Raw genomic sequence first — 144,179 nt, 5'->3', positions numbered from 1 at the left:
GCCGCCTCAACTGTAACCTCACCCAAATAGGAGGTCTGCTCGACACCAAGGGCTACGGCATTGGCATGCCCCTGGGTGAGTGGAAGGGGAGGGGTAGATCTGGGAGAGAGAGAGTACTTCACCCAGATAGAAGGGGCTACGGTTTTAGACCCTAACCACCAGGAGCTCTCTTCTTATTTGATGCAATTCCATCTAATTTACCATGTTATTACACCTTGACTTTATCACCCTCCCCCTCGCTGTCTCATTTCATTTTGATGATCAAAATAAATGTAACCTTACATGTTCTTGCTGGAGGCCCACTTTAATATCAAACCCACATGGTTCAGATTGATTCCTGGCTACATATCACAGCCTTGGGGCAAATGACCATATAGGTCACTCTGTTTTAGCCTCCCATCATATCTGCCATCTCTTTCATCTGTTAAGCCCTCGGATCTATCATCAAACAATTCCATTCCATAGAAAAGCATCCCTCCCCCCCAAGAATTCCCAGAATTTCCAAACATCAAAGTAGGCCTCAGAGCTATTCGATTTCCCTCAAGGACTTACCAAGGATAACATTTTTCCTCTTTCTTTCATCAACATGCCTTTAAGTTGCCCTCCAGCCCAAAGGTCAGAAATAACACACATCTTATCATCCACCTTTCTTTTTTTTTTAAAGCCAGTCGCCATGGCTACAGTTGCTTTTGACTCTGCAGCCTTGATATTACACAAGCAGGTGGTTCTCAACGAAAGACTCAAGGACAGACTTGGATCCTTGTTATAAAAAAAAAATGTATATATATGTCTTTACTCCAGCTATGTGTGAGCTCTTTCACATTCCATATTAGCCGGGGGTGGAACTGGGGTGGAACGCTTGGGGACAGAGGTCCCAAAGTCAAAATCTCAGAGGGAACATTTTGACATTTAACATTTTAGTTAGCTTTGTTAGCGGAGATCCATCTGTGAAGTTCCCAGAGTGATTTCCCCAGGTTCCACCCCAGCTAACCAGCCTATTACTGTATATTAACAGTATGTCTGGCTGGCCCACCTTACAACCTCTTACTTGTATGTATAATTGGTATTTGTTGCGTTGACACAACAGCATGGATGTCAACTTCTAAGGTTACAGTTGGCTCACATGTAGTGCAGAGTTCCAATTATACATGTTTCTCTCTCTCTCTCTCTCTCACTCACTCACCCCCTCCCTCTCTTTCTTTCTCCATCACCCTGTTCTCTACTTCTTTGTTAAGCCCTCTTTACTCCCAATCCTGTCTTGCTTCCTCGTTCCGTCTTGATTCGTTTCAATTCAATGAACTTTATTGGCACGATAAGTCACTATCTTTTATTGCCAAGCAAGGACACAGGAAGTTAAATCAATAAGGGGTCATGACGATACACAATGTATAGTAAATACTATTAACAATACAGTAATATTGTTCTCTCTCTCTTTCTCTCCTTCTCTACCTTGTCTGTCTGTTTCTCTCTCTCCCTCTCTCTGTAACTCTCTCTCTCCCTCCCACCCTCTACCTCTCTCCACCTCTTCCCCAGGCTCGCCGTTTAAAGAGGAGATCACTCTGGGGGTGTTGCAGCTGGCAGAGAACAACAGACTGGAGATCCTGAAGAGGAGGTGGTGGGAGGGGGGGCAGTGCCCCAAGGAGGAGGACCACCGAGCCAAGGGTGGGTCCAGCACCACCTGTGCCCGTAGTTTTTATTTGATTTAACCTTTATTTAACCAGTCCCATTGAGGTCAGAATACTTTTTTTATCGCAAAGGGAGACCTGTCAAAGTACCAGCGCTAATGATCAGGGGCACTATGTATTAAGGGGGCCCTATGACTTCTCATCTAGGATCAGTTTTTCTTTTTTGATCATAATCAATAAGATTACATGGACAGGGAGAACCTGATCCTAGATCAGCACTCCTACTCTGAGACGCTTGATACATAATACGACTAGTGGTCTCCAATGAAACACTCGGTAGGACACAAACACTCGGTAGGACACTAACCCTCACACACCCTCACAACCCAGCATATACCTTGAATGAGGCTAGTAAATACGCAACATTTCCGTCCAGAGTGGATCTCCGTCAGGTCCTAGTCGTGGAGGTGCTCTGAAACGCTTATACGGACACCCGCATTCATCTTTTTAACGAGCGCCCAGCACTCCCATTTTTAACGAGCTCCCAGCAACCGTCATTTGAACTTTGCCATTAGAATCTATGCTTATTGCTGAGATAATGTTCATTTGTTCCAAACCAGCTGCTATGAAGTCACATTAGAATTGCACACTACTAAAATGCACAAAATACAATCTGTACACAACACAATGAGAACATTTCCTCAAGTAGTATTAAGCACTTGTTTCTTAGATACTTATAAAGCCAATGTTTTTTTGGTGTCACAGAAGAGTGGACACGAGTGGATTGGTAAACGTAGCCCATTCTATTCCCATCACAATGTCTCACAGCTGGAAATTCCATTTGCTTCCGATATGTGTGTACTTGATCTAATTGTGATTATGTGTTGTGTGAATATGTCGGGTTTATTTTGCCTCAACATTTAAAGATGGAATCTGCATTAGGGGGAAAACTGCGCCACCGTCTGACCCAGCAGAGGTGAAGAGTCTAGCTCAACGTGGAGAAAAAAATCATTCGCAGTACATATTCGGCTGTTCTATCGGACATGCAATGATGTCTGAGACAAAACAAATGTGTTCATGGTTTGCAGTAACTTCTTGGTTGTTGTAATATTGCACACAGACTTGGCAAATTCACCATGAAGGGTTCCAGCATTAAGAACAAACCACATTTGGAAGATTTATTTAATTACTGCTATGATTACCACATTTTTGTAATGGGTGCGTGCTGGTGGCAGGGAGGTCAGGCGCAGAAGAATGAACTTGGTATAAACGGAGTCGTTTAATAAGTGCTCACAAAATCCGAAAACCAAAATATACAAAAATAATGAAAGTGGCTACAAAACCCGTTGCACACCAGAACATAATAGCACCAATACATACAACAAACCATCACCCACAAGGACATGAGGGGAAACAGAGGGTTAAATACACAACATGGAATTGATGGGATTGGAACCAGGTGTGATGGAAGACAAGACAAAACCAATGGAAAATGAAAAATGGATCAGTGATGGCTAGAAGGTCGGTGACGTCCGAACAAGGAGAGGGACCGACTTCGGGGAAAATGTGTGTGTGTGTGTTGGTTGTTTGTGTGTGAACATGCACTGCTCAAAAAAGTAAAGGGAACACTAAAATAACACATCCTAGATCTGAATGAATTAAATATTCTTATTAAATACTTTTTTCTTTACATAGTTGAATGTGCTGACAACAAAATCACACAAAAATTATTAATGGAAATCAAATTTATCAACCCATGGAGGTCTGGATTTGTAGTAACACTCAAAATTAAAGTGGTGAACCACACTACAGGCTGATCCAACTTTGATGTAATGTCCTTAAAACAAGTCAAAATGAGGCTCAGTAGTGTGTGTGGCCTCCCACGTGCCTGTATGACCTCCCTACAACGCCTGGGCATGCTCCCACATGAGGTGGCAGATGGTCTCCTGAGGGATCTCCTCCCAGACCTGGACTAAAGCATCCGCCAACTCCTGGACTGTCTGTGGACAGTCTGTGGTGGATGGAGCGAGACATGATGTCCCAGATGTGCTCAATTGGATTCAGGTCTGGGGAACGGGCGGGCCAGTCCATAGCATCAATGCCTTCCTCTTGCAGGAACTGCTGACACACTCCAGCCACATGAGGTCTAGCATTGTCTTGCATTAGGAGGAACCCAGGGCCAACCACACCAGCATATGGTCTCACAAGGGGTCTGAGGATCTCATCTCGGTACCTAATGGCAGTCAGGCTACCTCTGGCGAGCACATGGAGGGCTGTGCGGCTCCCCAAAGAAATGCCACCCCACACCATGACTGACCCACCGCCAAACCGGTCATGCTGTAGGATGTTGCAGGCAGCCGAACGTTCTCCACGGCGTCTCCAGACTGTCACGTCAGTCACATGTGCTCAGTGTGAACCTGCTTTCATCTGTAAAGAGCACAGGGCGCCAGTGACGAATTTGCAAATCTTGGTGTTCTCTGGCAAATGCCAAACGTCCTGCATGGTGTTGGGCTGTAAGCACAACCCCCACCTGTGGACGTCGGGCCCTCATACCACACTCATGGAGTCTGTTTCTGACCGTTTGAGCAGACACATGCACATTTGTGGCCTGCTGGAAGTAATTTTGCAGGGCTCTGGTAGTGCTCCTCCTGCTCCTCCTTACACAAAGGCGGAGGTAGCGGTCCTGCTGCTGGGTTGTTGCCCTCCTACGGCCTCCTCCACGTCTCCTGATGTACTGGCCTGTCTCCTGGTAGCGCCTCCATGCTCTGGACACTACGCTGACAGACACAGCAAACCTTCTTGCCACATCTCGCATTGATGTGCCATCCTGGATGAGCTGCACTACCTGAGCCACTTGTGTGGGTTGTAGACTCTGTCTCATGCTACCACTAGAGTGAAAGCACCGCCAGCATTCAAAAGTGACCAAAACATCAGCCAGGAAGCATAGGAACTGAGAAGGTGTCTGTGGTCCCCACCTGCAGAACCACTCCTTTATTGGGGGTGTCTTGCTAAATGCCTATAATTTCCACCTGTTGTCTATTCCATTTGCACAACAGCATGTGACATTTATTGTCAATCAGTGTTGCTTCCTAAGTGGACAGTTTGATTTCACAGAAGTGTGATTGACTTGGAGTTACATTGTGTTGTTTAAGTGTTCCCTTTATTTTTTTGAGCAGTGTATTTTCCTTGCCTGTGTGGTAGACATTTCCCCTTTTCTAAAATATTTCTTATTTTCATTTCAGCTTCTGTTTAATTTTGACATCTGCTACCCCTTCTCTCATTCAAAATGCTTAGATAGCTACAAGCAACAGACTGGACGATACAGAAGAAGACAGAGGACGCTAGATGTTGTTTGTGTGTTGCACCTTAGGCAGCCCACACTAAGACATAGTGCAGGTCCCAAATGGTGCCCTAATCCCTATATAGTGCACTACTTTCAACCAGAGGCCTATGTGTCGAAAGTAGTGCACTATATAGTGAATAGGGAACAATTTGGGATGCGGACACAGTGATACGAGCTTATTAAGTCAATGAGTGCAGACTTGTTGAATTGCACACAGACACACACATACACACACCACACTCTCTGTGGGGACATTATGCTACAAGGTTCATCAAGCTTTCCTCCCCCTCAGGTTTTGTATAGAGAGTATTAGAGGGCTCTGATGATCCTGTTACGGCCTATGTTTCCCATATGTGTGTGCCAGTGTATGGGTCAACACACAGCCCTACCACTACCCCTCTATCCGTGTGTTAGAACTGCCTGCATCGTTTCCTCCCCAGGTCTGGGCATGGAGAACATCGGGGGCATCTTCGTGGTGTTGATCTGCGGCCTCATCATCGCCGTGTTCGTGGCCATCATGGAGTTTGTCTGGTCCACCCGCCGCTCGGCAGAGACAGACGAGGTACGCCCTCACTGCTGCCCCGGCCAAAACCACAGACACCCTCCAGTAGGTTACTATGGCAACACACCTCCCGGTGTGCAGTGCAGTGCAGTGAGTGTTGATTTGGTGCCGCCGTGTTGATGTGTACATGGTTGCAAGCAAACAGACGGTGATGGTCGATGTCTGCGTTTCCTTTCTTCTCTTTTTCCCCGCTCTCTAGGCTGTCTGTGATTCAGTACTCTCCCCCTCTCTTTCGCTCTCTATCCCTCACTCCTCTGTCTCTCTCGCTCTCTGTGTTTGCCATTGTTATTCCGCCTGCTAGTCCTTTGTTTCATTTTATTTCATTGGCGTCTGGGTACAACACTGTTTGTGACTTTCATTTGCTCCTGCTTTATCTCCGCCTGCTGCTCTGTTTGTTTTCGTGGTTCCGGTTTCAGTTGTCTCCCTCTCTCCATCTCTATCTTCATTCTCTATTTGAGATCCTTTTGAATATGTGTCAGTGTCACTGGAGGTAAGCTACTCATGAGTCGTATTTCCATTGTTCGGAGGTCACACTGCATTTGCACAGTGCAACATGTTTAGTTAAGCTCAGACGATTTCTCTCCATTTCTCTCGCTCTTTCTCTCTCTCTCTTTCGTTCTCTCTTTCTGTTTCTCTCCCTCTCACATTCACATTCATCTCCCTATCCCTCCTCTCCATCTCGCTGTCGTTTTCTCTCTCTCTCTCTCTCTCTCTCTCTCTCTGTCTTCCCTCGCTCTAACACTTCTCTTCTCTCTCTCCTAGATGTCAGTGTGTCACGAGATGCTGACCGAGTTCCGCAACGCCATCTCCTGTAAGAAGACCTCACGCTCTCGGCGGCGGCGGCCCTTGGCCAGCACTGGCGGTGTCCTGCGCCACCCCACCCGCCTCCAGCTGGGTGTCCCAAGACCCATCCGCCTAGTCCGCGAGATGCGTCTCAGCAACGGCAAGCTCTACAGTGGCTCGGGCCCCCTGACAGGCGGAGGGGGAGCAGCAGGGGGGGCGTGCGGGGCCGTAGGAGGGGGGCCCTCAGACATGGGCCCGGGGCCACAGCGCCTCCTGGAGGACCATCTGGGCTCCAACACTACGCCGCCCCCTCCCCCGCCCGCTGCTGCCACAGCGCCACCCTCCCGGAGCTGTGCCCACGTGCGGATCTGCCAGGAGTGCCGGCGCATCCAGAACCTGAGGTCGGCATCGTCCTTCTCACGCATCCCGCCCCACCTCGGCCCACACTCTTCTCTGTCCCTGCCCCGCCTCCCGCCACCCCCACCCCCCTCCTCTACCGACAGCGATGGGGGTGGCTGCGACACAGTGAGCCCCAGGCGGCCCAAACCTAAGCCCACACCCCCTCCGCGGCCCTTACCGCCGGCCAAGACGCCCACCACAGACCTGCTGCTCGGGAAACAAGACTGAGGAACGGAGGGGTCAGACGTGATAATAGTCGAGGGTTAAAAGTCAAAGGTCAGGGTATTTGCAGAGAAACGCGTAGGAACGAGGAGCGGAGGGGGCTGTAAGCTTGTAGCGTATTGACACGGCAGAATCAAACCACTCTGATCCGTTTGAGGGGGTGGAGAAGGGTTCATTCTCCAGATACCAACCCAGTCAACACAGTCCTCTTAAACCAGGAGTCGTGCTAAAACAGGAGACTGGTTCAAAATGGACTAGATGGTATATTCAGACACTGAGAGACTTCAGGAGGGGCCTTCACATTGCTCCCTCGCTAGTCTATGCTCTTCTGCCACAGCTCCCGTGAGACGGGCATGTTAAACCAACCCATGGTCTCCACTTTGATCTGCTATGCCACAGGCTGTCTATGGAGTGGAAATGGACTTTTGACCACACACGACCGTTAGCTGCCTACGGTGCATTGAGAGACCATGTGGTGCCCGTTCCACAGTATGCATAGACGTGTTCAAGCTGCCTGGTTTGGCTTTTGACCCCTCACTCTTTCACTTGGATCTGGTGGGAGGACTTGACCTATCCCACAAGCGCTGGAGAGGTTCAGGGGACCATAGAGACTTCACACACGGACACACGTACACAGAAACTCTTGCGCTTAGAGAAGTTGGTTCTCACAAAAAGATGCATATTTTTCCCCAGAGCTGCTGCAAGAGCTTGAACTTTGGAATTCTGGGACATGTAAAACCAGACGATGAAGGAAAAAAAAAAGAGGCTTTCTCTGAGTGTAACTCGCCTAATTTATTTTCTATCTTTCTTTCGTTATATATTTGTATTGTCGTCATTGGTTTTCTCGGTCACTGTGTAGTTATTGACTCATGTTTTTGGTTTGTCATTAAAGATCCTTGAGAAGCAGATGTGGAGATCATGACCAAATGAGGTCGCTTTCCAACCAATCATAAGCCCGGGAACAAAGTTCAAAGGTCAACATCTGAAACATATATTGACAGTACGCCCCAGATCAAATGATTCAATATTACAGTCCATGTTGGCTTGTTACAGTAGCAGTGTGTGACTTTGCTTTTCCACTGCTTTCCAACAAGCCGGTTTTGCCACGGAGTTTTAACGACAGAGTTTGTGTATCGGAGCCCCATCCAATTACAGAAAAACAGAGCCACAGAGCACAGTTTAACAGCACGACATGTTGTGAATCCTTCAAACAGATCAGAATTTAAGAAACTGGATATAAAGAGCAAGGTAAAAAGGAATGACAAAAGAGACAAACTGATGATCATATATAGTTATACGAAGCAGGATAGGAGAAACGTATTGCACAGTCCTGTCTTAGCCAATGGTAAGAGGAAACCTGTGTTAATGTGCGTTCTGTATGATTCATATGGGGGACATAAGGTTGTGTGAGTGCGTACGTACAGAGGAAAGGATGGGTCAGAGTGCATTTAGTCATATTTTATGCTTCTTTTTTTTGTGCTAAATGGATTATTTAAGCAATAAGGCCCGAGGAGGTATGGTATATGGCCAATATACCACGGCTAAGGGCTGTTCTTTCACATGATGCAATGAGGAGTGACTGCATACAGCCATGAGCCATGGTATATTGGCCGTATACCACCAACCCCTGAGGTGCCTTATTGTGATCAATAAACTGGTTACCAACGTAAATTAGAGCAGTAAAAATAAATGTTTTGTTAAACCCATGATTTTAATATATATATATTTTTTATCTTCATTTAACTAGGCAGGTCAGTTAAGAACAAATTATTATTTACAATGACGGCCTAGGAACAGTGGGTTAACTGCTGGTTCAGGTGCAGAACAACAGATTTTTACCTTGTCCGCTCGGGGATTCGATCTAGCACCCTTTCGGTTACTGGCCCAACGCTCTAACCACTAGGCTACCTGCTGCCCCAATGATGTATGGTCTGATATACCACGGCTGTCAGCCAATCAGAATTCAGGGCTCGAACCACACAGTTTATAATAAGAAAATGAGGACAATTGTATATTATTATGATTATATTGTTATTATTATTATTACTATTGAAGGGTGGGGTACTGAAGGAGGGTCACAGTCCTCTTACGTTAAATATATAGCAACACAAAGTTATTTGGAATAAAAAACTGTATACAAACCTCTGAATCTGGTGTCTTTGCATATGTCCGTGCCTGTGTGCGCACGAACATGAAGTGATTTCAAATCCCAAAGTTACCTGTTTCTGCTAGCTCTAGTTGTGTCGTTGTTGGTCTGTCACACAGGATGTTGGGCACTGCACTGACACAGCCATACAAGTCTGGAGAGTCGGTAAGATCGACAAGTAGCATGGCCTTTTCCCTGTCACTAGAAGGGTTTCAGACGTCCTGGATAGATTTGTTTCATATGAGGTCACGTGTCCTTTTGATGACAGCCGTCGTATTAAATAAGGGAGCTGAGAAAACAAACGTTCTTCGTGTATTGGGTGGATTTGATCTATCTTGACACTCCATATTAAGACCTTGAAGAAGGCGCAGTGATTCCGAGACGTTGGTAAATACCCAATAAATGACTGGGAGTTTATATATGAAGTGTGCGACTCTCTTTATTTTGATAGTTTATAGTTTAATCGCCGTTAGTCAGCACCTCCGCGAAAAATACGTTTTCTGGGTGTGCGCCAGCTCCTGTTTTTTTCTCTCCATTTCACTCTATATTAATGCCCATGAATTTGGAATGAGATGTTCTGACGAGCAGGTGTTCACATACTTTTGGTCATGTGGTGTAGTTTAGGTTTAATGTTTATTTGTTGTTCTCCATAACACACTTGTATGCTACAGTAAAACTGGTTTCTCTCAGGATGCTGCAATGGAGAGCGAGTACTGCCAGCTGGCCCTGTGTTTGCAGTACTGGGAAAGAACGTCACGTTCACACCGCCCTAAAACCCTCAGATGTGGTCAACTTTATCACTGCAGCATGGAATTTCAACGCTGGCAGTGTACAAGGTTGTCACGCTCAGAGGAGAGAACGTTGGCGCTGGCTACGCTGGAAGAGTGTCACTGAATTCATGCTTTAAAAATCACAAAAAGTGTCTTCAGCTGATGAAAATGATCTCACAGAACAAATGTATAAGATCTCCTAAGCCTGTGTTTTAACACAGACCTTGCTTTCGGCTTTTTCCAAAAATGCCATTCCTTCCCACATAGGCTTTGTCTAACAAACCGTGGCGGAGTTGGTGCCTACAAGAAGATGCCATTACTATTTCAATATGTATGTCCTCATCAATTTCTTGCCCTCCCCATCACTTCTTCTCCCATTCACCATTTTCTACCTCTTCTCTCCCCTCCCATCAGAACCCTTCTCCAACCAGGTGGTGTGTTCAAGTTGCCCAGTTTGGCTTTCAACCTTCTCTCTCTCTCTTTCACTTGGATCTGATGGGAGGACTTGACCTATCCCACAAGCCCCGAAGAGGTTCAGGGGACACACACACACACTCTTTCACAAACAAACAGACAGATAGACTGTAACAGAACTATTGTACTACATTACTACAGTGCTTACTAAAAGTATTTTCTATGTACTAACTGTATTATGAAGTATTTAGAACATAGACACAAAGGTATATAAAATAAATATTAACTATAGACAAACTACTATGTCTGGCTTTATGTCTGTTTTTGTGTGCAAACATATTTTTATTTGGGATAGAAAGATTTGATAGATTTTCACTGTATAACATCCCCATGCCAACCGTCAGCTTCTTTTACCACAGTCACAACCTCACACAGTATGAGGTTATCACTAATCTGACACAGGATCAGCTAACAGTGTAATGCAGCCACTCCACACCGGAGTATGTTATGCTAACCTCTGCTACTGTGTGTCAGTATAGTCAAGGTATAGAGGCAAACAGGAAAATGCAAATGTGTTCTTTATTCATCTGACTCCTTAAAGGGGCCAACCTGCAGTTGAAAGAATAACAATGCGTACTGTCTCAGGAAAAAGCTGAGGGATGGGGTCTGGAGAAATATAACCATTCTCAAATTCATAGACAGGGCTACGGATGCAAGGACTGACCATCCATGATATCAAAATGATAGTTTTAACCATGTCTTGAGGCTATACAGTGTTTGTTTACACTTACTTTGTTTATAAACATTGTGAAACAAGCTTGTATTTGGAGTTCTGATGTGGTACGACAGTTGAGGTAAACTCATGAGGCATTTATGCGTTATATTCTTCAAGAATAAATGGGGACGTATCATTAATTTAGTCCAAACATGGACATAGCAACTGCAGATTGCCCCATTTAAAGTCACATGAGACATTTCCCAAATTGTAATAACTTTAATGAGACATTTCTTTAATGAGACATTTCCCAGATTGTCAGGTTAGTGTAACGCAACTCATATGAATGTACATGGAAGATTCCAGTTCCTGCTGTCTCGAGCTGTGGTGTTGGTGGTCTGTTACACAGGATGTGGTGCACTGGACTCGCACATCTATACAGGGTCATGAGAGACCTCAACGATGTACCCTGTACAGTAGAATAGAATAGATACTTTATTGTCCAGAATATATTTCTTTATTTCTGTCTGATATTCTGCCTCCAAGACCTAGTCTCGGGAAATTCCAGGCCTAGACATTTTGCCTCGTGTACAACTGAACTATCAAGCTGAAACCTTGTCTGGTATATTCCACTGGGTGTCAGCACAGTCAAGGCAGATGGCAAAATCAACATTTACCTAAAACAATTGCAGTAGACTTGCCTACAACGCTTTTTAGGGTATGGGGTGAATATCTTTTGAAATAATACATGTATTTTGTGTCTTTGTTTGCCACGTGGAAAGCTATAGTAATTCCTATTTTTCAAGCAATACATTGTATTTAGATTTACTTAATGGTTGAATTGCTAAACTTACAGTAATAGTAGCCTCTATGAGCGTATATGATGACTTGGCATAAATTGTTCGGCTATTTGACATATTTTGGGTATTCAACTCGACATTATAATTTATTTGATTTGTTCATTCTTAGTGGTAATAATAGTTTGTAGTACGTCAAAGTAGAGTGTGGTATGTAAAGGGTATAAATCCATTCAAAGAGGCGGGTTTTCTGATGTCGACACCTTTACTGGGTGTGTACCCGTAAGGAAGTGAGTACTCATTCAGTTCGTAAAAGCGACAGGTGAGCCCGCATTATTCTCTGTCGCAAGAAGGGTTCCAGACATCTGGGATGGATTTGTTTCATTTGAGGTCGCTTGTCATTTTGCTGTCAGCTGTTGGTAAGATTAATGAATATATTCATTATATTTAGGCCTACATTTACTAGTGAATACAAAATACTTTGAGATGTGATGGCTGGGTTTGTTTTTTGTTGGCGCATCAGGAGGTGCATTGCCGTTGTTCTAGTATAATGCCTTTTTCAGACCAATAATAGGCAAACCTTATTTATAACTGTTCGCTAGTCCATTGCGAATAGCTTGCTCCTGTCTTGATGTCTATCACACACTTGTATGTTGAAGTGAACACCTGCATTCAAACCGGTTTCTCTCAGGATGCTGCAACGGGCAGAGCGTACTGCCAGCCGGGCCCTTGGAGGGAGTACAGGGAAAGAACGTCACGTTCAAAACCATTATCATCCCCACAGATGTTGGCAACTTTATCACAGTATCTTGGAATTTCAACGGTGGTAGTGGACTTGTACCTGTTGTCACTTCTGCGCCCAAAGGAGAGACAGTTGGCGCTGGTTACGCAGGAAGAGTATCACTGAATTCATCCACCGGCGTATTAAATCTGGCATCCTTGACGGCAAAGGATGTCGGAGACTATGCAGTGACTATGGTCACTAGTGCTGCAGTACAGCGCACAGGTGCAACGTTGCTCAGAGTTCTAGGTGAGTACAGAAAGTCGTTGATTGCAAGCATGCGTAAAACGTTCTTTGAATGCGTAAAATACCCGAAGTAGCCTACGCATTTTGGCATTTGTTTTCCAAAATCAACTTTATTGTTATTTACAACCAACTGTTTTCGTCTATTCTATTTATTCCCAAGTAGGCCCTACCTGGATGATAGGTATGCCCCTCCCCACAAATACATTTTGATGTATAATTGCCTAAAAAATATTTTAGACGAGTAGCAAAAAAATGGTTCATGTCAAAAGGCAAAAACTATCAAAGTGAGAAATAACCTGAAAAGATGCTTAAGACTCAGGGTTTTATATCCATCTTAAGGGCGTGGCCCTTTAGCTTGGAAAAGAGGGTTGTTCTTAACCACGACGTTGCGTCTACCACAAACCCCCGAGGTGGCTTATTGCTATTATAAACTGGTTACCAATGTGATTAGAGCAGTAAAAATACATGTTTTGTCGTACCCATGGTAGATGGTCTGACTTTTTTTATTTTCATTTTACCTTTATTTAACTAGGCAAGTCAGTTAATTAAGAACAAATTCTTATTTTCAATGACAGTCTAGGAACAGTGGGTTAACTGCCTTGTTCATGGACAGAACGACAGATTTTTACCTTCGATCTTGCAACCCTTCTGCTGACATACCACGGCTGTCAGCCATTCAGCATTCAGAGCTCATTTTTAGTCATTTAGCAAACACACATCCAGAGCAATTTACAGGAGCAATTCGAGTTAAGTGCTTTGCTCAAGGGCACATCAAAAGATGTTTCACCCTAGTCAGCTCGGGCATTCAAACCAGCAACCTTTCAGTTATTGGCCCAACACTCTTAACCACTAGGCTACCTGCTACAGAGCTAGGAAACAGTGTGTGTGTGTGTGTGTGTGTGTGTGTGTGTGTGTGTCACAAGACGTTTCCTGGATTGATGCTTATGCCAGGATCACAAATCAGTTTTGCCATATCTCAGCTAGACACAGCCTATGTGATGCAATTTCCCTTTACAGTGCATTCGGAAAGTATTCAGACCCCTTGACTTTTTCCACATTTTGTTACGTTACAGCTTTATTCTAAAATAGATTAAATAAAAAAATGTCCTAGTCAATCTACACACAATATCCCATAATGACAAAGCACAAACAGGTTTAAAAAAACAGAAATACCATCTTTACATAAGTATTCAGATCCTTTGCTATGAGACTCGAAATTGAGCTCAGGTGCATCCTGTTTCCAGTGATCATCCTTGAGATGTTTCTACAACTTGATTGTAGTCCACCTGTGGTAATTTCAAATGCTTGGACATGATTTTCGAAAGGCACACACCTGTCTATATAAGGTTCCACAGTTGACAGTGCATGTCAGAGCAAAATCCAAGCCATGAGGTTGAAGGAATTGTGCACAGAACTCCGAGACAGGATTGTGTCGAGGCACGTATCTGGGGAAGGGTACCAAAAAATGTCTGCAGCATTGAAGGTCCTCAAGAACATAATGGACTCCATCATTCTTAAATGGAAGAAGTTTGGAACCACCGAGACTCTTCCTTGAGCTGGCCACCCAGCCAAATCAAGCAATCGGGGGGAGAAGAGCCTAGGTCAGGCAGGTGACCAAGAATCCGATGGTCACTCTGACAGAGCTCCAGAGTTCTTCTGTGGAGATGCGAAAACCTTCCAGAAGGACAACCAGCACTCCACCAATCAGGCCTTTATGGTAGAGTGGCTAGAAACAAGATTCTCTGGTCTGATGAAACCAAGATTTGGCCTAAATGCCAAGCGTCACATCTGGAGGAAACCTGGCACCATCCCTACGGTGAAGCGTGGTGGTGGTAGCATCATGCTGTGGGATGTTTTTAGCAGCAGGGACTGGGAGAATATTCAGGATCAAGGGAAAGATGAACGTAGCAAAGTCCTTAATGAAAACCTGCTCCAGAGCGCTCTGGACCTCAGACTAGGTTCACCTTCCAACAGGTTAACAACCCTAAGCACACAGTCAAGACAACGCAGGAGTGGATTCTGGACAAGTCTCTGAATGTCCTTGAGTTGCCCGGCCACAGCCTGGACTTGAACCCAATCGAACATCTCTGGAGAGACCTGAAAAAAGCCATGCAGCAATGCTCCCCATCCAACATGACAGAGCTTGAGAGGAACTGCAGAGAAGAATGGGAGAAACTCCCCAAATACAGGTGTGCCAAGCTTGTAGCGTCATACCTAAGAAGACTCAAGGCTCTAATCGCTGCCAAAGGTTCTTCAACAAAGTCATGAGTAAAGGGTCTGAATACTTCCGTAAATGTGATATTTCAGTTCATGTTTTTAAATCTGCAAACATTTCTAAAAAATAGTTTTTGCTTTGTCATTATGGGATATTGTCTGTAGATTGATGAGGGAATCTACAGACAATACCCCATAATGACATTTTAGAATAAGGCTGTAACGTAACAAAATGTGGAAAAAGTCAAGTGGTCTGAATACTTTCTGAATGCACTGTATGTAAAATTAAATGGGCAATCAGTACATTTTTTGGATAAAGTAATGATATGTAGCATAGGATTCTTGAAGAAAACAACTTTACACTACTTACACTACTTGCGCTGTTCTGTGAAGGGAGTAGTACACAGAGATCTTCAGTTTCTTGGCAATTTCTCACATGAAATAGCCTTCATTTCTCAGAACAAGAATAGACTGACGAGTTTCCGAAGAAAGGTTTTTGTTTTTGGACATTTTAAGCTTGTAATCGAACCCACAAATGCTGACGCTCCAGATACTCAACTAGTCTAAAGAAGGCCAGTTTTATTGTTTCTTTAATCAGAACAACAGTTTTCAGCTGTGCTAGCATAATTGCAAAAGGGTTTTCTAATGATCAATTAGTCTTTTAAAATGAGAAACTTGGATTAGCTAACACATCGTGCTGTTGGAACACAGGAGTGATGGTTTCTGAAAATGGGCCACTGTATGCCTCTGTAGATATTCCATTAGAAATCAGCCGTTTCCAGCTACAGTAGTCATTTACAACATTAACAATGTCTACACTGTATTTCTGATCAATTTGATGTTATTTTAATGGACAAAAATATGTGCTTTTCTTTCAAAAACAAGGACATTTCTAAGTGACCCCAAACCTTTGAACGGCAGTGTAGAACATTGCTGAACTTTTCATTTTGATATCATGGATGGTCAGTCCTTGCATCCATAGCTATGTCTGTGAATTTGAGAGTGGTTACATTTCTCCAGCCCCCATCCCTCAGATTATTACCAAAACAGAACACGCTTATTGTTATTGATATCGGTTTATTTTTTATTTTTTACATTGCATAAAAGTACAGAGCTTCGTAATGGTATAGCATAAACTACAGTCGAAGAAAGCTATTGGAAAGTTATGCTGCTTTAAAAGTTGATAATCTGGTATTCCCAGTTTTGAGGAAAAGCCTTTCAAAGTCTTCACAGTTGTCAGAGAGCTGTTCTTTGTTCACACCCATTCAGCATTGTTCACACCCTCTTAAGCCTTAGCCCCACCGTTATCTTTAAAGCTGCACTATTTCCTGGTTGCAAAAACTCTAATAGTTCACCTAATTTCAGTTTATGTGACAAAACAAGCATGTTTAGTGTAGAGAATCATTGTACCATCTAAACCACTGCAAAACATATTTTCCATTAGCAAAAATATAGCATTTTCAGCTGTTTGAAGCTGGTGTACAAAACTGAATATAAAATATGCAATAACTAAACTTAACCGGAAGAGAGAAATAGCTCACATGGAATAGATCTACTGCTTCGTAGGCTTGCTTTCAATGAGAATGACAGATCTATAACTCACATTTCTATGTGAATTTGGTCAGATCTCCCAAAAAGCTACATATTGCAGCATTACGAATTCACAATGGGTACAGTTGTCCGTCTACAGACGGTTGGCTGACAACGTCACAAAAATGATGGTGTGATTCTGAACGGTCAGAGAGCTAGCGACAATGACAAGAAGCTGCCATGTGGGGAATCGTAGGTGTCTCATTTCAGATAGTTTTATCTCGTTCTTGATACCATGTCTTGTTTTGAGTTTTAAAAAAACACTCGTTGGTTCGATTGCAGCCTGTGACATGGCAGACCAGAAGTCATCCCTCTCCATGTCCAGCCCCTCTATTATTTCAACCAATCACGGCTAGTGGGAAAGTTCATGTCTTTTTTCATGCCTTACCAACTAGGCTCGTAATTTAACATTGTTATTAGTATACTGGTTTGTTATTAGTATACTGGTTTGTTATTAGTATACTGGTTTGTTATTAGTATACTGGTTTGTTATTATTATACTGGTTTGTTATTAGTATACTGGTTTGTTATTATTATACTGGTTTGTTATTAGTATACTGGTTTGTTATTAGTATACTGGTTTGTTATTAGTATACTGGTTTGTTATTATTATACTGGTTTGTTATTAGTATACTGGTTTGTTATTAGTATACTGGTTTGTTATTATTATACTGGTTTGTTATTAGTATACTGGTTTGTTATTAGTATACTGGTTTGTTATTAGTATACTGGTTTGTTATTAGTATACTGGTTTGTTATTAGTATACTGGTTTGTTATTAGTATACTGGTTTGTTATTAGTATACTGGTTTGTTATTAGTATACTGGTTTGTTATTATTATACTGGTTTGTTATTAGTATACTGGTTTGTTATTATTATACTGGTTTGTTATTAGTATACTGGTTTGTTATTAGTATACTGGTTTGTTATTAGTATACTGGTTTGTTATTATTATACTGGTTTGTTATGAAGGCGTATGAAAGTTCACATGTTCAAGAAGGCATTTCTGCCCTAAAAAATGCATTTCGTTGTAAAACCATTTTTTAAAACTTTGAAATGCCTCTCCTGTAAAGTAGTAATGTCCTTCATTCGCCCCCGTTCACGTGCTGCGCCACATACTCAAAGCTTTGAAGGATGGCAATGATGAGTCAGAACTAGAGAAAATGGCTTTCAGGTTATTGCACAGTGTAAAACCACTAAAAGGTTATATACTATTTTATTAGGTCAGATTGAAATGACCCCTGTGTATTTTGGGTCAGTAAAATGCAGTTTAGTCTATGACATCACAACCATTGAGTGAGCCGTCGTCTGGTTCACAACATATTCAGAAAGTCTTTGCTGACAACCTGTTATTTACTATTCAGGAGTTTAATGCTTTCGCTCCCTCCCCCTCGTCTTCTACTACCAAATGACGCTGCTTAGCCTTACAGTACAGCTTCATTAATCCGCCACTCTCCCCTCCCTCTGCCTCAAAACGCAAGTACCTACTTAACAGCTACCCTGACGCCCCTTGACCTGTTTGTCCATCACGTCACTTCATCCTCCCATTCACCTTCCTCTACCTCCGGCCTCCCCTCTTCAGAACCGGTCTCCGCCGTGACCATCACGTCCAACCTGAACGAAGTGGTCGAGTTCAACAGCACTGTGGTCTTGACCTGTTCGGCCAAAGGCTCCTTCCTCACGTACAAGTGGCTCAACGGCACCACCCCGCTGGTCACCGACGGGAAGCATGTGACCTTGAGTGCAAACTCCACAGTGCTGACCGTGGCTGGAGTGTTCAGGAAGGATCTGGTCGGACCCATCTACTGCACGGCCTTCAACAATCTAGAGAGTGATAACAGTGCCCCCTTCAACCTCACTGTCACCTGTAAGTACATATGTTCTTATAGCCTGGTCTGACATCTGTTTGTGCTGTCTCGTCATTGTTATAAAGACAGCACAAACGGATCTGGGACCAGGCTAATATTCTTATCCATTGATTCCACTCACGTCTCTGCCAGGCTATCTGAAAGGTTCAGGAAGAGTTTAGTCTAGAGTCTTAGGAGGCTTTGTGTGACTTGGTACACTCCCGGTGGGCGTTTCTACACCCCTCTTCTGTTTACACCATCCCTGTGGACTGACGGTTATGCTGAAATCACACCAACATTCCGAGCACTAGTTTTATCAACACTTAGATATGATATTGAGCAGTAGATCAATTATTTTGTGTGCTGGATTTAGAATAAGTCAAGCCAGCCGTTTTCTATATTGTAACAGTCTGCAGCAGGCGGATGTAAATCAGGCATCCAGATCAGGCCATTACAATGCGGGCGACAGGAAAATGCAGTTCAGATAAGATCTACATTTCGTCATAGCCCCTCTGAATAGAGCACCTGGGAGGGGATCGTTTTTGTTAAGATTTTATGAGCTGCTACATTGTGGTTTGCAGCCTTAGGCCTCCATTTTTATTTTTTTTAACCTTTATTTAACCAGGCAAGTCAGTTAAGAACACATTCTTACTTTCAATGACAGCCTGGGAACAGTGGGTTAACTGCCTGTTCAGGGGCAGAACGACAGATTTGTACCTTGTCAGCTCGGGGGTTTGAACTCACAACCTTCCGGTTACTAGTCCAACGCTCTAACCACTAGGTTAACAACAGCCCGAACGTAACTATTTTCCAATATATTTGCAGATGGGCCAGAAAACATCGCCATGACAGTCACCCCCACCGCTGAGATCCAAAAGAAGGGTTCCAACATTACATTGACCTGCTCAGCCCAGTCTAGCCCTGCGGCTGTGCTTCAGTGGATCCACAATGGAGTCCCGCTCAGTGTGGTGGGCCCCAAGCTGGTACTGGACAACGTTGCCGTGGCACAGAGTGGAAACTACTCCTGCATGGCCAGCAACGCCAAAACCTTGCGATACCTGGAATCCACAACAGCCAAGTTCACTGTAGTCGGTGAGTAGGAGTGGAACCACAAGAGCCAATGAGAAATCAAGGTTTTATACATGGATAGGAAGGGTGCTTTAGTGAATACAAAAGGGGGCCATGGACAGTATACTGTTAGAGACCTAGAGAGGCAAATCTTGCTCTAGTGGGACGTAAAGTAGTGAAACTGGTTGTTGCGTTCAGTTGAGGTTCTTGTCAGTAAACATGTTTTTCAGATGTTACTCATGACATTTTATTAGACGGACGTGTTCTCGTTGAACTGTTATACTAATTACAAGGAAGTTGTTAAAACCCTTTTCTGCATTTTAATGTTTGTTACAGCCACTTTTAACACAGTTTCTTTAGAATTTGCCGTTAGTCCTCCAACCCTGTCTCAGAGAGATTGTATCATCCTTTTTTAAGGTGATGCCATGAGCAGACAGACTGAAACCTGTTTCCTGGCTTGGTGCCCCTGAAGGCATGACACCAAACACTGAATGAATTTCATACGATTTTGAAGCATGCCGTACAAGTTTCAAACACAGTGATCTCGTATCATGTTAACTTTGTACGGTTCCCTCATAGTTTTTTAAAGCTAGCGAAATATGTGCTGCGTGTACTGAAACTGTTTACAACGGAAGACAGGCAGTCTACCATTTTGTGAGTGACTAAAACCTGCCTGGTTGGGGGATGGTCTTTCAAAATGCCTTGAGTCCTTGTGTCGGGTGTTGTTTTCTAGAAGGAAGAGAGATTGGGGGATGGGGATTGTTGCCCATTTAGCAGTCCTTTCAGTTATTCTATGAATGTTCCCATGTACTTGGTAAAAAGTAGTGAATAAGTCCAATTATTCTATCATGAATCATAGAGTTACACATTTTACTTTTAATGGCTGACTAAAGCTGAGGAAATAGGAATTTTCCTCTGAAAATGTTTGCCATCAAGCCTGACTCGACACTAATTGACCAAAGTATTGCTTAGGCAGTTGTGAGTCACCATTGAGGGCCATGAACTTTGTGTTTAAAAAATATTATCTTGGCATTAGTTTTCCAACACTCGTTAGTCTGGAAAGGAGAGATCGAGATAAACAAGACAGTGGTTTCACATGTTGTCCAAAACAAAAAGGCAAGGTTGGCTTTAGTTCCACTTATCTATTCTATTCATTATCTATTCATGTAGGTAATTTGGTTTTGCTTTGTTGACAAGTTTTTGGTTCATCGGCCCATTCAAAAACTCATTGTAAAATAATAACATTTTATTTGATGTCACATTTTATGGAAACATGGCCTGAAATAAGCTGGACAGTGATATAGTAGCTACCCATTGGCCACAAACGTCAATTCAACGTATATTCCACGTTAGTTCAACGTCATTTCATTGAAATGATGTGGAAACAACGTTGATTCAACCAGTGTGTGCCCAGTGGTTAGTTAGATGTAATGTCATTAAGGTATAATGAAAGTACAATGTTTTATTTTATTTAGTAGACATCATCCAATCCATTCAACTGAAATCTAATGAATAGTTCATCAAGCTTCATGTGGTGTTTACGTTGTAAATACTTTAGTACTCTGAAATCTGGTAGTTGTAAGTGAAACCAGCTGTCTTTAAGAGTTATCATCTGGTCTGTGTAAACCCTAACTCAATTTGTCCTCTGTGTTTGTAGAGGCCATATCCGGCGCTAAGATCACAGGCCCCAATGGAACGCTTGTTGCAGGTAACAGCACGGCCAACCTGAGCTGCCAGGCAACCACCGGCACCGCCGACGCCCGAGTGTGGCTGAAGAATGGCGCGGCACTGTCTCCTAGCAACAGGGTCGTGGTCTCGGCAGACAAGAGCTCGATCACGATCAAGCCAGTGCAGAAGGAGGACAGTGGGGAGTACCAGTGCAAGCTGACCAATGCTGTGAGCACAGACTCTGCCAGCCTCAAGATAGTGATCAGTTGTGAGTATAAGGGCCTTCTGACCTCTTCACTGACCCTTAACACCAATTGCAACCCTGGCCATCAAAGTTAAACAAAGTTACCGTTATATTCTACTGTTACTTTGTTCATAAATGTTACAGTATCCAAAAAGAAAAGCTTTGTATTTCACCTAAATCCATGATAAATTGTATGTATGCTACAGTGTAGTATTATTTAGGTCAGAACGGCCAAATCCAGGGGAATTTCAAGCATAAAGCTAAAATGATCCTTTCCGTGTCACAGTTGGTCCTGAGACTGTGTCCGTGAAGGGGGTAAATTCCGTAAAGGTGACAGAGCCTGTCATGCTGAAGTGTGCCGCGGTCTCTCTCCCTGCTGCCACTTACACCTGGAAGTTCAATGGGACGCTGACCGGCGTGATGACAGCCGAGTACGGCATCGATGCCGCTGTGGCCACGAACAGTGGAATTTACACCTGTGAAGCCAGCAACGCCGTCACCGGGCTGAGCACCTCCGTTAACCACAAGCTGTCCGTCAAAGGTTTGATTGTGGAGGCTGTAGTAGTACTCAACCATTTAGCACCATGGCTCTTAGGATGTCTTCGCACCCTAACTGTTATAAGGATATTCTACTTACAAATCATGTAGCACTGTCCACGTTTATCTCGTATGAAGCCGTTGCAGTACTTTGAGATGTTCTGATGATGATGCTGATGATAAATGGCTTTGTTCTTGGGATTTCGCAGAGGAGGGAACACCGGATGATGGACTGAGTGGTGGGCAGATCGCTGGGATCGTCATCGGCGTGCTTATCGCCCTGGTGCTCATCATCGTAGGAGTCCGCTACATGAGACGGAAAAAAATACCGTGAGTACCCTTGGTTCTACTTTTGATCCACGCTATTCCATAGAAGCCAGTACGGCTCTGTTGGCAGACACAGCTGCTGTGTGTATTGATACACAATCTGTCATCGTCTCTAAATACCCTTCCTGTGAATCTACAGTCCTCGCTTTCACTTCTCTCATTCTTTGGCCTCCTAGAACTTGTGCGCCTGATTGTTACCAAGTACAGTATCTTCACTCTGTTCGTAGCATCCAAACTCTCTGCACTCCCAAGCCCTGTTTCAGCAAACTCTTGTAGATTTTCATATGCGTCCACACAGATAAAGGTACTGATTTTATTGGACAGAGCAAAGAGAGATAAAGCAGACACGGGCTGACAACATTCCAGCGTTTGGCAACTGAAATCTTTTTAAAAATTTTTTAAAGACTTTCGGGGTCATGGGCGTTCTGAACAAACCAGAAAAGGAGAAATATACCACAGGTGTCCTTGCTCAAAACCCTTTTTTGTCATTGGATCTCCAGCTTGTTGGAGTACATGTTCACGTTCTCATTCCTCACCCCTTCCTCACTAATTAAAGTGTTGTCAGCAGAGCAGTAGTGCTGAGCAATTTGCGCTTTTTGTGATCGGTTCGGTTTCTGCTCAATTATTCAAAAATAATCCCAGTTTTCAATGATTTTTAAAAAAACATTAAATGCATTATGTGAGTTGAATGTTGTAACAACACAGAATTCAACTATGAATAAAAGTCCCGTGATGGTAGTGACTGCCCCTTACTGCTTATCACTTATTAACCAACATTTATCACTACTTTAATAAAATATTTCACTTGTTGTGTATATTACATTTGTTTTATTTAATTACTTTATTATTTAATTCCAAGTCATCATCTGATCTCTATAGAGCAGCTGCCTATGCCATCTGACAAAATCACTATATTAGTAAAATCAAATAAAATTGTACACACCGTCACAACATGATGCTGCCACCCCCGTGCTTCATGGTTGGGACAGTGTTCTTCAGCTTGCAAGCCTCCCCCTTTTCCTCCAACCATAATCCCTTTGCAGAAAAACAGCCCCAAAGCATGATGTTTCCACCCCCATGCTTCACAGTAGGTATGGTGTTCTTTGGAATAAACTCAGCATTCTTTGTCCTCCAAACACAACGAGTTGAGTTTTTACCAAAGTTATATTTTGGTTTCATCATTTGGTTTCCAAATGCTCTCTAGCGAACATCAGACGGGCCTGGACATGTACTGTCTTAAGCAGGGGGACACGTCTGGCACTGCAGGATTTGAGTCCCTGGCGGCGTAGTGTGTTACTGATGGTAGGCTTTGTTACTTTGGTCCCAGCTCTCTACAGGTCATTCACTATGTCCCCCCGTGTGGTTCTGGGATTTTTGCTCACCGTTCTTGTGATCATTTTGACCCCACGGGGTGAGATCTTGCGTGGAGCCCCAGATCGAGGGAGATTATCAGTGGTCTTGTATGTCTTCCATTTCCTAATAATTGCTCCAACAGTTGATTTCTTCAAACCAAGCTGCTTACCTATTGCAGATTCAGTCTTCCCAGCCTGGTGCAGGTCTACAATTTTGTTTCTGGTGTCCTTTGACAGCTCTTTGGTCTTGGCCATAGTGGAGTTTGGAGTGTGACTGTTTGAGGTTGTGGACAGGTGTCTTTTATACTGATAAGTTCAAACAGGTGCCATTAATACAGGTAACGAGTGGGGGACAGAGCAGCCTCTTAAAGAAGAAGATACAGGTCTGTGAGAGCCAGAAATCTTGCTTGTTTGTAGGTGACCAAATACTTAATTTCCACCATAATTTGCAAATAAATTCATTAAAAATCCTACAATGTGATTTTCTGGATTTTCTTTCTCATTTTGTCTGTCATAGTTGAAGTGCACCTATGGTGAAAATTACAGGCCTCTCATCTTTTTAAGTGGGAGAACTTGCACAATTGGTGGCTGACTAAACTTTTTTGCCCCACTGTACCTATTTTAGGCCCAGCTTTTGGAACTTTGGCTTTCCTGGATATAGCCACTATATTGTGATCACTGCATCCAATGGGTACGGATACAGCTTTAGAACAAAGTTCTACAGTATTAGTAAAAATGTAATCGATACATGTGGATAATCTTGTCCCTGTAGTGTTTGTAAGCACCTTGGTAGGTTGATTAACCTCTCTGGGATATGTGGGACGGTAGCATCCCACCTCGCCAACAGCCAGTGAAAGTGCAGGGCACCAAATTCAAAACAACAAACATCTCATAATTAAAATTCCTCAAGCATACAAGTATTTTATACCATTTTAAAGATAAAATTCTCGTTAATCCAGCCACAGTGTCTGATTTCAAAAAGGCGTTACAGCGAATGCACCACAAACGATTATGTTAGGTCACCACCAAGTCACAGAAAAACACAGCCATTTTTCCAGCCAAAGAGAGGAGTCACAAAAAGCACAAATAGAGTTAAAATTAATCACTAACCTTTGATGTTCATCAGATGACACTCATAGGACTTCATGTTACACAATACATGTATGTTTTGTACGCTAAAGTGCATATTTATATAAAAAAATCTCATTTTACATTGGCGCGTTATGTTCAGTAGTTCTAAAACATGCGGTCATTGTGCAGAGTCACATCAATTTACAGAAATACTCATTATAAATGTTGATGAAATTACAAGTGTTATACATGGAATTAGAGATACACTTCTCCTTACTGCAACCGCTGTGTCAGATTTCAAAAAAACTTTACAGAAAAAGCAAACCATGCAATAATCTGAGTACAGCGTTCAGACAACAAAGCAGCCAAAAAGTTATCCGCCATATTGTGTAGTCATCATTAGTCAGAAAGAAATGGCATTATAAACATTCACTTACCTTTGAGGATCTTCATCAGAATGCACTCCCAGGTATCCCAGTTCTACAATAAATGTTTGATTTGTTCGACAAAGTTCATAATTTATATCCAAATAGCTTCTTTTGTTAGGGCGTTTGGTAAACAAATCCAAACGCGCGTTCAGGTCCAGCCGAACGTCGGACGAAAAGTTCAAAAAGTTATATAACAGGTCGTAGAAACTTGTCAAACTAAGTATAGAATCAATCTTTAGGATGTTTTTATCATAAATCTTCAATAATGTTCCAACCGGAGAATTCCATTGTCTGTAGAAAAGCAACGGAACGAGATCTAACTCTCTCGTGACCGCATGTCACTAGCCTGTGGCACTCTGCCAGACACCTGGCTCAATCGCCTCTCATTCCCTCCCCCTTCATAGTAGAAGCCTGAAACAAAGTTCTAAAGACTGTTGACATCTAGTAGAGGCCTTGGGAAGTGCAATATGAACCCATTTACACCGTATATTGGAATGGTAGAGTTGAAAAACTACAAGCCTCAGATTTCCCACTTCCGGGTTGGATTTTTCTCAGGTTTTCGCCTGCCATATGAGTTCTGTTATACTCACAGACATCATTCAAACAGTTTTAGAAACTTCAGAGTGTTTTCTATCCAATACTACTAATACTATGCATATATTAGCATCTGGTGGCAGGCAGTTTACTCTGGGCACCTTATTAATCCAAGCTACTCAATACTGCCCCCCTGTCACCAAGAAGTTAATAAACTGAACCAGATTACGGGCACTGGTTACAGTAAAGAGCTTCCTCTTAAGCAGACAGCTTGATGAAAACCAGTCAATATTCATGTCCCCAAGAAAGTAGACCTCTCTGTTTACATCACATACACTATCAAGCATTTCACATATATTATTTAGATACTGACTTAGCACTTGGTGGCCTATAGCAACACACCAAAAGAAAAAGGCTTTAGATGTGTCAAGTGAATCTGCAACCACAACACTTCAATAACACTTGACATAAGATCTTCTCTTAGCATTACAGGGATATGGCTCTGAATATATACAGCAACACCTCCCCCATAAGCATTTCTGTCTCTTCTATAGATGTTATATCCTTGTTATGCTACTGATGTATCATCAAATTAATGATCTATGTGAGTCTCAGAAATGGCTAATATATGAATGTTATCTGATGTTAGCAAGTTATTGATATCATTAACCTTATTTCTAATGCTAAATATATTAATATGGGCTATTTTCAGCCCTTTCCTGTGTAGCTTATCAGAGATAGACATAATACTGAAAAGAGCAAACAAAGCAAGAGAAAAAATATACATTCAGCAGTCCATTAATCAGTAGGTGTGTGTGTGTACTGCGGAGTTGAAGCTACGAACCCATAGGCTTGGCTCTCTCATCCCTTCCAGGCTTCTGGGAGGGAGGGTGGACAATGAGCCTGTCATAACGGATCTAAGCAATGTCCCCACGTTCTCTGGCAGCTTTCATGGCTGGGATCAGTTCTTTCCACTTCTGGCACACAGCTTCAGGATAGTCCTCGTTGAGGAAGATCTACGTTCCTCTCAAGTTCTTGGCTCTTTCCAGAACTGCTTCCTTGTCCTTGAACCTCAGGAACTTGACCTCTATTAGCCTGGGCCTATCACCTGGGCCAGTGGTAGGTTTTCCAGTCCTGTGGGCACGCTCCACCTCAATCTTCCTGTGGTCCATCCTCAATTTGTCAGAGATCATTTCCCTCACTTTGTCCTCAGACTCTGTCCAGGTCTCATGTGGAAATTCTGCAATTCCGTCCACAACCATTTTGTTCCGCCTTGATTGTCCCTCGAGAGTCTGATTTATCTGTCATGGATTCACATACAGAACTGATGTCCTCTCTCAGTGACTTACAGATTGTTGTCATCTTGCCGTTCTCCTGTTTCAACTCATCGTGCTGACCCTGGGAGAACTGCAAACTGTTCTTCAGGTCCTGGACCACTCTGGTCAGGTCGTCCATTCTTTTATTAGTAGAATCCACAAGTATTTGGACAAAACACTTGAAGCTATTTTGTTGTTGTTGTAATAACTGCTTGTAGGTCTTTTTTTGTTTGTTTAAAAGACCCTTTACATGTGATAGAGAGACACTTCTGTCCTCAACGGTACTCCCGCCGGCTTTGGTCTTTGTCATGGTAGCTAGCAACGTAGGTTACATTGTTACTCCTCGCAGTTCCAGACAGGGCAGGTCACAGGGAAGATTGAAAACAACACACAGAGGGGATCTAGACAGCCACAAAACCGCGTTGCGGGCTGCGTTCAAGAAAACCCACTAGCTAGCAGCTAGGCTAGCAGCGACGCCAAATAGCTCCTCAGACCCGTCCTTGGTTGGCAGGGTCACTGGAAAGAGACAAGCAGTCCCAGCAACTGATGCCAACTGCGTCGCGGGATTCAAACTAAGAAGCTAGCTACCAAGAACTTTCCAATACACTTTCAAACACACTTTTCAAACAAACAAAACCGAGCTCTTCCTCGTTCCACATTCAACAGGAAGTGACGCTATGTTAAAACGAGGAAAAGGGAAATAAAGTTACATGGATTTCTGATGCAAATGTGAACCCAACCACCTTCATCCAGACAGGAAGATGAGCCCCCAGATAACCAACCAGCATGACACACATTTCTTCCTACCAGAGAACTAACAAGCTGACAGCCAGTGAACAAGGGGAATGCAGTATGTTGTTGAAAGCAGATACCTGGTTGGTCAGGTTTAGACCGCCCTGTGTGCACAACTGGGTTCACACACAGCTGCACACTTGTTTAATTGGGAGAGGGACTGGCGGGTGCAAAGGCAGATACTGTTTCCTGATTAGTGTGATAAGTGGCTGCACAGCAGGCCAGGCCCCTATGTGAGATGGGGATTAGCGATTACAGGTGCTGACATTGTAGGTTTCTGGTAAAGGTCACTCTTTATACTGAGCAGATTTTTTTCCACCTGGTTGAGCCTATAAATGTCTGTCTCAGGTATACACTGAATCTGTTTTAACCATGTTCTGATATACGTTACTGGACACTTTTACAGAGTATCCAAGTGATTTAAGCAACTAAGATATGATTCTGTTGATATTGGCTAGATCAATACCATGACGACATGTATACAGGAGATAAGTGTTCGCAAGATCTGCGTGTGTTTATCCTGGCTCTTTCTACTCATTCTGCCTGGCCTTGTCAGCCTGGATCAACGCTGTGGGTTTCAGTATTTTGAAAACACAGTCGGACCACATTCCAACACTCTCTCTAGCCTCACACTCAGGAGAGGAAGATTCCATCTCAACAGCGGAGTCCGCCACTTTTCGCTCCTCTCTGAATCCTCTTAAGATAGCAAGCTGTCTGGGCGTGGTGCCCCTGAGCAGTGGAAAGGACCCTTCCAGCCGAGCTTAAGCCTCTCTCCTCATTTCTGACGGACTGGAGAGGTGGACATGGAGTCAGTGGAACAATGATTAGATATGGGGAAGATATGCTCTTCTTTAACGTCCACAATTGGAAATGGTTCTTTCCAGGATAGTCACTAGCGGATAGGGGAGATGCTGAGTTGAGAGTATGATTGGAATGTCACCGTCGTGTCTGCACAGGTCTCTCTCTCTTGCTTTCTGTCCATCTCCCTCTTCTTCTCGCCTCATCTGTCTTTTGCTGTCTGTCACTCTTTCTAACATTCTTCCTCTACAAACCTCTCTTCCACTTGGTTTCCTCTTTTAAGTCACAGTGGCAGGTAAGAGAGGACAGTTTCCTCCATACGGTTTGTCCTGAGGGCCATTCCACACGGACATAATCCTATTTCTGTGAAGACATGCCGTAATTCAGCCATAGTACTGGTACACGGGCACATCTGCAGGATCAAAGTGAGGACTGCCAAGTACCCGTAGTTGATATTGTAGTTATTGAGTCGTCCTCTTCCTGTGTTGTCGTCTACTGCTCTTATCAATGGCGTACAACTAGGCTAAATGATCAGATGCTTTCTGAGATGAGATCCCAGCATTAAAAAGGTTACAAGATCTACCAACACTGCTCGTGTTCGTCAGGGCATTAGGGTCTGTTCATGAACCCTTTACACTCAGATTATTATTATGGGATTATTATTATTATTGGGAATTGGCGTATATGGATAGAGGTAAATAGAAATGTTTCTTACAAAAGGAATATGAAAAACATAACCATGGTATCCATTGAAAGGAAACCATTTGGAGATTATGGGAAAATGATTCAACTATAGGTGAGGACAAAACAGTTAATTAAACATAAGATTGAATCCAAAGATTACACTGTTGATTTTATGTGCATTTTACATTAACTCTACTTTTCGCCGCATTTGTTGTTATCGAAATCTAAAAATACTCTGGATATATTCAGTAACATGATAAGAATATAAATGGGAAAAAATCTGGTGTAGGTGCAACATAAGACAAAAAAAAGAAGAAATTTGTTTGAGGTCTAACTGGCGTCTCCAAGTGGCTACACACCTCTCCAAAGTGTGCACAGTTCCTAAGCAATGTCAATGCACTTTTATGCCTCAAAGAAGAGTCTTTAACTATACTGCCCTACCAAGCAAAATAGCAGTAACTGCTCATAGGGTGAAACTGAGAAAAATGACTTCAAAGTTGTTTTATTGTCCAGCCAAATGAATTGTAGGCAGATCATTGGAGGTGTTGTTATCGGTCTTACTATGAGGTTAATTTTTTTTTATTAATATTGGACCCTGACCTCTGGCATGACCTTTGACCCTAGACGGCTTGGTACACCCACTGCAATACGTTTCCATTACAATTATTATTATTTTTACACACGCTTGTGTTAACATATTTATTTGTATTTATTTTGAGGCTGTCAGTGTCATATAGTTTGATACTTGTGTCACCAAAGAACAATAAATAATACCAAGATAAACCGTAGACAATGCAGCAAAAAGCTCAGTGAAACCAAGGTAAAAGGCAGTAACTGATGTGGGTGATGGCAGTTTGTGCCTTTTTTAAATTATTTGTCTACATGATAAAGCATATATTTAATGTATAACGAATGTAAATAACTCATTTTTGACCAAATGTGCAGTTACTGCTCTTTTGCTTGGTAAGGCAGTATAAGGTGCTATTTTGAACTCTCCTAGCTGTACTGTTGAGGAACCAGAGCAAGCAGACTTGTAGTTGTTTTGTTTGGAACACTGCCCCGCATCCCCACCATCACACAATTACTGTTGGTGTTTACACATTCCAAAAACAGTCCATTATAAAATCGCAATCTGGTCAGGTAGGCATCATTTGAAAGCGTGCTCTATTGCCCCCATGGCTAGCTAAGTTACAAAATACGATGTTGTAGCGTTAGGCTTTCACAAGGCAATTCAGAGAAGCAGATCGGCATAGAAAAGAGCCACGAGGGCATTCGGATGCGTGTTCCCCGCCAAATTTCTTCACAATACAACAAACAGGCCCATTCTGTTCAGAATAGCCAGCGTATGATGCCATGTCATCTTGTAACTGTACATTTTAAGCATTGTGATCATAAAAGTTGACAATTAAGAAAGGCCTCCCGAGTGGCGCAGCGGCCTAAGGCACTGAATCGCAGTTACTGTACAGCCACTGCATTCCGATTTAGGCGCGTATCAGTGTCAAAATCTGCCATTTTCAACCCGTATATGGGTTAAAAGTGTAAAAGAGCTACCTATGGGCATTCCATCAAAGAAATGAGGAGACACAATTCCTTTGAAATGATAGCTGCCTGTCTATATTTGTCGCTGCCATGTGGGTATATGACCTAAAATCAAGTCATTCGGGATGTCAAAGCAAAGTTATCATCCCCACAACAGTGAGGTGTTTATGTTTCCTCAAATCCCTTCAATGTAAGGTCATCGTTCCACTAATCGGCACTATTTTCTTTCACGTTCTGTTTCAGGATCGAGTCGCCGTACTAGAAGAGATCCCAGAGGAAAGCTGGTAAGTTGCTCTGTGATAACTCCATACTACCCTCAAGTTGTTTGCGTTCCCTTGTCAGGCGACGCAAGCTAGCATTGTCCTCTGTTGTAAACAGCCGTTATCAAGGCTGTCTCCAGAGCCTGGGACAAACATATCCTTGTTGATGACATTCTTATTGCATTGCGTCCGAAGTTATAGCTGCCATTCTATGGTGCCACTCCCTATCACACAAGTCTGACCTGAAAGGCCTCTGCCTTTCAGATAAGAATGTTGACTTTACACATACTGTAGGGAGTGGGCACCAAGTCCGATTCTGGCATAGCTACCGAAAATGTGTGTGCTTCTTTCGTCTGAATGAACAAGAAAGGCAAAGATCCTCATTTGGGGCTATTAGCATTTTGGGAGTTGAAGTAGAACAAAAGCCAGTAGATACTGTATAGCCTGACTATTGCCAATGTTCACCTAAGAGTGAAAGACTTTCAGATGAGGGATGATGGGAGAAAAAAAAAGTAATTTAACTTCAGATGTTGTTCTTTTTTTACTACAGTGTTCTTAGTGATAAACTATAAGTCATGTGACTCCTTTCTTCTTGCTCACAGGAGCTATCAGCCCAAATAATCAGCCAATTATTCCCCTCAAGATCCATCGCTGCAGTCTGGAAGACCAATCAGGTGGAAACCTCCCCCAAGTCGGTCCAGCAATACAAACGTTTCATCACAAAGCCCACATAACCACAGGGGTCACAACATCCCTCCCTAGGAGCTGGTCATCTCCTTTGAAAATGTTGGTGTGTCTGGGACTCTGGGTCCTTGTGCTTGGATTGGACCGGAAATCTCCAACGCATCTATCCCATCTAACATCTATCTGTCTGTATGGAATTATATTCCTTCACACACCTTCCCTCCTCTCCATCCAGCCCATTGGCTAAGGTAAACAGCTTCTAACCACTCCCTGGGATGCTGACCTCCTTCGCAAAAGAGAGGAATGTCATCGCTTACATCAATTTCTCCACATATTCCTTAGGAAATGAAATGCATAGATTTGAGCGATGGTGGTGCCCTGTCCGTAACGAATGATCCTTTCAGCTTTGCGAAACTGGAGGAGGATTTAGTGGGGGCAATATAATGTAGAAGATTGTAAGGCTGAGTCACTTGGTCACTCCTCACTGATCACAACATCAAGGCGAATGGGCAAATATCGTCTGAAACTTTCAAACAACTGACGGACACAGGTTCATAAATCTGACGTTACCACCTCTGCTTGATCCCAAGGGTAGCTTTTAAAAAATAAAAATAAATCTTCTTCCTTTTTTTTTTTTTTTTTACATCTGCAAGATCTGCTCGTAAGAGCTTCATGTCAAAACAGCAACGACAAGATCCAACACGCAGCAAATGTTAGGGGGAGAAAGAAAAGGTAAGAATGTTTTTGTGGGCAAAGACATTCTTTGGTTTTGGAGGGAAAATGTGTGCGAGTCAGGGCTGTGCTAATGAGTTTCGTTATTTGTTGTATCCCACTTTTCAAATGGATCCATCGTTGAAATTTGAATGTTGTTTGTATTATTTTGGCTTTTGTAGTATAATACAAAAAAAAATACAAAAAGTATGTTTTTAGGACCATAAATGAACAACTGCCATTTTATGTTAACTGTAACACAACCCCTTTTACCTACTTCTTAGCTTTGTGAGAAATTACATCCTTGTTTTTAGTCACTAGTATTTATTTTTTTGTAACCTTAGTTGAATTGATTGAGCTGACGGTGTGAGTTTTTTTTTATCCAATAAATGATAATGAGTAGTTTGACAGCACACACAGTTGTGTGTGACGCCCAGTCACACACACCTTCAGTTAGAACACACAGTACTATGGGTTGAGTTCATTATCTGTTGTGTTTTCTCCCACACATTAAAGTCAATGGGGGGCGGGCGGAGGGGGTTGAATGGCATGAACAGCGTTTTTGTCTAGTAGGTTTAATTCTTGAAGATGACCAGGGAGAAATCGACAACTTTACCTGAACAGTTTCTTTTTTACTGTTAAAAGGGGTAGACCAGCTCAAATGACAAAATGGCACATCAATAAACTGCTCCCTTTGTAAATATGATTTACTTCATGTAAATGTGAACTGTAATGAACATTGTATTTTTTAGGCTTGACACTCTGTCATCTATTTGGGGTTTCTTGTTCAATCTTAATTTGAATATTTCAAAATGTCATACATTTTCTCAGGTTGTTTACAATAATGCGTATTATTCTTTAACGACTGAACTGCCTATATTCATGAATCAAGTTCTCTTTGTATAGACACACCTCTGAGAAGTTTGTTTTAGTTTATTTATTCTTCTGTTGCTACTGCTATTTGCTTTTGTTACAGTCTGGTTTATTTTCAAAATTAGCTTTACTTCCTGTGTCTAGCTAGCCAACCCCAGTCTCTGTATTTCTCCCCCCCCCTCCCTCTCTCTCTCTCTCCTATTTGTTCCTGGGATTTGGAATGACACAACATATAGGCGGACCAACGGTTAATTTTTTAAATTCTCTTTACTGGTGAGATAACCAAGAGGATTTCTGTCTCGCTGCAGTTGGTGTGTGTATGCAATGGTGTTCTCCTCTCCTGCCCCACCAGTCTCCCTGTTTTTTCACAGGTATACCTCAGAAAGAAAGAAAGAAAGAAAGAATGTAAAGACCTGCTTTAACAACACAGAGACAAGGAATCCCTGTGGTGGGCAGGTTGTGTGCTCAGGGTGGGAAACCGACACCCTGAGCACAGGGGTGGGTTAATTAAAGCATCCATATTTTATCCGAACCACATTTACATTTGAACTGGATTTGAAACCACACATTTACATTTGAACTGGATTTGATCCTCTTGTAAACACATTCATATATGAGCGTGTGAATTGTAAACACATTCACACACTCGTATAAAAATGAGGTCTACTGTTGAGTGCAGTTAGAATGGGAATATGAATGTGCAGATGAACAAACACTACAAGGTGCAGGAGGTGCTTGGTAGTGACCAGGCTATCAAGTTCATTTTCCTTGAGTCAACAATGGCTTTTAAAAAAAAATGTTTTAACTGTTGTTCTGGTTGGGTGTTAAAACAATGGGACAATTGTGTAACACTGTACTTGAATGTAAAAGAAAACTCAATAAAATGTTGGTGTACAAAAATCCCTTGATCCCTGGATCCCTTTTTATGTCATAAGATTTCAACACATCTATGATCTCAAGCTTTTTGTTGTTAGTGTATTAGGTTTCTGGGGTTAAAAGTGCTGTGTATATCCAACAACAGTGTGTAATAAGGCATGACATCAAATCTACTGAATGTAGAATGTTTCTGAGCAATTATCTTGAAAATGAAAGTCAAGAGGAGTTTGTATACTTCCTTAATAACTTGATTGTAACATGTATAACATGTGAGTTGGGGTATAAATGTGCTTTCAAAAACTCTGTCACTGTCAGGAAGGTGTGCCTGCATAGGCGATATTAGCTCATGAATAAGTCTGCTTGGCAGATCGAGTGAATGTTTGTCTCACCTGTGAACAGTGTAGGCGAAAGAATAGTCCACAGTTACAAATGAGGACTTTCAGGTTTTTCTCATTATGCCACTGGGACATGGCAGCCTTGAGAGAGGAAGGTGAGGAGGGTTCGGTACTATGACTGTAACTCACCAACCTGGCTTACTGCAGATCAGGGCTGTCATTACCCTACCCTGTAATCATGCTCAGACTGGCCAATCTGTCTCTCTGTTTTTTGTTTGTTTTTGTAGTCAACACATTAATATGGTAGTAACCTGAGTCCAAATTTATGCAACTTCACATTGTTCCTTGTGAAAATGTTCTTTTTTTTTTTAAATTACAAAGTAGCTTTTAAGTTTGCTTGTTTGTGTACTTGTTTTCATTGACCAAAGAATTGAGAAAAAGTGAAGAAATCAGTTTTGAACAAAATGATAATGTAATATGTGGAAATAACTTGCATGTTCAATTATATGTTGTGATGGAATGTGTGAGTCATCATGACCTGTAACTGTGTGTGAATATCCGTCATAGCTATGAGTGAACCGCCAACCGTCTGTTATATGCGCACAGGAGAATAGATTGTGAGCGTAGAGAAGAAAAATACATGTTTATAACTGATAATTGATCGCATGGTGCAATAATGACAGCAATTAATTGACTATCGAGTGTTTTGATGGACACAGCTTTGTAGAACCAAAACCTACATTGCCTATGCTCAACAAACGCGCACTCGAGAACAAATCGTTGTAGGGGCTGCAGTTCGCGAACGGCTGTGCTTAACACCTTGCCTGGCTACCCAGACTTGTTCCGACCAAACTCTACACCCTGCTCACGGATGTTAGTTTCTTCTCCGGAATGAGAAGTATGTAGCAAACAACAGAGCAGCGGAAGAGTCGTCAGGCTACTTATTACCCTCTCAACGGCAGTCAAGCAATGCACTCCGCCAAAAGTCGTTCACAATATAGTTCAGTTGCAGCCACAACTAGACCTTGTTTCAGATGTATCAATAAATAATCTTATACACTGAACAAAAATATAAACGCAACATGTAAAGTTTTGGTCCCATGTTTCATGAGCTGAAATAAAATATCCCAGAAATGTTTCATATGCACAAAGGCATATTTCTCTCAAACTATGAGCACAAATTTGTTTACATCCCTGTTAGTGAGCATTTCTCCTTTGCCAAGATATTCTATCCACCTGACAGATGTGTGATATCAAGAAGCTGATTAAACAGCATGATCATTACACAGGTGCACCTTGTGCTGGGGACAATAAAAGACTGCTCTAAAATGTGCAGTTTTGTCACACAATACAATGCCACAGATGTCTCAAGTTTTGAAGGAGCATGCAACTGGCATGCTGACTGCAGGAATGTCCACCAGAGCTGTTGCCAGATAATTTAATGTTCAATTCTCTACCATAAGCCGCCTCCAATGTCGTTTTAGAGAATTTGACAGTACGTCCAACCGGCCTCACAACCGCAGCCCATGTAACCTTACCAGCCCAGGACCTCCACATCCGGTTTCTTCACCTGCGGGATCGTCTGAGACCAGCCACCCAGACAGCTGATGAAACTTGGGAGTATTTCTGTCTGTAAAAAAGCCCTTTTTTTGTGGAAAACTCTATTCTGATTGGCTGGGCCTGGCTCCCCAGTGGGTGAGCCTGGCTCCCAAGTGGGTGGTCCAGTTATGTGAAATCCATAGATTAGCACCTAATGAATTTATTTGAATTGACTGATTTCCTTACATGAACTGTAACTCAATAAAATCGTTGAAATTGTTGCATGTTGCATTTATATTTTTGTTCAGTATATTTGTATGCCTAGCAATCAACAAATCTACATTGTTTAAAGCACACATTTACAAGTCTCAGTCACAAATGACAGCTCCAATAAGCTCCCCATGGTGCACAACATATTAACGAGTAGCTTGTGGAATCATGACTCTTTCAAGTTTTCAGTTCATCATTCGCCGGTAGTGAGTCCTGCGTGCTCTGGGCATTACTGACTCAAGTGAAACTAAATGAGTCAAAAGATGAATTCTTCTGAGTGAACGAGTTGAAAGATCTGTGTCATTAAAATGAGACAAAATTCCCATCACTAGAGAAAAGCACAGCCTTTCTGAGGTATAGGGTACAGGTATAGGGTACAGGATGGAACATGCCCAGAGCAATTACACTGGAATGTACCCACAATGACTATGAGCTCGCTCAGAGTCACAATACCCCTAGCAGATTGAGCAGCCTAGCCTACACCCAGGGACAGGGTCCATTTCCACAGAAACAAGTAGAGGAGCGGTGAAGTTTGAAGCAGTGAGATTGTACAACTCCTGCAGTATCCCTTCTTCCCCTTATCACATATTTTGGGGGTTTGTCCATCTGAAAATACTAATGGAATGTTCGTTGTGTGTGTTCATTTGTGTTGGTGTGTGTATCTGTGTCTCCCACCAAGTCATGTATATTGTTTGACATGTCCGTTTGCTTTGTGCAGTGTTAGTGTCATTGTCATTCTACGTTATTTGTGTACAGTAGGTGTGGCGTGTGCTTGTGTATAACATAAAAGTAGTACAACAACCAAACTCTGACCAACTCTCTCGCTATCTCTCTCAGAATGACCTTCTTGACCCTAACCAACCAAGACGGGTCACTCAACCGAGACTGCTCTTCCCTGTGTCACGGAGGCTCTCTGCACTGCCAAAGCTGACTCTCTTTCCTCTGTTCTCATCCTCCTAGATCTATCCAATGCCTTCAACACCATGAACCATCAGATCCTCCTCTCCACCCTCTCACTGCTAGTTGTCTCAGGCTCTGCACACTCTTGAATTGCATCCGACCTGGCAGGCCGCTCCTACCAGGTGACATGGAGAAGATCTGTGTCTGCAGCACATACTCTTACTCCTGGTGTCCCCCAGGGCTCAGTTCTAGGCCCTCTCATCTTCCTTCTGTACACCAAGTTACTCTGCTCCGTCATATCCTCACATGGTCTCTCCTATCATTGCTATGCGGATGACACTCAACTACTTTTCTCCTTCCCCCTCTTCTGACACCCAGGTGGCGACACGCATCTCTGCCTGCCTGGCAGATATCTCAGTTTGGATGTCGGCCCACCACCTCAAGCGCAACCCTGACGAGACAGAGCTGCTCTTCCTCCCGGGGAAGGCCTGCCCGCTCCAAGACCTCTCCATCACGGTTGACAACTCCACGGTGTCGTTGTCCACAGAATGCAAAGAACCTTGGCGTGACCCTGGACAACACACTGTCGTTCTCTGCAAACATCAAAGCAGTGCCTCGCTCCTGCAGGTTCATTCTCTCCAACATCCGTAGAGTGTGACCCTAACTCACACAGGAAGCGACACAGGTTCTTATCCAAGCACTTGTCCTCTCCCGCCTGGACTACTGCAACTCGCTGTTGGCTGGGCTCCATGTTTGTGCCATCAAACCCTTGCAACTTATCCAGAACACTGCTGCCTGCCTGGTGTTCAACCTTCCCAAATTCTCCCATGTCACCCTGCTCCTCCAGACACTCCACTGGCTTCCAGTCAAAGGTCACATCCACTACAAGACCATGGTACTGAACCCATAAACTGTTGAATGTCGCCAAAAGCAGATATTTATTCTGATAAAAGGAATAATCTAACCCTAATAACAGAGTAATTGCCGTAAAAGACAGGGAATCCAAGTTGCGAAAATTCAAACTTGTTCTTTGAAGCCCTGCTGCTTTTGTAAATGGCAGCTATTGATCATGCAAGGATGGGTGCCAGTTGTCACGGCTGTTGAAGGATGATGACCAAGGTGCAGCGTGGTGAGCGTACATTTTCTTTCTTTTAAGCAAAATGAACCGTGAAGCTCACACGCAAAGTGCTCTAACAGAGACAACCTCCCACACACACACAGGTGGGAAAAGGGTACCTAAGTATGGTTCCCAATCAGAGACAATGATAGACAGCTGTCCCTGATTGAGAACCATACCCGGCCAAACACAAAGAAATAGGAAACATAGAACACAAAACATAGAATGCCCACTCCAACTCCCTGACCAAACCAAAACAGAGACATAAAAAGGATCTCTAAGGTCAGGGACACCAGTCAGATAATTCTGTGTCAACGTCATCATTTTTATTGGGCTTGCTCCACATTAGCCTTACAGCTTCAGAGCTGCATATCCGGTATATTTTTCCCATCAATATTTGGACATTAGTAAAATATTGATGGGAATTGATGCGGGGCTCTATTTTCGGATGATGCTAAAGAGGCGCAAGTGTCAAACAATGCAATTTGGTCATGTAAACAGGCGCCCTGGCATTTTCCAGCCTTAACAATTTACTTGTCTAACATCAACTCGCTTGCGTTGAGGTGGGAGGGGTGGCAATATTTGAAGTGTGTCCAGAAAAACAAGTGCAAAAGTGACAATTTCAAGCAGCGCTAATGGGAAGTTTTAAGACCCACAAGAAGCAGGTCTTAATGGCAACGCAGTTGATAATGTCATGGATTTTGAGAGTGGAAGCGTAGCCTATCCAGCCATGAAGCACAGTGCCCATGGAAGGAGAGATGTGCCATTTGTACTAGTGAATCTCTTATTTATAAACATAAATACCCCCCCATTTCGTTGAATTAGATTAAAAGTTTAACATAGCCTACCCTCCCCTTAATCAAGATGGGTTCATCCTGGCCACTAGACAAAAGTAGCCTATGGATAAAGGGGTTTTAAATAGTCTATTGAGAGTGATTTTCGCTTGTTCAAGTAGGTTATCCATCCCCACTTACAAAAATCACTTACCAAAGACACGCTCCTCCAAACTATTCAATCTGTCTCGAACACAATGCAATTTCGTCTGCTATTTTTGGAGAAGTGCAAACATGATCTGTAAGATGGTTCCACGATGTTTATAAAACATTAGATTTGTGAGCAATATTATTGTGATTTCTCTTCATTTTGGATCTTTATCAAGGGCCGGTGAAAAGTTTGGATGTGCTAAAACCATCCATAGTCTAAATTGCTTTATCTGTATTAATTGCCCACAGATAGCAATTGTGGTGCCAGTAACTGTATTTAGGACTATTTAAACAAGTTGTTATTTCATTTTTTTATATGATTTGATTAAGAAATAATACATGAGAGGCCTCGTGGCTATCATCACATCACAAGCATGACAAAAATGTCGTAACACATGAATTCGAGTGTATTATTGCTTTTAAACAATGGGGTTACTAGCATTAAAAAGCAAGGTTCTTTCCCAACAAAACGTGATGCTACATTCACTAACACTGGTTGTCAAGTGCAATTTTAGGCATTCTCTGGTCGTTAGCGGGATAGAGAAGCAACTGCTCTCTCCCTCTAAATCGCATGTTCTTCTGTCTCTTTTCTCGTTCTCCGTGTCTGCCCCACATTAACCTAAAGTAGAATGCATGAAAGAAACACACAGAACAGCGTGCAGTGGATTATGGTCTTTGTAGTTAATTACCACATTTGTCTGCGCTTAACTATGTAGAATATTGGCCTGTTGGAAAGTACAACTCCCTACTACATCGCACAGTTTGATATGATTTATCTCTAGAGAAACTGTACAATGTACGCATTCTCATAGAAAAAAAATGAACGAAATGGAATTGAAATAATTTACATTTCAGGTAATCGCTCAGCACTACTGAGCATGTGTGTAAAATTTCCTCACGCTTGAGTCAAACAGATTAAGTGATATAAACATGTGTCTGTTATAGCGCCACCATGTGGTCAATTTGAATGTACTTGTTGAGCCTTGACAGTGTTTGGAACATGTACCAAGTTTTGTTACAATACAAATATTGAGCCACGCTCAAGGTACTAAACGATATCATAACCGCCATCGATAAAAGACAGTACTGTGCAGCCGTCTTCATCGACCTTGCCAAGGCTTTCGACTCTGTCAATCACCATATTCTTATCGGCAGACTCAGTAGCCTCGGTTTTTCGGATGACTGCCTTGCCTGGTTCACCAATTACTTTGCAGACAGAGTTCAGTGTGTCAAATCGGAGGGCATGCTGTCCGGTCCTCTGGCAGTCTCTATGGGGGTGCCACAGGGTTCAATCCTCGGGCCGACTCTTTTCTCTGTATATATCAATGATGTTGCTCTTGCTGCGGGCGATTCCCTGATCCACCTCTACGCAGACGACACCATTCTATATACTTCCTGCCTGTCCTTGGACACTGTGCTATCTAACCTCCAAACGAGCTTCAATGCCATACAACACTCCTTCCGTGGCCTCCAACTGCTCTTAAACGCTAGTAAAACCAAATGCATGCTTTTCAACCGTTCGCTGCCTGCACCCGCACGCCTGACCAGCATCACCACACTGGATGGTTCCGACCTTGAATATGTGGACATCTATAAGTACCTAGGGCTAGACTGTAAACTCTCCTTCCAGACTCATATCAAACATCTCCAATCGAAAATCAAATCAAGAGTCGGCTTTCTATTCCGCAAAAAAGCCTCCTTCACTCACGCCGCCAAACTTACCCTAGTAAAACTGACTATCCTACCGATCCTCGACTTCGGCGATGTCATCTATAAAATTGCTTCCAACACTCTACTCAGCAAACTGGATGCAGTTTATCACAGTGCCATCCGTTTTGTCACTAAAGCACCTTATACCACCCACCACTGCGACTTGTATGCCCTAGTCGGCTGGTCCTCGCTACATATTCGTCGCCAGACCCACTGGCTCCAGGTCATCTACAAGTCCATGCTAGGTAAAGCTCCGCCTTATCTCAGTTCACTGGTCACGATGGCAACACCCATCCGTAGCACGCGCTCCAGCAGGTGTATCTCACTGATCATCCCTAAAGACAACACCTCATTTGGCCGCGTTTCGTTCCAGTTCACTGCTGCCTGTGACTGGAACGAATTGCAAAAATTGCTGAAGTTGGAGACTTTTATCTCCCTCACCAACTTCAAACATCTGCTATCTGAGCAGCTAACTGATCGCTGCAGCTATACATAGTCTATCGGTAAATAGCCCACCCATTTTTACCTACCTCATCCCCATACTGTTTTTATTTATTTACTTTTTTGCTCTTTTGCACACCAATATCTCTACCTGTACATGACCATCTGATCATTTATCACTCCAGTGTTAATCTGCAAAATTGTAATTATTCTCCTACCTCCTCATGCCTTTTGCACACAATGTATATAGACTCCCCTTTTTTTCTACTGTGTTATTGACTTGTTAATTGTTTACTCCATGTGTAACTCTGTGTTGTCTGTTCACACTGCTATGCTTTATCTTGGCCAGGTCGCAGTTGCAAATGAGAACTTGTTCTCAACTAGCCTACCTGGTTAAATAAAGATGAAATAAAAAATACAAAAAATAAATAAAAAAGTGTCGGAGTTATATGCATTTATGTGCCAGACCACACCCACATTAATGTTTATTGGTCAGTAGCGGCCATGTTGTTTGAGATGCTATCCTGTGAGAGCTTGGTCCATAGATGCAATATATCAAGATTCGTGCAGATCGGTCATTTGGGGCCAGAGGAGTTTTAAGTGTTTTTAACAAACTTCTAAATGACGGAAAATCCATCATGGAGGACCTTATGGGTCCTTGAGGCATATTTGTTCCTTGAGATGAACCTATGTAACGAATCAGCAGATTGGGCAGATTTGTTGCCACTCAAGACCGTTTGACGTGGCTGATTGGGCTGCACTACAAGATAAGCCAGCGACCAGTATCGACGTACCTAACAACATCCCCCGGACACAGTGCCCTTCGCTCCCACTTGACAAACACTACTGTCCGGCAAGGGAATGGGAAGTAGATACCTAGTAGCCAATATCAGGGTGACAGTCACAGTAAGCACATGCACGCAACGCATGAACCAACAGTACACCCATCGTCAATACATTCAATCAAAAACAAAGAATGGTCAGTTTTATAACTGAAAATGTACAATATTTGTGTAAAACTAACAGTGAAAAATGACCAAGACTAAAAACAGAATACCAAACTCTTGCGGTATGGTAGCTCAATGCATAGTAGTTGCCTGGTAAGAAATGGAAGACAAACAACACAGCTCATTCAAAACCATCTAACCTATAGCAGAGTGTATTCGACACACCTTTCCACACACCCACTACTTTCCTTCCGACACACCGACTCCTTTCGACACGTCCACTACTTTACTTTCGATAAACACACTCGCCCATACTCCGGTCGCCATATTGGGATGCAGCTAACCCCTTCTCCCTTCCTAGGCCTCACCATTTCACGGGAATTAGCATTTTCATTTGGTCTACCGGAAGAAGATGAATAATAATACATATAGCTGCAAACAACAAATGCTGGGGTTCAGCTATGGGCCCACTGTGCCACCATCAGGAAAAATGGGAAACATTGACCTAGAACAAGTTACTTCTGTACTGTTTACCATTCTTGCCAAATATCAGAACTCCAAATCAAACGGATCATGCAATATAATATGATTTTGATGTATTTTGGAAAATGTTCAATGATGTTTACTACTTTAAAATGCATTCTTCTACAGAGCTGATGGACCGATCGGCACCAAATTTGGTATATAGCATCTATAGATGCACATCTTCAATCACACTATTTTCTAAGACTCCTGCGCAAACAGTATGGCTGTTATGTCCAAAAGCACCACCATGCGGCCAAACTAAACCATACTATACAGGTTAGCTAGATTCATATCCCTGAGTGTGTGTGCTAAATTTCATCACTCTGAGTCAGCCAGATCAAGAGATATAAACATGCCCCCATTATAGAGCCACTGTATGGTCGATCGGAATGTGCTTACATGTGTTGAGACTTAACAGTTTTTGGAACATGTGTACCAAGTTTTGTTACAATATGAATATCCGTGTTGGAGGTATATGTATGTATGTGCCAGACCACGCCCACATACATGTTTATTGGTCAGTAGTGGCCATGTTGTTTGAGACGCTTTCCTGGATGAACATCAGTTGTGAGAGCTTGGTCCATAGATACCATATATTCAGTTTTGTGGAGATTTTGTGGAGATCAGTTTTTCACAAAATTGTAAATGGCAGAAGATCCATAATGGCGGACCTTTATGGGTCCTTGAGGCATATTTGTTTCTTTAAAAAAATATGGACGTATATACAGAATTTCAGGACTCTCAAATGGGGTGAGGTGTCTGAACTTTCAAAATTTGCATTTTCAATTTTGTTTTAGCACCACCATGTGGCCAATTGGCATGGTATGTGCATAAGAGGGTGTGGCCCTTGGCCATTTACCATCATGCAAGGTTGTATGTAACATCCTAGGCTTTACCATCTCACGGGTATTCCATTTTTTTCACCAATAGGCAGAAGAAGGAAAATAATAATAATCAATGCCAACAAATAAATATCGGGTTTCACTCAGCTTCGCGGGCTTGAAACCCTAACACTGTGGACTTCAAATATGTTCAACGTATTTAGAAAATATGGGGCAGGCTATTTAACGAACTAGGCTATAACAGACTAACATTCAAATTGGATTTGATGACAAGGCAATACATAAAAGACCATAAATACACAACTTAAAGCAACCACATATTTAGCCATGGAGCATGTTCTGATTGGCAAGTGAGGAGCCAAGCCTCGACACACCCACGAATGGTTTATTCATCAAAACCCAGCCCTTTCGCACCACCAGCAGCTACGGCTCCCATAATTCCGGTTGTGAAAGTAGCTCAAATATTTCGGACACACCCCCAAACCTAGAAAACACAAGCTTTAATGCCAGTGCTAAGATTTGCCATTGCGTTAGCTTTGTTAAAATAGAGGCCAGACCGTATCTTGGTTGTGGGTTCATGGTCTGTTACAAACAAAATACATCATATAAAAGCATTTGCATTCACCATTTACATAGTGTACTGGTGGCGGAAGGAAATCCTGATGAACCGGACCTACAGAAATAAGAGTGACGTTTACACCTACTATTGCCATCATAGTAGACTGGGCCAGGTGTCGGTTGACAACCTGAGTCAACTGCTGAGGCACAGCCAAAACTAGTAGCAGCCTTTGCAGCTTCATTGGAATCTAATGTCGCTGTTTGCCAAGGGGAAATTGATAACTTGTTCAAGTAAAATGTGTCTGTGTACTACAAACTTAAATATATCTCTATTTACATTATCCCCCCCACTGAATTACAACAGCATTTTATTTATTTATTTAGTTATGTCACCTTTATTTAACCGGGTAGGCAAGTTGAGAACAAGTTCTCATTTACAATTGCGACCTGGCCAAGATAAAGCAAAGCAGTTCGACACATACAACGACACAGAGTTGCACATGGAGTAAAACAAACATACAGTCAATAATACAGTAGAAAAAATAAGTCTATATACAATGTGAGCAAATGAGGGGAGATAAGGGATTAAAGGCAAAAAAAAGGCCATGGTGGCGAAGTAAATACAATATAGCAAGTAAAACACTGGAATGGTAGATTTGCAGTGGAAGAATGTGCAAAGTAGAGATAGAAATAATGGGGTGCAAAGGAGCAAAATAAATAAATATATACAGTAGGGGGTGAGGTAGTTGTTTGGGCTAAATTATAGATGGGCTATGTACAGGTGCAGTAATCTGTGAGCTGCTCTGACAGCTGGTGCTTAAAGCTAGTGAGGGAGATAAGTGTTTCCAGTTTCAGAGATTTTTGTAGTTCGTTCCAGTCATTGGCAGCAGAGAACTGGAAGGAGAGGAGGCCAAAGGAAGAATTGGTTTTGGGGGTGACCAGAGAGATATACCTGCTGGAGCGCGTGCTACAGGTGGGTGCTGCTATGGTGATCAGCAAGCTGAGATAAGGCGGGGCTTTACCTAGCAGGGTCTTGCAGATGACCTGGAGCCAGTGGGTTTGGCGACGAGTATGAAGCGAGGGCAAGCCAACGAGAGCGTACAGGTCGCAGTGGTGGGTAGTATATGGGGATTTGGTGACAAAACGGATGGCACTGTGATAGACTGCATCCATTTTATTGAGTAGGGTATTGGAGGCTATTTTGTAAATGACATCGCAGAAGTCGAGGATCGGTAGGACGGTCAGTTTTACAAGGGTATGTTTGGCAGCATGAGTGAATTTAGTGATTTAGTTATTATCATGTGATAATGCAAAACTCATTGACATTATGCTTGACTAAGATGTTATAATTCATAACTGTAATGATCTTATGGAAAAAAATACTTAGTGTACAAAACATTAGGAACATGTTCTCTCCATGACATAGATTGACCAGGTGAATCCAGGTGAAAGCTATGTTCACTTATTGATGTCACCTGTTAAATCCACCTCAATCAGTGTATAGGAATGGGAGGTGACAGGTTAAAGAGGGATTTTTAAGCCTTGAGAAACTGAGACATGGATTGTGTATGTGTGCCATTCAGAGTGCACCGGTTTGTGTGTCTGTGTTGTATCAAGAATGGTCCACTTCCCAAAGGACATCCAGCCAACTTGACACAACTCTATGAAGCATTGGAGTCAACATGGGCCAGCATCCCTCTGAAACACTTTCGACACCTTGTAGAGTCCATGCCCTGACAAATGGCGACTGTTCTGAGGTAAAAAAAAGGGGATACAACTCAATATTAGGATGGTGTTCATAATGTTTTGTACATTTCAGTATATGTGACAGACTTGGCCTGAAAATCTGGCATTCGAAGTGTCAGACACAACAAAAGCAGTCTGCAGAAGCCATAAACATGTAAAACTGTCATTCATATGGTCTATTCTCCATAGCAGCGAAAAGCAGCGACGAGGTATGCTCGTCAATTTTAAAACAGTTGGGTTGGGCATTGACTTTGTGCCAAGCGGCTCGGCATGGAGGTAGAGGTTCGACTGGCAGGCTTTAACCTGGTACGCCTGAGTTCAAAGGTTCGAGCAGAAAAACAACGAGACTAAACACTGAGGGAGTTCTTATTTAATCATGTCGAGATCTCTCTTCTTAACAAAAGAAAGGGAAATGACATCTTAGCAGATGTTCTTATCCAGAGCGATTTACAGTAGTGAGTGCATACATTTTCATACTGGTCCCCCATGTGAATCCAACCAACATCCCTGGCGTTGCAAGCGTCATGCTCTACCAACTGAGCTACACAGGACCCTGTCATCCGTTGTCCCACATGTTTGAGACGCTCTATGTCATCAGAACTTTTCATTGACCCTAAAAGGTATTTACTACAAATAGATGTTATGATGAGTGTCAAGGCTCAAGAGAAGACCCAGATGCAGACAGTTTCAAAGTAATACAAGTTTATTACAAAGACAGGGGGGCAGGCAAACGACAGGTCAAGGGCAGGCAGAGGTCAGTGGTCCAGGATGGTATAACAAGGTACAGAACTACAGGCAGGCTCAGGGTCAAGGCAGGTAGAATGGTCAAAACCTGGGAAAGCTAGAAAACAGGAACTAGAGACAGACAGGAGCACGGGGAAAAAACAGTGGTAGGCTTAGAGAAATAAAACAAACTGGCAACAGACAAACAGAGAACACAGGTACACTGGGGATAATGGGGAAGATGGGCGACACCTGGAGGGGGCTGAAGACTAGCACAAAGACAGATGAGTATGATGTTCATTTAAATTAAATGAGTTTTCATTTCAATTGTTTTGTACATTAATCCTATATTGCTATTAGTGTCACTAAAAAAGTCTACAGATTGTTGAATGATTTCCTATCAAACGATTTGTTTCCAAAAGAGACTCCTAATTGTACACGTTGGAAGTCAGGTCTGAATGACTTGTTGATTTTGGGACAGTGTTGCAATAACTTTGACCAATAAATGATAACTGTACACTATGTAAGCCACAGAGACACGTTGGGTCACATCTCTTCAAGTGACGCATACTTTCCTGTGAGGCATCAATGACCACATCATTTCCTCTCTCGTAGATGAAATAGAACCAGTGTGGTACTTTGGTCACCTAGTCTGCGTGGAACTGAAAGTAGTTTGAGGATTCAAACAGACTCCATAATGTTTTTTTGATCAAGCAACAATCCACAACAGGATGTGTATTATCAGAGGTGTCTGTACATTACTATTTTGGCACTCACTCAAGATATGTACATTTTTAAGTCCATTGCTCTTTGACCTGGTACTGTAATAATGCATCTGATTATGACATTTGGGAATGAATATTCATATGCAATGGACCTTATTATTCATGCAGAAACCAATGACAAGTGATAAGTGTACGGTAAGCTTTCTGTCCTTACTGGAAGTGATTAATGTGCTGTGCATGTGGGTGGGTGCCTCGTGTGTGGTTGGGTGTGTGTGGTTTGTGACAGGGTGTGTGTTACATGGAATGTGATCCATTCAGGGAGGGAAGTTAGCCGTATTGGCCTCAACTCCGGTATCCAATGACCAGACTCAGGTCAGGTGCATGATGGAATAGGGCTGTCTGATCTGTCTGACATCCATCATGTCACCTCTGTCCTGCCTCACCTGGAGGCGTTGGGGTTGAGTAATCCTCCCCCCCCAGCTTTGTCCCTCTGACTGAAACGCCATGCTCTGAATGGTGCTGAGCGTATGCACGCTCACACGCACACACACACACACACACACACAGACTTACACTACAGATACTCAAAAAGAAACAGAACTCACTCAGACAGAAATGCAAAAGCAGATATGCACACACACAGACACACACACGTACACATGTACACACAAGTGCACATACACAATACAAAATGCATTAACACACACTTGCATACGTGCAAACATGAACGGTCATGTCTGTGTACTGTACATAGGAGTAAGTAAGAAATGAATGGTCATGTCTGTGTACTGTACATAGGAGTAAGTAAGAAATGAATGGTCATGTCTGTGTACTGTACATAGGAGTAAGTAAGAAATGAATGGTCATGTCTGTGTACTGTACATAGGAGTAAGTAAGAAATGAATGGTCATGTCTGTGTACTGTACATAGGAGTAAGTAAGAAATGAATGGTCATGTCTGTGTACTGTACATGGGAGTAAGTAAGAAATGAATGGGAAAAATGTAAGGGTGTACCTTTCAGCCTGGCCGTCACAATAACCGCAGTGCCACCTGCTGGTCCTTAGACCTTCTTAAATATTCCTCAGATTTTTGTGAGCTGATCGAATTATCCTCACTTTTTTTTACCAGGGTTGTGGTTAATTCCATTAACATTTCAGTCAATTCAGAAAACCAAATTCCAATGAAAAAGGTGGCTCCCTGGAATTTAAATGGAATTGACCCCAAAACCTGTTTCTACAAGATTGTTGAATGTTACTCCCTCTTTGTCTTGGCACTACAGAATGAGTGGCATATCTGTCTATCTATCCCTGCCCAATCATAACATCCTTACCAAAAACAAACTCAGAATTAGATGCTGGTAGTTAGGTTTGCTAGGCCTTAGTCTTGCTTGGCCAGACTCACAGTACCGTGCTAGAAAATCAAGACTATCTAGCAAGGCCCTAAAGTTGTGTAGACAGTCAGGGTTGGGCAGTAACTGATAACATGTAATCTGATTACAAAAAAGTTACCAGCAGAAATATTGTAATAGGATTACAGATACTTTTGAAAAACTAGATTACTCCTTGGATTACTTTTAAATTGAAAAAAGGTGCAAGTTTATGTTTGTTCCACCTGAGTGAGTCTGACCATAAGTGAGAGACCACTATGATGGCACACCAAATGCTTTGATGGAACCTTTTTGTCCTCTTCTCATGCCGCTTAAAGTGAAAGTAATCCACAAATAACTGAAAGTAATCAGATTACATTACTGAGTTTGGATAATCCAAAAGTTACATTACTGATTACAATTTTGGACAGGTAACTAGTAACTAACGGATTACATTTAGAAAGTAACCTACCCAACCACGTGTTGCCTAATGGTAATTATTTTTTCCCGTGTCAGAGCAGTTCTCCTGCATTGAGGCAGTTACTTCAAAGCAGCAGTAGTAGGACCACACACATTCTGGCAGGCTTATAATGGTTGATAACAGTAGCCAGAACACACTGACATTTCCCAATCCCTACCCCACCCCCAAACACAAATAGCATTACTCAACATCCTAAAGTAAGCAGTTTCAGCATTCCCTTGAAAGGAGTCATCCACTTCCTATATCTATTTCGATCAATTAGGGAGCGAGGACACATGGCTGACTCCCATATAGTGAGTGAATCCAGGGGAGTATCACAGAGCATTCTGGGTTGGGAAGATTTACTGAAAGGGATGCAGTAACAGATACAGGAAAGGGAGTTACCCTCTTGATACTGTCTGACTCAATGTGACAAAGGAAAGGCCCAGTAAGCCTTCACAACGTGGGTTAAAGGTACACGAGCACACACACAAGTGCGCATGCGCAGCACACACACAAAGAGAACCTAAGGACATGGAATTTATGTCATCTATCCCCACCGGTCATCAGTAGGTGATAGGATGTTGTGATGTGGGTCAGTGAGATGCTTTACGTGAGCTAAACATTCATTATTACCACCATTCCCTGTAGTCGGTTGGCTAATATCTATGGTGATTCCTGAGACATGATGTGCTGGAACGTAACCGTCCAACTTCGCACTAGTCGAAAAACACAGCAGTCTGATGAAGGTCATTGGGCGCAGCACTGCTCTGGAAATCGTATTGTGCTGTCTCTTAATCGTCATGGTTAAACACTGTGTTCCCTTGATGACCTAACTGTTAGTGACAGTGACATTAGCACGTCACTCACTGGATTTCACATATCGGGATTTCACAATAAGGTACTGGAGTTTATGTTGCGTTATGGATTAATAACACAATGAAAACAGGACTGTTTTCATTGGAAAATCATCAGATGACCCATTCATGGTTTATCAATGTAGTTTTTTCTATGCAACTTGTGTGTATACAACTCCCATATCCACACTAGTCAGTCACCCAAAAGTCAACACGGCCTAACTGTACTCACCTTCCCGTTCACATACAGTAAGTTCAGCAGCAGTACTACAGTGTTTTAAAGGCTTGTGGGGCGCTCTAGTGGCTGATCAAAGGGAAAATAACCACAGAAATGTATAGCAGAGGAGGAAGAGGAAGGGAGACATTCCACTCCTTCATTTTTTTCTGGTTCATATAAAGACAATGAATGAAGCAGACCAGACCCAGCTGCTAATGCACCGGAGCCTACGGGAGAGCCACCCTGTTAAGCAGACCAGAACCTACCTTTTTTTTTTTAAATGGTAAATGGCCTGAGTGGGATATCTTTATTTATCCATCAGCTTTTTGTATAGTAGCCCACATGCAACCATTTGAAAGCATTTTGAAGGCTAGTGGTGAAATCTAATTGCCTAACATAATCTACATTGATTGCACTGCATCTAAATGATTAAATACCCCACAAAACATGTCATAAAAAAACACAACATGAAACATGCATATGCTAATACTATATTCTACTTGTAAATAGTTAATTAGTAGCATTTTAATTAGAAAAGTTAGCCTATTACAAGTTGTTCATTTCCAGACATTTCCACTCTGGCTCCTGAGTGGCGCAGTGGTCTAAGGCCCTGCATCTCAGTGCAAGAGGTGTCATTGCAGACCCTGCTTTGAATCCAGGCTGCATCACATCTGGCAGTGATAGGTAGTCCCATAGGGCTGCACACAATTGGCCGGGGTAGGCCATCATTTTAAATAAAAATGTGTTCTTAACTGACTTGTCTAGTTAAATAAAGGTTCTATATATATATATAAAAGTCATGTATTTATGGAAATTATACAAATTATCTAAAATGTTTCAGTAATGAAAGCAGACAGGGATTGGAAATCAAACTGGTCTCAGAGCATTTCGTATGATTCTGTATGTAAATCCCAAACACCACATTTAGTATGATATGTTACATTACTTGTGTTTTGTATTCATTTGTGGATGTCCATCATCCATTTCGTATATATGTTACGAATTTTCTAAACCGAATGAAATGTATGGCATTTGGGACAAGAACACACTTCAAATCTAGGTGACCACCATTTGACAAAAACAACATTTGCATCATTTCCGGCAAAGAGAGCCTAATGACTGATTTACATGGTAAAGTTTGGGAAATACTGGTTGAATCAACATTGTGTCCACGACATTCCAACAACAAAAACATGAGCATGGAAAACTGATTTGGATTTGGAAAAAGTCATCAAAGGGAATCTGAACCTAAATCCAATGACATAGTGACCGTTTTTGTTGATTTCATGTTGAATTCAAGTAAGTTCACAACTCAACCCAATGTAAATCAAAACTAGATGTTGAACTGACATCTGTGCCCAGAGGGTTTGGTTATGCAGTGTTCACTCAGGCATGGTGTGTATTGCATTCAAAACACAGTTCTCTCTGGGTTTCCATATCTGTCTTTCATCATTACCTTCCTCAATAGAATAGACACTGCTTCTAATTTGTATTCAATATGCTTCCTCCCACGTATCTGACACCATAGCTAATTGTATAATACTACAGGACTGTCACAAGTTCTGAAGAACAATAGTTCTTTATTAAGGAATGTCATTAGTTAAATTAAATCTAGCATCTAATGTGAAAAATATATTTGCATGCTGTGACCTTATGTCTGACTCCTAATACTGTAAAGTGGAAATATTATCCATTTCAAAATGCGTCAATCTGTTCCTCTGGGACCCCCCAATTCAACTAGTCATCTAATCTTCAAGCCATTGATTCATTTTATCAGATGTGCTAATGCTGCAATGGCTAAATGTGCAACAACTGGGGTTCCCTGAGGAAAAGATTTGAAGAGCACAGTGCACCACAGGCAATATTACTGACAGGAATTGTCTCCAAACTGGCAACAAGCAACACCCCTTCCCATACAGCCCATGTAGTTTTCCTGAATGCTCCTACTACTCTGTGGTGCAGTCAACATGCTCATGACATTGAACAGCCAAATAAATGCTCTTTGTATAATGATTACACGGACATGGTTCATTTCCTGACCTAGAATAGCAACAACCATAATCCTGCCCTACAAACATGATGGGAAGTAAGATTCAACAACAGGCATTTTGTGAATCATCGGGAGCAAGAGTTGGCCTACTGACAATACATGGTTGTTTTTAAGAGCAGTCACATGATTATTCTTCTTTACATTACTTTTGTTCCCCTTTTAATGGTTGGCTCAATCAAATATCGAATCAACATTTATTTATTCAACAATTCTCTAAGTACTGATTGATAGGGTATATACAGTATACCTAATAATTAGTAGCCATTAGCCTGTTTCCTTCTCAAAAACACACAATAACAATTGTGTTTTGCAATAATTTCATTAAGGCTTATATTTCAATGATTCCAAATTTGTTTTCTTATTTGAATCGTTTTTTCTTTGTGTATACCACATAAAACATGTCATTATTGAAATATAATTTCATCACACCTCTCTTTCAATTATACTTACTAGTTTTTGATTTCATATTTATCTTCCATGCTTTTTATAATGATTCATGAAATGTATCTAATTTTCTACCAAACACACATTTATGGGTTTTTGTCTGCAGGATTAAATGTTGTTGACATTCTGAATATTCATTGTAGGCATGTTGTGCATCCCCAGCCTGCAGACAGTAGGCTGTAGTATAGTATTTGACCGTGTTATCAAGTGTTTCCATTGCACAAAAGCCCCCCAAAACTACATACAGAGCAATTAGCACCAACATTTCCAACTGAAATACATCTCTATACACTAGTGTTATGTACTTCTCTGTGTCCTCCAAAACAGTGTCTGTCTCCTCACTGAGAACGGGCCCCAGGCCCTACAGGTTAGCCACGGCCTGCCTGGCCACACTGTGCGCTGTCCTTCTGCTGTCCATCATCGCTGCGAGCACCCACTGTGAATATATCCACAGCAAACACACAGCGTTGTTTAAATGTTGCCTCCCTAAACCACTTCCTGATTTACCCTAGTGTCCCAATGTGACACAACATTTAAATAAAGGCCTCTGCTTCTGTTTTCTTCCCTCCGTTTGGTGACCTTTGTAATCTAACTTGTGTAACCAAATCTCGCTCTAGCCAAAAGGCTAGAGTCGGCCCTGCATCCCAGTAAATTACTAATATGAAACTCTACTTGCAACCTAACAAAGTCTGAGAGCTCAAAAAGCGGTGTGGAGTCAGTGATTGTTGCAGTGCCGCTAACTCTTATCCTGAACAAACCTTGATGATGTCATACTCAGCACATATAAAAGACAATGAAAAGACATTTGCTTGTTGTGTTCTATGGGGCTCCTTCTTATGGCTACCACATTCAACTAGCCTTATCAAAGGTACCTCATCACCTCTGCCCTACGCTCACCGCATTCTTTGTCTTTGCCTTCCCGTCTTTAAAGACTTGTTTTTTTTCTTCCTGGGTGCTTTGGACTGAAGTCCAGTCTCCTCTGCCTCAGAACGAGTCTGGTGGTCAGATCCAGATGCAGAGAGAGACCGTCAACGTAACGGCCCTGATTGCAGCCCCGAGAGAACTGCGGACGAGGAAAGAAGACCTTGTGAAGGAGAGAGATGAGCTTCTGACCTGGCCAAATCAGGTTGTGTGTGTGTGTGTGTGTGTGTGTGTGTGTGTGTGTGTGTGTGTGTGTGTGTGTGTGTGTGTGTGTGTGTGTGTGTGTGTGTGTGTGTGTGTGTGTGTGTGTGTGTGTGTGTGTGTGTGTGTGTGTGTGTGTGTGTGTGTGTGTGTGTGTGTGTGTGTGTGTGTGTGTGCGTGCGTGCGTGTGTCATGACGCTGAAGTAAAACATTTATATCTAAATCCTTTTTTCTGCTGTGTATGACAGAACCAGAGCCCACATCACCACTGTCACCTACGTCAACCCCGTTGGCCCTTTCAAACGCCGGTAACCTGTCCTCGGGACTGGCTGGTGCTCAACAGCAGCTGCTACTACATCTCCACCAGGAGTATGCACTGGCACAACATCCAGGACTCGTTCATGGAGATAGGAGGACACCTGGCCATCGTACACACTGCTGAGGAACAGGTGAGATGGAGTGGGGAGGGAGAGAGAGAGATGGGGATGAGAGAGAGAGAGAGAGAGAGACGAGGGGGTGGAGTTAAAGAGGGAAAGAGAGCTAGGGAGTGTGGGAGAAAGAGGGAGGGTGGGAGAAAGAGGGAGGGTGGGAAACAGAGGGAAAGAGAGAGAGGAGAGAGGTTGTGGATTAGACACTGTTGATTTTCTCAATTATCTGGTAAGGCTGGAAATAGCAGATCAATAGGGAAGATAAAGCCCAATGTCAAAACGATTGACACACAAATTTCCTTTCCTTTCTGCCAGGGTTCTGTAAGGGTCATGATAAATGCATTGAGTTCATTCTATTTTCCCGATATTGACCAAACTCGGGTGAATGATGCTTCTTGCTGTAGAGATTGGCGCTATGCATGCCCTGTTCAAAGGCACTTAAATATTTTGTCTTGCCCATTCACTCTCTGAATGGCACACATACACAATCCATGTCTCAATTGTCTCAATGCTTAAAAATCCGTCTTTAATCTGTCTCCTCCCCTTCACTGATTGAAGTGGATTTAACAGGTGACATCAATAAGTGAACATAGCTTTCACCTGGATTCCCCTGGTCAATCTATGCCATGGAGAGAACATGGAAAGAGCAACATTTCGTACACGTTAGAAACACTGTCAAGTCTCAACATATGCAAGAACATTTATATTGACCACACGGTGGCGCTATAATGGGCACATGTTTGAAATGTGTCTCATATACTCAGGGATATGAGTCTAGCTGACCCACACAATATCTCAGACACCATTGGCCCGATGTTGACAAAACTTTGGTGAATGATGAGTCTTGCCATAGAGATCCGGCATTTACAAAATGACACTGATTGGCCCAAGGTGGGCGCTATAGGAATCAACTCTACGTCTGTTAGTCACACGCAATATCAGACACCACAGGCCCGATTTGAATGACATTTGGGTGAATGATGTGTCATTCACCCAAATGTATCATTTGTGTGGGACAACATGTTTACTGTTGCCTTTTAAAATCATGTGTCCTGTTATACTCGTCATTCACATCTCAATGTAATCATGTCTCCTGTTATTTTTAAATTTTAAATTTTATTTCACCTTTATTTAACCAGGTAGGCTAGTTGAGAACATGTTCTCATTTGCAACTGCGACCTGGCCAAGATAAAGCATAGCAGTGTGAACAGACAACACAGAGTTACACATGGAGTAAACAATTAACAAGTCAATAACACAGTAGAAAAAAATAGAGTCTATATACATTGTGTGCAAAAGGCAGGAGGAGGTAGGCGAATAATTACAATTTTGCAGATTAACACTGGAGTGATAAATGATCAGATGGTCATGTACAGGTAGAGATATTGGTGTGCAAAAGAGCAGAAAAGTAAATAAATAAAAACAGTATGGGGATGAGGTAGGTAAAAATGGGTAGGCTATTTACCGATAGACTATGTACAGCTGCAGCGATCGGTTAGCTGCTCAGATAGCAGATGTTTGAAGTTGGTGAGGGAGATAAAAGTCTCCAGCTTCAGCGATTTTTGCAATTCGTTCCAGTCACAGGCAGCAGAGTACTGGAACGAAAGGCGGCCAAATGAGGTGTTGGCTTTAGGGATGATCAGTGAGATACACCTGCTGGAGCGCGTGCTACGGGTGGGTGTTGCCATCGTGACCAGTGAACTGAGATAAGGCGGAGCTTTACCTAGCATGGACTTGTAGATGACCTGGAGCCAGTGGGTCTGGCGACGAATATGTAGCGAGGGCCAGCCGACTAGAGCATACAAGTCGCAGTGGTGGGTGGTATAAGGTGCTTTAGTGACAAAACGGATGGCACTGTGATAAACTGCATCCAGTTTGCTGAGTAGAGTGTTGGAAGCAATTTTGTAGATGACATCGCCGAAGTCGAGGATCGGTAGGATAGTCAGTTTTACTAGGGTAAGTTTGGCGGCGTGAGTGAAGGAGGCTTTGTTGCGGAATAGAAAGCCGACTCTAGATTTGATTTTCGATTGGAGATGTTTGATATGAGTCTGGAAGGAGAGTTTACAGTCTAGCCAGACACCTAGGTACTTATAGATATCCACATATTCAAGGTCGGAACCATCCAGGGTGGTGATGCTAGTCAGGCATGCGGGTGCAGGCAGCGAACAGTTGAAAAGCATGCATTTGGTTTTACTAGCGTTTAAGAGCAGTTGGAGGCCACGGAAGGAGTGTTGTATGGCATTGAAGCTCGTTTGGAGATTAGATAGCACAGTGTCCAAGGACGGGCCGGAAGTATATAGAATGGTGTCGTCTGCGTAGAGGTGGATCAGGGAATCGCCCGCAGCAAGAGCAACATCATTGATATATACAGAGAAAAGAGTCGGCCTGAGAATTGAACCCTGTGGCACCCCCATAGAGACTGCCAGAGGACCGGACAGCATGCCCTCCGATTTGACACACCGAACTCTGTCTGCAAAGTAGTTGGTGAACCAGGCAAGGCAGTCATCAGAAAAACCGAGGCTACTGAGTCTGCCGATAAGAATATTGTGATTGACAGAGTCGAAAGCCTTGGCAAGGTCGATGAAGACGGCTGCACAGTAATGTCTTTATCGATGGCGGTTATGATATCGTTTAGTACCTTGAGCGTGGCTGAGGTGCACCCGTGACCGGCTCGGAAACCAGATTGCACAGCGGAGAAGGTACGGTGGGATTCGAGATGGTCAGTGACCTGTTTGTTGACTTGGCTTTCGAAGACCTTAGATAGGCAGGGCAGGATGGATATAGGTCTGTAACAGTTTGGGTCCAGGGTGTCTCCCCCTTTGAAGAGGGGGATGACTGCGGCAGCTTTCCAATCCTTGGGGATCTCAGACGATATGAAAGAGAGGTTGAACAGGCTGGTAATAGACATTGTTATAGACATTGTCGCATTCCAATGTAATATTGTCTCCTGTTATAGACATTATCACATCCCAGTGTATTTTTCATGTTATAAACATTGTCACATCTCAATATAATCATGTCTCCTGCTGTAGACGCTTCTGTTGGACCAGTTACCTCTGAGCCACTGGAATGCAAACTGGTTTGGAATCAATGACGAGACAGCCGAGGCAGACTGGCTTTGGGTCGATGGAACCAAACTGGTTCCATCAATCAACACTAAAAATGATTGGCTTCATACACATTGGCCTAAATTATCCCTGGACTGTGGTGGTGCATTTTTTAAACATTGAATCTGACTAACCATGTAAAACATGGTTCAACTCTTGTTTGATATACCAGAATTCAACTACACCTGGGATTGTTTAAATCTGGGTCTGAGTCCCATCATTTAATGTGAGAACCTGCTTTCTATTTTACAAATGAGTATATTAATTTCGTTTTTCAAATTGTTTGGTTTACTTGTGTTCTCAGTTGGTACATGTGATGCAAACAGGTTATGGCTCATTTGACTGTGTTTTCACTGTGGGCTCTACCCATTTGTTGTTCCATCTTTAAACTTCTTCATTTGAGCACCTGCCCATTTTGCATTGATGGACATGGTGAAGATTGATTACACTGCCTTTTTATATGCTGTAAATGAGACTTTTCACTGTTATAGCATTCTAACAAATTCATGTTTTGCCTTCATCCAGAAGATTACTAGAGAGTCTGTATACTGTTATGAGATTATCAACATGCTGCCTAAGGATCACAGCCTTAGAAATGGAATTGGGATGAACCTATGGAACCCCCTGCACAACTTTCATTCAAGATGAAAGCAGCCGTTTTAGTGGGTTTGTCAAACACTTGCAGCCCAACCCCTCCACCACCACCCCACCCAATGTTGTCAATGTTCTACATTTGCATTATCTCGTTGTTGGCTTATGTAATTTGCTAACTCATTAGGCCTAGTTTCCACATGTTGAATGCAAATGTGGCATTTGAGCTTCTAGAGACTGAGAGACAAGGTATCACTGCAAGCAGAAACCTTGTCTCGTCAGAACTGCAGGAGCAGTACTTTGGATGGACAAACTGGCATTTATCAGCGTCAATGTCCTTTTCATTGCAATCAGCATATTTGCAAACCTGTTTTTTGCCTTCTGCCTGTTCTGTCCTCTGCCAGGCAGAGAGCAACTCAAACAGCCTGTGAAGATACTACTGGGCTCGTTAGTTTGCTGCACCATTGTTTTCCTGGTTTCTCTTATTGCAATGAAATACTTCCTATTCACGGAACATCTGGAGCTCTGGCTCGCTGCTAATCTGATAGTGGGGTACACTTTCCCCACTAGTATGACAACCTCTGTTTGGCTGAGTTTCTTCTACTACACTCAGATTGTCCCTTCCCAGCAAGCTCTCTTCACCTGGGTGAAGAGGAACATCAAAATAATTATTTACTGGATCCTGTTTATTGACAGAGTCTTGTTTTTGTTTGATATTTCTCTTCATCTTCCCGCAATAGTTGATTTACTCAACAGTGTGTCTGGAAATGCTAATGGCACTTCCATATCAATGAACACTACGGTCTCTGCCTCTCCAAATGCCCTGTGTTACACTGAGATGGCACGTGTTGTCTTGAAAATAACCTACGTCTTTTTTGGACTCTGTGTGGTAGTTTGGTCGAGCTGTGCCACTGTGCGCTACCTGCACAGACACATGGAGAGCATGAAAGAGAGCGGCAGCCCCTTCTCCGCGCCCCGTCTGCACAGTCAGATGAGGGTCACCATCACTGGGATCCTGCAGGGGATTCTCTACATCATTTGCTTTTTGTGGCTCATCTTTTATATCTTCAAAGATTTTTTCTCTACAGATTTTGACAACAATGGAAATATCTTCTACACGGTCATCTCTCTGTACATGTTTGGCACCACTGTAAACCTGGGAATTGGTCAGTCTGTTTTCCGACAGAGGGCAGCTGATGTTTGGCATAAAGCTCAACAGGATGTAAGGTTGGCGAAGTTGTGTGGATGAATCCGTCAATGGCAGCATTGAACCTTATGCTTTGTTTTATTTAAACGAGTAATGCTGTGTTGAGTTATAGTCTTCCCCGGGACTATATCTACTCCGGGACTATATCTACCCCGGGACTATATCTACCCCGGGACTATATCTACCCCGGACTATATCTACCCCCCGGGACTATATCTACCCCGGGACTATATCTACCCCGGGACTATATCTACCCCGGGACTACATCTACTATATCTACCCCGGGACTACATCTACCCCGGGACTACATCTACCCCGGGACTACATCTACCCCGGGACTACATCTGCCCCGGGACTATATCTACCCCGGGACTATATCTACCCCGGGACTATATCTACTCCGGGACTATATCTACCCAGGGACTATATCTACTCCGGGACTATATTGATACATAGATGTAATCAATGCTAATAATCATTTGTCTTCATAAACATAGCCTAAATGATTTAAGATCCAATTGTTTTATAAACCAGAATTAAGCCTTGATTCACCTGGATTAATTTAAACTGGGTCTGTGAAACTGGCCCATAATGTAGTAGGCCATAATACTGAACAAATTAGTCATTATACTCTATTTACTTGTAATGTTTTTATTATGTGTTCCTCTGTAGCTCATTTGGTAGAGAATGGCTCTTGCAACGCTAGGATAGTGGGTTTGATTCCTGCGACCACCCGTACATAAAATGTATGCACGCATGACTAAGTTGTTTTGGATGAAGGTGTCTGCTAAATGGCATATATTATTATATTTCTACATATATTTTCCAACTGTATCTGACATGCAATTACATTGTGATATATTTGACTGCGTTTTTTAATATGTCAGACGTGTGATATTCCTATTTGTTTTTCCATCCTTTAACTTTTTCAGTGGACTATAATAATAGATGACATATAATGTGTTTAGTACGTTAAGAAGATTACTAAAATGCTGTAAATTGACCTCTATATTGTACTTTGGGTTAGTATGTGACAAATCTTTAACTTGTTAAAAGCAGCTTGTGAAATGTGTGACTTTGCTTTGTGTACGCAATAAAAAAATAACAAAAATGTGTACCCCAATGGATTTCCATTCAGGATAAGTAGGATATTACAAACTACTGGTTGGACCATAGAAATAAAATTACTTCCTGTTTTAAACCTATGGGTACACACAATATGGCCACCGGTCCATCCATTGACTTGAATGGCAATGACCATTCTAGTCATTCTATTTCTATAGGTCCATGTAACTACCTATAGCCCAGTTAAAGAGACGCCTGTGGCTCTGGATCCGTAGGTCACCGCCCCGTTCCGCCCCTGCCCCACACCTGCCCTGCCCCCCTGGATCCCCTGGAAAGATCCGTATCACCTTCAGTGCATGTGTTTCGTTACCTCTACTTTAAGCACACATTTTTGTGGTCACCTCTCCCTTCACATTTCTCACTGTCCAATCGTGAATGATGATAATTCTTCAGGTTTTACCGGTGAAACGTCCATGCAGCATCTGCATGCCAACCATTTGATCACAATCAGTTCCATGGGAATATGCATTTCGATTTCCTTTGTTATGTACAGTGTTGTTTCAAATTATGTACAGTGTTGTTTCAAATTATGCACAGTGTTGTTTCAAATTATGTACAGTGTTGTTTCAAATTATGTACAGTGCGCAAATTCTAGAGCAGATGGTGTTAACAAACCGTAGCATAACTGTTTTGTATCATTATGTGATCTTGGAGACACTGATTCAACTTGAATCTAACTTTATTAAACAAACACCATTTGTCAGAGTAGCCTGTTCTCTATGGCCCCGACTCAGACTTCTCAGTAGTTGGTATTCAGACTTACCTTATGCAGGTGCATAATGGGCTTCGCAGGCGTGGTTCCCTTGTGGGTGCTGAATAAATAAAGCTTTATTTATATAGGTTTGTCTCGCTGAGATAAAAAAAAAATATATATATATTTTGCAAGAGAGACCTGTAGAGGCACTGTAGATGACACAGTTCATTAGTGCACACATATTATATATGTTTTATTTATATTATGTACTGTGCATTATACCAAGATATGTTTGGTTGACTTTGTGGGGTTTTCTAAGGAAACCATGTTTCTCCCTGTGTAGCTTTTGGGAGGAGGGTGAGCCCAACAACCACATTGACGAAGACTGTGGCTACATCGTGAAGACGCGCAAGCTGGAGCGCAAAGCGGTGACCAGCTGGTACGACGCCCCGTGCACCATGTACTGGCCCTTCATCTGTGAGATAGAGATGCAGACCTCTGTTCCTGCTACTTAGCAATAAGCACTTACCAGGCCCATGTTGGACCTAGAAATACCTCCTCTTTGAGCTGGAATTGTCATTGTTCAAAATGATAGACCAGTGATGACCAACCCTTCACCTGGGTACACTGGTTTTTGCTCTAACCCTGCACTAACTTATCTGAATCAGATAATCAAGATTCAGATGAGCAGCTGATTAGTAGAATAAGGTGTGTTAGAGCAGGGCAAGAGCAAAACCTTGCAAGCCCTGTAGCTCTTCAGGAGGATGTTTGACCACCCCTGTACTACACTTTGGTAGACTTTTGCAGCATTATCAGGCCTGAAGGGGAACGCTCTACTTTACTAGTCTACCCTATTTTGCTTTTTCAAGGAACATGTTAGTTACTGTTGTGTCATCGAAGTGGTCGCCAAAGTTCAAAATCCTTCTAAAGCACTATCTGTCAATCAATAGTCATGTCATTTAGATTTACAGAAGAAGGAAAAAAGATTTATTAAAAGAGATGTTCAAATGATGTATAACAATGCAAATACATTTTATTCTGAATCTGTTGATTTTGTAAATAAAAATGATTCAAATGGAAAAATAGTCATTAACCTATTTACTATTATAAATTATCTTCTACAAACACTTTTACTTCTAGTAGTTACGGTTAGTATCAGGAAAGGGTAATATGGTTCTAGGTAATCTGCCTAGACCAGCACAGCTATATATATCCTGTTCCAGTGTCAATCTCTAGGCGGCAGTAATGATAGGTGTTTGGGACTGTCAATCACCAAAGGAAATAATAACATATATGCCTACAGTAGACCTACAGTATAAGTAACTTGTTTGCTAAATCATTGCCTCACCTATTTAGATGTGTGGTTTTATGCTATTTGAATACTGTGCAGGGGCAGGACTATAGATTTATGAAAATCTAGCAAGATTTTGAAGCATCGTTGAGTTTAGTTTATTAGTCTTTCAGCATTATTACAGGTTCCTCAAAAACTGAATTACTTTGCTGTTACGATTAAAAACATTGATGTGGAACAAATAAGACAATTTCCAAATGCTGTGAAAGTTTTTGCTCAAATCACATTGCAAAGTGTTGGACTGATAGACAAAGTGTGTATTGCCACTGTAAATAAATTCAACACGGCAGACATAATGCTCAACTAAGCCTACTACATAACGCTGTCATCATTACTTTGTCTCACTTTTCCCGTAACCTAGCAATACATGAGCTAAATTGCAGGTTCATTCAAAGTTCAGTATATGTCAATCTGCGCCAGTAACACTGCTTCTGTCCCTGTTCTGCTCCAATCCAGCCTGTGTGTGTGGTGTGACAGTAGGATGTGTACTGCAACAGCCAAATACACCTTTCTTGGACTAATTAAAGCACACATGCAGTATTTTTTATTACATTTTTAAATCATCCCTATATATGTAATAAATCACTGTGTGTTTATTTCATGAATACAACTCCAAATATATGATTAGTGAAAAGGTTCGTCTACACTCAAGAGCCTACCCGCTTACCTCTTGAAAGTAGGAGGATACATACGCAAGTAAAAGATGACTATTGGTCAGAATAGGTTGTTATCAATAAAACTTGATAATGTAGCTAGCTAAAAAAAACAAAGTGTAATTTAGCTTGCTTCATCAGAGTTTAGGCTTTTGGATAGAGCTTCACATGGGCAAGTCCTCGTCCTGGTAAAGTTGTCAGACCTTCTGTCATCACCACTACAGATGGCAAGCAAATCAAACAATATTTGGATATAGCCATCTAATTTATCCTCTTAAAGTTAGCTTTCAGGAGACTAGCTAGTCATTACGTAATCTCTTATTAGCTAGCTAGCCAATCAATCAATGTAGACTATTGTCTATAAGCCTGTCTGCAGCAATCGTGATTAAAAACTCTTAAAAACAATGTTGTAAAGAAGATACTGTTAGCTAACTTCGCTAGGTAGGCCTACGTTGGTTGGAGAAAAAAGTACATTACCACTATATTTAGCCAACTGTACAAAGTTTCAAACGGTAGCTTGAAAAGTAAACATTATCAGCTAAGACATCGGCAAATGCGGCCATCTGCTGCTTGACAGGCAGAGCCCACAAAAATGGGAATTGAAAATTAACATAAATCCCTCACACTTGTCAGGTATAGTTCACTTACTTTATATCACTCAAATATCCAATTAATGGTGGCCAATATTGAGTGATATCGTGAGGCTACACTAACGTATCTGAAATTACATGATCAAGTGATGTTCACTGATCATGAAAAGCATACAGTTACATTTGTAGTTCTGACTACGCTCTTCAAGAGGTGATGATATTACAACAAAATAAACTCAGCAAAAAAAGAAACGTCCTCTCACTGTCAACTGCGTTTATTTTGAGCAAACGTAACATGTGTAAATATTTGTATGAACATAACAAGATTCAAAACTGAGACATAAACTGAACAAGTTCCACAGACGTGACTAACAGAAATTGAAAAATGTGTCCCTGAACAAAGGGGGGGTCAAAATCAAAAGTAACAGTCAGTACCTGGTGTGGCCACCAGCTGCATTAAGTACTGCAGTGCATGTCCTCATGGACTGCACCAGATTTGCCAGTTCTTGCTGTAAGATGTTACCCCACTCTTCCACCAAGGCATCTGCAAGTTCCCGGACATTTCTGGTGGGAATGGCCCTAGCCCTCACCCTCCGATCCAACAGGTCCCAGATGTGCTCAATGGAGATCCGGGCTCTTCGCTGACCATGGCAGAACACTAACATTCCTGTCTTGCAGGAAATCACGCACAGAATGAGCAGTAAGGGTACCACATGAGGAAGGAAGATATCTTCTCTATAACGCACAGCATTGAGATTGCCTGCAATGACAACAAGCTCAGTCCGATGATGCTGTGACACACCGCCCCAGACCATGATGGACCCTCCACCTCCAAATCGAACGCTCATTCCTTCAACGATTAACACGAATCCGACCATCACCCCTGGTGAGACAAAACCGCGACTCGTCAGTGAAGAGCACTTTTGCCAGTCCTGTCTGGTTCAGTGATGGTGGATTTGTGTTGTTGCCGGTGATGTCTGGTGAGGACCTGCCTTACAACAGGCCTAAAAGCCCTCAGTCCAGCCTCTCTCAGCCTATTGCGGACAGTCTGAGCACTGATGTAGGGATTGTGCGTTCCTGGTGTAACTCGGGCAGTTGTTGTTGCCATCCTGTACCTGTCCTGCAGGTGTGATGTTCAGATGTACCAATCCTGTGCAGGTGTTGTAACACGTGGTCTGCCACTGCAAGGATGATCAGCTGTCCGTCCTGTCTCCCTGTAGCGCTGTCTTAGGCATCTCACAGTACGGACATTGCAATGTATTGCCCTGGCCACATCTGCAGTCCTCAAGCCTGCTTGCAGCATGCCTAAGGCACGTTCACGCAGATGAGCAGGGACCCTGGGCATCTTGCTTTTCATGTTTGTCAGAGTCAGAAGAAAGGCCTCTTTAGTGTCCTAGGTTTTCATAACTGTGACCTTAATTGCCTACCATCTGTAAGCTGTTAGTGTCTTAATGATTGTTCCACAGGTGCATGTTCATTAATTGATTATGGTTCATTGAACAAGCATGGGAAACAGTGTTTAAACCCTTTACAATGAAGATCTGTGAAGTTATTTGGATTGTTACGAATGATATTTTTTTGCTGAGTTTATTTAAAATTTATTCAACAATCTCTTGAAATCGCCACGCAGTTGTCAATGATTTTAGTGGAGCAGATTATGATGTCATGATCTGGCCCAAAAAGTCCATGCATTCTTTTTCAAACAGCTTTTACACAAAAGGGGGATTATCACAATTATCACAATTCCAGAGTGTTATTTCGACCTCACAGTTTGGACAAAGAAATTATCCGTAGAGGTCTGAGACATGATTGTGTCGAGGCACAGATCTGGGGGAGGGTACCAAAAAATGTCTGCAGCATTGAAGGTCCCCAAGAACACAGTGGCCTCCATCATTATTAAATGGAAAAAGTTTGGAACCACCAAAACTCTTCCGAGTGCTGGCCGTCAGGCCAAACTGAGCAATCAGGGGAGAAGGGCCTTGGACAGAGAGGTGACCAAGAACCCGATGGTCACTCTGACAGAGCTCCAGAGTTCCTCTGTGGAGATGGGAGAACCTTCCAGAAGGTTATGGTAGAGGCCTTTATGGTAGAGCGGCCACACGGAAGCCACTCCTCAGTAAAAGGCACATGACAGCCTGCTTGGAGTTTGCCAAAAAACTCTCAGACCATGAGAAACAAGATTCTCTGGTCTGATGAAGCCAAAATTGAACTATTTGGCCTGAATGCCAAGCGTCACGTGTGAAGGAAACCTGACACCATACCTACGGTGAAGCATTGTGATGGCATCATCATGCTGTGGGGATGTTTTTCAGTGGCAAGGACTGGGAGACTAGTCAGGATTGAGGGAAAGATGAACAAAGCAAAGTACAGAGAGATTCTTGATGAAAACCTGCTCCAGAGCGTTCTGAACCTCAGACTGGGGCGAAGGTTCACCTTCCAACAGGACAACAACCCTAAGCACACCACCAAGACAACGCAGTAGTGGCTTCGGGACAAGTCTCTGAATGCCCCTGAGTGGCCCAGCCAGAGCCCGGACTTGAACCCGACCGAACATCTCTGGAGAGACCTGACAATAGCTGTGCAGTGACACTCCCCATCCAACCTGACAGAGCTTGAGAGGATCTGCAGAGAAGAATGGGAGAAACTCCCCAAATACAGGTGTGCCAAGCGTGTAGCGTCATACCCAAGAACACTTGAGGCTGTAATCGCTGCCAAAGGTGCTTCAACAAAGTACTGAGTAAAGGGTCTGAATATTTATGTAAATGTGATATTTCCATTTTTATATACATTTGTAAAAAAAAAAATCTAAAAACCTGTTTTTGTTCGTCATTATGGTGTATTGATGAGGGAGGAAAACAATTTAATCCACTTCAGAATAAGGCTGTAACGTAACACAATGTGGAAAAAGTAGAGGGGTCTGAATAATTTCCGAATGCACTGTATGTCTGACTTTATAGTAAGTACAGAGTCATATGATACAAAAGCATTTATGTATGTGTTATAAATGTCCAAAAGGGTCTGACTTTAAAGTAAGTACAGCGTGATACGATATATAGTCTTTATGAATGTGTTATGAATGACCGAAGGTGTCTCACTTCACACAAAATATTACAGGACACTACATAAAGTGTCAATAAATAGGTTATAATCCACAGTTTACTGTAGGATGTGAGAGGTACTTAAATGGGTTGATGGACCTGCAAAGCTTGTGTTTGTGTATGTTTCAGAGCCAAGATGGTTTGGACTAGTCCAACCTCAGACTACCGCACCAGGTATTTCTCTTCTGTTCCCATGCTGGGGACCAGGGCTTGATTGCAACCTGTTACAATGGTGTCAACATGTTGTGGCTGATCTTTCAGCGGGGGAGCGGGTGAATGTGTGTCGTGGAAATGTCCTGTATTACTAAATAAGGAGAGTTACAAACCACACACCAGTCAGAGTTATACATAAACTTCATCTGAGCTTCACCATAGCCCTGTGACTCTCAGATCAATTCAGTGTCTATAAATGAATTCTTTGAGAGTGCTTACAAAATGGCAACTGAGATCTTTTATAGCAAAGATCCAGCCCTCTCAACTCACAATGACGAACCACAGATCTTAGGAACTTCACAAAGTGCCTTTTACTTGAAAGAGGAGTATCCTATAGCCAGATAGCATTAGCTATACATTATAGTTGAGTTTGGTCTCCTAAACCGAGATTGTAATCTCGTTCCTGGTACTTTTTAGTACCAAAACATTATCTCATCCAATGGCAAATATCAATTGTCAATTCTAGATACTCCCATCTCAAATACACCCCCTCCTGGACAAGCTCACTGAGGGGAGTGACTGGCACACAGACATTGTGGAGCCCTTCACATGGTTTAACTGATACATTGGAAGACACTGTTCAATTCTGACTTCTCCCTTTCTGATATTCTGCATATTACCAGACAGATAAAAGACAAACCTGACCTCTCCCCTCTTTGGGCAACTGCCAACAGTATTATCCAAAAGAAGATATTCTAATGACAAATATTTTACTCAGTAAGGTCACGCCAATAGATTTATATCGTCACTCCCACTCCCAAGGCCAACTTTGAATGGTTGATATCCCAGGCTTGTACAGTATGTGCCGTGTACAAAAGCCCGGGGAGAGGCGACATTACACCAAGAAACATTTATCTTGATGAAAGCCCCGAACATAAGGAAATTGAAAGTGTCTTTTTTTCTGGAACCAAGTTACATGTTCCTCAGTACACAAATATGCACGCAACAATACGACGAGCCATTCCGCACGGTGCTGGATCAGGTCTTTGACACATGTTGGGAGATTGATTCGTTGGTCCACCAGACCTTCCGCACATTTGGGCGGAAGTGTCTAGGAACGAGATATAGTGTGACTAACATGACTTCACTTTAGAGCGTATGCCGACCTTCAGCACAACATGTCACCCTTTATAAAGCACATGTTTATATCATATTCGTCATAGTGGGTTATGTCACATTTGACATTGTTGATTGTCACACTGTTATGCCACATTTATTAACCCTTTATAAAGCAAGACATATGGTTATAGATACTCTAACACATGTATTTAGTGCTTATGAAGGCATTATGAAGTCTTTATGAAGCCTTTATAAGCTGAATGTAATTTAAAGCGGGTCATAAAAAAAACTGGAAATTCACGTTTTTAGCTGCACTGCCCCTTTAAGCATTATTCTATTCCATCCCTTATACATTATTAATGTTAATATGACACCAAATGACAGGTATTTGGATCGTTTTTTTGAAGTATTGTCAGTCACAGGTATGAAACGGCCCATTATAAAGACCAAAAGGTAAGACACAGAACTGCTCCAGTCCCTGTAATACACATTTACAAGTCCTCACAAAACATATATAGTTAGTATAGCACTGTAACACACAGTGTACACAGTATACTGATCACTATTATACCAACATACTAGCTACCTTCACTACTATGCCTCCTCCCATGTAGCAGTACATGCATGGTAGCCAATGGTAGCCAATACAGAGTCATGCATGAGATCCCTTCTGCCCGCCCTCTTTCTATTTCGGCCACGAGCCAAATATGGCTTTCTGATCCTAGCTACTTCCCTAGACATCCCTTACGCTTGATAGGCTTACAGCAAGTGTCAAACTCGTTCCACAGAGGGCCGTGTCTGCGGGTTTTCTCGCTCCTCCCTTGTACTCGATTGATTAATTAAGGTCACTAATTAGTAAGGAACTCCCCTCACCTGGTTGTCTAGGGCTTAATTGAAAGGGAAAACCCCAAAACCAGTAGACACTAGGCACTCCATGAAATGAGTTTGACACCCCTGGTAGAGAATCAAACCTGCACTCACAACCTTGACTTTCTCAGGTTATTCAGGAAAAAGGGCATAACAGGTGTCAGTCGGGCGCGCCAAGGTAAATAAATAACCAGCTAGGAAAATGGTGAAAGTTATGTCTTCCATGGGAGCAGGTCTAGTCATTTACTATGTCCACCATGCATGTTCCTCCATTCTAAACCTCGTGTTAAGTATCATTTTCACTCTCATTGACACATTTAGTTGACATCTGGAACATGTGACACCAAAAAAAGGTGACAATTTGAGCATTTCAAATATTTTACAACAATAATAGATTTAATACTAGTAAATGTTTGTGCTGAATACTCAATGTTGTACTGCTCTGCATTAAGTGCTGCCCTGAAAACATGGACCATGACAGTATTGGACCAAGCTATATCAGCCTGGTTGTCTACTTTGTCAGCTTTCACCCAGATAAATGGGAAATTGCCTCAGTAGCAGTACTTGAAAGGGCAGTAGCCAACCAGGAGGAAGGTGTCATGAAATGGGGAGGGATACTGGGTTAGATTGTAGGAGGATGGAGGGTGAAGCAGGATAGAGGATTGTAATGGCTGGAATAGAATTAAAGGAACGGGGACAAATGTAGTTTCCGTATGTTTTATGTGTTTGATACCATTCCATTTATTCCATTCCAGTCTTTACAATAAGCCCGTCCTCCTATAGCTCCTCCCACCAGCCTCCCAATAGTCATAGCTTAAGACAGACAGTTGGAGTAAAGTGTTACCACACACGATATATGAACATACACCACATATCAACTGTAGACAATGCACACAAGAAAATCATGGTGTGCTCAATCTGATTTAGAATGTTTAAAGTTAAATCATGCCCATTTAGGGTGTATGGGCAAAATAAATGCAAGGCTGACTATTCTTTCAGGATTTTAAACTTTACTTTATTCAATGTATCTGATAGATACAATGCACATGAATCAACAATGTTGTACATGTGCCAGAATTAGCCAATTATACAAAAGGCTAATTCGTTTGGTCATGGTGTTATAGCCATTGTATGCCGAGCCCGGCGATACATTAGATACATCCACAATAATCTCTTACACTGCCCGTCATGTGACCATGTTCTTAGTGGGTCCGGTGTCAAAGGTGACAGGGGTTTGTGTGCTGTACTCTAACTTCCTATCTACCTCCTGAACGTGTTACCAACAGAGGAAGTTTGCTAGCCCATTTCTGTCATAGTTGGTTAGGGGTTAGCTAGGATTACAGCAGGGGAGGGAGGGAGTCGGAGAGAGACATGCAGACTGAGAAAGAGGCACACAGACATATACCCCTTCCATACAAAGAACTAAATCCCACTCATTTACATTTATCTCGTGATTCCTGCATTTTCACAGATCCTGTAACCAAAATACAGGTATACGGGCTCTGTGAGTGGTTCTCTGAATTTTTTTGAGGATAAAATCATTAACACTTCCATTGTTCAACAGAGAGGGAGGAGAGGGAGAGAGGTGAAAGAGTGCAGAGGGAGAGAGAGCGAAGGGATAGAATGAGCGAGAGGGAGAGAGAAAGAGAGAGAGAGAGAGAGAGACAGACAGAGGGGGGTATACTAAGTGTCCTACAGGGCCTGATTGAGCTTAACTTACAGCCTTGCACTAATTCTGAGAAAAAGAGGAATGAGAAGATGGCTAGGTTTCACAGAACCATAGTAGCTAACAATGTTACTGGAAAGCATCAGTTGGCTTCACCCTTGCACTTCACCCTATGCAGACCTTTTCAGTGCTGACTGTGGCATAAAATCAACACAGAACATCAATCTGTGTTATAAGGTGTTCTAATGTTCTAAAATGTATTATAAGGACTTGGATCAAATACTAAATACTTAACTTGTCAAATACTTTACCTGCGTTCGATTGATTTTGCCTGGTACAATGGAACGAATAGAATAATCGCCGTCACACGTGGAAACTCCAAGCTAAATAAAGCACACACACACATTTACACACAGGCCTGTAAGGTATCACAACTCGGGGGGCATGGTGCAAGGGTTTCATGCCTGTTGACACTTTTATCGATTTGTATGCATCACAAGAAATGATAAAGAAGCCAATCTGTCTTTTATGTAGAGGTTATTCAAATATATTATATTTGTCAATGAGTGCCACTACCCCTGTCATGAAAATAGTTGCACGCAACTTTCTCATATTTATTGGAATATCATGGTCCACAGCCCCTTGTTAGTAGCCAGGTAGTGGTGGATAAACTGTAATATCAGTGGATTACAAATCAAGGCCTTTTTGACTGGTGAAGGGGTGAATCCAACACGGGTGTTTAAAACCAACAATCACCTCAACCCTTAACTATTTCTGACCCCATGACACATGCCACAGGGCAGGGTGATTGGTAGATCGCCCTGACATGGAACCTGATCGTTTAGGTTTTCACTTGTAATCCCTCTTGACGAGGAGATCAAGGTGCATTGTCTCGTTAATACCAGAGATTGCATTGCATAGAATAGACGTGCTTGCACAAGGTTTCTCCACACATAGAGTCTAATACAACCTATAAAGTAATCATTGCATGGGAGCTATCTGGAATATCAATATTGGGCCATAGCGGAGTGTGCATCAAGGTACAAGGTTTGTTTGTTAAATGGCGTTGGCATTGCTTGCCGCGAATTGGCATTCTCAAGCAACAACGCTTGTGTTAATTCATCGAGCGGTAATGTTCGTATCAAGGCACCAAAGACCTCTTGAACTCAGACAAATCTTGCTGCGAGTACTTCTGAATCTATATAATGCTGTAATACAGGAATTACTGCAGTAGCACACCCCCAAAGTTCCCATTCATTCCGATCTTTAGGCCCACCCCAATCTTGTGGGATCTGTGAAATCTCTCCTTCGGAGCCACAAGTCAGCTAATTCCCTGTGGCTGAGAAAAGATGATCAACTCTCAAGGTACAGTATAATTCTCCCTTTACTTACCATAACTATAAAGGCTTGCCATTTATACCCAAATGCATTCAACAACTCCACTGGCATCTTCACATCCAAATCTCTATTTTAACCATCAATCGATCCCTCGATTTCTTGATCCATTTTCTTCTTGTCTCTTCTGTGTCACTTGTGACGCATGTTCTGGTTGGACTGCTCTAATTCCTTAACGAGATTTCAGATTCCCCGGATATCCAATTGGATCCTGATTAACTGGGCTCAACTCATTAGCTCTGATAAATAAATTCAACTCCCCTCAACCTCAACCCCTGCCAATCTCTCAGAAAACCCTACAAAATTCAGCCGCTCCACCAATACATTCAGACAATAATACTCTTGATGTCTGGTCATTTCTGACTGCTGCATCATATTACTATCGATAGTGAAAGCTGCCACTGATAGACTTGATAAGAATCCAAACACCACTCATTAGTGATGTGTATTTGTATTTGTAGTTGTATTTATTATGGATCCCCATTAGCTGCTGCCAAAGCCGCAGACACAATTGTAAAAACATTACAATACATTCACAGATTTCACAACACACTGTGTGCCCTCAGGCCCCTACTCCACCACTACCACATGTCTACTGTACTAAATCCATGTGTATGTATAGTGCGTATGTTATCGTGTGTGTGTGTGTGTGTCTGTGCCCATGTTTGTGTTGCTTCACAGTCCCCGCTGTTCCATAAGGTGTTTTTGAATCTGTTTTTGAATCTAATTTTCCTGCTTGCGTCAGTTACTTGATGTGGAATAGAGTTCCAAGTAACCATGGCTCTATGTAGTACTGTGTGCCTCCCATAGTCTGTTCTGGACTTGGGGACTGTGAAGAGACCTCTTGTGGCATGTCTTGTGGGGTATGCATGGGTGTCTGAGATGTGTGCCAGTAGCTAAGACAGATGGCTTGATAGCTAAGACAGATACAGTCAACATGTCAATACCTCTCATAAATAAAAGTAGTGATTAAGTAAATCTCTCCTCCACTTTCAGCCAGGAGAGATTGACATGCATATCATTAATATTAGCTTTCTGTGTACATCCAAGGGCCAGCCATTCTGCTCTGTTCTGAGCCAATTGCAATTTTCCTGCGTCCTTTTTTGTGGCACCTGATCACAAGACTGAACAGTAGTCAAGGTGTGACAAAACTAGGGCCTGTAGGACATTGATAGTTGTTAAGAAGGCAGAGCATCGCTTTATCATAGACAGACTGCACCCCATCTTAGCTACTACTGCATCAATATGTTTTGACCATGACAGTTTACAATCTAGGTTTACTCCAAGCAGTTTAGTCATCTCAACTTACTCAATTTCCACATGATTTATTCCAAGTTTTAGTTGAGGTTTAGGGTTTAGTGAGTGTTTTGTTTGAGTGCTTTGTTCCAAATACAATTATTTTAGTTTTAGAAATATTTAGGGCTAACTTATTCCTTGCCACCCACTCTGAAAATAACTGCAGCTCTTTGTTGAGTGCTGCAGTCATTTCAGTTGCTGTAGTAGCTGACGTGTATAGTGGTGAGTCATCCGCATACATAGACACTCTGGCTTTACTCAAAGTCAGTGAGATGTTGTTAGTAAAAATTGAAAAAGCAAGGGGCCTAAACAGCTACCCTGGGGAATTCTTGATTCTAACTGGATTATATTTGAGAGGCTTCCATTAAAGAACACCCTCTGTGTAGTAACTCTTTATCCACATTATAGCAGGGGGTGTAAAGCCATAACACATAAGTTTTTCCAGCAGCAGACTATGATCGATAATGTCAAAAGCTGCACTGAAGTCTAACAAGACAACCCACACAATAATTGTATCATCAATTTCTCTCAGCCAATCATCAGTCGTTTGTGTAAGTGCTGTACTTGTTGAGTGTCCTTCCCTAAAAGCATGCTGAAATTCTGTTGTCAATTTGTTTACTGGTTGGACTGCTCTAATTGGTAGGCCTACCATGCAATTGGCTAGAAGAGTTTTCTGAGCCACTCCAGGTCAGCAAAATCAAATACCCTCTCCTCGTAGACATTAACACTATTATACTGTCGAATGATGTGGAACTGAATGTGGAAGACATCAAATGTGTTTCTCTACCAGCTTTATGTCGTAGCCATTGATGTGATGTAACAAATGGTGTGTTCTCACTAGCAATGCCGCTCTATACCCCTCAGAATCTCTCTACTGGATCATATCTCAAACCCCTCCGCCTCTCTCTACTTAATCTTATTCTCACATTTACACCTTCACCTGTCCCTCTCTCCCTTCATCCCCACTTCTCTCTTTACCTGCTCTTGTCTTTTGACCTCATAACCTGATTTTCTCCTCCAATCGGTTTACCCATCTCCTCTTGCCATGCTCTCTCTCTCTCCTTCCCTCTCTCTATTTCCATCTTCGGGCTTATCCCTTCATCCCTGATCTCCTTCATCCCCTTCAATCCTCATCTGTTCCTCACAGGAGGACAGGAGAGAGAAAGAGAGAGTTTTCACAGGTTGCCTGCAGCCAGTCTGTGGGTGAAAGCGTAAGAGGAAAGAGAGATAGAGAGAAGGAAAGCAGGGCTGACTTGAGTATTGTGGAACATAAAAAGTTGCTTCAAAGGGCTACTGAGGCAGAAAAGCCCAAAAAGAGGAAGGACTGCATTTTGTTTGGAAAGGTGAGTGATTTTGGGTCACTTTGGTAGCACATATGTGGAACTACATGGAACGACATTGACTTCTCTGATGATTACGAACACGGACCCAGATCATCATGGACACAATCCCATTACCTAGCTCAGTATTCTCATCCATGATAAGATTTCACAGTTGAAAGACTGGAACTTCATCTGATTTGCAGCCCGGTCCAATGGATTGAATATGAGCGAAATAAACTACTCAATTGTCGGTCAATTACAAGAAGTAATAAATGGAGTTCTCAGATGTGCTCATTTCCACCAGAGGATGAATTCTAATGGCATGCAACAAGTGCACTGTAGTCCATGGAAAACATGTTGACTGCTGTCTTTGCAAGTGAGAGAGAGAGCAACAGAGAGAGAGAGAGAGAGAGAGAGAGAGACAGAGACAGAGACAGAGACAGAGAGCGAGAGAGAGAACTGGTAGGTTGAAATGGCTGTCACCAGTAGGGAGTGACGGTGACAGAATTAAGTGCTTTTCTTCTCAGAATCTGTTTAATTTATTAGGTAACAACAGCATACAAAGACGTTATCAGCATTATCACGAAGGTTGCAAATCCTCCCTCATTGATTCTGGAGATCCAGTAAAAGAGGAACAACACCAAAACAAAATCCCAGAGTGAAAGCAGCAAACTGCAGAGCTTGTGCATATCTTCTATCTCACTTTTCGCACATGCATTGTCTCACATGTATTGATTTTGTGCATTGAAGTCTTCCTGAATTCTGCAGCTATGCTAATAGAATGGTGCATGTCTAGAGTACTTCTATCTAGACAAACAGGAATAGAGGCCATTCTGTGCATTTGTGCAAAGATCATTTCAAAGGAAATAACCAAACAGGAAACTGAAGAAGAAGACTCCATAAAAAAAACTCACATTTCTACCTGATAGGCCCATATCCTTGCCTAGTCTTGACCCCTCGCTCCACTCTTTCTCTCTTCTACCATCTCTTGCTCCCCCTTTCTGATCCAGTGGTAAAGGGCAGTCAGTAATCGGATGACAGGAGATTTGACTGGAAAAGCCTCCTTTAAGATCCCCTGATGGGGCTTTAAAGCTCTATTCCCACTTGGCACAGACGTCATTTTGTCTAGTTTTGATTTACATTTGATTGAGTTGTCAACTAATGTGAATTCAGCATGAAATCAACAAGAATTTGAACTGGGTCATTGGATTTAAGTTCAAAGTTGGGTGAAAATACAGAAATTCCTTTACATTGACGACTTTCTCCACATTGATTCAACATCATCGCATTGATTTTTTTAGTCATTGAAAGTACATGGAAACAACGTTGATTCAACCAGTTTGTGCCCAGTAAGTTGTGCCCACCCCTCCTCGCCCTCTGTCTCACTGGCTCTCATCATAGGTCAAACCACCTACTGAACATGCTTAGCCTATGCTTTGCTTTGCCTATTTGTGAACAATTATTTCTGTGAATGTAATGCCTTTTGTTAATACTGTATTTGCAGGGATGTGTGCTGTAGTAGTTGGATTCGTTTTCGAGATTTGTTGTTAACCTTTAAGCGGTTTACAAAAGTGGTGTGTGTTGGTAATTGGCCTCCAATTATGAAAACGTCAGCATCCAATTAAAGAGTATTAGGGCCACACACAGCTAACCCCTAATTCCCTCTTGATCTTGAAATATTCTCTCTTAAAAGGCATTGAAAGTCAGAGTGAGGGGGGAGAAAAGAAGGTTCATGCTAAATTGTGTCTTAAACTTGTTTTAATTGTAACACAAAATAATAAGAATTTAAGCAATAAATAGGAAAATATAAGTAATAAAGTATAGTTGTAAAGTTAAATGAGGCCTTCTAAGTAAAAATGGAAAGTACTCTTGAAAGACAGACATCACTTCCGTAAAGAACTATAAAAAACAAAATGGCTGTCTGTGTTACAGATAAAATGGCCAGTAATTTGCCTTGTTCTTCAGATACATGAAGGTAGATCTTGGATATGTCACTAATTCTGCATATTAGACTTCTAGCACAGTGGATGTGGGATTATGCCTCATACCGTACTCAAGAAGGCCAATCTAGGCTCTTGCACCATACTAAATGACGAAAGCACCTGATTGGTTTAGTTTAGGGGGTCAGAGGCCATGGGGGAGTTACTGGAGCAATGAATCCAGTTACGTTCTCCTCAAACAGATGGCCACCTTATGCAGTATATCTACTGCACATATTTGAGAACATGAATTCTCAGTTCTATTTAATTAAGATCTTCGTTACATGATTGAGTTCTACATTGCATACATTTTACAACGAGGACAGCATTTTTGCCAAGCCTTGATCTGTATATGTATGCAATCAAATAAGTTCTAAACATAAAACTATTTTCCTTTCCTCTTTCTCCCTTTTCGTCTAGTCTGCTACTTTTTTTTCTCCAGCGGTAACAGCCCCTATCAACCGTTGCCATGGGTGAAATGGACACGTTGAAAAAGGAGGCCGATGGTCTGAAGGCCCAGATTGAAGTGAGTCTCGTTATCACAGCATGTCAATGGTTGCCACAAGACACATTTTTTGGTTTGTTACAATCTTCAATATCACCCCAGTCAAAAAAAGACAATCAGATAAATAACTTGGAATTATAGAACCAATAATGCACAAGAATTCATGTACAGAGTTGATAACATATAGCCTACATTTAGTTTCCTCCACATACCAGCACTGGCATTGAGATAAAGTTATACTAAGACATTGTAAGCAGTGTCTGGTTCCTGAAAAATGTAAATACAACAGAAGTATGGAAAACATTCTGCTCCAAACAATCTATGCTTATTTTTCTACAACTATTTGACTCTTAACTTATTCCTCTCCTACCTGTGAATCCCTTTCCCACCACTAGGCAGGCCGCAAGGCGGTCAATGACACCACCATGGCCACTCTAGCATCTGGTGTGGCGGCTGCACCACGTGTTCAGCTGAAAAACAGAAAGACATTGAAGGGCCACTTGGCCAAAATCTACGGCTTGCACTGGTCTGCTGATAACAGGTGAGAAGGTGTTCTTGTCCAGATAGCTGAGAATGGGGATGGCGCCAGGGACAGTCGAGCTCACCATAGACGCCCCACCACTACCACTAGCCAGTGTGGAATAAGGACTATTAAAAAACATAGAGAAGGTCTACCTTGAGCAAGACAGAGAAGGTCGATACAAGGGGTTGTCTGATACGCCACTCAAACCAAATGGACTCTGATATCAAAAGGTCCCATTGTTTAATGTGTCCACCATGGCATGCAGGTGTCATGGGGTTCAATGAAAATGCTTTCATTGTTTCAAATGTTGCATTGTCAAAGTATTGAGCCAGATTCATACTGGAACTCGTGCCTAAATCCTGTTCACAGAATTTGATACACTGACTAGACACTTTCTTTTTCTCTCCAACAGGCACATGGTCAGTGCCTCACAGGATGGCAAGCTTCTGATTTGGGACACCTACACCGGCAACAAGGTAATGAGTGATCACTGATCAGTCATCATCTTCACATCTCTAACTATTTTCCTCTTAATGCATAGGATTTATATAGAGAACTTTCTACTTGGTTTGCAAATGTATGGAGTAAATCCCTACTTCAACCACCGACATGTAGAAGCAGTACCCACTTTTCTTTTAGATTGTCTTGACTTTGACTACACACTACGAATGTATTTATATGCTATAAGTCAGCTAGTTGGGTATTTTAAGTCTTCTAACCTTGAGACAAAGTGAACTAGAAAGTGAGTGGTTAAGCATTCTTCTCCCTGCCCTCCAGGTATATGCCGTCCCCCTCAAGTCCTCCTGGGTAATGAGTTGCTCCATGGCCCCTTCTGGCAATCTGGTGGCCAGCGGAGGTCTGGATAACATGTGCACCATCGCCAATATCAAGGGTGCCAGCCCAAAGACCCTCAGGGAGCTGGACGCACATGAAGGTGGGTATCGTAGTACAATGTCTGCTTCATCCGAGTTATCGTCAACTCCGATACCAACTGAGTTTACGGTCAATTCCGTGACCAACTACAAGAGAATTCATCAAAAGCGTGTTCATAAATTGGATGAGATCCAAATACGTAGGAAATAAGTAGTACAAACAATAACATCTCTATCTTTCTCCTTCCATCTCAGGCTACCTTTCTCATAGCCGCTTCCTGAACGACAATGAGATCCTCACAGCATCTGGTGACACCACTTGTTGCCTGTGGGATCTGGAGACTGGCAAGCAGAAGGTGATCTACAAGAGCCACGTGGGTGACTGTATGTGCCTGGCCTTGTCACCAGACCAGAACATGTTCATCTCAGGGGCGTGTGACTCCAGCGCCAAGCTGTGGGACATAAGAGATGGCGGCTGCAAGCAGACCTTCATCGGCCACACGAGTGACATTAACGCCATTGCGGTGAGCACATAAGACACGCCCCAGGGTTTTTCCTGGTCAGAATGACTCTGAATGATCTATATACTGTAGTGACCTTAACCCAACAACTATCGACCTTGTCAAGATGTTGGGTTGCAGGTACAAGATTCTGGTTTCGAGCTCCGGTTGAGACTACCCACGTGACTTCAGTAGTCAGGGGGTAGTGCAATCCAAAATCGAAACATAATTTAGCTTCACAACACCAAATCTTTCCAAGGAGTCTGTACTTTGCTAACTCAGTCAACTCACCGGGCAAACTAACCTTCAAGTTCAATACATGTCAAAACAAAACACTACATACTGAAATGGCCTTCTTTATACCCCAGTTCTACCCTAGTGGCACTGCAGTTATCACAGGTTCCGATGACTGCACCCTCAAGATGTACGACCTCCGTGCTGACCAAGAGGTCAATGGCTACCAGGACGCTGCATTGAATGCTGGCGTCACGTCAGTCTCCCTCTCCAGCTCAGGACGCCTCATCTTCGCCGGCTACGACAACTTCAACTGCAACATCTGGGATTCTCTGAAGGCCGAGAAAGTTGGTGAGTAAAAGTGTGAGGTGAAACCAGTGAGAGAGAAGGGAGAGGACTGAGGGGAGAGGTGAAAATGAGTGAGTAGAGACAGAGACAAACAAAGAGAACAGTCAATGTAAAGAGAGGGAGGCAGAAGAGGAGATAGATGGCATGACTGAAAAATCTGCCGATGTGCCCTTGTGCAAGGCACGTAACCCTAATTGCTCCTGTAAGTTGCTCTTGATAGGAGCATCTGCTAAATGGCTCAAATGTAAATGTAAATAAGTGGGTGGTTTAAACACAGGTAATGAAAGGGAGAAAGCGTATAGTCAAAGAAGTCTGGATGAGAGGCAGTCAGTCAAAGAAACACGGGTAAAAAGGGAATAGAAACTAGAACTGCATCATTTGCATCAGTGTGGATGACTATTTTCTTCTTCTCTCATCCCTCTCTCTCTCTCTCTGTCTCTCTCTCTCTCTTTCTCTCTCTCTCAGGTGTTCTGTCTGGCCATGACAACAGAGTGAGCTGCATTGGGGTGCCAGACGATGGATTGGGTGTCTGCACAGGATCCTGGGATAGCTTCCTGAAGATCTGGAACTGAGCTGGTCCTCCAGAGGCGACATTGGGAAAGAGAGAGGGGAAGACAGAGAGGAGGGGGGGGTGGATGGAGCTAGAGGACGGGAGGAGAAGGGGTTAAACACAAGCCTGAGAAATAAAGATGCTCATTTTGGGATTGGGGAGATATCAGGCGGAGTATATTTGTTGTACCAGTTCACATAATTTCTTCCCTTCTCTCTCTCCCCTCCTTTTCATCTATGTATGCAATGTGGGAGGTGGTGAATGGGACTTCATAGAACACACTGTATAAATGACATCGACAGCAGAACAAAATGCAGCCACACTACGTGTACACATGAGAATTTTAAAGTTATTGTTCAGACTATCAATACCGATACAACGACAAACATAAAAAAATAGAATTATTTGAAATAATAAATGAATTAATGAAGAAAATATGCTCTACTTGTATCTAAGGTGAGAGTGACAATTGCACATATAGATTTTTGACAATAAAAATGTGAAATAAATACAGAAATATAATGAACATAAATAAAGGTTTAGTATTACAGATGTATTTTTATTGTTTTGAGATCTTTGATGTATAAAGCCCACACTTATTAGCTGAAAGTTGATATGTACATTTATTTACATTTAGGTAATTTATTATTTATTGGAGTGCAGAGTTGATGTACAGTGCCGTTTGGTCACACAAATCCAATGTATGATGCCATTTTGGGCCAATGATGATACATGCTAACCAGCAGCATCCTCTGTCTTTGCCCCAAAATGGCTGCCATCACCAATCACCAACAAAATTAAACCATGTTCAATCACATACATCCGAGTTTGTCTATCCCTCTACTTTGAGTGTCCAGCATTCTTGAATCCTACTTCAGGAAAAAGGTTCTTGAGGTGTTACATATCAGATACCAATATATTCCCTCCCAACTGCATTTTGTAGCACTTTTACACATCGGCAGTAACTCTGTAAACATGCTATGTTCGTTGAAAAACCTTTCTAATAAACCTAGAATACTGCATTAACACCATGTCTGTGTATTTGTGCTTTGACAGTCAACCATTTAGAACAGAGTTTGACCAGGCTAATGTACACAGTTGTATTTCATATACAGACCTCTTTCTGGAGGACATTACTAAATGTTTTACTTATGTGTCTTTACTTCAGTTTGTTTCTTTTCTTTTTTGTGAGGTTTTTGTTTTGCTCATTCACCTTGTGTTTGTCGTCTTATGTTAAAAAAAAGCTTGCATGCTGTACTCCAATGCTTCATAATAAAACACAATTTAAACAGAACATAAACATAACTACTCAACCTGTGGAAACATTGATAAGCGACCATGTTTTGGTTTTAGTGGGGCTGTGAAAATGTAACCACCTTTCTAGATATAAGGACTGACAACTCATGACAACCACAAGATAATGTTAAACATATTTTGAAGCTATTACCAGATTGGATCCCAGGCCAATATTTTGTAGATTAAGATCACATTGTGTGTGTGTGTGGGGGGGGGGGTGATTAATCTCGCCTGGGCGCCTGTGTAGGCGCAGTTTGCACTGGCTGAATGTTGATTTGGAACTAGGTTGCCTACGCGGTGTGAGCCAGATGGCCCCCGCCTCTGGCCGATGTTGAAGTCGGCTTGAAGGATATAAGAACTAACAACACATGACATCCACAAGATCATTTTATTTGACGTAGGTTCAGCACATTGAATAATGAGTAGGATTCTGTGTTTTGACGTGCAAAAGTGATCGCTTTTGATAAAAATGCTTTATCTGAGTTCCCAATGAAAACTAGTTTAAAAATTAGAACATACACTACCGTTCAAAAGTTTGGGGTAACTTCGAAATGTCCTTGTTTTTGAAATAAAAGCAATTTTTTTCATTAAAATAACATCAAATTGATCAGAAATACAGTGGAGACATTGTTAATGTTGTAAATGACTATTGTAGCTGGAAACGGCTGACTTTTTTAATGGAATATCTACATAGGCGTACAGAGGCCCATTATCAGCAACCATCACTCCAGTGTTCCAAAGGCACATTGTGTTAGCTAATCCAAATTTATCATTTTAAAAGGCTAATTGATCATTAGAAAACCCTTTTGCAATTATGTTAGCAGAGCTGAAAACTGTTGTTCTGATTAAAGAAGCAATAAAACTGGCGTTTAGACTAAATCTAAATCAAATCAAATCAAATTTTATTTGTCACATACACATGGTTAGCAGATGTTAATTCGAGTGTAGCGAAATGCTTGTGCTTCTAGTTCCGACAATGCAGTAATAACCAACAAGTAATCTAGCTAACAATTCCAAAACTACTACCTTATAGACACAAGTGTAAGGGGATAAAGAATATGTACATAAAGATATATGAGTGAGTGATGGTACAGAGCGGCATAGGCAAGATACAGTAGATGGTATCGAGTACAGTATATACATATGAGATGAGTATGTAAACAAAGTGGCATAGTTAAAGTGGCTAGTGATACATGTATTACATAAAGATGCAGTAGATGATATAGAGTACAGTATATACATATACATATGAGATGAATAATGTAGGGTATGTAAACATTATATTAGGTAGCATTGTTTAAAGTGGCTAGTGATATATTTTACATCATTTCCCATCAATTCCCATTATTAAAGTGGCTGGAGTTGAGTCAGTGTGTTGGCAGCAGCCACTCAATGTTAGTGGTGGCTGTTTAACAGTCTGATGGCCTTGAGATAGAAGCTGTTTTTCAGTCTCTCGGTCCCAGCTTTGATGCACCTATACTGACCTCGCCTTCTGGATGATAGCGGGGTGAACAGGCAGTGGCTCGGGTGGTTGTTGTCCTTGAAGATCTTTATGGCCTTCCTGTGACATCGGGTGGTGTAGGTGTCCTGGAGGGCAGGTAGTTTGCCCCCGGTGATGCGTTGTGCAGACCTCACTACCCTCTGGAGAGCCTTACGGTTGTGGGCGGAGCAGTTGCCGTACCAGGCGGTGATACAGCCCGACAGGATGCTCTCGATTGTGCATCTGTAGAAGTTTGTGAGTGCTTTTGGTGACAAGCCGAATTTCTTCAGCCTCCTGAGGTTGAAGAGGCGCTGCTGCGCCTTCTTCACGATGCTGTCTGTGTGGGTGGACCAATTCAGTTTGTCTGTGATGTGTACACTGAGGAACTTAAAACTTACTACCCTCTCCACTACTGTTCCATCAATGTGGATAGGGGGGTGTTCCCTCTGCTGTTTCCTGAAGTCCACAATCATCTCCTTAGTTTTGTTGACGTTGAGTGTGAGGTTATTTTCCTGACACCACACTCCGAGGGCCCTCACCTCCTCCCTGTAGGCCGTCTCGTCGTTGTTGGTAATCAAGCCTACCACTGTTGTGTCGTCCGCAAACTTGATGATTGAGTTGGAGGCGTGCGTGGCCACGCAGTCGTGGGTGAACAGGGAGTACAGGAGAGGGCTCAGAACGCACCCTTGTGGGGCCCCAGTGTTGAGGATCAGCGGGGTGGAAATGTTGTTGCCTACCCTCACCACCTGGGGGCGGCCCGTCAGGAAGTCCAGTACCCAGTTGCACAGGGCGGGGTCGAGACCCAGGGTCTCGAGCTTGATGACGAGCTTGGAGGGCACTATGGTGTTAAATGCCAAGCTGTAGTCGATGAACAGCATTCTCACATAGGTATTAGTTAAGTATCTGGAGCATTAGCATTTGTGGGTTCGATTACAGGCTGAAAATGGCCAGAAACAAAGACCTTTCTTCTGAAACTCATCAGTCTATTCTTGTTCTGAGAAATTAAGGCTATTCCATGCGAGAAATTGCCAAGAAACTGAAGATCCGGTACAACACTGTGTACTACTCCCTTCACAGAACAGCGCAAACTGTCTCTAACCAGGATAGAAAGAGGAGTGGGAGGCCCCAGGGCACAACTGAGCAAGAGGACAAGTACATTACAGTGTCTAGTTTGAGAAACAGACGCCTCACAAGTCCTCAACTGACAGCTTCATTAAATAGTACCCGCAAAACACAACGTCAGCAGTGAAGAGGCGACCCCGGGATGCTGACCTTCTAGGCAAAGAGTTGCAAAGAAAAAGCCATATCTCAGACCTGGCAATAAAAAGAAAAGATTAAGATGGGCAGAAGAACAGACACTGGACAGAGGAACTTTCTGTTTCTGAATGATTCACACCATGCTGCATTGTTGACAATATGACCAGGGGATGCAGATTACCGGTTGATTTGAGCATGGCACACCTCCTTCACTGGCTTCGCCCGGTCACATAATGGGCCATAGTCCGGTTCAACCCGGGGCAGCTTAATTGAATCCCCTCACTATTGTCGTAAGAGTCAAATGGGAAAGGGAAAGTTGTACAACTGAATGGCTTCAACTGAAATGTGTCTTCCGCATTTAATCCAACCCCTCTGAATCAGAGAGGTGCAGGGGGCTGCCTTAATCGACATCCACGTCTTCAGCGCCCAGGGAACAGTGGATTAACTGCCTTGCTCAGGGGAAGAACGTCAGATTTTTACCTTCGCAGCTCTGGGATTCAATCCAGCAACCTTTTGGTTACTAGCCCAATGCTCTAACCACTAGGCTACCTGCCAAAGGGGTGGTAGATTAGATAAAAGGTGGTGTGTGTGTGTGTGTGTGTGTGTGTGTGTGTGTGTGTGTGTGTGTGTGTGTGTGTGTGTGTGTGTGTGTGTGTGTGTGTGTGTGTGTGTGTGTGTGTGTGTGTGTGTGTGTGTGTGTGTGTGTGTGTGTGTGTGTGTGTGAGTAAACTGTAGGGATGCCCATGTTGCTGGGGATCAGAAGTGTCTGGTGCGAGAGACGCAGGTTGAGGTTGCCAGGGTGAAAGTTGTGGGGAAAAGGTGTCAGATGCTGCGGCAGTGAAGAAAATTGAAGAAGATGGGTCAATGGTGAGGGATCCTAAGAGGCTCCCGGTGAGTTGCAAAATGTTGCCAGTACAGAGTAATAGGCCTACAAATGAAATGTGCTTCAGTAAGGTTGTCTTTTTAGTGTTCATTGCTATGGTTATCAACTGTACAGCAGGTATGGAACGTAAGTCACAGAAAACAGGTGTTGTGGTGGCAGCTGCAGAGAAGTACTTGGAATTAGGAGATTTTAATGTGAAGTGTTACAGGGGGTGTTGAATGGTATTGTCCCCTCCTCCCAGGCCATTGGCCTGGTAAAGGATTCGATAGGGTTAAATTAGTGGAATGGGGGAAGTGTCTTTTTATGAGTGTAGGGTTAATACAGTGGTTGGCAGTGTAATTCATTTTTTTCTATCACAAAGTAGAATGGATTTGTTCTCCGGTCCAGTTGGTGGCGGTAATGTAACATTATATTGGTTGCCAACTGCCGTTAAACCCCACCGAAGAAGAAGAAGCTTAAAGAAAAACGGGGAGAAGACTGCTTCTGCTACCCACTGTTTGTTGCGAGCGCATCACATCCTAGGACCGTGTCGTCGGTTTTCCGGTATCGTCTAACGCCCAGCCATAATGTCTTCTAGAAAATTTTTCGTAGGAGGAAACTGGAAGATGAACGGTGACAAGAAGAGCCTGGGCGACCTTATAACGACCCTGAACACTGCAAGCCTCAACGATGAAACCGGTAACCGGCATTCGATTTTTGTCTCAATATCTTCAGTCTAAAATGTGCCCTAATACGTTGACACTACATTCTTATTGATACCAATACATATATACACACACACACACATGTTAACATGAAACTAGTATTTAAAAAAAAAAAAAAAAATTAATCACTAAACAGAAGAATGATGCTGATGATTGCGTCAAACGACACGAGACTAACACCATGACATTGAAGTCACGTGACGTATCTTTTGACCGCTATGTGGAATCCTTGGGACGCCCTTACCCTAACCTATGCCTAACCCTACGTTTTAGTCGTTACCTCAACCATTTTAAATTTGAACTTCTGTTAGTGAGAGCTATGCTCATTGAACTCAGCATAGTTTCCCATAACATCTGTGTGCATTGATGAGACCTGGGCTTTAAATTCCCAGTAATAAGCCTGCTCATCCGTTTTGGTTATCGAAAGGGATAGCGCTGAAAAGGTATTTCAAATCAGCTACGTTGAGGAACTGTCATTCTCAATGAATGTGAAAACAGACTTGAGACGCTCCACAGAATTTCAGATTGTCTTAATTCACCAACTGATCCCCAAATGGGCATATTTTATAAGCCTACATTTGCGTGCAGTCCAGGTAGTCTAGGCTTAGTTATATGCGTTATCAGGTGCGTGTCCTTACTCAAGATTGACAATAGCGTGCCAAACTATATTGACAACTGTTCAATTGAATGAAACTTTTTTTCCTTGCAAGTTTAGCCTAGGTTGTGGGCTCTGTAAACAACGCGTCCACTCCCACAATGAAAACAGTAAGACTGCAGTAATATATTGAATGCATTAACAGAAATTACTGTAACCAAACAAACATTGATTAGAAATGATGGTCAATGAACTACTGGTGTACCATCTCTGTGGCCTTCTCAATGGATTAGTCCACTCGGACAGGTGTGAATCAGGCAGGTCTCTTGTGCCATATATTTCAGATGGGAAGCATGAGGATGCTTTAAAGTCCTACTGTCTCCCTCTTGTCTCTTCTCTCTACCTCCCTCTCTTATACTCACAGAGGTGGTGTGTGGTGCTCCCACCGTCTACCTTGACTTTGCCCGCTCGAACCTGGATGCCAGGATGGGCGTTGCTGCACAGAACTGCTACAAAGTTGCCAAGGGGGCCTTCACAGGCGAGATCAGGTAAGGCTCCATATGACGACACGTCTTCCACCTTGAGACGGAATCTGTGAACTGGTTTAAGATGGACTCCTTATTGGGTGATTTAAGAACTTCATTGGAAGGATGGATGTTTAACATGCTTTTTTACATTTGTGTATCAAACCATTTTTGGGGAAAAAAAGATGAAATTGGTAATGTTAGGCCCTTTTTAGGCCTATGGTCTGTGAACTGTACATAATACGGACATCTTGGTGTCATACTCTTTAGTGTTCTCAAATATGTAGCATGTCTAGATTCTGAATTAAATCTCAAAATGACCCTTTTTTTTACCTCGTTTATTTTTAGACATTGTTTAACAATATACCATTCAAACACGTCAAATGTCAGTGGGCTGTGATTTGACACATTATATACATAGAAATGTAATATTACAGGTCATAAACCATTCACCACCAAGTGGTTTTCCACTAGACTCGGATGAACAGCCGACTACACCAGGTTGTTCAGATTTGAGTTTGCTCAACTGCTGCTAGCAAAGGAATTTCGGAGAATATCATCTCTCAGACATGTGAATCCCACCATTGTTGAACATGGCGTTCCTGAATGTGGGTATTCCTACATCTGCAGGAACTCCTCTTTATACTTCTATTGGTACATTTTTAAGTTGGGGGAGGCGGGGCGCTCTAGTACAGTAGGTGACGTTAATGCACAATAACGTTGGATGCCAGCCACCAATAAACCCCACAGAAGAGGATGTGAATGGTAACTAGCTAGCCGTACACTGGTAGACAGCCCCTGCCTGTCGGACACTGTTTCCCCCAGTTCTGTTAACGACGGCAGGTGTTTGGCAGGCGGGAGCCAAGGACTCTGCACTAGCGGAGCCAGCTAGTCCGGTACACTGGAGCAACACTGTCGCTAACGAACGTTAGCTGCTGTGCTAGCGGGGTTGACTAGTAGACCTGTCCATGTGCAGGAGGGGTGACACTGTTCTAGCTGGAGAACTAGCTTGCTAGCACACTGTCGCCCCAGCCTCCCGCATGGTGTTCCAGCGTTAGGCGGGACAACCAGTAGACTGTCCTTCGTCCAGCTGTCAGGCACTGTTTTATCCAGTACACAGCAGGCTTGAAAGAACCAATGGGTTGCTCGAGGGGGATCATTCCTGCCCCGAATTGCGGGCTGCGGGTGTACACTTGCACCCATGTGACTAAAATATTTGCGTGTACATTTGTACTTTATTGAGCATGGAACAATCCTAATAACTTTTAGTCTTTCTTATCATAACGCTTTCTCAAATACTTTCATTATACTGCTGCAGTTTTGTGTGCTGCTTATTGTGCTCCTTGTACAAAATGTCAGCTTAGAGCCCTGAATTCGCATGTCCCATGTTTTTAACATAAGTTGTAAAGATGAGTCAAAATCCACTTAGCCTTTTGTTTTCTGGCACATTAATTTATTTTCTTTTGACTTTCATATAGTAGTCAACTTCGATTTATTTTTTTGAAGATGTGGGCTATTTTAAAAAAAATAAAATGAGCAATTTGAACAAACATCGTGGCAGTTTATATCTTGCAGTAAAACTGAATTACTTTAATCTCTAAAGAAGACGAGTTTAATTAATGTTCTTTCACATAGAACATAGTCCTGATCTTATACACTGAGTGTACAAAACATTAAGAACACCTTCCTAATGTTGTCCCCCCTTTTGCCCTCAGAGCACCATCAATTTGTCGAGCATGAACTCTACAAGGTGTTGAAAGCGTTCCACAGGGATGCTTCCCACAGTTGTGTCAAGTTGGCTGGATGTCCTTTGGTTGTTACACATGGGGAAACTGAGTGTGGAAAACCCCATCAACGTTGCAGTTCTTGAGACAAACTGGTGCACCTACTACCATACCCTGTTCAAAAGCACTTAAATATTTTGTCTTGCCTATTCACCCTCTGAATGGCAGTCTCAATTTTCTCAAGGCTTAAAAATTCCTTATTTAACCTGTCTCCTTCCCTTGATCTACACTGATTTGAAGTGGATTTGACATCATGTTTTATACACTCAGTGTAGGCCTAGGACTAGACGATATCCAAAACAACTAACAATACACTGAATTCTTCAAACAATTTCAGTCATTTAAATTGTAAAGTCATTTTAACAATTTGGGAGGTAAATTTTAATAAGTATTCAAATCAAATTGTATTAGTCACCCTGTGCTGAATACAACGGGTGTAGACCTTACAGTGAAATGCTTACTTACGAGCCCCTAACCAACAATGCAGTTTAAAAAATACAGATAAGAATAAGTGATAAAAGTAACAAGTATTAAAGAGCAGCAGTGAAATAACAGCAAGACTATACTGGGGGTACTGATACAAAATCAATGTGCGGGGGAACCTGTTTGCGGTAGTATGTACATGTAGGTAGTGCTATTAAGGTGACTATGCATTGATGACAGAGTAGCAGTGGTGTAAAGAGAGGGTGAGGGGTGCACTGCAAATAGTCTGGGTAGCTGTTTGACTAGATGTTCAGGAGTCTTATGGCTTGGGGGTAGAAGCCTCTTGAACCAAGACTTGGCGCTCCGATACTGCTTGCCATGCGGTAGCAGAGAGAACAGTCTATGACTAGGGTGGCAGGAGTCTTTCACAATTTTTAGGGCCTTCCTCTGACACCGCCTGGTGTAGAGGTCCTGGATGGCAGGAATCTTAGCCCCAGGAATCTTAGCCCCCACTCTGTAGTGCCTTACGGTCAGAGGCCGAGCAGTTGCCATACCAGGCAGTGGTGCAACCAGTCAGGATGCGCTTCATGGTGCAGCTGAAGAACCTTTTGAGGATCTGAGGACCCATGCCAAATCTTTTCAATCTCCTGAGGTTTTGTCGTGCCCTCATGACTGTCTTGGTGTGCTTGGACCATGTTAGTTTGTTGGTGACGTGGACACCAAGGAACTTGACACACTCAACCTGCTCCACTGCAGCCCCGTCGATGAGAATGGGGCGTGCTCGGTCCGCTTTTTCCTATAGTCCACAATCATCTCGTTTGTCTTGATCACGTTGAGGGAGAGGTTGTTGTCCTGGCACCACACGGCCAGGTCTCTGACCTCCTTCCTATAGGCTGTCTCATTGTTGTCGGTGATCAGGCCTACCACTTATCTGCAAATGTAATGATGGTGTTGGAGTTGTGCCTGGCAGTGCAGTCATGAGTGAACAGGGCATAGAGGAGGACTGAGCACGGGCCCCTGTGTTGAGAATCAGCGTGGTGGATGTTTTGTTACCTACCCTTGCCACCTGGGGGCAGCCCGTCAGGAAGTCCAGGATCCAGTTGCAGAGGGAGGTGTTTAGTCCCAGGGTCCTTATCTTATTGATGAGCTTTGAGCGCTCTGGTGTTGAACGCTGAGCTGTAGTCATTGAATAGCATTCTCACATAGGTGTTCCTTTTTTGTCCAGGTGCGAAAGGGAAGTGTGGAGTTCAATGGAGTGTGCATCATCTGTGTTGGTGTGGTATGCAAATTGGAGTGGGTCTAGGGTTTCTGGTATGTGAGCCATGACCAGCCTTTCAAGGCACTTCATAGCTACAGACGTGAGTGCTACAGGTTGGTAGTCGCTTAGGCAGGTTACCTTAGTGTTCTTGGGCACAGGGACTATGGTGGTCTGCTTAAAACATGTTGGAATTACAGACTCGGACAGGGAGAGGTTGAAAATGTCAGTGGAGACACTTGCCAGTTGGTCAGTTCATGCTCGCAGTACCAGTCCTGATAATTGGTCCGGCCCTGCAGCCTTGTGACTGTTGATCTGTCTTAAAGGGCTTACTCACATCGGCTGCGGAGAGCATGATCAGTCTTTCGTAACAGCTGGTGCTCTCATGCATGTTTTAGTGTTATTTGCCTCGGCGCGAGCATAGAAGTAGTTTAGCACGTCTGGTAGGCTCGTGTCACTGGGCAGCTCTCGGCTGTGCTTCCCCTTGTAGTCTAATGGTTTGCAAGCCCTGCCACATCCGACGAGCGTCAGAGCCGTTATAGTACTATTCGGTCTTAGTCCTGTGATGCTTTGCCTGTTTGATGGTTCATCAGAGGACATAGCAGGATTTCTTATAAGCTTCCGGGTTAGAGTCCAGTTCCTTGAAAGTGGCAGCTCTAGCCTTTAGCTCAGTGCGGATGCTGCCTGTAATCCATGGCTTTTGGTTGGGGTATGTACGTACGGTCATAATTTTGCTGTGTATTTCGGGTGGAATCAAGACATTAGACTCTACCAGATGCCACCGAAATATAGGTTGTGGCCGGGGAGGCCTGGCTGGCTACTTTCCTATTTGGCTGGTTATCCAGATACCCTTTGAATCCATTTTCCCATTCACTGAGTTGGTGGTGCTCATAAAATGTATCATACCTTCAGAATTAGCAGAGCCCACTCTGGAAGTTTGATACAAATATAAAAATGATTTTTAACATCTTTCCTCCTAATGAAGGTTCTGTGAGAAATGACAGAATAATCTGACTAAAAATATTTCCATTTTCAATTAAATCTACTATTTAGTGGATGTATTGCTAATCCCTCTCCCTCTTTCTCTCTCCCTCAGCCCTGTGATGATCAAGGACTGTGGTGTGGAGTGGGTGATTCTGGGCCACTCGGAGAGGCGCCACGTGTTCGGGGAGAGTGACGAGCTGATTGGTCAGAAGGTGGCCCACGCCCTGGAGAGTGGCCTGGGGGTGATCGCCTGCATCGGAGAGAAGCTGGAGGAGAGAGAGGCTGGAACCACAGAGGAGGTGGTGTACGCCCAGACCCAGGCCATTGCAGGTAACCGCTAGGTTCAAACCCCATGTTCGCTGTGTATCACAGGAATGTATTAGTCTTCTCATCTAAAGCGTTCTCATCATGCAAGCGTTGAACCCTTGCAACACCAGGGTTGTGGTTCGACTCCCACAGGGGACCAGTAGGAAAATGTATGCACCCACTACTGTAAGTTGCTTTGGATAAGAGTCTCTGCTAAATGACCAGTGTAAACATTTAGATCCTTTATTTTCTCTCCTGAATAACTCTTTGGGAAAGTTGACTAAAAATGGCCATGAAATCTTCGTTTTATATATTCGACCTGTTCTGTTGCACTCCTTCCAAAAATATTTGAGCCATTTTGGTTTAAGTTGAAAATGTTACTTTTTTTCTAATTTTTTTGGACAAAAACATTAGACAACTTACGATTTACATACATATTCAACAAACAATGACATCACACTTTCTCAGAACTTTGCTTGAGACCTAAAATAACTAACTCTGGGGTCCATTCCATTAGTCTTAAGTACCACATGTTGTATTATACATCTTAAGGCAATTAGTGGTAGGCCAAACACAACTTATCATGATCTACATACAGTGCCGTCCATTATATTGATGTAAAGTTGTTGTTGTAGACAACGTGAAGGACTGGAGCAAAGTGGTGCTGGCTTACGAGCCGGTGTGGGCCATCGGTACTGGCAAGACAGCCTCACCCGAACAGGTACGACTCATCGCTGTTTCATAACAATATTTACTTACCTACAACATGCATACTTTACTATATTTTTTGTAAGTTACACACAGATCTGTGGGAAATGGATATTGGTTTTCTTAATTGCATGCATTTCATTTTTTTTTAAAGTTAGCACGAGTTGTCTGTACATGACTGCAGTGAGCGGGATTCTGTTACGTGAAAGGCACCCGTTGGCTTCTCGGGATGGCCCACTTCCATCCAATCTTTATAGACCACCGCATGTTTAGGCCTGCAGTACGCTCACTAGAAACGAGCACTGTGCATGCTGGGCTCACAGTCCACTGCATTCACACAAACTGTTATCATTGTTGTTAGGGAGATGCTACAATGACTGAGGTTAAAGTGCAGACTGTCAGCTTTAGCTTGAGGGTATTTTCATCCATATGTGACCGTTTAGAAATTGACACTTTTTGTAGGTAGTGTCGTCCCCCCCCAAATTCACTTGTGTGTTATGAGTCAAACTTTTTTTTTTTGTATTTAGTCCCATATTCCTAGCGCACAATGATTTGTATCAAGCTTGTGACTCTAGAAACTTGTTGGATGTACACAAGTATGTGGACACCAGTGGAGGCTGCTGAGGGAGGACGGAATGGAATGGAATAATGTCTGGAATGGAGTGGTATCAGACACATCAAACACGTGGTTTCCATGTGGTTGATACCACTCGATTGACTCCATTCTAGCCATCTACTATGAGTGGTCCTCCCCTCAGCAGCCTCCACTGGTGGACACCCCTTCAAATCAGTGGATTTGGCGATTTCCAGCCACAGATGTTGCTGACAGGTGTATAAAATCGAGCAGCCAGCCATGCAATCTCACCATGTGTAATGCCAGGCATCGGCTGGAGTGATGTAAAGCTCGCCGCCATTTGACTATGGAGCAATGGGGGGGAATTCTATGTGAATGACTGAGAAAGTTAGACGCACAAATATCATACCCCCCCCCAAGATATGCTATGGTATTTGTGCGTCTAACTTTCTCACTCCTCATTCAAGATTTATTCAGGACTATACGTAATCATGGTAGAATCCACATGAATATACAGGTATTTATAAACATTCTATACTTATTTACAATAAGTGACTCCAAAATGACAATACATTACTTACCATTCATATCTATTGGGAATGAAATAACCTGAAACACAACCAAAACAAACAGCAAATGCATCCAACAAATTTGTAGTCAACGCATGCTATGAATATGGAAATAAATACTTAACTTTTGACTACTTTAATACACTTAAGTGAATTTGGCCCAATACTTTTGGTCCCCTAAAATGGGGCACCATGTACAAAAAGTGCTGTAATTTCTAAACGGTTCACCTGTGGTTGAAATCACCCTCAAATTAAAGCTGACAATCTGCACTTTAACTTCATTGTCATTGATTTCAAATCAAAATTCCTGGAGTACAGAGCCAAAACAACATTTCTGTGCCAATGGTTTTGTAGCTCACTATGTTTTTAAGTAAATCTTCAACGATAGTTCCATTGTTTCAGTTTTTTTTTTGTATTGTTAGAAACAGCTTAGTGGTTTATGCTAAATGTGGTTATATTAAGCACTAGTTTGTTTCTGCTGCAAGAGTGTATTTTCTGTTTTATTTATTTGAAGGCCCAGTGCAGTCAAATGTGATTTAAAAAAAAGTATATATATTTTTTCCTGTGTTTTTATATACATTTCCAGATGGAGGTTGGAATTATACTGTGAAAATGATAATGCCCTTTTTGTGTAAGTGGTTTGAAATTTCAGCCCTTGGTGGGATGGAGTTTTGGCCTGCCTGGTGACATCACCAGGTGGTAAATTAGGTGATGGACTAGGTGATGGACTAGGTGATGGACTAGGTGATGGACTAGGTGATGGACTAGGTGATGGACTAGGTGATGGACTAGGTGATGGACTAGGTGATGGATGATGGACTAGGTGATAGAGAGTGAGTTCTAAACCTCCCTGCCAATAACGGCTAGTTTTCAGTTTTTCCCTCCCCACTCGGACATCTCCCAGACAGTCCTAGCAAAACTGCTTGAAATTGCTCTTGCTAGGAAGCTATTTGTTTATTTTTGACCATTTTTAATTAAAATCAAACAAATTTGACCAACTGGGGATTTTTTTTTTTTTTTTGTCCCCACAAGGTCAAGTGTGATTTCTAGGGAGTTTAGGGTTAAGGTTAGAATTAGGGAAAGAGTATGGGTTAGTGGAACTAATTGTGTGTCCCCACAAAGTTGGCTGTACAAGACACTATGTGTGAACTTGTCTCTCCCCAGGCCCAGGAGGTGCATGAGAAGCTGAGGGAGTGGATGAGGGTCAACGTCTCTGAGGCCGTGGCCGACTCCGTCCGCATTATCTATGGAGGTCAGTAGGGACCACACTGAACTCAGGCTGCTAATAGCAATGAGAAAATCCCCAGAGCCACTGTTTCTAATGGAAATCTAAACATATGTATTGGGCTGAATAGTTGGGGGGGGGTCAAAAACACATTACTGACATCAAATGGAGCTTACAGCATGAGTAACATTATTTTAGTCTTTTGGAAGAATATGAATGTGCTCCTAAACCTTTGATACAATCATTTTATGTATTACGTGCGCGCTTGAGTGTTTTTACCAAAGTCCCTCCCTTCTCCAGGCTCCGTGACGGGGGCCAACTGCAAAGAGCTGGGCTCCCAAAACGATGTGGATGGCTTCCTGGTGGGCGGAGCCTCCCTCAAGCCTGAGTTTGTTGACATCATCAATGCACGTGCCTAGAGCGCACGAGCAACCTAACCTGCTGCTAGTAGTGTCCTGTGACTGCATCTCTTCCCCGAGTTTCTGTGTGACAATGAATGACCTGCTTGTGTTAACAAGGGATGATTTGACTCATTTTGAAATGCACTATAGTTTAGGGGCCGGCCACAGTAAAAGTCCCACATTGATAATACATGTCAGTCTCCATTGGTTGACGGATTCTGTGTGAGGGTGGGACTTTTATTATGGAATGTCTCTTTGGATGGAAGATCCTAACTACATGCATTCTAAAAATTTACATTCCTGATATAATAAGCACTGCACTTAATGATGTTCCATATAGGATATGTGGTCATTACTGTAAGGGGACCAGTACTTTGTGTATTGCTAGTGACTGTACAAGTTCCATTGTCACTAGAAGCAGTCATGCTCACGCTTGGTTTAGTCCCTCCTTTCTCTCCTATTGGTTGAATCATGTCAGTAATGTTTTCCAGCAAATGACTGTCAAGACAGACCTACAAGGCTGAAGACCACTTGAATAAATGGTTTAGTCTGCTGTGAAGTTGCGTCTGTCTTTCTGTTGGTTCTAAAAGTCGGCAAGTCTCCGGTTACTGCATGTTTCTAGCAGAAATATGGCTCCACCCACCCACCCAAAGCAGGCTGGATAACTTTTCAAAATGACTGAAAAGGCTCAACGATTTAAAAAATCTTAAGTTGAAACATCAAGTTTATAGTTTAATCAATGGCCTTCATTAGAACCTTTTCAAGTATCACTTATTGTATGCACCCTCCACTTCTTTCCATTAAACATAATGATTTCAGTATTTTCCCTATTCATTTAGCAGCGATGCACAGCTTTTAATCGGTTACAAGTTATAGTCAAGTTTGGACACCTCATGGTTTTTCTTTATTAATATTGTAGAATAATAGACATCAAAACTATCTAGTAACCAAAAGTGTTAAACAAATCAAAATATTTGAGATTCTTCAAAGTAGCCACCCTTTGCCTTAGACAGCTTTGCACATGCTTGTCATTCTCTCAACCAGCTTCATGAGGTAGTCACCTGAAATGCCTTTGAATTAACAGGTGTGCCTTAAATTCATTTGTGGAATTTCTTTCCTCAATCCATTTGAGCCAATCATGTGTGTTGTGACAAGGTAGATTGCCCTATTTGGTAAAAGATCAAGTCCATATTATGGCAAGAACACCTCAAATAAGCAATGAAAAACAGTCCATGACTTTGACAAGAAGGGCAATCAATCTGGAAGATTTAAGAACTTTGAAAGTGTCTTCAAGGGCAGGTGCAAAAACCAAGCGCTATGATGCAATAGGCTCATGAGGACCGCCACAGGAAAGGAAGACCCTGCTGCAAAGGATAAGTTCTTTACAGTTACCAGCCTTAGAAATTGCAGACCAAATAAATGCTTCACAGATTTCAAGTAAGACATTTCAACATTTGTGCAGAGGAGGTTGTGTGAATCAGGCCTTAATGGTTGAATTGCTGCAAAGAAACCACTACTAAAGGACACCAATAATAAGGCTTTATTGGGCCAAGAATCATGAGCGATGGACATTAGACCGAAGGAAATCTATCCTTTGGTCTAATGAGTCTAAATTTGAGATGTTTGATTCCAACCGATGTGTCTTCACGAGACGCGGAGTAGGTGAACAGATCTCCGCATGTGTGGTTCCAACTGTGAAGCATGGAGGAGGTGCTTTGCTGGTGACACTGATTTATTTAGAATTCAAGGCACACTTAACCAGCATGGCTACCACAGCATTCTGCAGCGATACGCCATCCCATCTGGTTTGCACTTAGTGGGATTATCATTTGTTTTTCAACAGGACAATGACCCAACACACCTCACATGTGTAAGGGCTATTTGACCAAGAGAGAGTGATGGAAAGGTGCATCGGATGACCTGGCCTCCACAATCACCCGACCTCAACCCGATTGGGATGAGTTGGACTGCAAAGTGAAAAAAGCAGCCAACAAGTGCTCAGCATATGTGGAAACTCCAAGACTGTTGGGAAAGCATTCCAGGTGAAGCTGGTTGAGAGAATGCAAAGAGCGCAAGTCTGATATTTTAACTAATTGATCTTTTGACCAATCAGATCAGCTCTGAAAAGGATCTGGTGTGAAAAGATTTGATGGGGTTGCTCAAAAGACAAATTAGTGGAAAAATATACAAATGGGGTTGCCTGTGTAAACACAGCTTAACTTCCTTCATACTGAACACAGAGACATACAAATTGTATCCAGGAGTGTATCTGACTCTAGGGGAGTAGTCAGATACACTCATTGCCAAAATCCTGAAGTATACCTTCAATAGATATACACTGACTGAACAAAACATTAAGAGCATTGCACCCCCCTTTTGCCCTCAGAACAGCCTCAATTCGTATGGGCATGGACTGTACAAGGTGTCGAAAGCATTCCACAGGGATGCTGGACCATGATGACTTGTGTCAAGTTGGCTGGATGTTATTTAGGTGGTGGACCATTCTTGATACACATGGGAAAACCCAGCAGCATTGCAGTTGTTGACACAAACCGGTGCGCCTGACAACTTCTACACTAACCTGTTTAAAGGCCCTTAAGTCTTTTTTCTTCCCCATTCTCCTTCGGGAATTGCACACATACACAATCCATATCTCAAGGCATAAAAATCCTTCTTTAACCTGTCTCCTTCCCTTTGTCTACACTGATTGAAGGGATAGCTTTTACCTGGATTCACCTGGTCAGTCTGTCATGGAAAGAGCAGGTATTCATAATGTTTTGACACTCGTTTTGTGACCTCACGGTTGTTCAACAACAAAGAATATCCCGGACTCTGCCACCGTCCGCTGCTGAAAATCAACATTGGATTTACAAGCAGTTAACAAATGTGATATAATCAATTCACTTGCCAAACACAAAATAGTGTTACATCAAGTGTTTGTCATCTGCTGTGTATTTATTTGACTACTACATGGAAAGTTGTGTGTTGACAGTGGGAGCATTCTGTTGCCCTCTAGTGTCTTACATTGAGAACTACATGTAGAGCACAGCGATGTATGTGCATTGGTTGTAGAACCAGAAAAGGTTTTAACATTTCAGTAATTTACTTTTCTCACTATTCAAACCTTTCCATTTACATGATGTAGGAAAAAATTGCCCCCCATATGCTGATCTAGAGTCATTTTTGTGTAACATTAAGATTAGGGGAGGGTAAACTGATCTAGATTTGTACAACACTGATATTAATCAACAACAACAAAAAAGACACCAATGTGGTTGAAACTGTAAATTACAATAATTTTATTTCACATGTATATTTTTCATGACAGTATTTTTGTCTTTCAACAGCAATTATTTTGACAGAGGAATCAATGGAAAGTAGGGAAAGGGGAAATTGGGACTTCAAGCATGGAGGAACAGGCCCATTTCTGCAATCATAGCAACACCAGGAGAGTGAGTGTGGAGGTAACCAAGAAACAACAAGAACAAGGGACGACTGCAGAGCCAGAAAAGAGAGGGGGATGAAGGAGGGAGAGTTCAGTTTGTGTCATCATGGGTGAAAAAGCAAACAACTGTGCAATACAATATGTATTCTTTTTTTTCTTCTCCTCAGTCCGCCTAGTTAGTCTGTCCTTGTCGGCCATCGGTCAGTGTTTTTTGTTGTTGTTTACAACGGTGTGTATTTCTTCTTTTTTTTACAAATTATTTGTGTGTTTCATTTTCTCTTTTTCTTCTTCTTTGACACTCATCTCAGTCTTGCTTAGGTGTGCCTCAGGCTTCATTTCTACACTTGTGTGTCTCTATTTTCATGTTTGTGTCTGTCGGTCAGTCAGTCGGTCTCTTTACATTTTTGTCTATCAGTCTATGTGTCTCAAAATCAGAGTTAACTGTACATATTTAATGTTACCCTGTAGTTCTTCTGTGCATGTAGTTTAGAGGCTCTGAGTATAGTCGGCGGTGATGTGTCGGACGGTCTGTCGGTCTGTCTGGTCTCACAGGGCAGTGGGGTTTCTGAAGTTATAGCCCGCAAAGCGAGCTTGATCCCCCAACTCCTCCTCGATCCTAAAGAGACCAACAGAATGGACAAAGAGAGAACGAGAAAACAGTGATACAACTGGTAAATGCATCCAACATCCATATGCTCTAGGTAAAAGCCCAGGCAATCTGAACTTAGATCTGTGGCTAGGCTAGGGGGCGACTTCTACCTCCAGCTGACCCCGTGATCAGGGAAATATAGTTGCCATTATTGGTTAATGCTGCTGTAATTGGGCAATCAGATCCTAGATCTGGGGTTACATACAGTGCATTTGGAAAGTATTCAGACCCCTTGACTTTTTCCACATTATTACATTACAGCCTTGTTAAAAATTTAAAAAATCTACACACAATATCCCATAATGACAAAGCAAAAAGGAGACGTCTAGAAATGTTTAAATTAATTAAAAAATAAAAGACAGAAATACCTTATTTACAGAACCTTTGCTATGAGACTCAAAATGGAGCTCAGGTGTATCCTGTTTCCATTGATTATCCTTGAGGTATTCTTATCTTAACTTGGAGTCCACCTGTGGTAAATTCAATTGTATGGACATGATTTGAAAAGGCACACACCTGTCTATATAAGGTCCCACAGTGCATGTCAGAGCAAAAACCAAGAAATGGGGTAGAAAGAATTGTCTATGGAGCTTCGATACAGGAATGTCTCGAGGCACGATACCAAAAAATGTCTGCAGCATTGAAGGTCACCAAGAACACAGTGGCCTCCATCATTCTTAAATGGAAGAAGTTTGGAACCACCAAGACTCTTCCTAGAGCTGGCCGCCTGGCCAAACTGAGCAATTGGGGGAGAAGGGCCTTGGTCAGGGAGAACCTTCCAGAAGGACAACCATCTCTGCAACACTCCACCAATCAGGCCTTTTTGGTAGAGTGGCCAGACGGAAGCCACTCCTCAGTATAAGGCACTTGGCAGCCCACTTGAGTTTGCCAAAAGGACCTAAAGGACTCTCAGATCATGAGAAACTAAATCATCTGGTCTGATGAAACCAAGATTAAAATCTTTGGCCTAAATGCCAAGCGCCACGTCTGGAGGAAATCTGGCACCATCCCTACGGTGAAGCATGGTGGTGCCAGCATCATGCTGTGGGGATGTTTTTCAACAGGAGGGACTGGGAGATTAGTCAGGCTTGAGGGAAAGCTGAACGGCTTTGAGGCTCTATATATATATATATATATATATACACACATACATATATATATTTGCAAACATTTCTCAAAACCAGTTTTTGCTTTGTCATTATGGGGTATTGTGTGTAGATTGATGAGGGGGAAAAAACAATTGAATAAAATGTTAGAATAAGGCAGTAGCATAACAACGTGGGAAAAGTCAAGGGGTCTGAATGCACTGTACACCTCCACCTGCAACTATTAACCCAGTGATCATTATTAGGAGTCATGCAATCAGATTCTAGAACTGTGCAACTTCTACCTGGACCATTAACCCAGTGATCTGGGTGTTATAGTGGCTGTTATCGGTTAATGCTGCTATGATTGGGTAAGAGTCCCTCCCTGCCCTGCTAAGAGCCCAATGGGATTACCCTGAGCGGATCCCAGGTGCTGTCTGCGCTCTGACTGGCTCTCATGGGGTGACACTGGCGTGTTAGCATGAGTGTCACAGCAATTAGCTCAGTGACGCTGTTTTAGAGTGGGATGTGTAGGAATACGCTCCTGGGCTGCGCTTCGTCACACTCAAGGTGGAAGCTGGCCTTATATGCAGGTACAGGTCTAGGTTCAGTTTACGGTAACTGAATGCTACTAACCTGACCATAAACCATTCAAGGTGGAAAGTAAAACGGACGTTCGATCAGTGTCTTGGGGCAAAGTGGTCCTACTCCTATTCTTACTTTGAGGGATTGTTGACCTGTAACAGTAGCTTGTTGGTCTCTACACAGTATATGTTAGTATATGCTTACATGCAATAATAGAAGCATATTATTATTCCTTTGAGATGCAGTGTTTATTATGGAAATACACTGTGTATAAAACACCTTCCTAATATTGCGTTGCGCCCTCAGAACAGCCTCAATTCACTGGGGCATGGACTCTGCAAGGTGTCGAAGGCGTTCCACAGGGATGCTGGCTCATGTGGACTCCAATGCTTCCCACAGTTGTGTCAAGTTGGCTGGGAGTGGATCTTTACTCCGAATAGCTTGTTCCATCTCATCCCACAGATGCTCAATTGGATTGAGATCTGGTGACTGGGCAGGCCACTGCAGTAAGCTGAATTCACTGTCATGTTCATGGAACCATTCCTGGACAATCTTAGCCTTGTGGCATGGGGCATTATCCTGCTGAAAAAAATATATTTGCAGATGGATACACCATGAAGGGATGCACCTGATTGGCAATGATGTTCAGATATCCTGCGGCATTCAAACGTTGCTCCACTTTTATCAAGGATGAAAACGCTCCACACCACCACCACCAGCATGCAATGTTGACACGTGGCATGATGGATGCATGTACTTATGTGGTTTTCGCCATACCCTAGTCCTGCCAGCAGGAACCGAGATTCATCAGACCAAGCAATGTTTTTCCAATTCCCCAGTGTCCAGTGTTTTCGTTCCTTAGCAAACTGTGGTTGTTCTTGTTTTTTGAGGAAAGAAGTTGAACTCTGTACATAGTTGGCTGCCATACCCCATTCGTGTCAAGGTACGACGAGTTGTGCATTATTTTATGGGTCTTTGGGCACCAATGTTGTACTGGACTGTCAGTTGACAAACTGTAGCCCGTCTGTTATGCTGCACAATTCGTGTCAGTGTCCTTTGTCCTATTTCATCAATGAGCCATTTTCGACCCCTGTTCTGCCGTTGGCCCGGATGTCCATTGGGTAGTGGACCATTCTTGATGCACACAGGAAACTGTTGAGCGTGAAAAACCCAGCAGCTTGGCAGTTCTTGACACACTCAAACCGGTGCGCCTGGTACCTACTACCATACCCCGTTCAAAAGCACTTAAATATACTTAACTAAAATATAAACGCAACATGCAACAATCTCAATGATTTTACTGAGTTACAGTTCATATAAGGAAACCAGTCAATTGAAATACATTCATTAGGCCCTAATCTATGGATTTCACATGATTGGGCAGGTGTGCAGCCATGGGTAGGCTGGGAGGGCATAGGCCCCACCCACTGTGGAGCCAGGCCCAGTCAATCAGAATGAGTTGAGTTTTTCCCCACAAAAGGGCTGTATTACAGACAGAAATTAACATTCAATTCTCTGGAAACAACTCTGGTGGATATTCCTGCAGTCAGCATGCCAAATGCACACTCTCCAAAAATCTGTGGCATTGTGTTGTGTGACACAACTGCACATTTTAAAGTGGCCCCAGTGCAAGGTGCACCTGTGTAATGATCATGCTGTTTAATCAGCAACTTGATATGCCACACCTATCAGGTGGATGGATGATTTTAGTAAAGGAGAAATGCTCACTAACAGAAATATAAACAAATGTGTGCACAACATTTCTGAGAAATACACTTTTTGTGCGTAAAAAACATTTCTGGGATTTTTTATTTCAGTTTAGGAAACATGGGACCAACACTTTACATGTTGCGTTTATAGTTTTGTTCAGTGTATTTTGTCTTGTCCATTCACCCTCTGAATGGCACAAATACACAATCTCATGTCTCAAGGCTTACAAATCCTTATTTAACCTGTAGATTTAACAGGTGACATCAATAAGGGATCATAGCATTCACCTGGTCAGCCTGTCATGGAAAGAGCAGGTGTTGTCATGGAAAGAGCAGGTGTTGTCATGGAAAGAGCAGGTGTTGTCATGGAAAGAGCAGGTGTTGTCATGGAAAGAGCAGGTGTTGTCATGGAAAGAGCAGGTGTTGTCATGGAAAGAGCAGGTGTTGTCATGGAAAGAGCAGGTGTTCTTAATGAATTGTACACACAGTGTAAAAATGATTTATTGTTTTGAGGTGCAAATTCCATCAAGAAGCAATATAAGCCACTGAATAGCATTTGTCAAGATAGCTAAAGACGATCATGTTTGACCACTGACCTCATGAGCTGGTTGTACTTGGCCAGCCTCTCAGATCTACACGGGGCTCCTGTCTTAATCTGAGAGAGAGAGCGAGAGCGAGAGAGAGAGAGAGAGAGAGAGAATTAGAACAAATTTAGTGAAAGCGATACAATTTTGTGGTCAGATTTGTATAATGATCAGGGACTTCTGTGTCTGTGTGGAATGCTCCGCATCTCTCTGAGTGAGTGTGTACCTGTCCAGTGCAGAGCCCCACCACCAGGTCAGCGATGAAAGTGTCCTCTGTCTCTCCCGAACGGTGACTGACCATCACTCCCCAGCCATTGGCTTGGGCTAGCTTACACCTGAGAGGGAGAGAGAAGGCGTCAGGCAGATATATAGAGAGAGAGATAGAGAAACCGAGAGTAAGCAAGAGACATAAAGAGAGAGGGATAGAGAGAGATGGAGAGTAGAATAAGCGTGAGACAACGAGGATAGGTGGGGTGTGGGCGATAGACTATCAGAGAGGGTACCAAAAGGATAGTTAAATGAATGTAGGATTCTAAGTGATTAACGGCTATATTAATACATTTTAATTGAACAACTTTCAATGACCGTTGGCTGTACTTATGGTCAAGATTGATGACAACAGTTATAGATGATGGATAGCTGTAAAATGTCAATGATTGATGGCTATGAGTGTTGTAACATTTGACAGGTATATAAATGGAAGTATTGGCTACATAAATATGACTGATTGATGATCATGTGAATGTAAAAAAGCTCATTATTTGCATAATTAAATTATATTTAATTTGAGCAGGTAACCACCATTGACATCTCTTGCTCAAGGACTTCCAACCTGGCCAAGAGACAGACGTGATGATTGATGCTATATAAATGTGTATGAATGACATCACACTTTACTTGAACCTTACCTACTAAAGGTATTTTGGATCCGTTCCTAAATGGACCTGGGGCTTTCCCGCCCGGGCCCAAAATAACAATTGTAAATATAGAGACCCGTTCCGAACCGATGACAACTAGACCTGTTCCGTATAGACCTAGTCGGATCCAGACCCGGTCCGATCCAAGTGAGGGAAGTAGCAGTAAAGTCAATTTTTTAAGCTACTTTATTAACCGGAGCTGGGAGGGGCCGTACCCTGAGCGGGTGACACCGGGAGGAGGGAGCGAGAGACGAGAGACAGCAACCAGCCGACTTGCGCTATAGTAGACTAATAGCTGCCAAATCTAGGTTATTTATGATCAAATAGGATGACGTTGCACCTGTCTTGACTGCTTCAAACCGGGAGAAGCTAATTAAGCTAGCTAACGTTAGCTGCATTGCATTCACTTTATAATCCTACAGTTACAAATAACAACAACTCTATATTCAGAATATTAAGTATCTTTTGGCTCTTGGTCATTGTAGTCTATCCATCTCCTTTAACTTTTCATTCCGTCCATCTTCCATTGATTAGATGTCTAACTTTTGCAGAAAGAGCCAGGCTCTATATGACTAGACTATTGCCGCTTTGACGACTCATGATTGGCCAACAAGAGCAGCAGCATAAATTACAACATTTCTCTTTCTCATTACTGCAGCAGTCGCGTTCGGATCTGTATGGGTCCTTCCGGACAAGTCGGTTATAATTACACATAACCAAGACCCGTGACAATCATATCAGATCCGACCAAGACCGTGACATTTTATCAGAATTACCTACCTCAGCGGTCCCAAACTCTTGTCTTCCAGTACCCTTAACAGCACACATTTTTGTTGTAGCCCTGAACAAACATACCTGATTCAACTCATTAAAGGGCCTGATAATTAGTTGACAAGTTGAATCAGCTGCTTGTCCTGGGCTACAATAAAAATGCTATTGTTGGGGTTACTCAAGGACCAGAGTGAGGAAACATGGACCTACATCATTAGAGCTACATAACCTTGTTATAGAGCATCATAGTGTTCCTTCTATATATTACTAGGTAATTAATCTATTTTTCAAGGACAACCTAGCCCGGCCAAGTGACAGAGATTGACATCTATATACAAGTATATCAACGTGATTGATTGACTGGTCATGTGACGTGGGGTCATGTGACATGGGGTCACTTACGCCTGGATGGCTTCAGTGACAGAGCCAATCTGGTTGACTTTGAGCAGCAGGCAGTTGCAGGCCCGCTCCTCGGCAGCCTTCTCTATCCTCTTGGGATTGGTCACCGTCAGGTCGTCCCCGACAACCTGGATGCCCACGGAAGCGGTTAGGCGGGACCAGGCGGCCCAGTCGTCCTGGTCAAATGGGTCCTCGATGGACACCACTACAAAGGGGACAAAGTTATTGTGTTATCACTGTCTAGTTTAAAAAAAATAATGCACTGTGTGTGTTTTTTTTGCTTAACTCTCAAATAAAATAAATAAATAAAATTCATGTTCGATTGAATTAACAATCTTGTAGGTGTCAGATAACCGTCTGCCTACCTGGGTAGTCGTTAACGAAGCTTTGGTAGATGTCTGACAGCTCCTCTCCGCTGATGTGTCTGTTAGCGTCCGGAGGAGACTTGAAGTCCAGGTCGTACTTCCCCTCGCGGTAAAACTCGGACGCCGCCACATCCATCCCAATCACCACCTTATCCGTGAAGCCCGCTTTCTCGATGGCTGTCTTTATCAGCTCCAACGCTGAAGGGAGACACAGAAATAAGAAGGAGGGAAGGAAAGAAAGAACGAGAGAGGAAGGGTGTAAGGGTAGACTCTACCTAGAATCTGAACTAGAGGTCGACCGAATAATCCGAATGGCCGATTTCAAGTTTTCATAACAATCGGAAATCGGTCATTTTGGATGCCAATTTTGCCGATTTTATTTTATTTTTTACAACTTTATTTAATCTTTATTTAACTAGGCAAGTCAGTTAAGAACACATTCTTATTTTTAATGACAGTGGGTTAACTGCCTTGTTCAGGGGCAGAACGACAAATTTTTACCTTGTCAGCTCAGGGATTCAATCTTGCAACCTTACGGTTAACTAGTCTAACGCACTAACCACCTGCCTCACAAGGAGCCTGCCTGTTACGTGAATGCAGTAAGAAGCCAAGGTAAGTTGCTAGCTAGCATTAAACTTAATCAATCATAATCACTAGTTATAACTACACATGGTTGATGATATTACTAGTTTATCTAGCGTGTCCTGCGTTGCATATAATCGATGCAGTGCGCATTCGCGAAAAAGGACTGTCGTTGCTCCAACGTGTACCTAACCATAAACACCAATGCCTTTCTTAAAATCAATACACAGAAGCATATATTTTTAAACCTGCATATTTAGCTAAAAGAAATCCAGGTTAGCAGGCAATATTAACCAGGTGAAATTGTGTCACTTCTCTTGCATTCATTGCACGCAGAGTCAGGGTATATGCAACAGTTTGGGCCGCCTGGCTCATTGCGAACTAATTTGCCAGAATTTTACGTAATTATGACATAACATTGAAGATTGTGCAATCTAACAGGAATACTTAGATTGATGGATGCCACCCGTTAGATAATATACGGAATGGTCCCGTATTTCACTGAAAGAATAAACGTCTTGTTTTTTTCGAGATGATAGTTTCCGGATTCAACCATATTAATGACCTAAGGCTCGCATTTCTGTGTGTTATTATGTTATAATTAAGTCTATGATTTGATAGAGCAGTCTGACTGAGCGATGGTACGCACCAGCAGGCACATAAGCATTCATTCAAACAGCACCTTCGTGCGTTTTTCCAGCAGCTCTGCTGTTTATGACTTCAAGCCTATCAACTCCCGAGATTAGGCTGGTGTATCGATGTGATGTGAAATGGCTAGCTAGTTAGCAGGGTGCACACTAATAGCATTTCAAATGTCACTCGCTCTGAGACTTGGAGTAGTTGTTCCCCTTGCTCTGCATGGGTAACGCTGCTTCGAGGGTGACTGTTGTCGTTGTGTTCCTGGTTCGAGCCCAGGTAGGAGCGAGGAGAGGTACGGAAGCTATACTGTTACACTGGCAATACTAAAGTGCCTATATAGAACATCCAATAGTCAAAGGTATATGAAATACAAATGGTATAGAGAGAAATAGTCCTATAATTCCTATAATACCTACAGCCTAAAACTTCTTACCTGGGAATATTGAAGACTCATGTTAAAAGGAACCACCAGCTTTCATATTTTCTCATGTTTTGAGCAAGGAACTTAAACATTAGCTGTCTTACATGGCACATATTGCACTTTTACTTTCTTCTCCAACACTTTGTTTTTGCATTATTTAAACCAAATTTAACATGTTTCATTATTTATTTGAGGCTAAATTGATTTTATTGATGTATTGTATTAAGTTAAAATAATTGTTCATTCAGTATTGTTGTAATTGTCATTTTTAGAAATACATTTTCAAAAATCGGCATCGGCTTTTTTTGTCCTCCAATAATGTGAATCGGCGTTGAAAAATCATATTCGGTCGACCTCTAATCTGAACCACTCCGTTTCTGCTTTAGCCAACTTGTCTTGTCATTTGTATGGTGAGATGATGCTGCTGTGTTGCTGAAAGCAGAAATAGTCAAGTATCCACGCTGGGGTGGGGTTGAGAGTGAGGCAGAAAGGTTGCAAGACTACACACACGATTCTGTTCTAGATGCTTGAGAGATACTACAGACCAAAATATATTCTAAGAGGCTACAGCTGACACTCCTTTAGGCTTTTCACACTTCTTTTTTGATCTTGCCAGGGTTCTGACTTCCTGTCACACCTAGCTACTTATTCAATAGTGGGATAGCGGCATCATTCTTAGCCCAAGGCCCAGTGTTATCGCACACATACACGCACACACCAATGCAAGCTCAAGTACAAGCTTAAGCGCTCACACACACACAGTGTCAGTCCAAAGATCATCTGATACACATTGCCTTGGCTTGTTGGGAAACATGAGAACACGTCGTCACAAACATACAGATGAGCAGACACGGTCACAGAGGCAGGTTGCAAACTCATTCCCACCTTAAGATTTAATTTCTGTAGCGTAGAGTAGTTTGTGGGTGAGAAGATTTTGTCTAGTGGGTAAATGCACATACAGTATATTAACATTGGCACAGTCCACTATTTTCAAACAGCCCCCAAGAGAATGTATAATTTGAACTCTGGTCAAAGGGTTACCAGAGTCGTGTTCAGTGGAGCACATAGGAAAATGTTTTTAAAACAGATTTGTACCGCGGATGTCTCGCTCGGGAATCTAACAGCTTAACCATTATAAACTCAGCAAAAAAAAGAAACGGACCCATTTCAGGACCATGTCTTTCAATGATAATTCATAAAGATCCAAATAACTTCAGACCTTCATTGTAAAGGGTTTAAACACCATTTCCCCCTGCTTGTTCAATGAACCATAAACAATTAATGAACATGCACCTGTGGAACGGTCGTTAAGACACTAACAGCTTACAGACGGTAGGCAATTAAGGTCACAGTTATGAAAACTAAAGACACTGAAGAGGCCTTTCTACACCAAAATAAAGATGACCAGGGTCCCTGCTCATCTGCGTGAACGTGCTTAAGGCATGCCTCAAGGAGGCATGAGAACTGCAGATGTGGCCAGGGCAATAAATTCCAATGTCCGTACTGTGAGACGCCTAAGACAGCGCTACAGGAGACAGGATGGACAGCTGATCGTCCTCGCAGTGGCAGACCACGTGTAACAACATCTGCACAGGATCGGTACATCCGAACATCACACCTGCGGGACAGGTACAGGATGGCAACAACAACTGCCCAAGTTACACCAGGAACGCACAATCCCTCCATCAGTGCTCAGACTGTCCACAATAGGCTGAGAGAGGCTGGACTGAGGGCTTGTAGGCCTGTTGTAAGACAGGTCCTTACCAGACATCATCGGCAACAATGTTGTCTATGGGCACAAACCCACCGTCGCTGGACCAGATAGGACTGGCAAAAAGTGCTCTTCACTGACGAGTCGCGGTTTTGTCTCACCAGGGGTGATAGTCGGAGTCGGGTTTATCGTCGAAGGAATGAGAGTTATACCGAGGCCTGTACTCTGGAGCAGGATCGATTTGGAGGTGGAGGGTCTGTCATGGTCTGGGGCGGTGTGCCACAGCATCATCGGACTGAGCTTGTTGTCATTGCGTTACAAGGAAGACATCCTCCTCCCTCATGTGGTACCCTCCCTTCAGGCTCATCCTGACATGACCCTCCAGCATGACAATGCCATCAGCCATACTGCTCGTTCTGTGAGTGATTTCCTGCAAGACAGGAATGCCAGTGTTCTGCTATGGCCAGCGAAGAGCCTGGATCTCAATCCCATTGAGCACGTCTGGGACCTGTTAGATCAGAGGGTGAGGGCTAGGGCCATTCCCCCCCAGAAATGCGGTGCCTTGGTGGAAGAGTGGGGTAACATCTCACAGCAAGAACTGGCAAATCTGGTGCAGTCCATGAGGAGGAGATGCACTACAGTACTTAATGCAGCTGGTGGCCACACCAGATACTGACTGTTACTTTTGATTTTGACCCCCCCTTTGTTCAGGGACACATTATTCCATTTCTGTTAGTCACATGTCTGTGGAACTTGTTCCGTTTATGTCTCAGTTGTTGAATCTTGTTATGTTCATACAAATATTTACACATGTTACGTTTGCTGAAAATAAACGCAGTTGACAGTGAGAGGACGTTTGTTTTTTTGCTGAGTTTATCATTAAAGTCCCTGTAGTCCGAGGTTGACAATTGGGCTTATCGGTCTCAGGCAGGTCTGCCCCTCACAGGACTGTGATTCTCTAAATCAACTCTGCTACACTTACCCTCACTGTTCTCCAGGATATTGGGGGCGAACCCCCCTTCGTCACCCACGTTGGTAGCATCCTGGCCGTACTTCTCCTGGATCACCCCCCTGAGCGTGTGGTACAGCTCCGAGCCCACCCGTAGCGCATCCCTGAAAGACTCCGCCCCGACAGGAAGTACCATGAACTCCTGCATGGCTAGCTTGTTGCCCGCGTGGGAGCCGCCGTTGATCACGTTGAACGCCTGGAAAGGAGATGAGAGGAGACAGAAGGGAATTAGCTGTTCGGCCAATACCCATGTTCAGCAGGAATGGTGCAGTACATTTCCCATACATTATGTTTCAGTGTTAATTATTGTTATTATGCTACACCACCTCCTCCTCTGATATGACAGTTATATAAGTAGTGTCTCTCACTGGAACTGGCAGCACCAGCTCGGTGTTTCCCGCCAGGTCAGCGATGTGACGGTACAGGGGGACCTCTTTCTCCGCTGCACCAGCCTTGCAAATGGCCAGGGAGACTCCCAGGATAGCATTTGCACCAAACTGAGCTGTCGACGATGAAGGAAATGTGATCAATTCCAAAAGGGCTACCAAAATCTAGGTTCAGACAAAAGCCCATTCTCTCAGTTAATGGTGGACCTGAATTGATCAGGGGATACAGCTTGACACATTTGATCTGTTTCTCTGGTAGGAACCTGGATACTCACACTTGTTCTCTGTGCCGTCCATTTCAATCATCGTGTTGTCCAGTTGTTCCTGCTCCACAACACTGATACCCTATGGGACATATATATTTATAAGCATATTAAAACATTATTTAAATTGATATGTCATCGAGGACCAATTCTCTTCTTCAACAAATGGACGGATAACCCGCAACATATGGCGACTGCACACAAAAAAAGATCTCATATTTGCAGCCACCTTTGAGCAAGGAGCCAAACCCTCAAAAGTATTACCTCTTGCACATATCATAGCTATAACAGATTGTCTTGTAAAGAATCAGAGTACAACATCATTAAGTTGTAAGATGTTCGTCTCATTTCTACATGCATCCTATACCTACGTTCTATAAGTGCAGCACAATGGCAATGTGATTTTCGTACGTTGCATCAATGCGTTTTTACTGGCTGACAGCATCCTAAGATTTCTTGTCCCCTCAAATCTGCCTCGGCATAAATCTCTCTCTTTGTCTGTGGCGCAGCTGTCTGATTCATAGATATACACACAGAGAACAATTACTCCGTACTCTTAAATCACTCATACCAACACATCCCCATTTCACTGCACCTATCTGGCATTTGTGACCATAAAACACATTTCCTTTTTTTCCTTCCACTGTCCTTGGTCCATCTTCACACATTCGTTTATCTACGCCTGTCTGGATAGGTCAATCACATCCACTCAGCTTCCTGAAAGTCCATCTGGAGGTGATGGTTATCTGCAGATCAATATGTACTCACACTTAAACATGAGCACTGTCACCTAGCTGGCAAAACACAGTCCCCAACTCACCGTTGCTATGAGGGCAGGAGCCAGAGTGTCATTGATGTGGCCCACTGCCTTGAGCACACCTAGAGCAGAGAAAGAAGGCAGATAGGAGAGAAGACGGTGAAGGAGGGACAAACATCAATCTGTTTACTCCAGCATTAGATATACGTGGACTCGCGAGCGCAAGAACACAAAACAAACCTTTGCCCTTGTAGCGGCTCTTGTCTCCATCCCTCAGCTCTAGAGCCTCATAGATACCTGTGGACGCTCCACTGGGCACTGCAGCCCTGAACAGACCTGAGAGAGAGAGAGAGAGAGAGAGAGAGGCGAGGGACGTCCTCTATAGAATTTATCATAGCTTTTGGCTAGTCTTAGCTCTCTTTGTGTGGTGTGATGCTCAGCTTTGCAGACAGGTATGAGAGAGAGATCACCTTTCTCTGTGCACAGGTCCACCTCCACAGTGGGGTTTCCTCGGGAGTCCAGGATCTCCCTCGCAATGATGCTCACAATGGACATCCTGTGAAAGAGAGAGCGAAGGGAAGGAGAGAAAGAAAGAGCGAGAGGGGGGGAAGAGATCTATTTTTACCATTACATTTGCGCATACAGTAAGGAAATGAATAATGAAAGTGCAAAGCAAGTGTGCAGAGAGGGACATTACGATGGCTATAAACCCGTCATGGTTGATGAGAGCATTCCAACATGTAAAGTTGCAACACATCCAACAGTAGGAATTAAATTGATTTTACAATGTCGTGTGCCAGAAGGTTAGATGGAGTCCATGATGCTAAAAAAACATTGCTCACTCAAGACACTATTCCGCTATCAGGACTGAGAGTTGTGGAATCGGTGGTGAGTGACTCAAGCCAAATGACAATATCGTTCCTAGTCACCTGGCTCACGACTCCATGAGACACAGGGAATCCGCCACTGCCATTGGTCAAGATCGGACTATCAGCGCCTAGCCCACCTTGACAAGCTTTATCCAGAAATACACAGTTAAGAAGGTTTTGCAATTTTATAACTCATTTCATGCAATTCTACTGATTTTGCCATGGGGCGGAGAGAAAAATATGCAGGGCTGGGCTTTGACTGCATGTGTGGGTATGGATGTGGGTACGGATGTGGGTGCGCAGACCAGTGAGCCACTGCAACCCCTCAAGATGAGCTCAGATTTTTGTGTGGCCTCCACCACCATCAAAGTTGCCCATCCCTGCCCTATGGTGTACCCATATGATGTCATTATCATTTTCCTTCTTAATAGTAATTAGCCCCTAATAGTCGTTTATTTGGATCAAGAAAATAACAAGGATCCCTCCAGAACTGCACAGCTTCACAAAAAGACTGAAATGTTGCAGCAGCTGAGCATCGCTGTGGATAAACGTATGAACGTCGCTGTGTGTTTTCCACAGACATTTTTGTGGTGGACAAATATATCATACATTCCTTTCAGCCCCTATGTTTTCAGTCACTATGAATGTATTTAACCACATGTTGTTCAGGTAAATGCTTGTAATTTAATGGTGCCACAATATGCATAAATCCATATCCACTTTCAGCCCGTCATCAATCAGCCCCCTTATCGGGACTCATATGAATGCAGCCGTAAGTTATATAACCCCCCCCCCAGCAGCTTGCCTTATGAGGACACCCATGTCCACACCGAACCTACTGTAGATTGCAGCACTCAGCACAAATACCCAGAGAGAGCAAGATAGAGGGAGGGAGAAGGGAAGGGGTTGGGGCGATGGGGAGAAAAATAGATAAATAATTAAATCCCTCCTTTTGGCTGAAGAACAGAGGAGATTCAGAGATGGAGGAGAGGGTTGGTGTGGTAAAAAGGAGAGCAGGGGGAGAGCGAGAAAGAGAAGCAGAAGGCTTATTTTCGCAGGATTGGCACCGATTGGACACACACTGACACAGACGCATGGAGAGCAGTCTAACGCACGGCACACACACACACACACACACACTTTTGCAGACGCTGACACTATCCCTCTTCTTCTCTCTCACACATGCACTGTACACACACGCATCCGTACACATAGTGATACAGACATTCAAGGCTCTCTTCATCCCCTTCACTGTCTCTCAAAAACACACAAACACGCACACACACACAGACGTGTAGAGCTCTCCCTTCCTCTACCTGCCTCAGACACACCTGCTAGTTCAAACACAAAGCACATTTTCTCCACATACACAGAGAGGCACCGTCAAAAGAACCCAGACAATACAAAAATGCTCTTATAGAAACTGACACACATGTATACACAGTAAACACACACACACACACTCACAGTGAAACAATAAAATACCTAGAACTCAGTGCCAGGGCTGACACATTAGTTAGCATACACAACGGTAACACCTCACATACAGAACTAGGCAAGCAGCAGCATCACCCCAACCCACTCCAACACAGAACATCTCTGCTACTGGGATGCAATCAATACCAGATGCAGGAATAAAACAGGGGATGACAGAAAGTCTGGAGAAGGAAAATAGAGAGGAAGAGAAGAGAATGAGGATTTTCCATCGTTACCTGACGTCTGTATGTTCCGCCTAATAGGGCTAGCCAGAAAATACTGGAGAGAGAGGGAGCGAGAGGGAGAGAAACAGGGGGAGGGGGAGAAACGGAGAGAGAGAGAGAGAGAGAGAGGGAGAGCAAAGGAGGAAAACAGGGAGGGGGTAAAATGTGTGACAGAAGGGGGAGGGGATGACGGGATGACTCACAATAAGATGCTGAGAAAAGAGGAGAGAGGGAAGAGGGAGGAGGGGGAGGTCAAGGGGATTGACTAATTAGACGGAAAGGGGGACGGAGGAGAGGTGGATCGGAGAGAAAAAGACAGGGTACTACATTTGGAACTGCAAATCAGCTGTAAAAATAGAGAGGGGAAGGAAGAAGTGGAAAGGGTCTGTCTACCCCCTTCTCTCTCATCTCTCTCTTATCTAGATTCAATTCTCTCTCTCGTCTCTTTTTTTCATCTCTCATCTAGCTTCATCTCACTCATCTAGCTTCATCTCACTCATCTAGCTTCATCTCTCTCATCTAGCTTCATCTCTCTCATCTAGCTTCATCTCTCTCATCTAGCTTCATCTCTCTCATCTAGCTTCATCTCTCTCGTATCTCTTTCTTTCCTCTCTCTCATCTCTCTGTCATCTTTCTTTCGTTCATGATCCTGCAAAGGCAGTGTAGTCGATATATAAGGCACCATCTATATACACTATTACATAATATATACTAAACACAGGCACAGCAATGATGCACCTACAGTGTATACCATTTCTTATACACTCAGTGGCCAGTTTATTGCGTACACCAACCCGTTCAAGAAAATGGATCGCTCCTACAGACATAAAAGCAGGCAGATGGGCATGGAGACATTCAGTTACTGTTCGATTGAACTTTAGCATGGGCAAAACGAGTGACCTATGAGACTTTGAGCATGGTATGATCGCCGGTGCCAGGCGAGCCTCTTCCAGTATCTCAGAAACGGACGGGATTTTCACACACACACAACAGTGTGTTTACAAAAACATCCAGTCAGAGGCAGCCCTGTGGGCGAAAATAGCTTGTTGTGGAGAGGTCAAATGACAATGGCAAGAATCATGCAAGCTAACAGGCAAATAACGGCGCATCTCGGATGCACATCTTGGAACGCACAACTCGTCGATCCTTGTCACGGATCGGGTATGACCACACCGGGTTCCCCTCCTATCAGCCTAAAACAATAAGAAGCCGCTCCAGTGGCGACGCGATCATCAATACTGGACAATTGAGGAGTGGAAAAACATTGCCTTGTCCAACAAATCCCACTTCCTGTTGCATCATGGGAGTCAGGATTTGGCGTAAACAGCATGACCCATCCTGCCTGGTGTCAACGGTACAGGCTGGTGGCAGTGGTGTAATGGTGTGGGTATGTTTTCCTGGCACGTTAAGCCCTTTGATACCAAGTGAGCAATGTTTCCATTCCCCAAAGAATTGAGTCTGTTCTGGAGGCAAAGGGGGTCCAACCCAGTACTAGATGGGTGTACCTACTAAACTGGCCACCGAGTGGATATGACTTACTGTGTCGGCACTAAGCACCGTGAACAGCATCGTTGCACTGTTAGAGCATCAAAGTGGATTCGGAAACATTGACTGTATGCCCCATTGAATAGCATACATCAAAATTACTACTATTATCTTGTTTGAAAAATATAATATATAAGCTGTAAGAGAACAATTACACAGAAATACTAAAACATTTCAAATGTGTTTTTGCTTTAAAATGAGCTCATATGCAAAACCATTCACGAAATGTCATGCCCTTAAAAATGGCAAGTTGTTGATTACTGGAGGGGTTTAATGTTTTAGGTCCGCTTGACGGTTATACAGATAGACAGGAGGTGAGGGTAAAATAGTGTGGAAGTAGTGTGTGTGTGTCTGTGCACATTTGTGCACACACACACGTGTGTGCGAATTCCTCTGTGTGTATGTGCATTCATGTGTGTGCCAGTTTCATTCCTGAGCATGCATGTATGTGTGTGCATTCCTGTGGATGTATATGCATGCGTGTGTGTGTCAGGGATAGTGTACATTCCATGTGTGTATGTGTTTAAAGGGGTATGCCTAGACAGATGAGAGTTAGAGATCTAAAATTCTATAATTAAATGGCCAAGTTTAATGGGATTATATTTGAAATACAAAAACAATGTCCTTGACACCCATCTCACACAGAGAGAGAGAGAGAGAGAGAGAGAGAGAGAGAGAGAGAGAGAGAGAGAGAGAGAGAGAGAGAGAGAGAGAGAGAGAGAGAGAGAGATGTACAGGGAAAGTGCTTCTATCCAACTGCTATTTTAATCATGGTTGATTGACAGTTTGTCCGCCCTCTGGTCACACGTCTGGTTCTCCAACCTCTGTTTCAGTCCACGCAGCTGCTGCTGTCCCATCCTCCTTCCTCTCATTTCCTCTTGGAATGTTTGTGTGTGTCTGTGTGCGTCTATGTTATTTGTGAGGACAGAGGGAGCCAGAGGAGGTGCAGATGTCAGGGGAGGCACAGTGGTATATGAGAGGCCAGTGGACAGAGAGCCAGTGTGACAGCTAGGGGAGTCTGCATGGACTCCTCTCCTAGGGCAGCGTGCGTGCGTCCGTGTCAATGGATGGAGAGAGAAAGCAAAGGAAAGAGAAAGATTTGCAAATAAACACAAATTGTATTCATAGCCATTATTTGAAATAATGCATTGGTATAACGCACTAGATTCTAATGAAGTTACAGTCTTTTCCCATCGAGAGGCGAAGATCAAGAGCTATGGGTCCTCCGAAACACGACCTTGCCAAGCCGCACTGCTTCTTGACACACTGCTTGCTTAACCCGGAAGCCAGCCGCACCAATGTGTCTGAGGAAACGCCGTACAACTGGCGACCGAAGTCAGCATGCATGCGCCCGGCCTGCCACAAGGAGTTGCTAGAGCGCGATGGGACAAGGACATCCCAGCCAGCCAAACCTCCCCTGATCCAGACGATGCTGGGCCAATTCTGCGCTGCCTCATGGGTCTCCCCATGACACATCCTGGGATTGAACCCGGGTCTGTAGTGCTGCCTCCTAGCACGGTGATGCAGTGCCTTAGACCGCTGCGCCACTGAAGGCCCATAAAGAAAAAAAAAAGTATTTTTGGGCCTGAATGTTATGGTACGTACAGGACAGGTATCAGGCTTGTCTTGTAGATGGTGGTTCATGCCACAGACCTGCTATCCTCTAGCTTGACGACTCACACTAAATTCTTTCCGCTGCTTGCTACATCCTTTAGTCGGAGACTGCAATCATTGAAGTTGTTTGTGGTGAGGAGGGGCACAAGGGGTGTTGTACAAAACAAGGTAATCAGATATTGAATCATCTCTAACCACTCACAGTATCAAAGCCAATGACGAATTTTCAAACCTCCGCTTTACCCGGTTCCCACTAGATAGCACAGCTACAAAGTCTCAAAATGGGCTATATTCTGAAATATTCATAGGGGAAAAATGCTTTTTGGTCTTAATTTAAGGTTGGAGTTAGGAAAAAGGTTAGCAGTGTGGTTAAGGTTAGGGGTGAGGTAAGGTTTAAATCACATTTTAAAGCTGCAATATGTAACTCTTTGGATGGCCTGTCCAAATCAACATAGAAATGTGATTTTTAGATCTGTCATTCTCATTGAAAGCAAGTTTAAAAAGCGGGCAAGCTGTTCTTGTGCGCTATTTCTATGCTTCCAGTTCTTAAGTTTTTGTGTCTTTTACACCAGCTTCAAACAGCTAAAAATATATTTTAATGCAACCAGGAAATGGCAGAGTGATTTCTGCATATTGCACCTTTAAGAAGAGAAATTGTAGAAATAGGCTTTGTGGCTGTGGTAACTGGTGATGACCACTTCACCCAGGTGTGTTCTGGCTGTGGCCCAACCCATTGGTTTCTGGACCAATCAGACTGCCCCGAATGTGTTCATGTTCATTGAAGGCGCAGATTACCCATTAAATTGACTAGATGGCCGCACTAACAATGAATTGAAATGTCTTCAAAACTGGAAGGCAGTCGGGAGGAGGCAAGATCAGGTGGGACCATTCTAGCCAATGAGAGGGCAGATAGGCACTCCGATATAAAGTGTTTTTTTTCTCTCAAAATCTCTCTCGGACAAGGTGACTTTCATCAATATATTCATCTCTATTTACTCTTAGATTCGAAAATGCTAATTGGCATCAAAATGGGCATCATGAAAGACTACAGATCCCTGCACCTCATCTCTAGCTGATACCTTTGCTAACAGGTATTGTGTCAATTAAAAGTTGCACAAGAAAGTTCACAGAATTGTCAATTTAAAGAAATGTAGCCAACTTATTCATGACTAAATTTAACTAACATTAGATAGCTCATCCAGAGATTCGTACCTTTGCCTCAATTCAGCAGTCTCATCCAGATTGTCAAGGCATTTGTAGTTCTTTATGATAGCCACATTAGCAGGTAATTAGCATTTCATTTTGTATTTTTTGGGGGGGGGAATACATGTGAATATATTGATAAGTCACCTTGTCCTTTTACACGGTTATCAAAATGTCACACCAGGGTAAGCCTACATGGAACACAGACCTTATTTTAAGTGTTTCTAAAATCCCTATAGGAAAAATGAATGGTGGAAAACGATTGGAACCATTTCCTTGTTTCACCGCTAGGTTTTATGGGTATTATGACTCATACTGTGGTACTCTATAGTGGAGAGGAAACGAACGTCTGAGCTTGGCTAGCGTTTGGCAGGAGCTTCACCTAACTCAACTCTCCTGTGGCATGCCTCACCACCAGGCAGGTCCAGGCTTGCTCTGAACTTAAACATGTACAGACTCACTGTGCACTGATCAGTAAAAGCAATACTGCAGATTGAAATTATTTTAGTGAAAAACGTGGTGTTCCCGTGTTACCAATGTCAACCCCTCTCCACTGAAGATCACCTGCATGCTCTATTAAAAGCTATTCAAAGGTCTCACCACTTGCCAAGGACAATGTAGGTAGTCTTCATAGAGGATGTCTCACTTTTACGCTCTAGATGTTGTTATATAACTAAGAGGGAGGGTAGATAAAAAGGTAGTATATACTAACTACATGCCATTGTTCAGCCACAGCTGGATGAACATCAAGAATACTGAGGGCTGGGTTGTATGACACGCCTCCTTTACAGTGAGCTCTCGCGAGCGAACCCCAGATCTAACAACGCCTGGTGGTGGACTGATAAGGTAGCTAATGTTAAGCTTTTGCAATCTTAAATCTGTGATTCATATGAAATAAATCGTTAAATGTATGTTATGTTGAAATAATACACATTTACGCTTTACATTTGGAAGAACTTAGTGTATGTATTTATTTTAAAACAGCTTGACAGCTAGCTAACCCTAGCAAGCTGCTAAGAAAGTTAGCTAGCTTTCGTTTGTTGTTTTTAACTAGCTAAATGCTAAGAATGTCATAGCAGATTGGGGAAATGGTATTCGTTTTTGTTTTGTTTGCTTAGTTATATAGAGAGAGAGAGAAAAAAAAATGACATGACACTGAAATGATTGTGCCGAAATGATTTTACAGGCCGTGTCTGGAATTTAGCTAGCAAGGTAACGTTAGCCTAACGAGATATAGCCAAGATATAAAACGCTATTTTTAGTAGGGTTGGCAAGCTCTAGTTGAAATTTGGTATGGTTAACTTTACATGTTTTTTTCTCTTCTTTATGTTAGCTTGCTACGGTCATTACCTCGCGCGTTGTATGCGGAAGTGACAGCCAGTAGTTGGCTAACTAGCAAGGTTAGAAAATGCTAACAATTTAATTAGCTAGCTAGTAAGTTCTAATTGTGGCCATACAATTCATGCCGGTATGTTATAGTGAATGACAACTCTTAGGAAAATGTATTTTTTTTGTTGTGGTTGGCTAGCCTGTAATACTACTGTGATAGCGCTATTCAGTGTGATAAAATGCCTTATACTTTTGGGGGGGTAACAGGTCTCACACAGCACCTCTGCAAGCCAGAATGTGTTCTGTTTTTATTGAACAGCATTTCGAACTGGCATTGCTAATTACTTTGTCTTACTCCTATCCAAGCCCACCCCAAAAAATCACAAGACCCTCATTGACGAAAATGTGATGTAAACCAGACATACTCTATAATGACTAGGTGGTATTGTCTCTGCCCTAACAATGGGAGTCGTTGTCGAAACAAGGCTCCAAGCGGCCCGTCTTTCCGCGGTTATGGCTCCAGGACTGACACACCCACATGTTAAGAATACAATTTTAAAAACATGCTGGTCGCGTAGTTCTCTAACGTAAAATAGGTACACACATTTCCGGTGTGAACCAACCAAAAATATATAAAAATTGCATTAAACGGTGATATATTATGAGGGTACAATACCCTGAACATACTTGCTTCGTCCGGCAACGAGCCATTGTTTAGACTGATGGCTTGCTGCGGAATCTTCCCTAGTCAGGCATCCTTGATTCACAAAAATAGTTGTCAGTGGCATCCAATATCTCTAGAAGCAATGCTTACAATGTGGCCTTGCCTATCAAATAAGCATTTAAAACAGATTTATATCCAGGGTCTCCCATTTCCGCCTGTATAAGTGGCAGATTACGTGATCTAGAATGTACTACAATGGCAGCCCACAGGCGGAAAAACCTGGATTTAAACGTTTTAAACTCAATTGTTAGCGAAGGACACATTCAACCTGGTGAGTCGTAAGTATTGTTCCTCGAGATATTGGATATGCCAATGTTGACTGGAAATAGTTTAGATTTGGTTGATCAAGGACGCCAGGGTACGGAAGCTTCCGCAACTAGCCATCTATCTGTACACAATGGCTCGTTGCTGGGCGAACCCGAGTTGGGGGGGGGGGGGCAAACAAACTACTCATCCCATACAGCATTATGGTCTGTATCGTCCAATCACAGAGCAGACAAAAGTGACGTCTCCCTGGAATCTTTCCTTGGAAATTTTGATTAACATGTTGTTTGGGCGAGGTGTTGCGTTACCAATTTATGTTAGCTAGCTAAGCCACAGTCCTAAAATAAACCTTGATCTGTTAGCGAACTCATGATAGCACTGTCCCAATTGCAAAGTGAATTTGTTGGTCCTGTTATCGCTTGTGGGCAGTTCGAGCATCTGACCAAATTATGCAAGATTTTACCTATTTGTTAAACGAGATGAGTTGTGCAGGTCCAGGATATGTTTCTGTGGTGGTAGAAACGCTGAGGGTCGTGGTTAGTGTCGTTTTGTTGCTGTTTGAAACCAGGAAGCGACGGTAAATGCTTTTTTTTGTTGCTATCTCTGGAGAGAGAAAAAACGTCGTATATTGCACAGTAATATCGCTAATATTTCATATCACCACTGGTTACGAGGATTGATTATTCACTTCCGGCACTCGGGAGGAGGCAAGATCAGCTGTGAACATTCTAGCCAATGAGAGGGAAGATACGCATGTAAACGTCCCAACAACTCCGAAATTAGTTTTTCCTCAAAGTTGCGTGGGCGTCCACTTATGTCATTCGTAACAACGAAAACTACTTACGAAACTACTATTACACTGAACAAAAATATAAACGCAACATGTAAAGTGTTGGTCCCATGTTTCGTGAGCTAAAATACAAGATTCCAGAAATGTTCCATATGCAAAAAAAGCTTATTTCTTTCAAATGTTGTGCACACATTTGTTTACATCCCTGGTGGTGAGCATTTTTCCAAAATAATCCATCCACCTGACAGGTGTGGCATTTTTCTAAGAGGATTGAACAGCATGATCATTAGTGCAATTTGTGCTGGGGACAATTGTGCTGGGGACAAAAGGCTGCTCTAAAATATGCAGTTTTGTCACACAGCACAATGCCACAGATGTCTCACGTTTTGAGGGAGTGTGCAATTGGCATGCTGACTGCAGGAATGTCCACCAGAGCTGTTGCCAGAAAATGTAATGTAACTTTCTCTACCATAAGCCGACTCCAATGTCATTTTAGATAATTTGGCAGTACGGACAACTGGCCTCAGAACCACAGACTACGTGTAACCATGCCAGCCCAGTGCCCCCTCATCCGGCTTCTTCACTTGCTGGTTCATCTGAGACCAACCACCCAGACAGCTGATGAAACTGTGGGTTTGCATAACTGAAGAATTTCTGCACAAACTGTCAGAAACCGTCTCAGGGAAGCCCATCTGAGTGCTCATCTTCCTCACCAGGGTTTTGACCTGACTGCAGTTCAGCGTAGCAAATGCTCACCTTCGATGGCCGCTGGCATGTTGGAGAAGTGTGCTCTTCACAGATAAATCCCGGTTTCACTGTAACCAGGCAGATTGCGTTGTGTGGGTGAGCAGTTTGCTGATGTCAACGTTGTGAACAGAGTGCCCCATGGTGGCGGTGGGGTTATGGTATGGGCAGGCATAAGCTACGGAAAACAAACACAATTGCATTGTATCGATGGTGATTTGAATGTGCAAAGCTACCGTGACAAGGCCATTCATCTATCACCATCACCTCATATTTCAGCATGATAATGCACTGCCCCATGTCACAAGGTTCTGTATGCAATTCCTGGAAGCTGAACATTTCCCAGTTCTTTCATGGCCTGCATACTCACCAGACATGTCACCCACCGAGCATATTAGGGATGCTCTGGATGGACGTGTACAACAGCTTGTTCCAGTTCCATCAACTTGGCACAGCCATTGAAGACTAGTGGGACAACATTCCACAATCAACAGCCTGATCAACTCTATGCAACGGAGATGTCGTGCTGTGTGAGGCAAATGCAGGTCACACAGACTGGTTCTGATCAATGCCCCTACTTTTTTTTTTTTTTTTTTGTAAGTTATCTGTGCTCAACAGATGCATATTTGTATTTCCAGTCATGTGAAATCCATAGATTAGGGCCTAATAAATTCGTTTTTTATAAGTTAAGTAGCGAACATGCTCATTTACAGCAACGACCTGGGAAATAGTTACAGGGGAGAGGGGGGATGAATGAGCTAATTGTAAACGGGGGATAATTAGGTGGCCATGATGGTATGAGGACCAGATTGGTAATTTGGCCACCACACCAGGGTTAACACCCCTACAGTTGTGAGAAGTGCCATGGGACTACAGGGAGTCAGCACACCTGTTTTAAAGTCCCCGATCACTTTCCTGGGGCGTTGAGATATTTTTTTAGACCAGAGAAAAATAGTGCCTCCTACTGGCCCCCCAAACCCCTTTCAGCAGCATCTGGTCTCCCATCCAGGACCAACTCTGCTTAACTTCAGAGGCAAGCCAGCAGTAGGGTGCAGGGTGGTATGCTCTTGGGTGGTATTTCAATTGACTGGTTTCCTTATATGAACTTTAACTCAGTAAAATCTTTGAAATTATTGCATGTTGTGTTCATATTTTTGTTTAGTGTAGATCAAATAAATCGCACTTAGCAAATTAGCAATACATGTTTTGTTGACCAAATCTGACACTCTCATAAAGCAGGTTTCCATCCAAGTAAAGTACATGTTGAATAAAAAATGCTAAATGGAAACAGCAAAATTGTCGGTACACTTTTCAAATGTCGATAAAATACACTAGACAAGGTGGGATCTTTTTTGTGTTTTTTTTAAAATTAGTAATGCGAGAAATGGCATTGGAAGTTATTTTATGTGCAAATAATGATATAATAACCATCATATTGAATTAAACTTGGAGTCACAATGATAAGTTGTGTGGTCCTCCCACTACGACTCGGGAAAGCATGCCGTTTATTAGGCAACAGGTGAAATAAGTTATTTACATTAATATCTTTGTCATTGAGCAGACGCTCGTATCCAGAGCGACTTATGATGAACTTCACAGGGTGGCGAATGTGCACGGGGATAAACTTGATGCTCCCCTCCAATAAATATTGAGGGTCTTATTCTGGTGACATGATGATCGATGCTTGGCTAGCGTTTGACAAATTAAAAGACTCGCTCTTTTCCATAATAACCTTATCGTGTAGGTAGCCTACCCTTACTGTAGCTGCGAGTTGTTGGCTAACGTGCCAAGACCAGAGTGGGAACATTCACTATATATTGCAACATTTGTTGTGACAAAACGATCAGCAGAGTTTAAAATACTTATTTTTTTTAAATTCGGTACATGGGAATTTAACCTCAAAAGTCATTTTTATCTGCACTACGCCATCACGCACAGTCTTTTATCCGTAACAAGTCAACTTGATGGAGAAACATCTCTGGTGGGAGAATGCGCATATTTTTTTATTTATTTACAGTACTTGGATATTCACATAAATCTGTCGTCAATATGATGGAAACCTAGCTACAGACCTCCAAACAAAAAGTCTCCACTTTGTCTGCTTATCTCTGTATCTTGTGTGGACAGATTTTGACGGGAGTGGAGCCTCTCACTTAGCCTCTTCCTGTCATTGCTATTGTCGTTTTTTTAACCAAATGAACAGGTATGTGTATTGCTGAGCAACATACTGTTCACAGGGCCTTGTGCTGTAAACAGTGTATTACACAGCCACCCGTGTTTGGACTGTCTGACCGCCTATTGTGTGCACTTGAGCTATTAAGATGTGTGGCATTCTTATCACTTGTTATTCACATACACACTGTCGGAGCTGTAGCCAAGGAGTCATAAAATGGTGGTGTCTGCTCTCACTCTCGTGCCTACCCTCTCATGATGTTTTTTTTTTTAAATTCTCTCCCTCTTAATATCTTTCATCTCTAGTAGAGGTCGACCGATTTATAATTTTTCAACGCCTATACCGATTATTGGAGGACCATAAAAGCCGATACCGATTAATTGGCCGATTTAAAAAAAAAAAAAAAACATTTATTTATTTGTAATGATTACAACAATACTGAATGAACACTTATTTTAACTTAATATAATACATCAATAAAATCAATTTAGCCTCAAGTAAATAATGAAACATGTTCAATTTGTTTTAAATAATGCAAAAACAAAGTGTTGGAGATGAAAGTAAAAGTGCAATATGTTCCATGTAAAGTGTGTGCCATGTAAGAAAGCTAACGTTTCAGTTCCTTGCTCAGAACATGAGAACATATGAAAGCTGGTGGTTCCTTTTAACATGAGTCTTCAATATTCCAGGTAAGAAGTTTTAGGTTGTAGTTATTATAGGACTATTTCCCTCTATACCATTTGTATTTCATTAACCTTTGACTATTGGATGTTCTCATAGGCACTTTAGTATTGCCAGTGTAACAGTATAGCTTCCGTCCCTCTCCTCGCTCCTCCCTGGGCTATAACCAGCAACACAACGACAATTAGCGCTAACTAGCTAGCCATTTCACTTCGGTTACACGAGCCTCATCTCGGGAGTTGATAGGCTTGAAGTCATAAACAGTGCAATGCTTGATGCACAAAGAAGAGCTGCTGGCAAAATGCACGAAAGTGCTGTTTGAATGAATGTTTACGCGTCTGCTTCTGCCTACCACCGCTCAGTCAGATACTTGTATGCTCAGTCAGATTATATGCAACGCAGGACACGCTAGATAATATCTAGTAATATCATCAACCATGTGTAGTAACTAGTGATTATGATTGATTGTTTTTTATAAGCTAAGTTTTATGCTAGCTAGCAACTTACCTTGGCTTACTGCATTCGCGTAACTCCTTGTGGAGTGCAACGAGAGAGAGGCAGGTCGTTATTGCGTTTACTTGTTAAGGTTGCAAGATTGGATCCCCCGAGCTGACAAGGTGAAAATCTGTCGTTCTGCCCCTGAACAAGGCAGTTAACCCACTGTTCCTAGGCCGTCATTGAAAATAAGAATGTGTTCTTAACTGACTTTCCTAGTTTAAAAGATTAAATAAAGGTGTAAAAATAAATAAATAAAAATGCAAATCGGTGCCCAAAAACACAGATTTCCGATTGTTATGAAAACTTGAAATCGGCCCTAATTAACCGGCCATTCCGATTAATCGGTCGACCTCTAATCTCTAGTGTGATAAACCGATGATAATCGACAAGAGGTGTCTGTCTATAAGTTATGACGACAGCTGCCAAAAGAGTGCAGATTCACTTGCGTCAGCATATTCAACCGTGTGTCTGTCTGTCTGTCTCCCTCCATCCCTCCAGATGCAGACCATAAAGTGTGTGGTGGTGGGTGACGGTGCGGTGGGAAAGACTTGCCTGTTGATCTCCTACACCACCAACAAGTTCCCTTCTGAATACGTCCCCACGGTGAGTGGCACTGGAGTGTTGTCGAGAAAGGTCTCAAGTGGGACTTGGCGGGGTGTCTGGGTCTGTCAAGTGTCTAGGCTAGGGGATATGCAACAGGAGCCGCCGCACTTTGCGCCCTTCGTTCCAGACCATTTCTATCACATCTCTTATTCAACTCATCCATTTGAAACCACCATTGGATGAATTAGGTGTGTTTAGTGCTGGGCATGAGCAAAAGCCTCCACACACCATCTGTAATTCTTCGTGGCTGGAGTTACCAATCATTGGCTTGTGTAGAATCTCAAATATAGAATGGGTTTTGAGAGAAGGTATTTGTTTTCGAACTGAAAAGAGGAACCCCTTGAAGAGCCAAACTCGAATGGAAGTGGTTATGGACCAAAAAGCATGAGTCAGGCTACACACCGTTTCATACTATTTGACAAATAGGGATGTGAACAGACAACTCAGTCCAACTGAAATAAATCAATACAGTTGGTAGACCAGGGATGGGCAACTTTGATGGGGGTGGGGGCCACAAAAATGTGAACTCATCATGAGGGGCAGCATTTGATCACAGGTCTGCGTACACACAGCCATAACATTTTATAGCTAATTTCCTGCAACATAACACATTTTGCCTTAGGGTGGAGAGGAATATTTGCCGTTTTATAAATCTGAGTGGAACTGACTATCAAAATCAATGCCCCCCACCGGACGGTAATACAACCATGACTTTTATTTAACCTTTTTTTAACTAGGCTAGTCTGTTAAGAACAAATTCTTATTTACAATGACAGCCTACCAAAAGGCCTCCTGTGGGGATGGGGACTGGGATGAAAAATAATCATAAATAAAATTATAGGACAAAACACACATCACGACAAGAGACAACACAACACTACATAAAGAGAGACCGAAGACGACGACAACAGCATGGCAGCAACACATGACAACACAGCATGGTAGCAACACATGACAACACAGCATGGTAGCAACACATGACAACACAGCATGGTAGCAACACTTGGCAGCAGCACAACATGGTAGCAGCACAAAACATGGTACAAACATTATTGGGCACAGACAGCAGCACAAAGGGCAAGAAGGTAGAGACAACAATACATCACGTAAAGCAGCCACAACTGTCAGTAAGAGTGTCCATGAATGAGTCTTTGAATGAAGAGATTGAGAACTCGTTGCAGCTCGTTCCAGTTGCTAGCTGCAGCGAACTGAAGAGAGTAGTGACCCAGGAATGTGTGTGCTTTGGGGACCTTTCACAGAATGTGACTGGCCAAACGGGTGCTGTATCTGGAGGATGAGGGCTGCAGTAGATATCAGATAGGGGGGAGTGAGGCCTAAGAGAATTTTATAAATAAGCATCAACCAGTGGGTCTTGTGACAGATATACAGAGATGACCAGTTTACAGAGGAGTATAGAGTGAAATTATGTGTCGTATAAGGAGTATTGGTGGCAAATCTGATGACCAAATGGTAAAGAACATCTAGCCACTCGAACACCCTTACCTGCCAATATATTTATTGCGTCTCCGAAATCTAGCATGGGTAGGAGGGTCATATGAATCAGGGTTAGTTTGGCAGCTGGGGTGAAAGAGGAGCGATTACGATAGAGGAAACCAAGTCTAGATTTAACCTTAGCCTGCAGCTTTGATATGTGCTGAGATACGGACAGTGTACCATCTAGCCATACTCCCAAGTACTTGTATGAGGTGACTACCTCAAGCTCGAACCCCTCAGAGGTAGTAATCACACCTGGGGGGAGAGGGGCATTCTTCTTACCAAACCACATGACCTTTGTTTTGGAGGTGTTCAGAACAAGGTTAAGGGCAGAGAAAGCTTGTTGGACACTAAGAAAGCTTTGTTGTAGAGCATTTAACACAAGATCCGGGCAGGGGCCAATCCAGGGGAGTATAAGACATCTGCATATACTCCCCCAATCCAGGGGAGTATTAATCATCTGCATATAAGTGGATGAGAAATGGATGGTAACATGTTTAGGTAGTTTAGCGGCCAGCTAACTTAGCAATCTAAAAATGTTTAGCTGACATTGGCTAATTAACTGACATAACAGGAGAAAAACTGCTGATGCACAACCACATTTAGAAATTGCACCTTGTGTAATCTTCCAAGTTGAGACCCTGAGGTAGCATTGGGACTCAGCACAGCAATGGGGTGCTGCAGATGGTGTGTGATGAGTAGCTGTTTCTATCAGTCCCGTCTCTGGCAGTAATCAGCACTGTGCTGTACCAGAGACTGACAGGGAGAGTGTGTCGACTCAGCCCTCTCTGTCCTCTGCCCAGTCAGGCTCAACTGGGTGTGTTCATGTTGTTGGCCCATAAAAACAGACCCAACTTTCTCCATGACGTTTCTCTGTCTGTCTGTGCAGTTCAACAGTGCACTCTTCTCATAAGAATCACGTGGCAATTTAAGATTTTTGATTCTAAGCAGATTACTCTCAAAATCCTCAGAAACAATGCTACTGGTTGATTTGGTAGGTATTGAAATAGTCTTACACGTCATGTACAGAAGTAGGCTGAGAACCTACAACAGCCTAATGTATTCTTATATTAGATGTATGTAGTGCATTCTTATAACATTTCATTTATTGGTGAATACAGTCCTTGTACTACTGCATTTGGGAGTTGAAACATCTGAATATTGGTGTAGTGTGTACAGTCACAATTGTAGAGGCAGGTTTTTTATTTTTTTTACCCACCATTCTCTGTGGCATTAGGCCTAGCTCTGTCCAAACACATTATTGTCATGACGGTCAGAGATGTGTTTTTTTGACTTTGCTTGGTTGCTCTTCAATGTGTTCGGTCTGCCGTGCCTCGCCTTTCCGCTACGTGCCCCAACGCCTCACTCTTTTTATGTCTGAACTTGAACTGCCCTAAGAAGCCCTGCCTCCCATGGTTTCTCAACCCAATAGAGGCAGACTGTTCTCCCTCTGGATCAGATAACCGATTAGCTGGCCATGGGTGTGTACAAGACTGAAGTGCATGGTTGCATCTTAATAGTTGAAAGTGTCTACCTCGCCTCCTCGCGTTCATCTTTCTGCACTGATGTGTAAACACGTATGAGAGATGAAAGAAATAGGCCTATGATAGGCAGACTACCTCCTGGGAAATTGCTATCACCTCTCCAGTTCTTTCATATTCAGACGGTGATCAGTAGTGTTGGAAATGATTGAATGGTGACAATAAGCTTTGAAATCAGCATATTTTGCTTTATGATTTGAATATTATTACAAACAAAATACTAGGGTTGTGAATTGATGTTAGCTTCAGCTGTAAACTAGCAAGGACAGTTAGCCTACAAAGCTGGAAGCTATCGGTAGCCTCTTGCATTGTAAAGTGTTCTAGCCTGAAATGGACATTGTTTTGCGAACAGTAATTAACAGTTGCAACATTTCTACATGCTGTGTTGCATTATTCAAGTGTGTTAACTTCTGTACAGCATGTTAGCGCTTCTGTACAGCGCTAAAAGGGGAAATCGACTGTGTTGATAGATGGGCTTGATCGTCTCTCAATCAGTAGACGACGTGAGACACATTTTGATAGTGATAGAAGGCCCGAAAGTAACACCTTCTAGTACCAAGCTTTTTTTCATGTTCTAGTATTGAAAAGTTCCATGCAACTCTAGTATTCAATAATATTCAGTGCAGTTAAAGGAAAGGTGACAAGGAGAGGAAGACATTTTAGACCATTGAGATGCACCCCAACTCTAGCAAGCATCTCAATAGTCTGAAATGGCTTCCTCTCCTTGTCGTCCAGGTGAGAGCCCTTAAAAGAAAAATGGCAGTTGACTCAAACTAAAGTGTAAGAATGGACTAGGATGAGGCCTGAGATGAAACAGGTAGTGGACAGCAAGGGAAGAAGGTAAATTGGTGGTTTAGTGACTGCACAAGGCTGGAATGTTGTCTGGAATCTCCCACCCAAATTGAAGAAATGTCCCTCATGTTCCACATTACAAAGACAAACATGTCCACTAAAGTAATAGAAGTTAACACTGTTACTCATTTCCAGGTGACAGCGATAAGACTCCTTTTTAAATAGAATACCGAGTGTTTAACACTAATCAACATTTTCCAAAGCAACGTTAAAAACTGGATACACCATTTTTAGTCACTTGTTCGCACTCCACCGAAGTAACATTTTTATTTATTTTATTTAAGGCAAGTCAGTTAAACCTGTCTAGGACTGGGGTTCCGCTAGCGCCAAATACAAATCAACAGAAATCTCATAAATCAAATTTCTCAAACATACAAGTATTAAACACCATTTTAAAGATAACATTCTCGTTAATCCAGCCACAGTGTCTGATTTTAAAAAATGCTTTACATTGAAAGCTCCACAAATTATTGTGTTTGGTCACCACCAACTCACAGAAAAACACAGCCATTTTTCCAGCCAAAGAGAGGAGTCACAAAAAGCACAAATAGAGATAAAATTAATCACTAACCTTTGATCTTCATCAGATGACACTCATAGGACTTCATGTTACACAATACATATCCGCCATGTTGTGTAGTCAACATCATTCATAAATAGCATGATAAATATTCACTTACCTTTGATCTTCATCAGAATGCACTCCCAGGAATCACAGTTCCACAATAAATGCTTGTTTTGTTCAATAATGTCCATCATTTATGTCCAATAGCTTCTTTTGTTAGGGCGTTTTGGTAAACAAATCCAAAAGTGCGATCTGGTCCAGTTGAACGAAAAGTTCAAAAAGTTATATTACAGGTCGAAGAAACTTGTCAAACTAAGTATAGAATCAATCTTTAGGATGTTTTTATCATAAATGTTCAATAATGTTCCAACCAGAGAATTCCATTGTCTGTAGAAAAGCAATGGAACAAGAGCTACCTCTCATGTGAAATAGTCTGAATAGTCCTATCCGGCCCCCCTTCACATGAGAAGCCTGAAACATAGTTCTAAAGACGGTTGACATCTAGTGGAAGCCTTAGGAAGTGCAAAATCACCCATATCCCACTGTGTATTCGATAGGGTTGAGTTCAAAAACTACAAACCTCAGATTTCCCACTTCCTGTTTGGATTTTTTCTCAGGTTTTTGCCTGCCATATGAGTTCTGTTATACTCACAGACATCATTCAAACATTTTTAGAAACTTCAGAGTGTTTTCTATCCAATAGCAATAATAATATGCGTATATTAGCATCTGGGACAGGGTAGGAGGCAGTTCACTCTGGGCACGCTTTTCATCCAAAAGTGAAAATGCTGCCCCCTTTCCTAAAGAAGTTAATAACACATTTTTATTTACAATGACAGCCTACACCGGCCAAACCCGGACGACGCCGGTCCAATTGTGCGCCACCCAATTACAGCCGGTTGTGATACAGCCTGGGTGTCTGTAGGGACGGGTGTCTGTAGGGATGACTCTAGCACTGAGATTCAGTGCCTTAGACCGCCGCATCACTCGGGAGCCCCAATGGTAGTAATGGTAGGAGAAACACTGGTTGGGCTAAAGAGAGTGTGTTTGGAGCACAGGATTAGAATTGTCCTTAAGTTTGCTGACCTAAAGATAAGCTTGGAAATTATACTGCCCATGAACCTGCCCTATGGGAGTCAACCAGCATTGTGCGACGGAGACGAAACATGAGAAATGGCGATGCCATTCAGCAGCATTTGGGACAAGGCATAGTGGTTTCTTCAGCACATATAAATGAGCTGAGTCAGACTGTTTCTCATTCTTACTGAACAGTCGGTTGTTTCATTGCCTCTAGTGGGAGGCACCTTAAAGAGGAACAAGAACACTGTGAAACATTCGGTCTCTGACCTAAACGATACCCTACGTACACAACACAAGAACTTGTGTCAAGTTATGAATGGCGGGGCGCCACACGTCTATGTAGTGTCCCTATGCAATACGTAGCTAATTGTAGGTCTTCCACATGTTTTAAATCAAGGCTTACTTAGTTGACAACATGGATCCCTTTGACCAACTACCACTCTGGGTCATAGACTGTTCTGTGGAGGGAACCAAAAAAAATAGGGATTTCCATGTGTTCAGTATGATGGAATATTGGCCTAGGTTATGAAACGGAACCACAGCATGACCCATATTCCTGTATCCACACGTGCACCAGGTATGATGTAGGCCAACTGTAAACTCGCTCTGTGGAAAGACTCCAAAAGAGTCCAGTTCATTTCAAGGGTTCTAAAACCATGATTTGGCCAACAGTAATAGCCTATGCATTATTTTGATTCCTGCTATGAAAGTATCTTCCTTTCCCTGTTTCACTGTCGGGTGCTGACTCTTATTCCCTCTCCCCACTGTGCTCACGGAGGAGAGAGCGTCGCATTCTGAGAAGCACAAGCATATGAAAGTTGCTTTAAAAAAATGCTATTGCGGGGAAAATAGTTTTCAAAGCAACTATTGTTGTTCTAGTTCCATAGAGGAGAGTCACAGATATCTGAGAGTATATCATGTATTTCTCACCCCTTAATATTGGGTTCATGGCACCACTTTACAACCGGAGTAGACTATAGTTCATTTTGATTTGGAATGAATAGGCTAGCCTAGCGCTGTAAAGTTTTTGTAGGACATTAGCCTACATTTACTGATAGCCATGTAGGCTAATTGATTCATCTATCTAGCAACAAAATCATATTTAGCGTTGGCAATCTAGCGAAGAGTGTCCACTTCCTCAGGTGGTGAATAATATAGGCCAATGTGCACAAAGATGCCGGCAAATTCTCTGAATAGCCCACAATAAATCTGATAATTCTGGATCCAATTTTGCCAGGTTGCACATCAAAATATCAGTGATGCATTTCCTGGGTATGTTGGATGAAACAGCTTGAATCATAGGCTACCCTCTCAGTTGTCTTACTTGGCACCGGAAAACAATTGTTTAGAGCCCTGCTTGCTAATGTTAAGTATATGTCCCTTCAATTTTTTAAAGGTATGTATGTGTGTATATATATATATATATATATGTGTGTGTATGTATTTGTTGTTATCGAGCAAAATAGTTCCCGATATCAATTTTTGGCCATATCGCGCAGCTCTACTGTATAGTACAAGACTTTCTGTTGCAGAGATCATCAACTAGATTCATCCGCTGGCCATTTCTTACATTTTTATTTATTTATGTATTTTTTTTCTTGAGCGGATGATCAGGGGGCCGGCGGAACATAATTACTGCAAAGTGAACGCAAGAATCCCAAAACATAATCATTTCAAACTTTGCTTACACTATATTATATATACACAAATGTATCTCTCTATAATGTGTGGATGACATGGAGCAGAATGATAATTAGAATGACATGGAGCAGATTTTCTGGTTTCTTATTCTTATGTCCAACAATAAAAAATAAAATTGCCCCGAAAACTTGGGGGGACAAATGAAATCATGGCCCATGGCCGCCAGTTGGGGAACCCTGTTCTACTGTATAGTACAAGACTTTCCAGAGGTTTGGAACGAGGCAACCAGTCACTCACTCATCTGATATCTAATAGGGAATGAGGACACTTAACACTGACAACAGTATAGGAACATCAAAATATTGAGTAACTTTTGGCTTTTGACTTTTAAGCACTGCCTCCATGTTCATCAGACAGTTCCATGGTTGCCATGGAAGGTAGCCTAGGCAGAGAGTTCTGTAAATATTGATTGAGTTTGTAAATTCATGCTGGCCATTTACTCCCGATCTCAGCACACACTCGTCTGAGGGTTGTTAGAAAATTCACTCTGGCTATCTACTCAAATTTCAGAGCACTCTCATCAGGGTGTGCCAGAGCATAGAATAACTGAGGAATTTCCGAACGTGCAACAGCTATTGAATATGACCGGTGTCAGTAAACATCTGCAAAAAAACGTAAATCAATTCTTGCCAGCAGCATAGTTAGTCACCAATGCTCCAGATCAAGTATTCCCAAACTGGGGTATGCGTACCCCCAGAGGTATGCACAATGCTGTCGGGGGTACACCAAATAAAAATGTGATTCACATTTTAAAAAATGTTTTATAATTTTTGTATAAAAAAATAAACACATTTTCAAACAGTACATTTATATTTTCCAACGGGGCTATACATTTGGGTGATGTTTTTCTCCCCTGAGTAGCCTCATTTCACTGCCAAAAATAAAATGAAACCATCTAGTGTTAAGCGAAATAGCAACACAATGTCAAATACAGGTAGCCTAGTTAAATAATTAACATCCAAACACATTGACCGTTACTCTCTCGCGGGAAACTTTCACTCTTGCGCAGACACTTAGAAATGAACCATGACCATTTTGAAAAATAAGCCAGGAGTTTTTTGAGCGAGAAGTAAGACATGTATAAAAGTGTAACAGTATAGCTTCTGTCTCTCTCCTTGCCCCTACCTTTGCTTGAACCAGGGACCCTCTGCACACATCGACAACAGCCACCCTCGAAGCATCGTTACCCATCGCTCCACAAAGCCGCGGCCCTTGCAGAGCAAGGGGAACCACTACTTCAAGGCCTCAGAGCGAGTGACGTCACCGGTTGAAATGCTATTAGCGCGCTCCCCGCCAACTAGCTAGCCATTTCACATCGGTTACAAAAGCAACCGATACCATTAATAAGAAGGGGCTAGAAGCGTCTTATATGGTGAGCTACCGAGTGGCTAGGACAGGCAAGCCCCATACTATTGTGGAGGACTTAATTCTTCCTGCTGCTGCGGATATGGCTGGGGGAAAGGCCAAAAAAACGATACAGACAATGCCTTCATCAAACAACACTGTTTCACGGCACATCGGTGACAGCGCAGGAGATGTTTTGAAACAATTACTGCTTCGCATACAAGCCAGTGAATTATATGCGTTACAGCTGGATGAGTCAACAGACGTGGCGGGCCTGGCACAGCTCGTGGTATATGTCCGTTATGCTTATGGGGGGTCAATTAAGGAAGACCTCCTCTTCTGCAAACCAGTTGAAACCAGGATATCATGAGAGGATATTTTTAAAGTACTGGACAGCTTTGTGGCATCAAATGGACTTTGGTGGTCAAGATGTGTTGGTATCTGTACTGATGGTGCAAAAGCCATGACAGGGAGACATAGTGTGTGGACCGGCGCCGACAGAGATGGCCGCCTCGCTTCGCGTTCCTAGGAAACTATGCAGTTTTTTGTTTTTTTGCGTGTTATTTCTTACACTAGTACCCCAGGTCATCTTAGGTTTCATTACATACAGCCGAGAAGAACTACTGAATATAAGATCAGCGTCAACTCACCATCAGTACGACCAAGAATATGTTTTTCGCGATGCGGATCCTGTGTTCTGCCTTACAACCAGTGTAACGGAGTGGATTACATGCAGCGACCCGAAAAAACGACTCAGAAAAAGAGGGAAACGAAGCGGTCTTCTGGTCAGACTCCGGAGACGGGCACATCGTGCACCACTCCCTAGCATTCTTCTCGCCAATGTCCAGTCTCTTGACAACAAGGTTGATGAAATCCGAGCAAGGGTAGCATTCCAGAGGGACATCAGAGACTGCAACGTTCTCTGCTTCACGGAAACATGGCTAACCGGAGAGACGCAATCCGAAGCGGTGCAGCCAGCGGGTTTCTCCACGCATCGCGCCGACAGAAACGAACATCTTTCTGGTAAGAAGAGGGGCGGGGGCGTATGCCTTATGACTAACGTGACATGGTGTGATGACAGAAACATACAGGAACTCAAATCCTTCTGTTCACCTGATTTAGAATTCCTCACAATCAAATGTAGACCGCATTATCTACCAAGAGAATTCTCTTCGATTATAATCACAGCCGTATATATCCCCCCCCAAGCAGACACATCGATGGCTCTGAACGAACTTTATTTAACTCTCTGCAAACTAGAAACGATTTATCCGGATGCTGCATTCATTGTAGCTGGGGATTTTAACAAGGCTAATCTGAAAACAAGACTCCCTAAATTTTATCAGCATATCGATTGCGCAACCAGGGGTGGAAAGACCCTGGATCATTGTTACTCTAACTTCCGCGACGCATATAAGGCCCTGCCCCGCCCCCTTTCGGAAAAGCTGACCACGACTCCATTTTGTTGATCCCTGCCTACAGACAGAAACTAAAACAAGAGGCTCCCACGCTGAGGTCTGTCCAACGCTGGTCCGACCAAGCTGACTCCACACTCCAAGACTGCTTCCATCACGTGGACTGGGAGATGTTTCGTATTGCGTCAGACAACAACATTGACGAATACGCTGATTCGGTGTGCGAGTTCATTAGAACGTGCGTTGAAGATGTCGTTCCCATAGCAACGATTAAAACATTCCCTAACCAGAAACCTTGGATTGATGGCAGCATTCGTGTGAAACTGAAGGCACGAACCACTGCTTTTAATCAGGGCAAGGTGTCTGGCAACATGGCTGAATACAAACAGTGCAGCTATTCCCTCCGCAAGGCTATCAAACAAGCTAAGTGCCAGTACAGAGACAAAGTAGAATCTCAATTCAACGGCTCAGACACAAGAGGCATGTGGCAGGGTCTACAGTCAATCACGGACTACAGGAAGAAACCCAGCCCAGTCACGGACCAGGATGTCTTGCTCCCAGGCAGACTAAATAACTTTTTTGCCCGCTTTGAGGACAATACAGTGCCACTGACACGGCCTGCAACGAAAACATGCGGTCTCTCCTTCACTGCAGCCGAAGTGAGTAAGACATTTAAACGTGTTAACCCTCGCAAGGCTGCAGGCCCAGACGGCATCCCCAGCCGCGCCCTCAGAGCATGCGCAGACCAGCTGGCCGGTGTGTTTACGGACATATTCAATCAATCCCTATACCAGTCTGCTGTTCCCACATGCTTCAAGAGGGCCACCATTGTTCCTGTTCCCAAGAAAGCTAAGGTAACTGAGCTAAACGACTACCGCCCGTAGCACTCACATCCGTCATCATGAAGTGCTTTGAGAGACTAGTCAAGGACCATATCACCTCCACCCTACCTGGCACCCTAGACCCACTCCAATTTGCTTACCGCCCAAATAGGTCCACAGACGATGCAATCTCAACCACACTGCACACTGCCCTAACCCATCTGGACAAGAGGAATACCTATGTGAGAATGCTGTTCATCGACTACAGCTCGGCATTCAACACCATAGTACCCTCCAAGCTCGTCATCAAGCTCGAGACCCTGGGTCTCGACCCCGCCCTGTGCAACTGGGTTCTGGACTTCCTGACAGGCCGCCCCAGGTGGTGAGGGTAGGCAACAACATCTCCTCCCCGCTGATCCTCAACACTGGGGCCCCACAAGGGTGCGTTCTGAGCCCTCTCCTGTACTCCCTGTTCACCCACGACTGCGTGGCCATGCACGCCTCCAACTCAATCATCAAGTTTGCGGACGACACAACAGTGGTAGGCTTGATTACCAACAACGACGAGACGGCCTACAGGGAGGAGGTGAGGGCCCTCGGAGTGTGGTGTCAGGAAAATAACCTCACACTCAACGTCAACAAAACTAAGGAGATGATTGTGGACTTCAGGAAACAGCAGAGGGAACACCCCCCATCCACATCGATGGAACAGTAGTGGAGAGGGTAGCAAGTTTTAAGTTCCTCGGCATACACATCACAGACAAACTGAATTGGTCCACTCACACAGACAGCATCGTGAGGAAGGCGCAGCAGCGCCTCTTCAACCTCAGGAGGCTGAAGAAATTCGGCTTGTCACCAAAAGCACTCACAAACTTCTACAGATGCACAATCGAGAGCATCCTGGCGGGCTGTATCACCGCCTGGTATGGCAACTGCACCGCCCTCAACCGTAAGGCTCTCCAGAGGGTAGTGAGGTCTGCACAACGCATCACCGGGGGCAAACTACCTGCCCTCCAGGACACCTACACCACCCGATGCTACAGGAAGGCCATAAAGATCATCAAGGACATCAACCACCCGAGCCACTGCCTGTTCACCCCGCTGTCATCCAGAAGGCGAGGTCAGTACAGGTGCATCAAAGCTGGGACCGAGAGACTGAAAAACAGCTTCTATCTCAAGGCCATCAGACTGTTAAACAGCCACCACTAACATTGAGTGGCTACTGCCAACACACTGTCAATGACACTGACTCTACTCCAGCCACTTTAATAATGGGAATTGATGGGAAATGATGTAAATATATCACTAGCCACTTTAAACAATGCTACCTTATATAATGTTACTTACCCTACATTATTCATCTCATATGCATACGTAGATACTGTACTCTATATCATCGACTGCATCCTTATGTAATACATGTATCACTAGCCACTTTAACTATGCCACTTGGTTTACATACTCATCTCATGTATATACTGTACTCGATATCATCTACTGTATCTTGCCTATGCTGCTCTGTACCATCACTCATTCATATATCCTTATGTACATATTCTTTATCCCCTTACACTGTGTATAAGACAGTAGTTTTTTTGGAATTGTTAGCTAGATTACTTGTTCGTTATTACTGCATTGTCGGAACTAGAAGCACAAGCATTTCGCTACACTCGCATTAACATCTGCTAACCATGTGTATGTGACAAATAAAATTTGATTTGATTTAGTGGAGTGGTAACACGCGTGTAAGCAGTTGCTCCCAATGCCACTTGGGTATACTGCAGCATCCACCGAGAGGTTCTTGCTGCCAAGGGACTGCCTGACAGCTTGAAAGACGTTTTGAACTTGGTTAAAGCAAGGCCCCTGAACTCTCGTGTATTTTCTGAATTATACAATGATACGGGCAGCTACCATGTAACGCTTTTACAACATACAGAAGTGCACTGGTTATCAAAGTATTGACACGTTCTTCTAACTGAGAGAGGAGCTTAAAGATTTCTTTACTAACCATCATTTTCACTTGTCTGACCACTTGCATGATGACGAGTTTCTCACACGACTGGTCTATCTGGGTGATGTTTTTTCTCGCCTGAATGATCTGATTCTACGATTACAGGGACTCTCCTCAACTATATTCAATGTGCGGGACAAAATTGAGGCTATGATTAAGAAGTTGGAGCTCTTTTCTGTCTGGATTAACAAGGACAACACACAGGTCTTTCCATCATTGTATTTTTTTTGTGTGCAAATGAATTCCAGCTTACGGGCAATATCAAATGTGATATAGCGAAGCACCTGAGTGAGCTGGGTGTGTAATTACGCAGGTACTTTCCCAAAACGGACGACACAAACAACTGGATTCGTTATCCCTTTCATGCCCTGCCTCCAGTCCACTTTTTAATTTAAAAAAAATGTTACCTTTATTTTACTAGGCAAGTCTGTTAAGAACAAATTCTTATTTTCAATGACGGCCTAGGAACAGCCTGTTCAGGGGCAGAACGACAGATTTGTACCTTGTCAGCTCGGGGATTTGAACTTGCAACCTTTCGGTTACTAGCCCAACGCTCTAACCACTAGGCTACCCTGCCGCCCACTTACTGATATCTGAACAAGAGAGCCTCATCAAAATTGCAACAAGTGATTCTGCGGCATTTTTATTTAATCAGAAGCCACTGCCAGATTTCTGGATACGGCTGCGCTCAAAGTTTCTTGCCTTATTTTTGCCTTCTTGCCTTATTTAAGACTGAGACTATCTGCAATACAACCCAACATTGCAGAGTTAAGTGCATCCTTTCAAGCACACCCTTCTCATTAACCTGTGGTGGGTTATTCACAATTAATGATGAACAAATAAATAAGGTTTTATATGTAAGATGGCTAAATAAAGAGCAAAATGATTGATTATTGTTATTTGTGCCCTGGTCCTATAAGAGCTCTTTGTCACAACCCGGCTCGTGGGAAGTGACAAACTCACACTCATTCTTATGTTTAATAAATGTATCATATAGTGTGTGTGTGTGTGTGTGTGTGTGTGTGTGGATGGCAAAAAACAACATTTGAGAGTGCGCTGACCCTGGTGCTAGAAGGGGTACGCAGCTGGAGGTTGAATGTTTGAAGGGGTACGGGACTATAAGAAGTTTGGGAACCACTGTTCTAGATAACATGAAAACAGCCTAACCAGCTCTGCTAGGGCGAGTAAAATTGCCAGAGTGAGGTGTTCTCTTATTTGTGTCTGGAAGTAGCTAGCAAGCTAGCCACCTTTAGCCTGTTAGCTTGGGTGCTTGACTGCCTTTGGACGCTCTGGCCGAGGACCACAGTGTGCGCTCTGAACGCTCCGAGAGTGAAACGCTTAGAATTTGCGAATGGACAATTTGATGCCCAAAGTGCACGGTGGCACTCCAGAGTGAATTTACAAACACACCCATTGTATAGGTTTTGTTATAAAAAAAATATCCATGTTTTGTTACATTAAAAATATATATTTTGAGGGTTTTGATTGCTCTGTTTTTTTTTCACCGACATCTGGTTGTCATGACTCACAAAGTTGCAGGTCTGAGATTAAAAGTCTACTTGTTTGGCTTGACAGCTTGTTATCTGGCTATTTGGATTTAAATCTGCTGCGAATGACAACTGTATGTGATGGCAGTGAAGGCTAAGGGTCTGTTTCCTAACCACTCTCGACATGTGGTTGTTTTTGAGTGCTTTTTCGGCAGCCATGGCATCATGCAGGTGGGTGCCACATTTTCATCAATGGAGGACCAATACCTGCTGGGGAGCAGCTTCTGTGGCGGAACTGAACGCCAGAAACAGATGTGGTGTCCTGATGAAGAGCTCCTGGCCTGTTTGTCAGACTGCATTTGTTTCTCCCTGGCTGTATCATCAATGCCCCCACCACTCAAGCTATACTGCCTTTCCAGCCCACTGCCTCAACTCCCTTCCCATCACCTGGAACCTTCTACTAGGGACTATTCAATCTCCGTCAGACTTTTCATTCACTTTTTTGGGGGGGCTACATTGGAAATTTCTCTTTTTTTGTTGTTGTGTGAATTTAAAAAATATAAAAAATTAAGTAACTGTCAAATAAAATCAATCAAAACTCAACATTTTACATTGAAATCCCTAATTATTTATTCTATTTCTCTCCTATCTGCCTCTTTCTCAGGTGTTTGATAACTATGCGGTGACCGTGATGATCGGAGGGGAGCCCTACACTCTGGGGCTGTTCGATACAGCAGGTAAAACAAAATGGCCGCTCCCCACTACATGAGCTCTTCTTAACTACAGTGTCTTTAGCATCGACTTGCAATACCTTCTTCTCACTCACCACGGTCTGCCTGTATTACTTTCACATGGTGCTTACATTGGGATTATGGATTGTGTTTTCTCTCCAGCCATCTAAGCGTTTGAACATTGCATGGGTAACTCACCTTGTGCACTGGTCTATGTAGTGATAGGATTTACCATGGTGTCTAAACGTGTTTTTGTGTTTGTGAGTTAGTCTACTAGTGTGTTAGTCCACTGAGCTCAATTATTCGCAAGATAATGTAGAGCCCATTGTGTAGTTGTCTTATTTAGGCTTGTTCTTGCATATGAAAGGTAGCCTTGATGAACACTCCTCAAATGTTTGCTGTCTCTCTCTGTCGCCCTCCCCAGGTCAGGAGGACTATGACAGACTGCGACCACTCAGCTACCCCCAGACAGACGTCTTCCTTGTGTGTTTCTCTGTCGTATCGCCTTCCTCCTTTGAGAACGTCCGCGAGAAGGTGTGTGTGTGTGTGTGGAATATAACTTTAGTGTCCATTGGCTGGAACGTATGAGTCATCTGCCTTTCACAACACCCCCAGATACACACACACACACACACACACACACGTGGGACTAGCCTGTTTTCTAGCCCATGTCTTTACACCTGTGATTCTCTATAAACATAACATTATGTTCCTCTTCGGTTTGTGTGTTTCGTGAGTTGAGGTTAGTGTTCTTTCTCTCTCCATTACTCACACCTGCATAAAATTATTTACAACATGAAACCCTCCCATACTCTATGGACATAATATAATGCAGGATCAGAACCTAATATGCCCCCCCCCCCCTTCCTCTCCCACAGTGGGTCCCAGAGATCTCCCACCATTGTCCGCGTACACCCTTCCTGCTGGTGGGAACCCAGATGGACCTGAGGGACGACAGCAACACAGTGGAGAAGCTGGCTAAGAACAAGCAGCGGCCCCTGGCCCCCGAGAGCGGAGACAAGCTGGCCCGGGACCTCCGGGCCGTCAAATATGTGGAGTGCTCCGCCCTCACCCAGGTGCGTGTTTGTGTGTGTGAGAGACACAATCTCTATCTCCTAAGTCTGGCCCTCATTCAGGGAAACAGGAAATGGTGGGTGTAAGTGGCTTGTGTGGTTTCTGAAAAATAACTTCCTCTAACTTCCTCTCACTCTGTTCTCCTTCGTGTTGTTGGATGTCATACTTACTCACTTCAAACTACTACCGGATGATGGCTACTGTTGACAGCATTTCATAGTGCCATCTTGTGCAACTGTGGCCATTGTGAAACTAGGCTAGTGGGTCAATAAGTAAATTGACTAACTTATTCCTCTCTTTTTCTCTCTTTTTTTTCTCTCTCGCAGCGAGGTCTGAAGAACGTGTTTGATGAGGCCATCCTGGCGGCGCTGGAGCCGCCAGAGACCAAGCCCAAGAAACGCTGTGCACTCTTATAAAACATTTTTAAATGGGGCTAAAGAGCCAGGGGAAAGACCGAATTTAAAAGGCGGACACGGGAACAGACAGGGAGGGGTGTAACGCTGGGAGGGGTGAAGAGGGAGGGAGCAAGAGAGGACAAGTGAGACATTCGTTTAACAGTGCCTTCAGCGATAGAGGTGGGGAGGGGCAATGTTGGGTAACACAGACAGAAATAAATCACAATGTGTAATAGAATGTAACAAGCTGATCAATTCTCTTCCTAACCAGTATAGTCCTTCTTAAAAGGAGACCGACTGAGCAATATAGGGAAAGAGACAAGGTTTTGAAACCTCTATTGCCTTATAGTTACAGGACAAATGAAATGGGTTTGACAAAAAGAGGTAGAGACGGTGTGGAGTTTATTTTGTGTTTGATGATACTAAAAACTGACTGGAAAATTTTGCTTAAGACGCGCAACCTTGACGTTCACACGCACCTGCTTTACTCCCTTCAACCCAAAACGGCTTCTCTCTTTCAAACTGCCCGCCATAGTTTAGAAAATGCTGCGTCTTCAAACATGAACTATTCTGCTTGACTCGCTATCTGCCGTCACCGCTCCAATGGGAACTACAAGCGCTTCTTACTTCCTCTTGGTTTTCACTGCTCCCTAAAGGCAATAACATGAACTGAATTCCCGCTCGCTTTTTTTGTTGCCATTTATTGTTTTAGAGATGATGGTGTATTATTGATGATAATAAGAGTATTATATATTTTTTGGCTCTTTATTTCTGGGGTACCCCTAGTGGTTAGTGGTTTGGACTCTTGTTGTTTTTTTTTTTTATATATATTTTTATTATTAATTTGATGGTTGTGTGCCAATGTGTTGAGTGTCACTGGTTTCATTTGACATAACAATCATAATATGCCTCTAATGACTACGTAGCTGGATGTGATGTCAGTAGTAATAACAGAAAAAAGCAATAATGGTTATGAGTAACAATAATAGCTCTCAGTTGAGGAAGCATCCTCATCTGGTTGTTTGAAATAAATAAAAATACTTGAACTTGAAAACTCTAGTCAATTTCCCCATTTATTTTTATTTTACCTTTATTTAACTAGGCAGAGTGAAGGAAAAGCATACTATACTATTTTATGTATATTATAATATGTGTGTGTGTGTGTGTGTGTGTGTGTATATATACACACAGTAGCAGTCAAAAGTTACACCTACTCATTCAAGGGTTTTTCTTTATTTTACTATTTTCTACATTGTATAATAAGAGTGAAGACATCAAAACTATGAAATAACACATGGAATCATGTAGTAACCAAAAAAGTGTTAAACAAATCAAAATATATTCTAGATTCTTCAAAGTAGACACCCTTTGCCTTGATGACAGCTTTGCACACGCTTGGCATTCTCTCAACCAGCTTCAC

General features: G+C 42.8%; 7 protein-coding genes across 12 annotated transcripts in view; 6 read left to right on the top strand and 1 right to left on the bottom strand.

Moving 5' to 3' along the window:
- The window catches only part of LOC112229831 (glutamate receptor ionotropic, kainate 5-like), a 79,653-nt gene extending 72,067 nt beyond the window's left edge, over positions 1-7,586 (top strand). For 2 of the 4 annotated variants that reach the window (XM_042310310.1, XM_042310311.1), the window contains 4 exons: positions 1-75; positions 1,534-1,662; positions 5,409-5,620; positions 6,293-7,586. The exon at positions 1-75 is cut by the window's left edge and continues 151 nt beyond it. In XM_042310310.1, the coding sequence (XP_042166244.1) occupies positions 1-75; positions 1,534-1,662; positions 5,409-5,620; positions 6,293-6,940 (1,064 nt within the window). In that variant the 3' untranslated portion in view covers positions 6,941-7,586. The remainder of the gene's footprint in view (positions 76-1,533; positions 1,663-5,408; positions 5,621-6,292) is intronic. The other 2 variants (XM_024395909.2, XM_042310312.1) reach the window with 2 other exon arrangements.
- Positions 7,587-12,041: 4,455 nt separating this feature from the next.
- Positions 12,042-34,242, top strand: LOC112229832 (carcinoembryonic antigen-related cell adhesion molecule 1). 2 transcript variants are annotated; one of them, XM_024395911.2, is made up of 9 exons: positions 12,042-12,195; positions 12,468-12,806; positions 18,190-18,474; positions 19,280-19,546; positions 21,180-21,458; positions 21,721-21,975; positions 22,181-22,301; positions 31,056-31,096; positions 31,716-34,242. In XM_024395911.2, exons 1-8 carry the CDS (start codon positions 12,147-12,149, stop codon positions 31,072-31,074), a joined length of 1,614 nt encoding a protein of 537 aa, XP_024251679.1. In that variant the 5' UTR covers positions 12,042-12,146; the 3' UTR covers positions 31,075-31,096; positions 31,716-34,242. The 2 variants fall into 2 exon arrangements, with proteins under 2 accessions (XP_024251679.1, XP_024251678.1); XM_024395910.2 differs by having other exon boundaries at positions 31,675-34,242.
- A 20,068-nt stretch (positions 34,243-54,310) lies between these two features.
- Positions 54,311-62,092, top strand: LOC112233130 (CD209 antigen-like protein D). The gene is made up of 3 exons (XM_042309862.1): positions 54,311-54,542; positions 57,554-57,665; positions 61,585-62,092. Exons 1-3 carry the CDS (start codon positions 54,465-54,467, stop codon positions 61,758-61,760), a joined length of 366 nt encoding a protein of 121 aa, XP_042165796.1. The 5' UTR covers positions 54,311-54,464; the 3' UTR covers positions 61,761-62,092.
- A 12,458-nt stretch (positions 62,093-74,550) lies between these two features.
- Positions 74,551-80,324, top strand: LOC112233278 (guanine nucleotide-binding protein G(I)/G(S)/G(T) subunit beta-3-like). Its single transcript, XM_042310584.1, has 8 exons — positions 74,551-74,776; positions 77,155-77,260; positions 77,635-77,780; positions 78,175-78,238; positions 78,540-78,696; positions 78,890-79,158; positions 79,503-79,719; positions 80,182-80,324. The coding sequence occupies exons 2-8, from the start codon at positions 77,204-77,206 to the stop codon at positions 80,286-80,288; spliced, it is 1,017 nt and encodes a 338-aa protein (XP_042166518.1). The 5' UTR covers positions 74,551-74,776; positions 77,155-77,203; the 3' UTR covers positions 80,289-80,324.
- A 5,290-nt stretch (positions 80,325-85,614) lies between these two features.
- On the top strand, positions 85,615-95,793 carry LOC112233277 (triosephosphate isomerase A-like). Its single transcript, XM_024400797.2, has 6 exons — positions 85,615-85,860; positions 86,906-87,029; positions 91,564-91,781; positions 92,393-92,478; positions 94,773-94,860; positions 95,134-95,793. The coding sequence occupies exons 1-6, from the start codon at positions 85,749-85,751 to the stop codon at positions 95,250-95,252; spliced, it is 747 nt and encodes a 248-aa protein (XP_024256565.1). The 5' UTR covers positions 85,615-85,748; the 3' UTR covers positions 95,253-95,793.
- Positions 95,794-98,509: 2,716 nt separating this feature from the next.
- LOC112233275 (gamma-enolase) lies at positions 98,510-119,164 on the bottom strand. Of its 2 annotated transcripts, none has more exons than XM_024400793.2 (12): positions 119,043-119,164; positions 111,982-112,067; positions 111,752-111,847; positions 111,575-111,633; positions 110,767-110,836; positions 110,474-110,607; positions 110,079-110,301; positions 105,744-105,941; positions 105,382-105,583; positions 103,518-103,626; positions 103,304-103,362; positions 98,510-99,295 (listed from the first exon to the last, which is right to left on the bottom strand). In XM_024400793.2, exons 1-12 carry the CDS (start codon positions 119,072-119,074, stop codon positions 99,226-99,228), a joined length of 1,338 nt encoding a protein of 445 aa, XP_024256561.1. In that variant the 5' UTR covers positions 119,075-119,164; the 3' UTR covers positions 98,510-99,225. The 2 variants fall into 2 exon arrangements, with proteins under 2 accessions (XP_024256561.1, XP_024256562.1); XM_024400794.2 differs by lacking the exon at positions 119,043-119,164 and adding an exon at positions 114,093-114,198.
- On the top strand, positions 119,160-143,813 carry LOC112229837 (cell division control protein 42 homolog). The gene is made up of 6 exons (XM_024395917.2): positions 119,160-119,288; positions 126,144-126,248; positions 141,224-141,296; positions 141,715-141,824; positions 142,169-142,366; positions 142,691-143,813. Exons 1-6 carry the CDS (start codon positions 119,214-119,216, stop codon positions 142,778-142,780), a joined length of 651 nt encoding a protein of 216 aa, XP_024251685.1. The 5' UTR covers positions 119,160-119,213; the 3' UTR covers positions 142,781-143,813.
- Positions 143,814-144,179: the final 366 nt, after the last annotated feature.

Source organism: Oncorhynchus tshawytscha, linkage group LG31 (genome assembly GCF_018296145.1).
Source record: "Oncorhynchus tshawytscha isolate Ot180627B linkage group LG31, Otsh_v2.0, whole genome shotgun sequence".
In the NCBI taxonomy this organism is placed as follows: Eukaryota; Metazoa; Chordata; class Actinopteri; order Salmoniformes; family Salmonidae; genus Oncorhynchus; species Oncorhynchus tshawytscha.
This window is presented reverse-complemented; position numbering and strand designations above follow the sequence as displayed.

What these genes read in the sequence shown, in the direction of transcription:
- LOC112229832 (XM_024395911.2), top strand. Translation starts at nt 12,147, where the DNA reads ATGGATTTGTTTCATTTGAGGTCGCTTGTCATTTTGCTGTCAGCTGTT. An exon ending in AGCCAAGTTCACTGTAGTCG is followed by an intron (nt 19,547 to 21,179) that starts GTGAGTAGGAGT and finishes CTGTGTTTGTAG; the next exon opens with AGGCCATATCCGGCGCTAAG. An exon ending in CCACAAGCTGTCCGTCAAAG is followed by an intron (nt 21,976 to 22,180) that starts GTTTGATTGTGG and finishes GGGATTTCGCAG; the next exon opens with AGGAGGGAACACCGGATGAT.
- LOC112233130 (XM_042309862.1), top strand. Translation starts at nt 54,465, where the DNA reads ATGCACTGGCACAACATCCAGGACTCGTTCATGGAGATAGGAGGACAC. An exon ending in TACACACTGCTGAGGAACAG is followed by an intron (nt 54,543 to 57,553) that starts GTGAGATGGAGT and finishes CTCCTGCTGTAG; the next exon opens with ACGCTTCTGTTGGACCAGTT. An exon ending in CGATGGAACCAAACTGGTTC is followed by an intron (nt 57,666 to 61,584) that starts CATCAATCAACA and finishes GTTTCTCCCTGT; the next exon opens with GTAGCTTTTGGGAGGAGGGT.
- LOC112233278 (XM_042310584.1), top strand. Translation starts at nt 77,204, where the DNA reads ATGGGTGAAATGGACACGTTGAAAAAGGAGGCCGATGGTCTGAAGGCC. An exon ending in GTGACATTAACGCCATTGCG is followed by an intron (nt 79,159 to 79,502) that starts GTGAGCACATAA and finishes TTTATACCCCAG; the next exon opens with TTCTACCCTAGTGGCACTGC. An exon ending in TCTGAAGGCCGAGAAAGTTG is followed by an intron (nt 79,720 to 80,181) that starts GTGAGTAAAAGT and finishes TCTCTCTCTCAG; the next exon opens with GTGTTCTGTCTGGCCATGAC.
- LOC112233277 (XM_024400797.2), top strand. Translation starts at nt 85,749, where the DNA reads ATGTCTTCTAGAAAATTTTTCGTAGGAGGAAACTGGAAGATGAACGGT. An exon ending in GCCTTCACAGGCGAGATCAG is followed by an intron (nt 87,030 to 91,563) that starts GTAAGGCTCCAT and finishes TCTCTCCCTCAG; the next exon opens with CCCTGTGATGATCAAGGACT. An exon ending in AGACAGCCTCACCCGAACAG is followed by an intron (nt 92,479 to 94,772) that starts GTACGACTCATC and finishes GTCTCTCCCCAG; the next exon opens with GCCCAGGAGGTGCATGAGAA.
- LOC112233275 (XM_024400793.2), bottom strand. Translation starts at nt 119,074, where the DNA reads ATGAAGACTACCTACATTGTCCTTGGCAAGTG. An exon ending in CTTCGTTAACGACTACCCAG is followed by an intron (nt 105,584 to 105,743) that starts GTAGGCAGACGG and finishes TCCCCTTTGTAG; the next exon opens with TGGTGTCCATCGAGGACCCA. An exon ending in TGGGGCTCTGCACTGGACAG is followed by an intron (nt 103,363 to 103,517) that starts GTACACACTCAC and finishes TCTCTCTCTCAG; the next exon opens with ATTAAGACAGGAGCCCCGTG.
- LOC112229837 (XM_024395917.2), top strand. Translation starts at nt 119,214, where the DNA reads ATGACACGCCTCCTTTACAGTGAGCTCTCGCGAGCGAACCCCAGATCT. An exon ending in GGGGCTGTTCGATACAGCAG is followed by an intron (nt 141,297 to 141,714) that starts GTAAAACAAAAT and finishes CGCCCTCCCCAG; the next exon opens with GTCAGGAGGACTATGACAGA. An exon ending in AGTGCTCCGCCCTCACCCAG is followed by an intron (nt 142,367 to 142,690) that starts GTGCGTGTTTGT and finishes TCTCTCTCGCAG; the next exon opens with CGAGGTCTGAAGAACGTGTT.